This window comes from Rana temporaria, chromosome 11 (genome assembly GCF_905171775.1).
Source record: "Rana temporaria chromosome 11, aRanTem1.1, whole genome shotgun sequence".
Classification (NCBI taxonomy): domain Eukaryota; kingdom Metazoa; phylum Chordata; class Amphibia; order Anura; family Ranidae; genus Rana; species Rana temporaria.
In genome coordinates this window covers 19508062-19652240 of record NC_053499.1, presented here as the reverse complement: position 1 = coordinate 19652240, position 144179 = coordinate 19508062, and the positions used below count along the sequence as shown (strand labels likewise).

At 43.2% G+C, this 144179-nt stretch overlaps 1 protein-coding gene and 1 pseudogene across 4 annotated transcripts; one reads left to right on the top strand and one right to left on the bottom strand.

The window, feature by feature from the left end:
* Window positions 1–8476: 8476 nt before the first annotated feature.
* Window positions 8477–8657, top strand: LOC120918029 (annotated as a pseudogene).
* A 22701-nt stretch (window positions 8658–31358) lies between these two features.
* On the bottom strand, window positions 31359–139703 carry LOC120917096 (golgin subfamily B member 1-like). 4 transcript variants are annotated; one of them, XM_040328109.1, is made up of 29 exons: window positions 139560–139703; window positions 125489–125548; window positions 121305–121448; window positions 119568–119720; window positions 117884–118009; window positions 116744–116902; window positions 116384–116566; window positions 113290–113412; window positions 110597–110710; window positions 109230–109539; window positions 105489–105598; window positions 104506–104623; window positions 103314–103405; window positions 99212–99363; window positions 88015–88159; window positions 84766–84886; window positions 79757–79887; window positions 74447–74556; window positions 72960–73128; window positions 68771–68875; window positions 57866–68050; window positions 54365–54516; window positions 49748–49892; window positions 47475–47627; window positions 44587–44727; window positions 40721–40818; window positions 38118–38252; window positions 33726–33837; window positions 31359–31915 (listed from the first exon to the last, which is right to left on the bottom strand). In XM_040328109.1, exons 2-29 carry the CDS (start codon window positions 125531–125533, stop codon window positions 31757–31759), a joined length of 13890 nt encoding a protein of 4629 aa, XP_040184043.1. In that variant the 5' UTR covers window positions 125534–125548; window positions 139560–139703; the 3' UTR covers window positions 31359–31756. The 4 variants fall into 4 exon arrangements, with proteins under 4 accessions (XP_040184043.1, XP_040184044.1, XP_040184045.1 ...); XM_040328110.1 differs by having other exon boundaries at window positions 84799–84886; XM_040328111.1 differs by having other exon boundaries at window positions 88015–88115; window positions 99213–99363.
* Window positions 139704–144179: the final 4476 nt, after the last annotated feature.

Sequence of the window (144179 nt, the reverse complement as noted above, 5' to 3'; positions counted from 1 at the left end):
ACAGGTTGTAGGCACACTCACACACTTAGTACCATTTAGGCACAATTTGCCTTTCTAAATATTCCCTATAATCATAGGCGTGTGCACAGGGTGTGCCAGGTGTGCCTGGGCACACCCTAAACACCCTGTGCTGCGCAGATTTCCCCTGCTGCTTGGCTGCAAGGAAAAGGGACTGGAGAATCTCTGTCCTCAGTTCCTTTCTTTTTCTCCAAAGTGAGACATCATGGACCTGTTTAGACTCCTGATATTTCACCAAAGCCCCCCCAATGGGGCTCAGAATTTTTTTTGTAAAAAAAATAAATAATAATAATAATAATAATAATAATGTAAAAAAAAAATAATAATAATAATAATAATAATAATAATAAAATGTAAAAAAACAAAACAAAACAATACTACATTTAAAAAAAAAAAATAATAATAATAATAATAATAATGTAAAAAAATAATAATAATAATAATACATTAAAAAAAATAATAATAATAATAATAATAATAATAATAATTAAAAAAATGTAAAAATAAATAAATAATAATAGTAATAATTAAACAATGTAAAAATAAATAAATAATAATAATAATAATTAAAAAAATAGTAAAAAAAATAAAATTGTAATAAAATAAAAAAAAATACTGACACCAACCTCTGCCCCACTGACACTGTCCATGGCCCTGCTGCCCTATTTATATTTAGACACAGGCATGTATGTTTGAGCTTTGGGGTGCACACCCTAATGCAATAGGCTGCGCACACCTATGCCTATAATGTATAAATGTTTTCTTTTTGAGTTCTGGTCGACTCCCTTTTGCTGAAGGTCTAGACCAGTGATGGCGAACCTTGACACCCCAGATACATTTCCCATGATGCTCATGCACTCTGCAGGGTAGGTGAGCATCATGGGAAATGTAGTTCCAAAACATCTGGGGTGCCCAGGCTCACCATCACTGGTCTAGACCATACAACTCTGCAGAACTACATTACATAACCTCTAAAAAAAAATAAAAAAAAATCCCCCTAGCAAGTGTTAAACTTTCAACTTTTTTCTTTTTAAGTAAGTTTTAATAAATGTTCACTTTCCTTCCCAGAAAAGGTGAAGTGCTGGGAAAAACAATTGACTGTAATCGGAAAACATTTGATCAGCGGATTAGACGTGACGCAGTGACGGCCTAGACCACAGCCTCTAGCTCTCACACCCCGCTGCTTATGGGATCGTACAAGGCAGGAGTGATTGATTCCTCCTCCGCGGCGGCCTCTCAAAATGTTATGAGTTCAATATACAGCACTTAGAGGGTGAGTGAACAGTCTGAGCAACAGCCGTTCAGTAACGTGAGCAATCCCTGACTCACCAACAAGAAGACGTGAAAACACTGCAGGAGGTTCTTCAGATATACAGAAATCTGATTTATTTGGCATTCAGGTAACACTGAAGTTCCCAACTTTTGTGCGTTGGAAGTAATTTCTGGTGGGATTTGGTAGATGTCAGAAAAACCTTGTTAAAGTTGAACTCTAGTCATATATGAAACGTTTCTTAACTGAAATGAGAAGTAGGGCCGAAGCTCCTTTGACCCTACTTCTGTGAGTCACAGGAGTTCACTTAGATTCAACCGAGAGTGGACTGTCAGCTGGCATCACTCAGCCAGTTCAAACTCTTGAGGGATCACCCAAAGGCCTGAGTGGCAGCTGGTTCAGCACACAGCTGAGAGCCTAAGCCAGCTGCTCCCGCCCCTGCACAGCTGGGTGCTCTAGTGAGCACTGGAGGGGCAGAGAATTGCAGGCTAAAGACCGAAAACCGAGCGATCAGCAGTCTTTGAGTTCTCTGTGTAGAGGTGGTAAGGGACCAATGCTGAATCCGCCTAGGTGAGTATGTATGTTTGTTATTTTGAATTCCCAAACTTCTCTTTTAATCATGGGGTCACAGCTTACCCATACTGTACAGTAGTTGTTATTTCCATTATACCTTTTATCATGTAGCTGCTTGCCCTGTTTTTAAAACTGTATCCAATACTAAAGTTTTTTTTTTCTTTTTGTTTTCCTCTCACTAAGGCCACGTACAGAGATAGCCAGAGGACAACGGTCTGAAGGACTGTTTTCATCGGTCAAAACGATCGTGTGTGGGCCCCATAGGTTATTTAACCTTCGGTTCAAAAAATTGGAACTTGCTTTAAAATTTAACCGATGGACGCCTAACCGATAGGTCAAAACCGATCGTTAGTATGCAAAAGCATCGGTTAAAAACCTGCACATGCTCAGAATCTAGTCAACGCATGCTTGGAAGCATTGAACTTCATTTTTTTCAGCACCTAGTTGTGTTTTACGTCACCGCGTTCTGACACGATCGTTTTTTTAACCGATGGTGTGTAGGCGCGACAGACCATCAGTCAGCTTCATCGGTTAACCTATGACAACAGTTCTTCGGACCGTTCTCATCGGATGGACTGATCGTGTGTACGAGGCTTAAGAGTTCATTGACGTGGGCAGCAGTGCTCTCTGCCTGCTGAAATGGGATCCTTTTTCAAAGGGCAGTAAAACAACGGCTGGCAGGCATTCAGGAGATGATTCTGCCATCTCCTAAATGTCTGCTTTTTTATTTTGCCTCAAGAGGGATTTTTTTTTAAGCAGTAGTAAACTCTGTTTAATTAAATAAAATAAAAATAAATAAAGGTTCCCACCTACAAAGCAATATCATAATGTGCTAGTATGCACCGCATATTAGCAGATTATGAAATACTTACATTAAAACAAAGCCCTTCAACGACACGCTTGTCACCGCGGCAGAGGCCTCCATCTTAACCCGGTTCTCCTTCTGGGTTCGGGGACTTTGGGCATCTTATTGGCAAGGCCGCACATGCGTACAGGAGTCTTGGCCGGGACAACCCAGCTCTGAAGGAACAGCACAAGTATGCCGTTCCTTCAGAGCATATGCGCCAATGATCGGCTGCAGCTTGCAAGCATATCAAAGAGATATTCATCTTACCTACAGGTAAGCTTTATTACAAGCTTGCCTATAGGTAAATATAAAATTCCATGCTTTAACACCACTTTAAGTGGCTGGTTCTAATGTGCACGCAATTGTGTATAAGTTGGATATTCTACGCTTGGCTACAAGTTTACGGAACACAACATAGAAGAACTGAAGAGCGAGGGTACTTAACCAGAGTCACAGCCAGATCCTGCTGGGAACTACTGAACTAGCTGAGAGCTTCTCCTGCTGAGGATCAGTAAGGAAAAAAGACATCCGTTATTTTTATACTTATTTTTAGGACCTTAATCAGCATCTTTCAAAACTAAACCAATTTCCGTGTTCAGACCAATCAGTGTAGACTTTTTAAACTGAGGTGTCCCTGGGGTCCTAACTTTTTTTTCCGGTTTCCTATTTTGGATGCCTGGTAAAGGCTTCACCCTAAGTTTTTGCTTCTTTTCATCACTGCATCTTTTAAGTTGAAATCTTCGGGTTTTGCAACTCAGGCTCATTACACACTAGAGACGATTTGCCAGAGACTAAATGATCACATCCACATTTGTGCATTAGGGCGAATCAGCAGCCCAACATATCAACAAAAAACCTCATTGATAGTTTACCATAATGCATAGAACACATTGTAGTGAACTGTGTTAAAAAAATGTTAAATTGCACAGGAGGCTACATTTGCTTGTTATGTCCAAACCAGACTTGGATTTTAAAGAAGACAGAACTCTTAAAAAACATGCAAATTAAAAAAAAATATATTTGAAGTATATGAGATAGGAGGGTATGGAACAGACAGGGTGTACCTAAGATGCCAGGTATCACCATTAGGCCCTTTAATGAAGTAGTGGCAGAGCTTTTTTTCTCAGAAAATAGGTGCAGGAACTCAGCCACGACCCCGTTCCGATTTCACAAACAGAAGAAGGGTCTTAAAGGGGCATTAAATACCAGGATTGCATCACACACAGAGTGCGGAGTTCAGGGGGGTTACACACAGAGTGCAGAGCTGTCACTTGTAAACACAGAAACCAGACTTATGTGTTTACAAGTGATTGTGGTGAGCAGGCACCAAAGGGTCTGAGCCAGAGGTGGTGGAACTGAGTTCCCCCAAGTTCCCCCTGAAAAAAAGCCCTGAGTAGTGGGTTCATCAACCAAACATCAAAGGAGGAGTGTGTCCACATGATGACCCGATGACGTGCCTACCCTCCCTATTTTAGTACGCCATTGATGTCCTACAAATCCTTTTAGCGCGACCAATTAAAAATTCCAAAAAAAAAAAATTTCTTACATTTTTTGCCCATTTGTATAAAAGTTTGAGTTGGTAAGGGCTAGTTTACACTTGCTTCCAAACATGGCTTCGAACACGCTTTGTCAAAGCCCCTGTCACTAAATAAAATGGTTAGCTTACAGTCCTGTTTACACCTTGCTTTTACTTGGTGCTTCGATGAGGCTGTGGTGGGGCTTCGATGAGCCTTTGGTGGGGCTTTGATGGGGTTTCGATGAGCCTTTGGTGGGGCTTCAAGCAAGCTTTGCCATATACTTCTATGGAGGCTTTTTAGGACGCTTTGAAGCACCACTAAAGCTAGATGGGGTACAATTCTTGAAACAAAGCCGAAGCAAAGCAAAGCAAAAGCAAGGTGTAAACAGGACTGTAAGCTAACCATTTTATATAGTGATAGGAGCTTTGACTAGAGTTCAGAGAGCTTTAAATAAAACCTGTCCGAAGCCTTGTTTTGAAGCAAGTGTGAACTAGCCGTTAATGTGGGTTGAAGCCGAAGCAAGTGTAAATGAGCCCTAAGGATTGTGTTTTTCAAAATCTAACACCATGTTTCAAGTTAATAAGGCAAATGTTTTTTGGGACAAAACATGTGCAGTATAGTTAAAAGGGGCTTCCCTAACCTCCAGGAGCACAATGCATTCTTAAAAACCATCAAAATACTAACCTAAAGTGAGCCTGTGCTTAAAGTTAAAATTCACTCCCCCATTTTTCCCCCCATTACCTTTTTGCTGAATTATCCACAAAAAAATAGACTTGCACTGTATTCTCTTGAGATCTGCTGCACCGCTGCAGCACACTGCGTTCCAAGTTGCCATCTTCTTCTGCTGCAGGGTAGTCTACTGCACATATGTCATCAGGGGGACTGGTTGTATTTTCTGGGACCTTGCCCCCAGAAGATGCAATGAGGCACATGTGCAGTAGAATACACCATGGCCTCCTGGGATACATGACGTGTATCCCAGGAGGCGGCAGGTACTGCATACATTATTCATGCCTTGGCAAGAAGAATACAGAAATTAATAACGTTTAAATTGTAAAAGAGGAGGCGGAGAGGATTGGAATAATAGAAACTGGATGGGTGAAGTATTACATATCAAAACTGGAATATTTGTGGGAAAAGGGAAGTAATTTCTTACCTTTCCCACTACCTGCCATACCGTCAAGCTGCTCCTTTTGCAAGAAAACCTAAGATCTGAAGAGAAACCAACACTTTCGGGAGTGTCCATCTTCTGGGCTCCCAGAGTGTTCAGTGGTTTCTCCTACCACGACAGGACTCCGTAGTGCTGTGCAGTCAGAAGAAGAAACCGCTGAACACTCTGGGGACCAAGAAGATCGATATTGCCAGAAGCAGGGCCTTTTTTCAGTGGGAACGCAGTTCCGTCACTTCTGTAGGGTCTATTTTTGCTGTCTGCTGGGTTATCTATTTTCTCGGGAGATGATCTGTTGTTGTAGGGGTACCATTGTTGCTGGGAGGGATCTACTTTTGAGGGAAGAGTCTATTGATGCTGGCTGCTGGGAGATCTATTGGGTGAGTCCTTGTGGGGTCTATCGCTGTTGGCTGCGGGAAATCTACTATTTTACTGCTTTCCTTGTTATCATTAACAAATTGCATACAAATTACGTAGCACCATAAAATTATACTTGGTTCTGCATTTGCAAAAAGGGTGATACTGGGAGGTGGGTAGAGGGCCGAACTAAGGAACTGTGCTCAGGGGTGGGTAGGGATTCAGAGAAGAGGGGTGACTCAGAAGGGAGAGTACCTGCACCTATTCTCTGAGAAAAAAAGCCAAAAGTATCAGTTTATCTTCCAATTTCAGCCTGGAATTTCTTGGGAATGGAGTGGTGTTTTGGTGGCATGGACATAGGAAAGGTGAGTATTTCCTTGCTTCTTTTTTAGGTAAGCCTATAATAGTTTGCAATACCCAATGGCACGCTCACTTTAATTTCACTTCCCAGCTTACTCCAATGCAATTCACAAAACGCAAAATTTTACAGAAATGTTGCAAACTTTATCAAATTCTTGGGAAAGCATACATTTTCTTGCAAATGGAGTGGCGTTTTGGTGGCATGGACATAGGAAAGGTGAATATTTCCTCACTTCTTCTTTTTTTTTTTTTTTTTAAGTATGCCTATAATAAATTGCTCACTCTGATGCAATTCCAAAAATGGCAAATTTTACAGAAACGTTCCAAATTTTACCAAAATTCTAGAAAATGGGAAAGGTGAGTATAGCTTTGCTTCTTTTTTTTTAGGTATGCCTATAATAAATTGCAATTCCTAATGGCAGGGTCCCTTTAATTTCACTTCCCAGCTCACTCTGATGCAATTCACAAAATGGCAAATTGTAAAGAAATTTTAAAAATTTTACCAAGATTCGAGAAAATTGGAAAGGTGAGTATAGCCTTGCTTCTTTTTTTAGGTATGCCTATAATAAATTGCAATTCCTAATGGCAGGGTCTCTTTAATTTCACTTCCCAGCTCACTCTAATGCAATTCCCAAAATGGCAAATTTTACAGAAATGTTTTACCAAATTCTCGGGAAAGCATAAACCCTCAATTCTGCTCATAATTGTCACATGGAAAATGAGGATCAAAACACAGGTTGAACTGTTTTGGGGAAGGTGGTATTATAAAGCCCTGTACACATGATCGGTCCATCCGATGAGAACGGTCTGATGGACCGTTTTCATCGGTTAACTGATGAAGCTGACTGATGGTCAGTCGTGCCTACACACCATCGGTTAAAAAAAACGATCGTGTCAGAACACGGTGACGTAAAACACAACGACGTGCTGAAAAAAACGAACTTCAATGCTTCCAAGCATGCGTCGACTTGATTCTGAGCATGCATGGATTTTTAACCGATGGACGTGCCTACTAACGATCATTTTTTTCTATCGGTTAGGTATCCATCGGTTAAATTTAAAACAAGATTGCTTTTTTTTAACCTATGGATAAATAACCGATGGGGCCCACACACAATCGGTTTGGTCCGATGAAAACGGTCCATCAGACCGATCTCATCGGTTTGACTGATCGTGTGTATGCGGCATTACACACTCTGCCCCAGTTAGAGCCACTGAAACTGCTTGCAACAGCAAATTTACATCCACAATGTGAAACCAAATCTGATATCACTAAACAGTAGCCAAGCACATGCTTGTAAATATTTCACACATACTAGGGTTAAAAAGAACAAGAAAAAAAAAAGAACAAGGCTTTTCGCTACGCTTTCTAATGAAAATGCCTTGCACTTCTGAAAGCCGCGGTTAATAATTCAGACTCTAGGGGTGAGCGGGGCTGAGCAGCATATGCTGGTAATTGTAGTAAGAAATTGTTTAATCTTTCATGATCAATTCCTTGGCTTTCCCCGTGGTGATAAAAGGAGAACACTTTGTAGGAACACATTGCAGAACCAGTTCCTGAACATAATTCCCGTCAGCAGATCCGCAATATTGATAACACAATCGAACATGTGCTCGGGGTCCGTGTGCCTGCAGTCATAGATGCCACACATGTGCTTCATGGACAAGTCAGTGTTCAATGGGTGGCATTCTTCGCTTATTTAAAGAAGAATGCATCGCATACTAGCACATTATGTGAAACTTACCTTAGAACAAAGCACTCCAGCGGGGAACTGTCACCGCTGAAGGCGCTTCCATCTTTAGTCTCTTCCGGGTATGCGGACTCCAGCTGTATGAATGGCCAGAGCAGCGATGACATCACTCCTGCACATGTACATGGGTGCATGTTTAAGAGATTTTTACAATACTTATAGGTAAGCCTTATTATAGGTTTATTTTTTTCAGTGAGAGACAGAATAACAACAAAAAAATCCAGAAAAATGCATGTGGTTTACGGCACAGAGCTGCCTTCCTTCAGAGCACATGCGGCAGTGATGTCACTGGCTGCATCTAAAATATGCAAATATATACTGTATCTCCTAAACAGCGCACATTTAGGAGATATTTACAATACTTATGGGTAAGCCTTATAATAGGCTTACCTATAGGTAAAAATCATGAATGGGAGTTTACTCCCTCTTTAAGGCTACACACCAAAACACGTAAGCCCTGTATTATTTTGTACCACACCTGGATTAATAAATGTATGCTTGGCGATGGTCTTGTAGCCCATTCCAGCCTTGTGTAGGCCTACAATCTTGCCCCTGACATCCTTTAACAGCTCTTTGGTCTTGCCCATGGTGGAGAGATTGGAATGTAGAAAGAACACTAAATCGCTAAGATCTAGTGTAGTAACTGTTCTTATCAGTTTAAAATCTGATACGTTCCCTATCCAGGGACTAAATATATATATATAGGAAAAGTATTTACGATCCCAACAGTGTGTGTGTGGTGGGGGGGGTCTTTAATCCCTTGTATTACTCTGTATTATTGTAATAGGTTCCCTTTTTCTCTTTTGAAAATCAATAAAAATCAATTGAAATAGAAAAATACACTAAATATTTCTTTAAACAACACAGAGAAAAGGCTTTCAGGATTATTATTTCAAGCTTACTGAATTAATGCAGTGCGAAAGTGCAGGAACCCCTAGCAACAGATGTTTCCAACTCTTTATTGGTCTAAAAGAGTAATGCAATCTTTAGTTTGATTGCTCCAGTCTTTTGTAAATGAATTTGCGATGTGACCTATTCATGCTTTGGCCTTTTGAAATTTCCTCCAAGCCGTAACCGATTGTTTAAATGCAGAATGTCTTATTTCTGTAACTGGAAAATGTCAAGAGGTGACATCAGCATTTGGTATTTGTTCCCATGTGGCCTCGACTTTCTGTACAGGCAATTAGAGGCTGACAAGGTCTTCTTCCTCAGACTGCTCATGGTCTTCTAGACGGATGAACGCATGGTGGCTTATTGGACTGACAAGGCTGGTATCGATGGCAGATAGTGAACTGGCCCCTGCATGCAGATGACACTTGTGGAGCCAATCATACTACTGCAATTAGTGCAGTATGGAACCCCAACCCCCTTCGTTTTGTAGTGAGTACATAAATTCATTTGCGCATCTCTAATAGACAAGAAAACTGTCACCACTTGCCTGGATTCACTTGAATGTGCCTCAAATTTTATCTCAAGTTTTCCAGTGGCCTTTCAAATCTGGGAAAATTACGGGACCCTGGCTTGGTGACACAAACTAACCAGTATAAACCTGGAAAGCAGAGCCAATTTGTAACCAGGAAGGGTGGTGAATCATTTATCTTTACAATGGTAAGATTTTTATTTTTTTTGGCTTTAGGTTGCAATTTTGGCACACTTATGAAGAGGACTGTCCTTTGGAACCAAACTCTTCTGCCCCTCAGTTGTCCCTCTTTTGGCTCTAATGTATAGACCTCTATAAAAAAAGATATATATATTATTTAACTACTAAAAGTTTTATAGTTCAGTGATCCACTCAGTCTCTGAATTACTGCACTTGATATGCTGGAAAGTCAGAATAAGGAAAAGTAGTGTTAAAGTTGAATTCCAGTCATACCCAAACTAATCCTAAATCTACTCCCACCCCTAGTCTAAAGCCTCATACACACGATCGGACTTCCATCGGACCTTTCTGTGGATTTTGGTCGGAAGGGCGTTGGCTGTGAACCTGTTCTGCATACACACGGCAGAACTTTTTCAGCCAACATTCACCAAACCACGTGGTTTTTCAACTCTTTACCGCCACACTTTGGGCAACTTCTGTTAGTTTCGTCTGATGTTTAGCATTGGTTCTGAGCATGCGTGTTTGTACTTTGGATTTTAGTCCGATGGACTTGTGTACAAACGATCGGATGATCCTCCATCGGACATTTGTGGTGGGAAAGTTTGAGAGCATGCACAGCGAACATTTGTCTGTTGAAAAACTGACAATTGTCTGATGGAGCATACAGACGGTCGGATTGTCCGATAAAATACGTCTATCGGACTGTTGTTGTTGAAAAGTCAGATCGTGTGTATGGGCCTTAAGACTATTCTATTTACCCTGTAAAAGAAAATATGTCTAGACTTACCTATCCTGAAGGCAGCCCAGTCCAGTAATGTGACTAGCTTCCAGTGCGGGCTTCAATGTAGTGGATGGACAGCCAACAACGGCCTATGGGTGATGTCATCTCCCAGACTCTGCAGCTGTTGTCACTGGCTCTCCTCTACACTGTAGCCAGCGATGGAAGCTGGTCATGTGACTGGACTGGAGCAGCATAAGAATAAGTAAGTATAGACTTTCCTTTTACAGGTTAGATAGAAAAGTCTTAGCCTAGAGGGGTGGGAGTAGATTTAGGCTTAGTTAGGGCTTGACCGGAATGACATTTTCACAGAAAAGTCATTGTGGGTTTAGCCATTCATTTTTTTTTGCATTTTCTTATGGTCCATTTAATAGAAGCGATGAGCCTTATACTTTGTGCTAAAAGGTGTACCAAATTCTTCTAAACAATTTGGGGCGTTTGCTCATCGACATTTATGATTACATGTAAACTTTAGGTGTGCTTTCAGCTCCAAATGACCTTCTAGCACAGCCTTTCTCAACCTTTTTAACATGGAGGAAACTCTTGAAAGAACGTTTTGGCTTTAGAGAACCACTGCTAATGATTCTATATTTACAACTCACAGTACATTAGTGTGATGGTCAGTGGGAAGAATGCTCCTTACATTTGTGATCATTGGGAGGAATCCCTCCATCCAGATTGATGCGTTGATCTATGGTATCTGTTATTACTCAACTGAGAAGTAGAAATCACTTATTGCTCAAGAAACCCCCAGCAACCTCTGGAGAAACCCTAGTTGAGAAACCCTGTTCTAGCATGTTTTCCTGTATCTCATAGGGTAATCATGTCACCAGAGAAGTTAGGCAACTACTTTGTATTTTGGGGCAGGCAGAGCCTGAATTTGTGAGTTATTTAGACGATGTATCCAATCAGGAGGTGTGACAGACCCAAACGAAACAGGGGCTTTTGGAGGGCACTGCAGGGTAGCCTCTTGCCTACGGACTATGGACCCTGGCTTTTGAAGGGTCCCTATTCTTGAGGGTGTGTGACCCTTGGAGTGGACTTGCTTGGATTATAGTCCATGTCTTCCAAAAACACATAGACACTGTGAACCTAGGACTTGAAATATCGATTTTTGGCCTTTGTGCCCAAATCAGCAATGACTGCTTCATCCCCTTCTAGGCTGTGAGGCTCAGAGCAGATGGTAATATAATCAGCTCAAGAGAACCAGATGCAGGGGTCCCCTGCTATAATCTGTTTACTAAGGTGTCTTTCTCCCATGGCATAATTTCCCTATTGTGAGCTTCCGAGGTGTGAATTGCAATTGTTAATTGAGGCACCTATTGTTTCTGTCTGCTAATCCTTTAGAGATTTGGGCAACCCTAGGTCTTCTTACTGAGGAACTGGTGCAGAACAGTCTGGGTGGGCACTGAGTCACCTAGGCTTGTCTAAGTGACTATTTGACTTACTGTTTAATTTGATTACTGTTTATGTTTTCTGTTCCTTAGTTATGTTAATTATCTGTATGCATAACGTGATCAAGCTCTTATCTGATGTTGTGTGGTATATATAGTCTGTGCGAGTTTACAATAAAGTGAGTTCCAGTGCTTGGGTGCAATATTTAGCTATAATACCTGGTTCCAGACTGGAGAAAGCTGTATACTGACAGAAGCACCCAAGAGGGGAGCCAAGCAGTCCATCACAGGAGGCTATGTGGGCAACATGTGCCCAATTGTAAGATTTACCTATATTCTTGTTCTGGTAACAACCCCATATGTTGAGTTTTCTCTAATCTTAGTCACCAGGACAAAATGGAGAGAGCTAATCTCTCCAGTGGTAAAAGAGATGGTAATAAACACCTAGAACATGTGGAAATGAGGTGCCGGATTCCACTGGGATAGGGCGAAATGGCTCCGGTAGGCTGCTCTTAACGAAAATGAGATGCCCCAGAATTGAAGGAGATCCCGAATGAAAGAACTAGAGGCCAGATTCTGGTAGAAGTGCGGCGGCGTAACGTATCATAGATACGTTACACCGCCGCAAGTTTTCATCGCAAGTGCCTGATTCACAAAGCACTTGCGATGAAAACTACGCCGGGCGGGCCAATTCAAATGGGTGTGTGCCATTTAAATTAGGCGCGCTCCCGCGCCGGACCTACTGCACATGCTCCGTTTCTTAACTCCCGCCGTGCTTTGCGCGCCGTGACGTCATTTTTTCGAACGGCGACGCGCGTAACGTAATTCCGTATTCCCGGACGGCTTACGCCAGGGATCCTCAAACTACGGCCCTCCAGCTGTGGTGGAACTACACATCCCATAAGGCATTGTAACACACTGACATTCACAGACATGACTAGGCATGATGGGAATTGTAGTTCCTGAACAACTGGAGGGCCGTAGTTTGAAGACCCATGGCTTACGCAAACAACGTTATTTTTTAAATTTCGACGTGGGAACGACGGCCATGCTTTAGACAGCAATACGTTTGCTGACTAAAGTTAGGGCACCTAAAACGACGACTAACTTTGCGACGGGAAACTAGACTAGCGGCGACGTAGCGAACGCGAAAATCCGCCGTGAATCGCCGTAACTCCTAATTTGCATACCCGACGCTGGTTTACGACGCAAACTCCCCCCAGCGGCGGCCGCGGTACTGCATCCTAAAATCCGACAGTGTAAAACAATTACACCTGTCGGATCTTATGGATATCTATGCGTAACTGATTCTATGAATCAGTCGCATAGATAGAAACAGAGATACGACGGCGTATCAGGAGAATCTGGCCCATCATGTACAAAATCTAAAAGGAGTGCCACAGACTTTGTAAAAGCAATAAAAACCCGACACAGGTTCTGACACTTCACCACTCTATTTAAAACAAAAATAAAAAATGTTTGGCTTTAGATACACTTTTAAAACTGAGTTGGCAGCGGCATTTACCATATGTCTATTCTGACACATTCCTTTTAAAACTTGTGGCTAAGAGACTTTGAAACTAAATATGCTTCCAGTGCACAGAAATACACATTATATTTTAAAAAAGGAAATAAAAATGTTCATACTGGAAGAATATATAAATGTAAATTTCTACCTAAGGCAATGCAGCTTGCTGTTACATAATCTGATGTATGCATAATCTATCCTGAAGGCAGGCCACAACCAAGTGTCATGTGAGGATGTGTCTGACAACGCGGCAACACACCACCAACACAAACATTTTCCTGATTTAGCAAAGACTGCAACTTTATTATAATTGATTCTGTAATATGGCAGTTTTTGTATTTTACTGCCATTATAGGACTGAACGTAATAAAATGTCAAAAAGTTTATAGATTCTGGTCAAACTTTGCAAAATAATTGCAGAATATTGTCAGTTTTATGAAATGAAACTTATAACACTGCATTCTACTAATGTGATATCTAAATGAGACAATCTTAAAATGAACAGGCTGCATGTAATCTAATTCTACTAGAGGTATTTTCTGCCCATTCAATCTACAATATTTGTGCTGTATTTTGCGTATACAACCCCTTAAAGCTTAAAGCGGGGTTCCAACCACAATTAGCATTTTTTAAATGAATGTCCTTTCATCCTGCGTTTTTATAATATAAATCCGGTCACTTACTATTTTACAATCCGCCGCCGCTCCGCAAAGTTATTCAAAAAAGATAGTTTATAAAACTATGTCCACACCGTTGTCATTTTGCTTGTGGGCATTGTGAAGCCCACAAGCACTTACTTCCTGGAAGTCTTGGATGGGGAGTGATAATTGGGTAGCGCACTGCATCCTGGGAAATGATGACACACATTTCCCAGGAGCATTAGAGGGAGATGATGTCAGGATCCTAGGTGATTCCAAAGGCAGATTTCGTGGGACTGCATAGCAACAGGCAATTCCAGATGAGTAAAAAAATATTTTTTTTCTTTTTTAGGTCTAATGAGCACAATAATGGAAAAAAAAATTGGGATGGAAACTCCACTTTAAAGGGGTTTTTAAGGTTTAATTTTTTTTTTTTAAATAACAAATATACCATTCTTACCTCCACTGTGCAGTTTGTTTTGCCCAGATTGGCCCCGATCCTCATCTTTGGCGGCTTTCTCGGCTCCTCCCCGCATCAGATAACCCCCTCTGGGAAGCGCTTTCCCAAGGGGGTTACCTTGCGGGCTTGCTCCCGCGTCCTGTACTCTGCGTCCATAGCCGCCAGCTACAGGACTCGACCCTGCCCCCCGACCCTCTCGTCATTGGAGTTGATTGACGGCAGCGCGAGCCAATGGCTGCGCTGCCATCAATCTATTCAATAAAGAGCCGAGAAGCCCATCCGAGAAGCCAGTGCGTTCACGACGTGGGACTTTCGAGGGCTCAGGTAAGTAAACGGGGGGCTGGGGTGGCCTGTAAGCATCGGATGTTTTAAGTAGTCAGTTATTGTCACCGACGCAGATAAATTTGGTCTGGGCTTCTATGCCTCAATGACTTCTGGTTATGAAAGGGTTATCAGCTGGGAAAGAAACTCACAAGATCCAAAACTTCTGTTCTGTATGCAATACAATTACATGCAGTCATGTGAACGGTGATAATGACTTAAATGAATTATTCCACTGAGCTGAGGATAACCTACAGTGACCAAGATACACTTTACAGCAGGGAATTGCTGAAGTGTGGAAAGACACTCTAGAAGCTGATTGGTTGCAGCTATCATTATGGTCATTCTTCCATTTTGGTATAAGGTGATGATTAGAGATGAGCTACATGCGTTATCTGAAGTGGAAACTGTCAGTTCCACCTGCAGAGAGGCTTAAGTGAGACTTGCTTGAGAAATAATCTTTTTTTATCTTTATCTAGGGGATGTTTTTGTGGGTGGGGGCATTTATTTTATTTCATTTAAGGCAGGGGAGGGCAACCTTTTGAAGAGCGAGGGGCCACCTAAGCGATTTGGTAACTGGTCACGGGCCACAATGAAATGAAATGGTTCAGAATGTAATTTTTTTTGTATTATGAAAAGTATAATGAACATTTTCCTCCGGCAACAACTGAATAGCGGTGGGAGGGAGAGGAGAGGAAACCGGATTTCAGTAGTTGCTGAGGAAAACCAAGGGGGATCAGGTCCTGTATATGCCACCCCCGCCACCCCTCCTGTCTAAGTGTAAAACAGAATGTGACAGGGAGGTCGCACGGGTCCCCTGGAGCATGGGGCGGAGCCACCATTGCGACCCCTGATGCTACACCACTGGTTGGGGTATGTGGCAAAAACACATGTCAACTATGGGGTTTACCGCCCCCTCAAACCCCAAATATAAAAAAAAGCCCTTACTGTCCTGAGCCCCCCCCCCCCCCCCATAAGGCTGCTTTCACACTGATGCGCTTTGGTTTACCCACACCACGGGTGAAGGGCAGTGCACCGGCGGCTTTGCCATAGAGTTCCATTATATCTTACGGGTGTGGGGCATTTTATGAATGCGCACCAAAACTCTTGCATTCAGGAATTGATGGGGCTCCTGCTCTCTCCGCGGCTGCCTGCTTCCTCTGTGGCTGGTGCCAGCTCGATGTATTCTGATGCTCTGGGATGGCGGGTTGGCAGTCCCAGATCATCATCAATGTATTACTGACACTGGGCATGAGCTTCCCTGGTATAAGGTCGAGGGCCACATCAGAGGGCTGTGAGGGTCACAGGTTCAGCACCCCAGATTTAGAGTTTAGTGTTTTTTTGTTGTGTGCAACCCTCAGGAGCCAATTGCACCTTTTAAAATATCCTTAATTTCACCTTCCCCATTAAGTTCAGTGTTTTCACCAAAAAAAAAAAAAAAAGACTGAATATTGCCTATTAGCTCTACAAATAACCAGAAATAAGATTTGCACCCCATATACTTCAAAGGGACTCACTTCTAAAAAATTTGAACAAGGTGTGTCAAAACTCTTGCTGGCCAGATTTTATATGGACATGGCATCTATTAACATCAGGAACCTTAGCTGAGGAAACAATGAAGGTGGAAGGAAAGAACACTGGAAATATGACAATAAAGTGGCATTGATTTTAGTATAAAAGGGGCTTTACTTTAATGGGAAAAAAAAAAATCTTAATTTTTGGCAGAATAAAGAGAAGTCCATATGGCCAGTAAGCTAGTCTAAAGATAAACGTGACCGGCCACAACTAGCACGTGCACGCCTCCATCCCTAAATATGCATGTGTTAAAAGTAAGAAAAATTGGTGGGACTTTAAATAAGGCGTGTCTGTGCATTTAATAATGAGGATAAATAATATATATATATATATATATTTTTTTTTTTCGGCCAATAACATGACAATGGATGAAGAAGCCATCAATGGAACTTCTGGAAGTTAGACACATCCAGCATGGTTCGTATAAGCCACTATCAGCCATTTTGGACAAAAACAGTCCATTTTATAGGAAATCTATTGCAAGAATAGCATGGGGGTACTAAATTCTCCTTTTAGAAATACTGGTTGCTCGGCCTTCATAATGATTCTCTAGCTTCACTACAATTGACCTTAAACAAGTATGAAGACTGCTAGCTTCTGTATTACTGTTTATCCTTGAAATTTACTTTGACAGTGGTCAAGAGATCGAGAAGTCCCTCCCGCCCCTAGCCTAAAACCAAGATGGCAGGCAGGCGGGATGCACTTCTTAATCACTCAACCTCTATGATTGACTGTTACAGTGGTCACATGATCAGGAACCCATTCTGCCTGGCCTGCTACTGATCATAAATCGCTCAAAAATCACTCCGAGTCTCATTGATGTCAACAGCCATCATTGAAAACAATGCGATTTCCACTGTCATGCGATTCCGTCTGACTCAAGCTGCATCAGAAATCGCAGCAGTGTGAACCAGGCCGGAGTCTAATAAAACCTTCTAACATTGTAATATATTACATTTCCATTGTTTCTATTTACAGGCGTGCGACATCAGTTAACCTCAGCCCAAACATTGACTAAGACTGTTGCAAATTACCTGGTTGCTAAGGAGCAATCTAATATGAATGCATCTTCACCAACCGCCAGAACTGTATAAACAGAGGAAATGGAAAGGTTAACGAGATTCCAGCACACTCATCAAATCACGGAAAACCTCTCAGGCCTCGTACACACGACAGAGAAACTCGACGTGCTTGGCACGTCGAGTTCCTCGTCTCGTTTTGGGATGAAGCCGCCGAAGAGCTCGGCGGGCCGCCTTCTCCTATAGAACAACGCGGCCAACGAGAAAATAGAGAACATGTTCTCTATTTTCTCGTCGAGCTCCTCGGCGGCTCCATCGAGCCAAAACTGTACAGACGACAGAGATTCTCGGCAGAATCCGGGTTTTGACCGAGTTTCTCGGCGAATTCTGCCGAGAATCTCTGTCGTGTGTACGAGGCCTCAGAGAAAACAGTTTATCGGTTGTGCATGTTCAACAAACAATATTGTGCTTCGGAACTTTTAGCTCCAATAAACATACAATTGAAGATGGGGAGAGGTCATCATATCGCTGACATGGATGTGGTGTGGAGACAACATGTTCTAAGGAATTGAAGTTTAAACTTGATATGTTCAGCCCCGGAAGAATTTACCCCCTTCCTGACCAGAGCATTTTTTGCAATTCGGCACTGCGTCGCTTTAACTGACAATTGCGAGGTCGTGCGACGTTGCACCCAAACAAAATTGACGTCCTTTTTTCCCCCCACAAATAGCGCTTTCTTTTGGTGGTATTTGATCACCTCTACGTCTCTTATTTTTTGCGCTACAAACAAAAAGAGAGTGACAATTTTGAAAAAAAAAAGCTATATTTTTTACTTTTTGCTAATTGCAATAAGCGTATATTGATTGGTTTGCGCAAAAGTTATAGCGTCTACAAAATAGGGGAGAGATTTATGAATTTTTTTTATAATTTCTTTTTAATTAGTAATGGCAACGATCTGCGGTTTTTATCGCGACTGCGACAATATGACGGACACATCGGACACTTTTGACGCTATTTTGGGACCATTGGCATTTATACAGCGATCGGTGCTATAAAAATGCACCGATTACTGTGTAAATGACACTGGCAATGAAGGGGTTAAACACTAAGGGGGCGATGAAGGGGTTAAGTGTGTCCTAGGGAGTGATTCTAACTGTGTGGTGGATGGGCTACAAGTGACATGACAGTGATCACTGCTCCCGATGACAGGGAACAGTAGATCACTGTCCTGTCACTAACAGGGAAATGCCTTGTTTCCATAGGCATCTCCCCGTTCTGCCGCTCCGTGAGAGAATCGTGGGCACCCGGCGGACATCGAGTGCGCGGGACCCACGGGCACGCTCACCGAGCACGTAGGCAAATCAAAGGAGCGCACAGGTACGTCCTTTTGCGCAGCCGTGCCATTCTGGCGACGTAAATGTACATTCGGCGGTCAGCAAGTGGTTAAAAAGGCAGGGAAGAAAGGTCAATGTGTTCTAGGGAGTGATTCTAACTGTGTGGTGGCTGGGCTACAAGTGACACAACAGTGATCACTGCTCCCGATGACAGGGAGCAGTAGATCACTGTCCTGTCACCAACAGGGAAATGCCTTGTTTCCATAGTCATCTCCACGTTCTGCCGCTCCGTGAGAGTATCGTGGGCACCCGGCGGACATCGAGTGCGCGGGACCCACGTGCACGCTCACCGAGCACGGCGGCAAATTCAAAGGGGCGCACAGGTACGTCCTTTTGCGCAGCCGTACCATTCTGGCGACGTAAATGTACATTCTGCGGTCAGCAAGTGGTTAAAAAGGCAGGGAAGAAAGGTCAAGGTTTGTTAGATTTGATTGAGATATCAGGATACAGCGAGTGTTTCCTGCCAACATTTTATTACCACTGAAATATCCAAATTCTCCCACCCCCATGGAATTTCACTTGCAAGTTCTCATGGGCTGATTCTTTTCGAAGGACAATAAATAGATGAAATAAAATCATTTCGGCAGTTAGCCTAATCACGGTAATGTGTTCTAGAACACGCGGGCGCTGGGCTGTCTGCTCCTGATACGCCGTCTGCCAGCACGCTCTGATCTCTTGTGTAATAGATCACAGAAAGAGCAAAACATGACAAATACAATATATGAAGATGGCTTGTTAGAGCAGAAATTCCATTTTTATTCCAGTAGAAGGATGTCTCATACAAACCTCAAACTGCTTAGAATGGTGACAGCAGAGTACAGGACTACCAGCCCAAATAATACACATTACGCCTCCTAAGAAAACATCTCTAGTAAGTCCGACGTCCAAGTAAAGACATCTAGTTGACAATCTAAACATGTGTATTAAGAAGGTCTTTTACCTCTTTTGGTCTAATGAGGACCTCCAAGGCCAAAGATAGCCGACATCCTTCAATATGTGGTGGGTTGTGAGGAATAGTGGGTGCAAAGATGATAAATGTCATTGGGCGCCAGACACTTCTTGGATGTAAAAAATACTTTTTTTATATTGACAGTCCTTTTTATATATTTTTTGGGGAAAGAGGGTTAGGACCAGGACACCCTTAGATAGTTGCAAACTCAATTGGCAGACTCCGAGACTTCAATAGGAGGACAGTCTTGTAGGAATTCTGTCTCCTATGGTAACAGTCCTTTAACAGTTCCTGAATCCTAACTCAAACGTAACGGTTCTTTCGTCTCCACTACAACTGCTCACTGTAGTTCTTCAATACCGAGCCCCTGGTCTCTCACTAGACCCTCTGATTCACCGACACCAAATCCTGTGAGCTCCTCAAGGCTTTTGCGGTGGTATCTCCCCTCAAGCGTCACCCACGCTTCCATGCTGGGTCCCTAGCTTAGCACTTTGGATACCTTCAAGCGTCACCCCTGCTGACCGGCTCGGCCCCTGGCTTGACACACAAGGCTGCTCTGCAAGCGTCACCTCCGCTGGTTGGGTCCCCGACTTGATCACCGGCTGAAGTTTCCAGATTCTCCACTGTGCCCTTTCGGAGAGAATATGGTTTCGGTACTTGTTTAATTTATTCACTGTTGTCCCTGGTAAAGGCGATTGGTCCCTTTGTGGCGACAGCTTCCCTTCTACCTCCAATCGCGACAGGTTCTCCGGCCGGCAGAATCGTCACTTCTGGTTGGACTGCAAGCTGCAAATCCCAAGCCTGCCTTCTTACTTCTGGTTGTGCCCTCACACAACCTGGCAGCCAGATGCCCCTGGGATAGACCCAATCTCCGGCCTAGCTGCCCAGGGTGTCCGACACACGTCCACCAAGACAGCCATCCAGGTGGCACAGAACAGTGATCACCTGACCTCACCCAAATATATAGGCTCTCCCAGTAGGCCAATGGATTCAAGAAAACCCCTGCTCACTAGCTGAGATACCCATAACCTGACCTTGGGTTGCCCTTCTCGTATCTAATACCACCAAGTACCCGGCCACCTAGTGGTAGAAGAGAAAAGTGCAACAAGACCAAACTTGGGGAGAAATCAATAGATCAGAAAGGAAGGTATGGCTCCTGTGTTCCACGCCTTACCCTAGTAAAAGCACCTCCCCCACAGTACACACTAGGCACACAGTTAACTCTTTGATCGCCCCCTGATGTTTAACCCCTTCCCTGACAGTGTCATTAGTACAGTGACCGTGCATATTTTTTTTAGCACCGATCACTGTATTAGTGTGACTGGTTCCCAAAAGTGTCAGTTAGTGTCCGATTGTCACCACAAATATCGCAGTCCTGCTATAAGTCGCTGATCACCATCATTACTAGTTTAAAGAAAAAAAATCCCATAGTTTGTAGACGCTATAACTTTTGTCCAAAGCTATCAGTATAGGGCTATTGGGATTTTTTTATTTTTTTTGCAAAAATATGTAGCAGAATAAATATTGGCTTACATTTATGAAGAAACTCGATTTAAAAAATAATTAAAAATGTAAAAAAAAAAAAAAAATGCTTACTGAGAGGTTACAGCACATCAACACCTCACAGCAGAGGGGCATGATATACATATGAATGCCGCCTTTATTTAGATGTCAATAAACGGTTATTTACATGTAAAAACAGGGTCTGCAGGTGAGTCATTTGTGCACAATAGGGCAGAGCTGGGCAGCATTAGTAGCAGCACTTCACACTGAGATATCAGGATACAGCACATGACTAAAACTTCAAGAGACAAGGGAATTTAAACTGGGATAGTTGACAAGTATGAGGCAGCCGCTTTGGGCCCCACAACAATGACAGGGCCCACGGCACCTGCCCCCTTTGCACTGCCTTAACCACTTAAGGACCCCTTCACGCCGATATACATCGGCAGAATGGCACGTGACCCGGTCCGTTGCCGTGGGACCCGATCGCCGCCGGTGTCCCGCAATCGGTCCTCCGGAGTTGAAGAACGGGGAGAGGGGTGTGTAAACACAGCTTCCCCGTTCTTCACCGTGGCGCTGTCATTGATCGTGTGTTCCCTGTTATAGGGAAACACAATCAATGACGTCACACGTCTAGCCCCGCCCCCTACAGTTAGAAACACATATGAGGTCACACTTAACCCCTTCAGCACCCCCTAGTGGTTAACTCCCAAACTGCAATTGTCATTTTCACAGTAGACAGTGCATTTGTATAGCATTTTTTGCTGTGAAAATGACAATGGTCCCAAAAATGTGTCAAAATTGGCCGATGTATCCGTCATAATGTCGCTGTCACGAAAAAAAAAAAAACGCTGATCGCTGCCATTAGTAGGAAAAAAAACAAACAAATATTATTACAAATGCAATAAAACTATCTCCTATTTTGTAAACACTATAAATTTTGCGCAAACCAATTGATAAACGCTTATTGCGATTTTTCTTACCAAAAATATGTAGAAGAATATGTATCGGCCTAAACTGAGAAAAAAAGGTTTTTTATATATTTTTTGGGGATATTTATTATAGCAAAAAGTAATTCAGTAGTAGTTCAAAATTGTCGCTCTATTTTTGTTTATAGTGCAAAAAATTAAAACCGCAGAGGTGATCAAATACCACCAAAAGAAAGCTCTATTTGTGGGGAAAAAAAGGACGCCAATTTTGTTTGGGAGCCACGTCGCACGACCGCGCAATTGTCAGTTAAAGCGACGCAGTACCGAATCGCAAAAACTGGCCAGATCCTTTACCTGCATTTTGGTCCGTCTCTTAAATGGTTAAAGACGGCCCAGACTCTATCCAAAAGTTTTGAGTTTAGACATAGTTTAATATCCATATATGCATCTGATCTGAACTCTATTCACCCCTCCTCCGTTTTTTATACTGTCAGAACATTCCTCCCTCAGAAGCTGCTACATGGAATTCTTTGCCAACGAAAAAAAAGCCTGATATATAAGCTTTTAGAGATAATAAAATGTCACCTTCCCAACATCTGGTATTCCTTCACACCGGTACACTGTGCTTTCTGCTATATCGAGCTCTGGCTAAAAATGGAAGTCATGGAACAAGTACGGCTGTGTGCAAATATATGCTTTAACCTAACCAATCAGGCACTGTCATTTTCTAAACAACATTGGAGAGAAGACATTTAAAGGGATTCTCCACTTTCTGACAGAAGGTGGAAAATCTGTCTACATGCCCCCTTCACCCAGGTGAGAACAAACAGGGACCACAGCTGGGGTGGAGCTTCACAGGGCACCCAGACCAGTTTACTATACCAACGATCCGTTTATTGTCCCACCATGAACTTTCGGTAAAAGAGAATACAATTATGCCCTTCCTATATGGTCCCAGTGGTGCTTTACCATGCTGAGCTTTTTGTTAGTTTATTGCGGAGGGTAAATGAGGGCTGTGGAAAGGGGTTGCAAAGCAGGTGGATGGGGAATACAACAAGTAGAGACCACAGTCCAAAATGTTCATCATCTAAAGCAGTGGTCTCCAAGCTGTTGCCCAAGGCCTTTATCCGGTCCTGCTATATAAATCCTGTATAATATTGACTTTACCCAAGGTGAGAGGATGTCATCAGTCTGCTGCAGGCAAGACGACGCATTTCCTAAATCTCCTCTCCTCCAATGATCAGGCTGCAACATTGTAGCAAGTCACAAGGTAAGAGGCTTCATTAGTTGCTGACCTGTATCAGATATTTGTTCACCCGAAAAATTTTTTAACATTAGATTGATGCTCATTTTGTGAAGGGGAATCGGGTGTTTTTTTTTTAAATCGAAGCTGTACTTGCCGTTTTAGAGAGCGATCTTCTCCGCCGCTTCCGGGTATGGTCTTCGGGACTGGGCGTTCCCTATTTGATTGACAGGCTTCCGACGGTCGCATACATCGCGTCACGAGTAGCCCAAAGAAGCCGAACGTCGGTGCGGCTCTATATGGCGCCTGCGCACCGACGTTCGGCTACTTTCGGAAAATCGTGACGCGCTGTATGCGACCGTCGGAAGCCTGTCAATCAAAGAGGAACGCCCAGTCCCAAAGACCATACCCGGAAGCGACGGAGAACATCGCTCTCTAAAACGGTAAGTACTGCTTCGATTTAAAAAAAAAACACCCGATTCTGCTTCCCAAAAAGAGCCTCAATCTAATGTTAAAAATTTAGTTTTTGGGTGAACCTCCACTTTAAGTCATCTCAAAGTCCAGGAGATAGATGCTGACCCCAGACAGTGCAAAGATGTTACCATTCTTCTGGAGAAATGAAAAGATCAGGTGAAGGAGTTGTCAGGTGGAGTATTGATCTCTGTGACAGTTAATAAATACAGTAAAACCTTGGATTGCAAGCATTGTTCATTCCAGAGACATGCTTGTAATCCAAAGCACTTGTATATCAAAGCAAATTTCCTCATAAGAAATAGTGGAAACTCAGATGATTCGTTCCACAACCATTTATTCTCAAGTCCTTCAGTTTATAGTCCAAATAAAAAAAATTATAGCAATGCGATATGTCGCATAACCTTAAAACGTCCATCCACAAATGGAAGCCTCCACAAGGGGATTAGAAGCAAAATCCAGCCGGAGCTCCAGAGTATAGAAGAGAGGCGCCTCCAATGCCTCGTACACACGACTGACTTTTTCCATCGGAAATTCCGTCCGTGTGTACGCCCATCTGAGTTTTCCCATAAGATATTCCGAGGAATTCCGTCGGAGTTTACATAGAGAACATGTTCTCTTTTCCTCCGATGGAATTCCTTGAGTTTGGTCGGGATAAAGCCTGATCGTGTGCACAGGGCATAAGTGTAGCAATATGTAGCAATACGCCCAGAAGCGATTCAGTTCGCATGTGTTGCGCTTTACAAGTTTCTCACTCACTCATGGTTACATTTAATGAAGGTACAACATTTAGCAACTTCACATGGTTGAGGAATAAAACAGGCACATCTAAGTATGCAGCATCCAGGGTAAAGCTGTCCACATAGACCGTCCTATGTACCGCCAGCTCTCACCGATGTCAGTCTGCAATCATGATCGGGAAGACTACCCTGCAGTAGAGCGATTGAACTTCTCTAGGAGCGCAGCGTGGAAGGGATGACGTCAATGGTGGTGAGGACGACGGTCTATGTGGAGATCTTTACCCCCAGATTCCTGCATACTTAGATGTGCCTCTTTTAATCATCAACAATGAGTTGCTAAATGTTGTATCTTCATTAAATGTAATCATATTGCTACCCTTAGGAGGCGCCTCGGTTTTCTTTTATACTCATTTGTGACATGGCACTACTCTTATATCAAGACATCGCTTGTTTATCAAGTCAAAATTTATGGGGAAAAAATCAGGTCGTCTTGCAAATCGCGCTCAAACCAAGTTACTCTCAATCCAAGGTTTTACTGTGCCTGGAAGTGTTGCCTATACACACGTAAACAGATGTGCCTGCTGCCAGGTCCACTTGTCTCTGAAAGAGTTAATGTCAGCTGTTGTGGAAATCCTTCTCTGACTTATTTCATGTGACAGATCTACTCTGCATCTGTGACAAGCCTGCGGGCTCTGCTCGATTCTCAGACTATGACAATACATGTTTTTACACATCTTCCACAACGTAATTTCTCCCGACAGTGGCCAGTGAGGGGCAATGAACTGAGAAGGAGAACATCTACAGGACAGAAGCCCGTCCTTGGTACACCGCTCAGACTTCTCGAGTCTATGTAGTCATGACTCTCAACTGTGCCGCATTATTTATCCAGCAGACGGCTAAGCAAATGAGTATTCCTCATGCCACGCTCACCATAATTACACGCTCAGCAGTACGTGAGTAATAACCAAACACACAGAACGGTTATATCACAATGAGACTGAAAGGCTTCTCTGATCATTCAGTACGTCTGGTCAAAGTGTTCATCTGTTACAAACTAAAATATATTGATGTGATCAATGAACTGTATAAGCAGACATGAAGTATATCCTTAGAGGGCCAGCAAACCTGAGCAAGCCCAACTACAAGCCTATTTTTCCACAAATATATAGGTTCCCTTAACAATAAAGGAATGGCCAGCCATTTTGAAATTAAGGATTATTAAATATGGAATTTCAGTTTTAATTCCCAGCTAGCTGTAAGGCCTCGTACACACGGGCGAGAATCTCGTCAGGAAAAAAAAAAATGTAGTTTTTCCCCGACGAGATTCTTGGCAAGAATCTCTTGCCGCCCGAGTGTACACACAGACCTTTCAAAAGAACCGCCGTTCTCCTGAAAGGCAAAACCGCGGTGACGTCATCGCGTACGACGAGCACGCGCTCGTCACAGTCGATGCCGGCGCGGCCATCTTGCTTCACCCTACCTATGCCGTGGAAGCTGCCGCGCATGCGCCAAAGTCATTTCGAGCATGCGCGGGTTTCCACGGCGACAGGTAAGTATACACACTCTCGGGTGTCTCGTCGGGAAACAGGCCGACAAGAATCTCGGCGAGAAAATAGAGAGCAGGATCTCCATTTTTCTCGTCGAGATTCTGGCCAGATTTCCAGACGAGAAACCTGAAAGCCTCGTACACACGCTCGGTTTACTCGGCAAGAAAGCTCTGCCAGCAGTTTTCTTGCTGGTTCTTGCCGAGAAAACGAGCGTGTGTACGAGGCTTTATTCTTGAAAACCAGCCACAGGCTCTAATTTTATTTCCTTGCACACATGGCAGCTTAAAGCGGGAGTTCACCCTAAAAAATATTTTTTATATTAGATTCATGCTCATTTGGTCAAGGGGAATCGGGTAGTTTTTTAAAAAATGAAGCAGTACTTACCGTTTTAGAGATGATGATGTCACAAGCAAATGGGGATGGACAAGAAGAGAGGAGGGGCCACCAGGGAGCAGCGTGAGTGCCGCGACAGGAGAGAGAACATATTGCACACCCTTCCTGTGCTACTCTGCATGCTAGCTAAATCTCAATCTACCCGTCAGGCGCCAGCTGTCGGCGATTGATGGGTAGATCGCTGCAAACCTCCGACCGGCCCACTGAGCCATCGGCCCACCGGGAATCTCCCGGTAGTCCTGATGGCCAGTCCATCCCTGGCGGGCGTTCTGCTTTAAGCCCCACCCATTGAGCGCCCACATATATGTATGCGGCCAGTGTCAAGGGGGTAACTTCAAGTCCTTTAGGTAAAGCCTCCACCCGATAAAACACTTACCTTCCTCCCTCTCTGCCGTGAACTTCACTATGTGGTCCTGGTGCCACACATCCTAGTCAAGTCTTCTTCCTACTGCACCCTGCAGCCCAATTCATCCCTCTGGATGAGCTGCAGTCTGATCGATGGCTGGAGTGGCTGCCATGAGTACAGCAGGTATTTGTACTTTTTAAAAATAAATTTAAAATACGTTTCATGATTTTTAAATTAGTAAAGAACATAACTTCATTTATTGGTATTTTTTTATATACCTGTATATGTAGCGATTTTTATTGTATATCTGCCTTCTCTTGCAGCCAAAATAGGAAAAACACAAGACATTAACAGACTAGTATTATATTTTATTTATTGCACTTTAAAGCTTCCCTGCCACACACCAAGAAGCTGAAGAACAGTTTACCGAATCTCTTACTGGAGCTGATAAAATATCTTCTTTCTAAAAAAAGAAACTTGATTTACACCGATTCAAGTCTTAATCCTCAATAGATCCTCTAGAAGCAGCAAACTTTATACAGTGAGAAACAATTTCTTTTAGCAAATATAATATATAATCTCTTATTATAAGACAACCAAAATATACAGTATACAGCTTGCACGTTGCAGTGACGGGTCTATGTACACAGTAGTGGCCAGTGCAAGATTCATCAGCAGCAAAATATGGAGAGCGGGCATGAAAGGATTAAAGGAGTGCGCAAGAGTCAGTCCACCCAAAATGGATATTTCAGTCAAGGGTGCCAAACTGGCGGGATAACTCACCCACCCGGCTTATATCTCCAGAAGAGACATTTCCATGACCAAGTTCCCAGATCTACCCTCATCTGTAGTTGGGTGGAACTGGGAACTCAGGGGCAGATATATCCTAGCTATGCTTCCTGGAATATAAGAAGCTGGCAAGTTAAGCAGTACCCTAAGTTTTGGACCGAGCAGGAACCGTTTTGTCATTTTTGTTTACAGTGCAAAAAAAACGAAAAAATAATTAAATAAATAAAAACACATGAGGTGATCAAATACCACCAAAAGAAAGATCTATTTGTGGGAAAAAGGGACAAACATTTTTTTGGGTACAACATCGCATGACTGCGCAATTGTGAGTTAAAGTGGATGTAAACCCAAATTATTATTTTTTTTGATGTCACAATGTACAGTATAAGATTGCCTATCATCTGTGCCCAGTCTTGCCACACAGAGTTAATCCATCTCTGAGCAATCCTCTTATTGTTCAGTGAGATAAAACGGACTTGCAGAGAAAAACCTTAGTCCGTTCCGCCCCCTTGCTGTGAGTGACAGGTTATTTACATATCTCATGCACTAGGCTGGGGACAGGCATTATTTTTTAATTCCCACCCCTTTTCTGAAGTCACGTGGTTACTTTTCTGGATTTTGACTGGATGTTAGTGATCATAGCAGAATTCAGTGTAAGGAATACACAGGAAAAAATGCATGTTGACAAGGTGAGTGTAGAGGTGGGTGGGGAGTCTACTGACATCACAACTCCACCCACCGAGCTCCAGACAACAGAACCACCCACAGAATCTGCAGTTTTTCAGTTGTTATAAGAGACAGAGGGGAGACATTTGACAGGTAAGGATACATGCAGGCAGGCCTGTTGCTACAAGGCAGGCAAACCAAGCAATTGCTTGGTGCCCCAAGCCGCGCTTCCTATATACTGCAGCCGCCTGAGCACTCTATAGAGAGCCTGCAGCACTGCTGCCTTAAGTCGTCACTTCCCCTTCTCTGTAGCGTGGCCGAGCTCCTCTTCCTTCCTCCTGTCAGTCTGGACTCCGGCCGGGTACCACGCGGTAGAGGAGATTCAGTTTCCTGTTCCTGGCTGGACTGACAGGAAGTGCACACTGAGTGCTCACTTCCTTTCAGTCCGGCGGGGTACAGGAAACTGAATCTCCTGCCGCGTGGTACGGTGGGGGCGTAAAAAGAACATAGGAAAGGAGGGAGGGGGGGGGTGTTGGGGGACCTTCATGTCCATTTTGCTTGGGGCCCCCAAATTCCTTCAAACGGCCCTGCATGCAGGAGGCATCTATATCCTTATAGATCAGCACTATGGCAGTAGTTTAAAAAGCATTAGAGTGGCTTTACATCCACTTTAAAGTACGCAGTGCCGTATCGCAAAAAAAGTCTGGTCGTGAAGGGAGGTAAACCTTCCGGAGCTGAAGTGGTTAAATTGCTGTGACACCATTTCCTTTCATTCCCAGTTAAAGAATAAGTTCACCATTGGGAACATGTAACATGTTTCCACTCCTGCAGCTGCTGTCTTTAGTTACAGCAAGCTGATTCCGCCCGCTCGCTGGTAATAGTTCAAAAAAAAAAAAAAAAAAACTCAGCCGTGTGGGGCTCTACCCACCCGTCCTAGCCACGTCATTCATTCACAGAGTTCTGTGACTGGGAAACTACAAGTACTGACAGCCTTTGCAGCTGTCCGCTTGTAGTTCAAAATTAACTACCAGGGCGCCGTTGAGCGCTTTGGTAGTTCATGATCTCTTCCTGTAAGTGTGCATCTGCCTGCCCATATGAGGTACGAGCAGACAGATACACTGACAAGTCTGCAGGAGTCCTGCATGGCTTCTATGACCTGCTGATCGGGGGGGTGGCAATGCTTTATAGGCTCAAAGTAAAAAAAAATATATTAAAATATTAAATTACACTTTCTAACTGCAAAAAGATGTGCATTTATTTATTTTTTGTGACTTTCAATAGATTTTTATTGAAAATGTTTAAAGTACAAAACATGGCATAAGAAGACTTTTTTTTAATTGCCCAGAAGGTGTTCGACAGCTACAACGTAGCTGCCGAGGATGCAGGGGCGGACTGACTATTGAGTCACTCGGGCACTGCCCAAGGGCCCTATGTCACTAGGGGGCCCCATCAGGGTTGCCAGGCGCAGTAAAACTAGGGACAGTATGTAAAAATCTATGTTTTTTTTTACATCTGTCCCTGATATGTCTGAAACCAACATGCTTCTGATGTGAAAATCCCGAGATTTTTGCTGCCCCGCCTCCTGGCGTGGTGGCCATCTGTAAGCCCAGGGGCCCCATAGTCTTTTATTGCCCGGGGGCCCCATGAGTTGTCAGTCCGCCCCTGCGAGGATTTGAAATTATTATTTTTTAAAAAGGTGAATTTATCCTTTACGTAAACAGGGCAGAATGAGCAATAAAAAATATTTTTAGTTTGATAGAGAAGAGTTTGAATGACTCCCAGATTTTATTTTATTGTTGACCGTGACCTTTGAGGTGTACCCTCACCTTGAGTCAGCGGGTTAGAAAATCCGGGGGAAGGTGCCAAACATGAACACACAGCTATAACCAGTTGTGGAGGTGCATGCTTTTGAACAATCTCTACAAATTAACTTTTTTAGCCCTGGGTCCCACTGGTGCGTTTTGACATGCGATTTGATTTGTCAAATCACTTGTCAAAATGGCGGCATTTGCCGGCAATGCCAACGTCTTAATCGGCGTGAAGCGGCACCGATTTCAAAAAGTAGTTTCTGTACTACTTTTTGCAATTTCGTCCCGCGATTTGCATTGACATCTGTGCAGAAAAGTAATCGTGGCCAAAATCGGGACTGACCAGCGGGAGTGAAATCGTGCGAGTTCGCTTAAACTCGCACGGCTTCACTCCCGCAGCCCATTGTGAACCTGGGCTCACTGTTTAAACCTCCAAGTCCATCCTTAATCTCTTTCAGCTCACCAAGCCTTAAGATGAAGGGGATATTCTAACCCCCCCCCTAAAATGGATAGAAAATATGAAACTTTTGTATAAATTTCACATGGCTGCATAATGTATTAGTGATTAGCACTTCTTCCTTGCAGCACTGAGACCCGAATCCTGGTCAGGACACTAGCTGCATGAAGTTTGCAGGTTCTCCCTATATCAGGGGTGGCCAACCAGTGGCTCGGGGGCCACATGTGGCCCGCGGAGCCCTTTGATGTGGCCCACGACCTCCTGCTCTGGAATGGTGGGTTGGCAAGCCCAGATTGCAGGTTGCCGACCCGCCATACCACAGCATCAGTGTTGTGAATGAAGCTGGTGGTAGAGGAAGAAAGTGGCTGCGGAGCAGAGCCCCATAAGCCGATGCTTCCTCTACAGCACTGGCTTTTGCCACAGGCGGAGTCTATGGCAAAGTTCAGCTAACCCGCAGGATAGACACAGGTGCACTACGCTGCACCCACAGTGTGGGTAAACCGCAGCACATCAGTATGTATGCAGTCTTGGGCCCTTTTACACGACCAGCCCGACCAAATGGGACCCTCAGTTCACCTCTATGGAGTGACAGATGTCTGTTTACGCCCACCTACCTCCAGTCTGAAAAACGGAAGGTAATTCGTCCCCTTCCATCAGGGTGGATCAGAGAGCCTGTAGAGTAGCCGTGACCTGTCATCTGCCCGCTCCACTCATTGTGGCCCGCGACTGGTTACCAAGTTGCTTAAGTGGCCCTCACTCTTCAAAAGGTTGGGCACCCCTGCCCTATATGCATACATGAGTTTCCTCCCACACTCCAAAGACATGCTAGCAAGCTATTTTGTTCCGGTCTAAATTGGCTCTAGTATGTGTGCACGTTGGGATGTTAAGAGTTTAAGCGCCTTGAGGGCAGGAACTGATGTGAATGAATGGTTGGTACTATATACATATCTATAATAAATAATCTAATACTTTATTTAAAGGTGTTTATGTATGTGTTGGCATTCTGCTTTAGCTTGCCCACATCTTATAACAAAGAGTTTTTGGGTGGACTGACTCTTTTAGTAGACCTAACATGACAGAAGTAATGAATGAATCCGTTATCCACCATTGTCCTCCTCCTGTGCTCCTCCACTCACTACAACCAGATCAGTAGTGTTATTTCTCAGTGTCTTTCTGTGCTTCTCTTCTGTTCCGGACGCCCATTGTAAACACACAGTGTGCTGCACAGTTTAGCCGGAGACGTGAACCAATCATTAATACAGTCTTTTACATACAAGTCCCATTAACATAAGGAAGTTATGAGAGCATGGGAAGATGGAGTCTGGTGCTTGTATGGGATGTCCCTTGCTATAGAACTCCAGCTAGGCACATAAGGATGAGTATGTGTAATCCCACCAGGTAGGTGAGGAATACATAGCGAGATTTCGATCTGGAAGTCAAAAGTTTCGAGCAATAGATGCTTCGACCACGCAGCCATCTCCGTATAGAAAGACTTCCACCTTTGATCTAGAAAAAAAAAAAACATTTGGGCATTATGCCGAATTTTTGGCTTGGTAACACAAATCAGAAAAAATGTAAACAAATAACCAAAGAAATGACACACTACTAAAACATAATGCTGTGAGTGTGGAAAAAGGGCAAGGTGAAACACAGCACCAGAATCTTCCATTGGTGAAAGTTTAACGCATTTGGAAAGGCCAAGCTCAGTGGCGTCGCTATGGGGGTGCTGACCGCACCCAGGTGACACCATCACTTAGGAAGCGATATTCGACTGATGGCATCTCCTCCATCCATGACAGAGCACCGACTGCATCATTTACAGGGGCGGTTTGGGGTCGCCACCCCTGTGCACTGTCACTGACCAGGTTTCCCCCAGCGTTAGCCTCTGCCCACACACACTCTGCTCCACCCTTCCAGCCCAGCTTGTGAAGTGTGGTCCCTGCTCCGTGTTGTGTGTCTGAGGGATGCAGTGACACTGGGTGGGAAGGGGTTAACATCTAGGCCAGGGATCCTCAAACTACGGCCCTCCAGCTGTTGCGAAACTACACATGCCATGAGGCATTGTAAAACTCTGACATTCACAGACATGACTAGGCATGATGGGAATTGTAGTTCCTGAACAACTGGAGGGCCATAGTTTGAAGACCCATGATCTAGGGTGATCAAGGGGTTAAATGTGTGCCCATGTGTAATATTATGCGCTGCTTTTACTTAAAGAATCTTCTTTAGCAGGAAAAAAAAAAACAGCAAGATGCCCCGTCGGTGAACAAAGCTCTGGGTTTACAATCACAGGGCTCTGTTCCATGAATCAATAAGGCACAAATTAGGAGAAGGACCAATGCTGTATCTTGGCCTAGGCCGACAAGGCCCAGGGCGGCACTTTGCAGGGGGGCAGCAAAAATATATTTTGGGGTTATTTTTGGCCCGATTGAGTCCTAATTCTTTGACTATGAAACTGGTTTCTGAATTTTACATGACCACCATCAAATGGAACATTAGTTGGGCAGGTCCCCACCCACCAGTGTTCCTCCTGGGATAAGTGGCACCGACAGCCAAGAGCGGTACCTGTGTGGTCAAATCAGCATTGTATGTCCAATAATCCACAAATATGGATTTAGCCCTGATCCCATCTGCTGGCCCAATGTGATGTCATTTTGGGGTATTTTTGCAGGTAAATATGAGTACTTCCACCACTGGAAGTGCCTTTGTTATCACTTAGCACTAGCATTTGTTCTGACATCAGTATTGAGAGGTTTCAGTGATCATTCAGAATCCATTGACAGGTGCACTTGACCTCCTTCTGACCTGCATTTACCTGTGCTTCATGCAAATTTTGCATTCCATGAGACTAGATGTGGAGCTCTAAGAGGAAAAGGTGGAGTCTAAAGAGGAACGGGTGTGGTTTACAGATGACAGGTTGGGTCTTAAACAGAAAGGGGTGTGCCCTTGACAGGAAGGGGTGTGTCATATTTAAATTAGTGGGTGCACATGTTTAGTCAGGCCTATGGCTGCACAAAACCTAAAAACACCACTGAGGAGGACAACAACATTTGCAACAAGAGAAGAGATACCTCTAAACAAATGTGAGAACTCCACCTAGGAGGACTTGCCACTGGATTCCCTAAAAGACTTGTGTAGTCAATGAGTGATGCCACCCAACTGCCTCTACATGCAACCATAATACAGGGTAATACGTGGGTTAACGCTTGAAAAGCTTTAACTGTATATATATATATTTTTTATACCTTTAAATCATGTCAATCCATAATTTTTGTGCTCTAACGCAGAGAGTTTTAGACACCAGCCCAACACTTACTTTCCGCACCACAACATTCTGAGTGGGATCAATAATTAAGGCTTCCCGTTCGTCGTCTGACTCCATCTGGAGAGAGAACTCGTATTCTCTGGAAGATGACTTTGTCTCCAGCCTAGAACAAGCAGACACAACATGTTTTTTATAGAAATGTACGAGTGCCAGTTTTAGATAATTGGGATAGATTTGTAAACACAGTACCATGAGCAGACTCAGCCTGAAAATGCAGAAACACAAAAAATATGTGCCTGGAAACAATACAGGAGTGGCAACCAAGCTAGGCAAAGCCGGGAGCTTTCATGGAGTGTTATTATCAGTGTTCATAATGAGCCACAGGTATAGACGTGTACTTGCATCTTGTAGAAGATATGTGTATATTGGTTGGACACTTTCCAGAAACAAGCGGGTTCCCAACGAGGGTGAGACCTGTGCGATGATGCGCTTAAGTCGTCCGATTTTATAGACCAGGTGAGCACGGGCCTCTACCCTGCTGCCAGGATATAATGTTTAATTTGACAAAAAACTTTTATCTTTGTTATAATTTATAACGGTCTGTTTGATATTATACTAATGACATGTTTTATGTTCTGTATAAATTAGATGAAATCATAGATGTATGCAGTGCCCTGAAGAAGCACATAGTGAAACATGTTGACTTCCTGCATAATCAAGCATCGTATTTCATGCATTAACTCTAAATATGTAATAGGACTGTGCTATTTTTAAGTGATACTATTCAATAAATGGATACAGTATTTATTGGCGTATAACACTCACTTTTTTACCCTGAAAATAGAGGGTAAACTGTGCCTGCGTGTTATACGCAGGGGGCTGTGGCAAGTTTTTTTACCTGAAACTTCCCTCTTAAAGTTAGGGTGCGTGTTATATGCCTGTGCGTGTTATACCCTGATAAATATGGTACTTTCTTAAAGATTTTTGTTTTGTGTGCTAACCTTAATAACAGACATGTTATCTCCAATTAAAGTTCCATCATACTTGAGAGAGCATAGTCTTGCTTATTTTTCTCTTTTTACTTGCATCTTGTGTTTTAATTTTAGGCTTGGTAGAAGAGCGAACAATCTAACTTCAACCTACTTTAACCCTAAAGGACTGCTTGCAATGAAAATGGTTTCTTCATATGTTACAGTTAGAGCCCATTCACACAGGGTAAACTCGTCAGGGGCGATAGCCGCCTGACAAGTCATCTCCCGCTCTGTTTAATAGAACAGTTCTAATAGGAGCGGCGCAAGTCGCTCTGACTTAGAAAAAGGTTCTTGTACGACTTTGGCGACTTGCATTGACTTCTATACAGAAGTCATTTTGCAAGTCGCCTCTGAAGTCGTCTTCAGGTCGCCTTGGCGAGTCGCCCCCAAAGTCGTTCCGCCCCTGTGTGAATGGGCTATAAAGCTGTGCAATGTATATTCAGAATATAAATGAAAAAGAAGCTCACTGTATGCTTGGTTCCCTTCTCTCGCCCCCATGTCACTATAAGCACATAGAGGGCCAGAGGAAGGAACCACAGAGGACCAGGAATCCGACATAACCAGAAGTGTTCCTGATACTGAAGATATTTCAGCCAGCAAAGCTCATAATCAGCAATGTGGATGGTAGGAGGGGGAAGTATTAAAATGTATAAGGTGGTGTGTGATTCCTGCGCTACCAAATGTGCTATAATCCAAATTAACCTTAAACACTACCGGCACCGCCCACCCTGGGTTGACGTCGCTACTTTGACGTTAATTACTGTTGTTATGGCAGCAGATGGCTATCATAACCTCAGTATTTTCGTCAACGGTGGGCTGTCCGCTTTGGGATAAAATTGGCCTCCGTGGCGGATTTGCTGCGAGATCACTTGCATTGGCGGCGGGAGAGGTGCTTACCGCCCTCCCGTCGTGTCCCCGTCATCTCCACCACTTATCGGATCCGTCGGTAGCGGCGGAGATGATCCAATCCTTTCCCCTGATAGGCAGCATGCCAAGTGAGGGAATGATTGCCCCCATGCGACTCTACGCCACTGGATGATGGGAGCGATGTCACCTACCTCTGCCCAAAAGTCTTAAAAGGGACAATTTATTTTCATTTTTTTATTGCTTTTAAGTGTAAATGTGAGGTATTTTTGACACCAGATATCAGATTAAAGAGATCCTGTCATGCTTTTTTTCCATTACAAGGGATGTTTACATTACTTGTACAGTGGAACCTCGGATTGCGAGTAATGCAGTTAACAAGCATTTCGCAATACGAGCAGAATTCAAGCCACAGCGGTGTGCAAGGCCACCAGGGAGTCAAACAAAAGGATGTTCTAGCACGATCCTTCTTAAAAAATCATATTTACTTTGGTCTATGTTGCTGTTTTGTCAGCGATTTCCCCTCACTTCCTGTTTTGGGGTCACATATTTACAAGACAGGAAGTGAAAGAATCTCTGACTGCAGTAAATACTGACGAGAGAGCAAATCCTCCCCCACACTAACCAAAAAATGTAATTTAATGATGTAATGAGGGGCACCATACACATTTCAGAGAGAGAGAGAGCGCAAGAGAAAAATCTGTGCCTGAGGGGGGATATTAAGCAGCGTGGTAAATGAGCTATGCAGTAAGCAAGAGGATCAATTAGCCATAATGAGGCACTAATTAGTAAACAATAGTTCAGCCAGATAAAGTTTTGCCTTGTGTGACAAACAAATTACAGCTCAGCGCTGTGTTCCAATTGAAGCCTCTACAGTGACTTAAACAGAGTAAACAGGAATTAGGGTGGTCACACGCAGGACACTGAAAATACAATTCAAAAACAATTTTGTCATTCTAGGTAATAAAAAGTGTATGGAAACCCAAGAACAAAATATAATATATTGCAGCTTAACCTCTTCCATACAGGGCAGTTATACACACCTCCATACCGGGCCTATTCTGGCACTTCTCTCCTACATGTACAAATCATAATGTTTTTGCTAGAAAATTACTCAGAACCCCCAAACATTATATATGTTTTTTTAGCAGACACCCTAGGGAATAAAACGACGGTCATTGAAACTTTTTATCTTGCACGGTATTTGCGCAATAATTTTTCAAACGCCTTTTTTGGGGAAAAAAATTGTTTAATGAAATAAAAAAAATAACAAAACAGTAAAGTTAGCCCAATTTTTTTGTAAAATATGAAAGATTAGGTTACACCGAGTAACTAGATACCTAACATGTCACGCTTTAAAATTGCGCACACTCATGGAATGGCGCCAAACTTCGGTACTTAAAAATCTCCATAGGCAAGGCTTTGAAATGTTTTACAGGTTACCAGTTTAGATTTACAGAGGAGATCTAGAGCTAGAATTGTTGTTGCCACTCTAAAGCACACGGCGATACCTCACATATGTGGTTTAAACTGCGTTTACATGTCGGCGGGACTTGCGTGTGCGTTCGCTTCCGCGCGCGAGCTACAGAGGACAGGGGCGTTTTAATTTTTTTTTTTTATTATTATTTTTTATTTTACATATTTATTTATTTTTTTACACTTTTTTTGATTTATTTATTTATTTTTTATTACTTTTATTCCTATTACAAGGAATGTAAACATCCCTTGTAATAGGAATGTGTGCGACAGGTCCTCTTTATGGAGAGATTGGGGGGGGGGTCAATAAGACCCCACATCTCTCCTCCAGGCTGGAAACCATGAGATCGGTGAAAAAAAATCACTGATCTCATGAATAATGTGGCTTACAGCCGCAATCGCGGCTTTGTTTACTTACGGGACCCGGGCGTGATGTCATCACATCGCGCCCGGGTCCTCCGACAGTCATAGAGATGACTGGTCATCTCTATACTTCCTGCCAGGGCCGGACGATTCTTTCTCCGGGCCCCCGATGGCACGGGAGAGCTCGGAGAAGCACCGGATGGCGGCGGGAGGATGTCCCCTCCCGCCGCCTGTAAGAACGACCTAGCGGTGGAACCGCCGCTATGATCGTTCTTACGTTGTGCAGAATCGCCGGCACAAGAGATAGATATCTAGATGATGCCTCTCGCTGCAGGCATCATTCAGATATCCCCCTTCAAAGTCCAGGAAGTCATATGATGTCCACTCTGGATGGTAGAGACACTTTGTGGACGTCATATGACGGTGGCTGGTATGGAAGTGGTTAAAGTGGTTGAAAACCCTTAAAAAAAAAAAAAAAAAAGACAAAGGCATAATGAGCTTGTGCATAGCATACTAGCTCATTATGTATTACTTGCCTTAGATCGAAGCCCCCGCAGCCGTCCTCAACCATTACATTTTAAACTATTAACAAACCAATTGCTCGACCAGGCTTTTTCTGGCACTTTTTGTTTACAAGTTAAAATCTGTATTTTTTTAAAGAAAATTACTTATAACTTTCAAACAGATTTAATTAGAGAGAAAATCCAACCTTCTAATTTTCTGTTCTGTGCGGTGGAGGGTGTCTTCAGTGGACTCTCTGCGTACCCTTTCCTCAGCCAGCCTCTCCGATAACTGCAAGAGCTCTTGTTGTGCAGCGTCGTAACTGACTTCAGTCTCTGCAAGCCTTTAAAGAAACATTAAAATTCAGACTTGGCCAACCGATGGTCCCCAATTACACTGGAGCAACAAGTCCCAGCACTGCATGTATAATGGCAGATATTTTCTTTTGTGCACATCTAGAAATATACCAGTAAAGATTTATATGATAATAATCCGTATGCAGAAAGCCCTAGGTCTTCACACCTTTATCATACAAAGGAAGATAATCCTGATACAGCAGGAATATGGGATTAGCTAAGGCATAACACGTGCAAACTTGCTTGATTTACTTATAAATAGCAGTCGAGTCTTGAAAGCCTTTAGTAGGAAAGTAAAAATGTAGGCGATCATTTTTGTGGGGGCTGATTAAATGCATCTTAACCCCTTCCATACAGGGCATTTTCACCCCCTTCCTGCCCGGGCCAATTTTTAGTTTTCAGCGCTGTCGCACTTTGAATGACAATTGCGTGGTCATGCAACATTGTACCCAAACGAAATCTTTATGTTTTTTCCCCCACAAATAGAGCTTTCGTTTGGTGGTATTCGATCATCTCTGCGGTTTTTATTTTTTGCGCTATAAACAAGAGAAGAGCGTTTTTTTTTAAAAAAAACTAAATTTTTTACTTTATTTAATAAATATCACAATTTTTTTTAAAAAAAAAGTTTTTTTCCCCTCAGTTTAGGCCGATACGTATTCTTCTACATATTTTTGGTAAAAAAAAAAATCGCAATAATCGTATATTGATTGGTTTGCGCAAAAGTTATAGCGTCTACAAAATAGGTGATAGATTTATGGCATTTTTTTTTTTTTTTTTTACTAGTAATGGCGGTGATCTGCGATTTTTTTTGGTACTGCGACATTATGGTGGACACTTCGGACACATTTTTGGGACCATTGGCATTTTTATAGCAATCAGTGCTATAAAAATGCATTGGATTACTATAAAAATGCCACTGGCAGTGAAGGGGTTAACACTAGGGGGCGGGGAAGGGGTCAAGTATGTTCCCTGGGTGTGTTCTAACTGTAGGGGGGGTGGCCTCACTAGGGGAAATGACCGATCTTCTGTACATACATTGTATAAACAGAAGAAGATCAGCATTTCTCTCCCCGACAGGACCGGGAGCTGTGTGTTTACACACACAGCTCCCGGTCCCCGCTCTGTAACGAGCAATCGCGGGTGCCCGGCGGCGATCGCGCCCGCCGGGCACGCGCACGGGGGCCCTAGTGGCCTGCGCGAGAGCCGACATTATATTACGTGCTCTCGCCCAGGGGAGCCGACTTGCCGCCGTAAAACGACGGCGGCTGGTCGGCAAGTGGTTAAAGGATAAGTTCACCTTTAGTAACATGTTCCTAACTGAACAGTCTTCACATTTTTTTTACCAAAAATATGTAGAAGAATACATAGCCTAAACTAAAAGGAATCTTTTTTTTTTTTTTTAAATTGGGATATTTATTATAGCAAAAAGTAAAACCTATTTAATTTGGATAAAACGTTGCATGACTGCACAATTGTTAATCAACATGTGACAGCGCTGAAAGCTGAAAATTGGCCTGGACAGGAAGGGGATGAAAATTGCCCTGTATTGAAGTGGTTAATATACTGCAGGGATGCCCAACCTTTTAAAGAGTGAGGGCCACTTAAGTGACTTGGTAATCGGTCGCGGGCCATAATGAGTGGAGTGGGCGGATGACATGTCCGCGTCCACTTCATATGGAGAGCAGACACGGACACAGCCCACTCTACTCTATAGACCCTCCTCTCCAATACGCCCAGGCAGAGTGGGAAGGATCCCCTTCTGTTTTTCTTTTAGTGGATTGGCAAGGATGTGGAAGCCCCTTCCCCGGTGGTCTTAGCAGGGGGGCATCAATCGTTTAAAAAAACTATTAGATAAGCACCTGAACGACCGCAAGATACAGGGATAGACAATGATGTAATAGTGACATATAATCACACACATAGGTTGGACTTGATGGACTTGTGTCTTTTTTCAACCTCACCTACTATGTAACTATGTATTGGAGGTAGGCGGTACACCTGCGGGTCAGTTTGAAAGCAGCCCAGTAACCACTTCAGAACAGATATGCCCATATTTGGCATCACTTCATTCACAACACTGATGTTCTGGGATGACGGATCGGCGATCTACGATCTGGGCCTGCCAACCAGACATTCCAGAGCAGGAGGTCGCGGGCCACATCAGAAGTCTCCGCGGGCCACATGTGGCCCCCGGGCCACTGGTTGGGCACCCCTGATATACTGTATACATTACAATATTGTTGATTTAGAATAACAAAAGGTCATGGTAAGCTGAAATCTTATCTAAGCCAGGAACATGTTATTACCGTACAGCAATCTTGCATCCTCTCCCTGTTCCTTTTCAATGAAGAAATGGGAATCTCTTACCAGAACATAACATTTTCCAAAGAACAATATATACATCTTTGTAAAGGTACAAAAAGTTCTCTGGAGAAAAAACACAACATTGACATACCTTCTTCTCAGGTCAGCCAGCTCAGCATTGTCTATCTCCACAATGACATTGGTCCTCTCCCGGGGAGCTCCAGGCGGCACCTCAGTCATACCATCATTCTGCAAGAAAAAGAAGCATGTTAGCTATTCAATGGACAATGACAAGTCCTGGATGAATCAATACATGGCTTCTATACATTTATGTACGACTCTGTGTGATAAGAATACCATTTGTAGAATTGTATAGAAAACCAATAAACTGCCACCATTACCAACAACCACCATAGATCTCCAACGTACAAATAGGTGCTGAAATTATTTTGCTAAAAGGAAATGTATTAGCCAATATTTTTACCCTTACCCCCGTCATTTTTGAAAATATTCATATTCACCATTGTGCTTTATGGATTTTTACCATTTTTAAAGTAAAAGTACCTTTCATTATGTCTTTCCTCCAAATACAACTGATAGCAATTTGTCAATACACAATCTTTGGAATAAAAAGCACAATATGTAATCTTTACAGTCACAATCTAAAGGATCATACAAGTGGCAGAACTGGGGCTCCTTGCACAGTTATACGGACAAAGAACAAAGCATTGATTACAAGCTGGGGGAACAAGCCATTTGTGACTTGCACATGTTTTGTATCCGAGTGCCTGTGGACATGGAAGTCTAATATGTCAGTTCTGAAGGGGACCAAATGTTCAAAGGCATGGTCTTCACTTACAGCTGGTTGTGTGACATTCACTGTGTAGGAGCCTAAAACTTCAAACTCGGGAGACTGGAATCTGCACTGCAAGCAACAAACGCCAGGAGAATCTCTTTGAAATTTGAACAGGAAAGGAGACAACAAAAGGGATGCCTATCAACGGATGTTTATGTTTGGTTGTGTAGGGATCTGCACATTACATTTTACTTTGCCTAGTCAAACTCCTCAAACATCGAATGTCGAGGACTTGACGTTTTCAATTCTTTAAATATGCAGGTGAATTTCATCATCTTAATGAAATGTAAATATTCACATCAAAATGTGTAAACCAGGGTTTGACAAATTTGCTTGGAATGTAGGAGCCAGCTAAAAAAGTTAGGAGCCAGAAAACGCGCCCCGTCCCGACGAGCTTGCGCACAGAAGCGAACACATACAATTACATATGTAAACGGTGTTCAAACCACACATGTGAAGTATCGCCGCGATTGGTAGAGCGAGAGCAATAATTCTAGCCCTAGACCTCCTCTGTAACTCAAAACATGCAACCTGTAGATTTTTTTAAACGTCGCCAATGAAGATTTTAAAGGGTAAAAGTTTGTCGGTATTCCACGAGTGGACGCAATTTTGAAGCGTGACATGTTGGGTATAAATTTACTCGGCGTAACATTATCTTTCATAATATAAAAAAAAAAATGGGGATAACTTTACTGTTGTCTTATTTTTTTTTTTTTTTTTAACAGGGAAAACTTTATTAGACAAATCAGCATTACAGCACAGTTACACTATAGTAAATACATCAATGTACAAGTCCAGTGTCAGGAGCATGAATAGCTATCCGGCTGAGGGAGCAGCCCCAAGCCCATTCTCACTCAGAAAGGATGGTAAACAATCGAATCCCAGCAAACCTCACTCATCCAACCCACCCAGTTGTCTTATTTTTTAATTAAAAAAGGTGTAACTTTTTCCCAAAAAAGTGCGCTTGTAAGACCGCTGCGCAAATACGGCGTGACAGAAAGTATTGCAACGATCGCCGTTTTATTCTCTAGGGTGTTAGGATAAAAAATATATATAATGTTTAGAGGGAAGAAGATGACAGTGAAAATAGTGAAAAATTACATTAGAATTGCTGTTTAAAGCGGATGTACCACTAAAAAAATATATTAAAAGCCAGCAGCTACAAATACTGCAGCTGCTGACTTTTAATATAAGGACACTTACCTGTCCTGGAGTCCAGCGGCGTCTGCAGCAGATGACGAGCGATCGCTCGTTACCCTGCTGCTCCCCCCTCCATCCACGGTGAGGGAACCAGGAAGTGAAGCGCTCGGCTTCACTGCCCGGTTCCCTACGGCGCATGCGCGAGTCGCGTTGCGCCCGCCGATTGGCTCCCGCTGTGTGCTGGGAGCCAAGTGTTCCCAGCATACAACGGGGGACGGATGGGATGCCAGGAAAAAAAACGTCTTTTGCCCGTGTCGTGTGGCCGGAAGTGGGTGCAAATACCTGTCTGTAGACAGGTATCTGCACCCCCTCCCCCTGAAAGGCGTCAAATGTGACACCGGAGGGGGGGAGGGTGCCGATCAGCGCGACTTCACTTTAGGGTGGAGATCCGCTTCAACTTGTAATGCTTAACTTGTAATACCAACGGCCACCACCAGATGGCGCCAGCTCACACAAGGAAGAGCTGGGGACTTGCCCACCTTCCAAGCCAAGTCGCCAGGATGCCATTTCTAGTCGCCATGGCGACCGGGATTTGTCGAGCCCTGGTGTAAATGTTTGATCATTTGTGTAAACCTAAAGGTTTGTCTGTATAGTTTATATTTACGTACATAAAGGCAGCCATTTATGCTTTTAATACAACACAGGTCCCAAAAAAATTGCACACCTGACCATCACTACTTCATCATTGCAACCATGAACATTGGTATAAAGCTGACCCCTCTTTGTGACTAGAACAAACCCACTCCTCTGGGAAGGCTTTCTACAAATGTTTGGGGTGTGTGTGGAAATTTGTGTCCAATTAGCCAAAAGAGCATTTTTGAGGTTAGGTAAAGATGTTGAACAAGAAGACCTGGCTGGCAATTAGCATTCAAATTCATTCCAAAGGTGTTCAGTAGGGTTGCGGACCAGGGCAGTGTGCAAACAATTTGAGTTCTTCCAAACCAAAAACTCTTTAAAAGAGAAGTATTGGGTTTCCAATAGTTATACTCCGCATTGAAACACCACCGATTGCTCAGTTCTCCCCTTCGCTCTGAGCAGAGAGCGATGACCGTCAATTACTGGCTCTCTGCTCTGCCCCTCCAGCGCTAACTGGAGCACTGGGCTGTGGATAGGGTGGAAGCGGCTGACTCAAGCCTCGGTCTGAAGGACCCTTGTCATAGGTTAACCTATGAAGCTGACTGATGGTCCGTCGTGCCTACACACCATCGGTTAAAAAACTATTGTGTCAGAACGCGGTGACGTAAAACACGACGTGCTGAAAAAAACAAAGTACAATGCTTTCAAGCATGCGTCGACTTGATTCTGAGCATGCGTGGATTTTTAACCGATGATTGTGCCTACTAACAATCATTTTTTTCCCATCGGTTAGGAATCCATAGGTTAAATTTTAAGCAAGTTGTCTTTTTTTTAACCTATGGTTAAATAACCTATGGGGCCCACACACGATCGATTTGGACCGATGCAAACGGTCCATCAGACCGTTGTCCTCTGGTTAACCTATCGTGTGTACAAGGCCTTAGTCTCTCAGAGGCTGGTCCATGCATCTGGGCCAATCCCACCTGTATAAAGGGGCATCCAACCCTTCTGGCCATATAGTATATATGCATTCTTCACTTTTATTTTCTATGTACAGCACAAGTACACAAGCAGTACACTTGAAATTATACTACAATTGCCTTTAAAAAAGGTGCCAGGTTTATCAGAACCTTCCATAAAAACCTGCCATTGCAGAACTGCATGGACTGGCCCTGTTGACTGGTTAGTCGAACCTGCGCAAGCATGCCGACAGTAAAGAACTCTTGATCTAAATTGAGTAACAGGATGCTCAGTGTTTAAGACTCATGGGGCACGCTGCAAATCTACAGATCATGCAGGCATCTAGAGGGCTCTTTTATACAGTCTAACAGTCAATTCTAGATCTGAAATAAATTCAGTATGCTCTAACGAAAACAAGCGCTTACACGGCTGGTAACTTGTGAGCTCTGCAGTTTGTAATACTGATTCTGCAGGTCAGTGTATCTCATCTGTGTATCTTTTAATCCCTGTGACACACTCTTCAGCTGAGCTGATAACACATTGTTCATCTCCATCGATTCCATGGCCTGTAAGAGAAAGTGAACATGATCACCAACACTACATCAAACACTGTACAGATCATTATATTCCTAAAGCTGAACTCCAGGAATGATTTTCTTCAAATATACATTAGTCCAGCTGGATACTTCTAATCCTATTATATGGAGGGTCACTGGGGATGCAGGAATTCACTGCAGTAGCCTGTGCTACTACAGTATAGTTAGTTCTGGTCCCTTCCAGATCTCTTCGCGCCAAAAAGAAGGGGAGAATTGCATCAATATCTCATCCAACAAGAGAATGCCTTGTATTCATCCAAAAAAATAAAAACAAAATAAATTAAAAAAACATTCTCCGAATGGCATAGGTGCCAAGCAAGAAACCCAGTGTTCGGTATGCAAGTTGCTCGGGCAGCACCCAGAAAGAAGCTCCAGTGAACACTGTATGTAGTACAGACTACTACAGGGAATTCCCAGCAGACCTTTGGATACGAGATATGACGGATTATATGTAACCAAGCTAAACCAATGTAGGTTTAAAAAAGGATAATTCCTGGAAAGCATTGTGTTTGAATACATTTTGGTTATTAAAGCCCAAATCCAGGCCAGACTTTTTTTTAAAGACTCCCTGAAGATTTGAAGAAAATACATAAAAGCAGCTCTGGCTAACCTCCCTTCTGGTGCGGTCTCTGGCAATGGATGCTTTTGACCAATGTTAATTTCATCAACAAAAACGTGTGTCAATTTTCGTCAGCGGCATTTTTACAGTGACGAAAACTAAACGAAAAGTACACCACATTTCCGTCCTCTGACAAAAACTATGATGAAAATCAATTCAGTTTTTGTTAACAAACTAAAATGTTAAGGAGGGACGTTTACACTCAGAACTTCCACGGAGCTCCTTCCCCTGGATGGAGCCTGGTGTTTGTAGATAGGAGGCTGTCCACAGAAAGGTTAGACTTTTAATGTCTTATCTGCAGTCTTAAGAGGGATGTTCTATTAGGATGGGGGGGGGGGGGGGGCTTGGCTGTGTAGTTAACCCTCTCACACTTTACATATATCGAGGGCCCCTGAAGGAGACCTGCTCCTTGCCAATAGGCTTGTCCACTACTGGGGGAGGGAGCAGCACACTGACTGATCTGTGCAGGATTAACCCTTTTGCTGCCAGAGCTGTTTTTGCACTGTATTTTTTTTTTTCCATTATTAGCTGTTCATGCTATGTTGCCATCACGCAAAGAGTTTATATTTTTTTATTTTAACATTACACTTCTGTCAAAAATGCAATATTCTTGCAACAAAACTTTATATAATGACTAAATCTGCATTTGTAGTGCATATTCAAACCTTAATACCATAAATAATAACCTACTGGATTTTTCACTCTAGGAGTATACAGTATAAGGAGATTGGAAATTGTGGAGAAATGCTTAAATAATGCATTACAATGTAACTAAACCCATTCGATTTTAGTTTACTAAAACGATTTTAGTCTACTAAAATGTACTGGAGAATTAGTCGACTAAATAAGAATAAAACTAAAAACACTTGCAGAAGACCAAAATGGGACTAAAACTAAAATGCCATTTTAGTCCTAAGACTAAAACGAAATTGAAATTTGCTGCCGATATTAACACTGCTTTTGACAACAAAATGTGCTCAGTCTTCCAGGACACACACACAACATTATTTAACGCAGAAGACTGAGCACATAAAGTGAGGACAAGGACTTTGGTCCAACCCTCTCAGAAGACTTCACCATGGAGCACCTTCCACTCACAGTGTTATGATGCAGATGACAATCTCAGGGCTGCAACCTGCATCATCAAGAATGGCCCACTGTCCTGAGAAGATTCCAAAGAGGACCATGTTCATCCAATGACTGTGTGAAGACATTTGAAAAGGGTAAGTGTAAAATGTATATATATTTTTTTTAAATACACAAAGGGAAGCTTCAAAAGGGGTTAGGCCGGGTACACACGGACAAACATGTATGGTGAAAGCGGTCCGTCGGACCGGTTTCACCATACATGTCTGCCAGAGGGCTTCTGTACGATGGTTGTACACACCATCGTACAGAAGTCCGCGCGTAAACAATACGCGGGGCGTGTCCGCGGTGTCGCCGCGTCGATGACGCGGTGTCGCCGCGACAATGACGCGGCGACGTGGGCGGCCCGCCTTTAAAATGCTTCCACGCATGCGTCGAAGTCATTCGACGCATGCGAGGGACGGCGGGCGCCTGGACATGTACGGTAGGTCTGTACTGACGACCGTACATGTCCGAGCGGGCAGAATTCCAGCGGACTGTTTTAAAACAAGTCCAGGAATATTTGTCTGCTGGGAAAAGGCCCGGCGGGCAAATGTTTGCTGGAATTCGGCCCGCTCGCGCCCACACACGACCAAACATGTCTGCTGAAACTGGCCTGCGGGCCAGTTTCAGCAGACATGTTTGGTCGTGAGTATGGGGCCTTAGGGTAACACAGAGTGGGTGCCAAGTTCAGGAATAACATATTTTGGACCCCTAATACCTAAAGAGCATTACTTGAATGCCAAGGTGTGCCAGAGTATTGTTGCCGACAACATACACCCCACTAGTACTAGCCAAGAGCACCTGATAAAATGGCAATGGAAAGAAAATCATTCTTCCCTATGAATAAGAAGATTAAGCTGTAAAATACTATTCGATAATAAAAATGGATCCTCTTACTGTTGCATGCCAGTTTTGCGCAATAAGAATCATTTTACCGGTGTTTTAATATAATGTAGGTGCAGGATTTTACCTTGGCATTTATTTGATGGATAATCAGATCTCTTTGCTGTATTTCCTGGACATATCTTTGCATATCTTGCTTCGCTGGTTCTTTGTTATCAGGATGAGAGCTCATTTTTTCTGGAGCTGCAGAGTTTCCCACCAATGCGACTTTCTCCACACCCTGATGAAAGAATTCTTTTTTGTTAAGGGTTTAAAGTGAACCTATCATCAGGCTAAATACATAGCAATTGCCATTGTCTGACACATAAGGTGCATATCAGCTACAGGGAAACAATCGCCTTCACTGAGAAGGCGGCGACTGTTATGGAACTAGTATGTAGCTTGTTTCCAATTTAGCATAGGGACATATTCCCTTTTATGAAACAAGTTAAACCTCAACTGAAGTTTCAAGGGAAAGTTTAAGCCTTTAGTGTCTTCCTATTGTTTTTGTCGATGATCCCCAGTTGAAATCCTGGGCTCTGCACTCAGGGGCGGCCTTAGGTGTTCAGGCGCCCTGTGCGAGCTAGTCCTGTGGCGTCCCCCCTATCTTCACCCCTCGCCCCCTGGTCACCTATACATACCCAAAGAGGTCCCTTACATCCTCCTCCCCTTCTGTGTGTAGGCTGGCTATATAAAGTAAATACTTTTTATTTTTATCTGAAAAAGTAGATGCATGCAGGGCCAGGGGCTCAGTGTGACTTACCTTTCGGTGGACGGTGCGGCTTTGCATTTAAAAATGGCGCCGCCCGGCGCTTAGATGCCACTGCGCATGGGCTGTCTGCCCGAGAATAGCCAAGCGTTTTCAGGCTTTCCCGAGCAGCGGCGGCGCATGCGCAGTGTGCCTGTCGGGGCCAACAGCAGCCATTTTTTTTCAGGTGCCGCAGCCGATGCGTTGCTCTTCACCCATTCCCAGGGCAGGGGTACCTGGCAGCGGCTGCTGCTGTGACTCGTAGGAGTCGGACCCCTGTGATGATCATGTGAGTAACTCACTGCGACTCACATTCTGCGAGCTGTGATGGCCGCACGGCGCCCCTGTTGCCCATGGCGCCCTGTGCGGCCGCACAGCTCGCACACCCCAAAGGCCGGCCCTGTCTGCACTAGGCAGTGGGAGGACACTGCTCTGTGTGGTTGCAGTGGTCTCTTGGCAGCTGTCCGATGCCCAATGTTCATAGACTCAGTAGGATGAACTGACGCTTCTTTGCAGAAAGCAGCCATCGGCCTTGCAGCATTGTACAGGACACATGATTTTCTACTCTCATTAAGACTACTATACGAAGAAAATGATTGGTAAGACTAAGAAACTTCAGTTTCAGTTCAGTTTTAAAGTGCAAACAAGAGAACAGTTGAGTGCTTTTTCATTGCACTAGGCTTGTGACAGCTTAGTTTTTAGACAATTGTTAATAAAGTCAGTCTAAAAGGCCTAACTAGAAAGCATTTACTAGTAAATTCCATATCCTGGACTACAGTACACGGCAGGAAGTCAGACCATGGGTTATAAGCCACTATCTTCAAGATGATGGACACTGGCAAAAGATTTTATAGAAAGCAATATGGAGAAAGGGAGAACAGTGGGGAGGGACCTGTGTTCTGTACTGTACGTCCAAATCATAGAATTTACTGAAAATTTGCATTATCCCATGGGGACGTTTCCAAGCAATATACAAAGGGGTGGGCAAAATCATTCCAAACAACAAACAGGCCCACAAAAAGAGAGACAATGGACCCAAACCACTCAGATGACAGCACGAAGCACTTAGTGGACGAAGCTAGCATCAGCAGAAGCCTGAACATCCACCCTGTAATACTTTGAGAAAGTACAAACACATGACCATGTAGGAGCCTTGCAAACCTGAGAAAAGGATGCTTAATGCTAAAAAGTCAATGAAACACCGGACAGATATGACAGAATGGAAAGGGAGGAACCAGTTCTTTGAACATGTAAGCCCTGAAAATATGCAGCCTGAGCCATCTGACAATGGTGGCAGAGGAAGCAGGATGGTCCCTTTCTTGGGATCTTAAAAGAGGACAAAAAGTACGATGTTGCAGCTATGTAGACCCCACCAAGTCACAATTACAGGGAAGTCCTGTGTTCCCCCAGCATATAACCCAATGGTTAAGACTACAAAGCCCTTTACTGTACGACTATGCAGTTATAGATATACAGTTTTTACGTTTTTGCTGGATCTCAGTGCTACTGATCTTCTCCAGCTTCTGTCTCTGGCTTTTTAAAATGTAGTAATAGGTAAAATAATAACCTGGTATTAAAATATCAAGTAATCTAAACAATGACTTAAGCCCTACCTTTCCTCCATGTAACACACTGCCAATTACTGCAATTTCCTGGTGTTTGTGCAACTCCGCAACCTGCCTGTCTTTATCAGCAAGAGCGGTGTTAAACTGAAGACGAAGGGCTTGTGCTTCAGCTACCAGAAATTTTTTCTCAGCTCTGAAAAGAGAAAAACATAAAATAATATTAGCACGTGATAAAGTTGTTCGTGGAATCAGAGAACAGTAATCTCAGCAGCCACAAAGACAAAAAAGTATTCAAATACATTTTTTTTTATTCTGCTGCATTGGAAAAGCTAAACAAAATACGATTTAGCCCTGGTTCACACTGGGTACGATTTGGAACGATTTGAGATGCGATTTGACATGTCAAATCGCATCTCAAATCGGCGGCAATTGTCGGCAATGGCACTGTCCTAATCAGTGCGACGCCGCATCTGCGATTTCAAAAAGTAGTTCCTGTACTACTTTTTGCGATTTCGGGCTGCGATTTACATTAAATTGCGGCCAAAATCGCGGCAAAATTGCAGCCGCAAAATCGCGCATTTTACCGCGATTTTGAATTCGCAGCAGTGTGAACCTAGGCTCTCACAAACAATGAAGATGCTGAAGAATAACCCAGACAAAACAATTTAAGCTACATACACTGTAAAGAACTGTCAAAAAAAAAAAAAAAAAAAAATTATATATATATATATATTTTTTTTTTTTTGACAGTTCTTTACAGTGTATGTAGCTTAAACTGTTTTGTCTGGGTTATTCTTCAGCATCTTCATTGTTTGTGAGAGCCTAGGTTCACACTGCTATATATATATATATATATATTATAAAAACAAAAAATGCATTGGTTCATTATTGACATGGCATGAATTTTTTTTTAAGTACAGGAAATAATCTATACTCACCCATCCTCATAATAAAACCACAGAAGCGATTACAGAAAAAGCAACAATTTCCTCATGCTGCTATCAGGCATTCGGACAAGGGCAGTATCAGCGATTAACCACTTCAGCTACAAAAGATTTTACCCCACTTCATGACCAGAACATTGTTTGCTATTCAGTACTGCTCTACAGGTAATTGCTCGGTCATCCAACGTTGTATCCAAGCAAATCTTATATAATTAATTCACACACAAATAGAGCCTTCTTTTGCATTTGATCACTGTTTTTTAAAAATGTTGCGATAAACAAAAAGACCAAAGAATTTTCACAAGATTTTTTTTTACTTTCTGCTATAAAACATACCCAATAACATTTTTTTTTTAAAAAGTTATAGCGCCTACAAACTTTGGTATATATGCTGGATTTTTTTTTTTTTTTACTACTAATGGCAGCAATCAACTTATAATGGTACTAAGGCAGACAATCTGACACCAACTGATGCTGGGGGAAACTGACCATCACCACCATACAGTGATTAGTGATAATACTATATACACTGTACAAATGACACTGGCTGGGAAGGGGTTAACATCTCGGCTATGGCTTAAACATGTGCTGCTTTTATTACGAGATCTTGCTTTGCAGGGATAAGAAACTGAGAGATCGCCTCCTCTGTACAGTTCCCTATGTTGTTTATCAACACAGAGCTCTGGGCTGTGATTGCACACAGCTGATCAGCAGGTCCGACCATGAATTAACAACTGGCGCTTGCTGACAGGCTCCCTCTGTGTACAATCACAGCGGGTCACGGGCAGGGGAGTGCATGTGTGTGCCCTAAATCAGGAAGTAGACATCGATTTATGGGTATGTCGCTTTGCATACACCGGAAGCTCGCCCGCAGTACATTGCAGGCGGGCAGTCTGGAAATGGTACAACACACAAAAGCGCTTAGGAAATGGACACCGTTTGTGGTGGCAGTGGGTAATTGAAGGCTAAGGATGAGCTCTGGCGTGTTCGCATAGAACACGTGCAGAGCCCGCCAGGAAGTGTGCATGGCGCTGTGCTAATCACAGCCAGGGAGAAATTGTCCCATGATCCCTGTAGCTCGGCTACAGGGATCATGAAATGTCTCCCTGGCTGTTATTAGCGCAGCTCCGTGCACACTTCCTGGCGGGCTCTGCACGTGTTCTATGCGAACACGCCAGAGCTCATCCTTAGCCTTCAATTTCCACTTCGCTGTTGCATGAGCCAATAGCTAGGAAAGCCTACTTGCCTATGGATGGAGATGTAATCAGTCATGCGGCTGGTCATAGAAGGTGCCAGTGTTGTCAACAGTGGGGCCTCCTGCTGGAGAAGGTAACCCTAGGATGTCGATCCGCGGCACTGGTGGTGTCCAGGACTGTTGTAGGTATGTGTCAGGAACACAGCTGATAGGCAGCCGGCTTGAGGTGACAAGAACTTCAGTTTATACAAAAGTGGGAGAGTGACTTGGGAACTACTTTCTCACAACCTCAGAAAGATAGGATCATTATTTTTGCCCATAAAGTCTCTTTGGCAGGTAGATACCACGTAATGGTACAGAACTCCATATAAATTGCAGAGCATATATTCCCAGACACCTGCTGGCACTGTTGGGAGTCTGTTGGAACCCTTTTCCATTTCTTTTGGGAATACCCTAAATTAAACAGTTTCTGGGATGAGGTAGAATCCACAATTAAGACCCTGACGGGGATTTCACATAAAGAGGGAATAATCTCTGCCCCTCAGATATTGGTAGATAGTTGAGGGCGCTAATTAATATTTAATGTGCTATAATCCACACTATGTCATATAAATATATAAGTCCACATGTGATATTCGTATATATACACGGATATCAAATATGGACTTATATATTTATATGACATAGAGTGGATTATAGCACCTTAAATATTAATTAGCGCCCTCAACTATCTACCAATATTTCAAACAAGTATTACTTGCTTTCTAGAGGAGCAGCTTTAGTCACTGTGTATTTATATTTTATATCTAATATATGTATGCACATATTTTTATTTATTTAGAGTTTTGGCGCGGAATTTTCACTATTTATCTGCCCCTCAGATGCTGTTTTTTTTTTAAACAGTATAATAAAAGTATTACAACATTTTCTATAGTATAATAAACCCCATTTGCGCGTTTTCTTTTTTTTCAGCGTTTTTAAAATACGTGCTTCCTGGTATAATTCGGCTCCATTTTAAGTGTGGTTTTCCGAATCTGCATTGTAATATACTTCCGCCCTCTTTTCTATTCCTAGCTGTAATCTCATGCATGCACAATTCTTCCTTAGCCAAGCCTCGTTCTAGCTCTGGGATTGCTATGGCAACCGTGTCCTGCCTATCATAGCAGACCTGTTTGACGATTAAGGTCACATGGGTATCAGGCACTTCTGAATGGGACTAAAATCTTGTGGTATCTGGGCGCAGTCCCGCAGAGAGGGGAAATGACGGACATGGCATACTTATTAATGGACTTGCATCACAAAGAGCATGCCGTTAATCAGGGAAAAGATGCGCAAACGCGAGTGACATCAATAGAACGGGACAGATTACAAGTAAACAGAGGAGGTATAGTGATATCTACACACAGTGATTAGCACTGTATTCACTGCTGATTAATATGAGCAAAGATTATGTGGGAGGGTTTACAACCAGTGGCTTTATCTGTTAAACCAGTGATCATCAACCCTGTCCTCAGGGCCCACTAACTGGCCAGGTTTTATGTATTACCTTGGGGAGATGCAGACTAGAATACTGCAATCACTGAGCAGTAAATGATATCACCTGTGATGTATTTCAGTTATCTTGAAAACCTGGCCTGTTAGTGGGCCCCAAGGACAGGGTTGATGATCACTGTGTCAGGCATTACTTACATTTACTTACAGCAGCTAAGGCCTGCATCCCGGCTTTATGGAAATGCACAAATCCCCCCTACAGTAGCTCACTGGCGGGTGAGAATTGCAGAAATCCACTTCATGGAAAATGCTACAGTAACATGTTACATCCTGAATATGGGTGTAACATGTTACAAAAGGTGAGCTTATCCTTTCATTGTTGCAAGGGAAGTTTTTCCAGAGCTTCATGAACGTGGTGAAGCTTCACTTTGAAAAAAAATACCCCACTATGTGCAAGGAAAAAAATAAAATAAAACACAGCATTTGCACATGGTTAAATAAGTTAGAACTTTACCTTATACACTGAGCTGCACTTCCAAAGTGAACAATCTATTTCCCTTTAGGAATTCAACTCCATAGTGCATGTTTTGGGTACGCAAACACTGAGATCCATTTTAACATAACTCCTGGCTCTATTCATGTCCACCTGGGAGTTTTGGGTGTTCCAGCAAATCCTGTCACTTTCTTCATAATATTAAATAGATAATCAAATACAGCAGGCTGAGTGGGAACCGTTTATGATCTGCACAGCGGGTGTGCAGAGTTGGGAACTCAGTGCGGGGGTCTTACCAAGACAGTCCCGAGAGATAGAAGATACTGTCAGATGGTTTAACTCTTCAGCTTCTACCAAACAATGGCATATCAGTTTTGGGCAAAATGATCCTTCAAAAAAATGCATTTGCTGATGGCCTTGAGGACCAGGTGTACAGATGACCAATTTATATGCAGATTAATATTTTTAACTCATTGAGCAGTCTTTTATAAATGAACAGTGACATTTTTGGCTCAGAATACTCATAACATAGGAAAATATACCTCAGTTCAGGCAGCTCAGACTGATAGCCTGTGATTTCTTTTTCCAATTTCTCCTGTAAAGATCTAGATTCCTGCAATAGTCTCTCCAGCTCCTGCACTTTTTTCCTCAGTTTCAGGGACTCGGCCGCTGAGCTCTTCATCGTCTCTGCCACCTAATGAAAGAAAATCAGCATTAAACTTACAATATATAAACAGGACTAAGAATGTTATTACCAGTGCAACCAGACAAGGGACATAAGATGACAACCATCCCAGACAATGGACATAAGATGACAACCATCCCAGACAAGGGACATAAGATGACAATCATCCCAGACAAGGGACATAAGATGACAACCATCCCAGACAAGGGACATAGGATGACAACCATCCCAGACAAGGGACATAGGATGACAACCATCCCAGACAAGGGACATAGGATGACAACCATCCCAGACAAGGGACATAGGATGACAACCATCCCAGACAAGGGACATAGGATGACAACCATCCCAGACAAGGGACATAGGATGACAACCATCCCAGACAAGGGACATAGGATGACAACCATCCCAGACAAGGGACATAAGCATTTACTAACTTGCATTATCCAAGGCGAGCTGACAAAGGGATAAGATATCTACCATCCCGCCTGGAAGCACTTGGGTCGTTGCTTTGAATCCCAACCACGGCACAACCTTGCCCGGAGTTTGCGTGTTCTCCCTGTGCGGGTTTCTTACGGGTACTCCGATTTCCTCCCACAATACAAACACGTGCCGGTAGGTGAAACGGCTCCTGTCTAAAGTGGCCCTAGTATGTGTATGTATGAATGCGAGTTGGGGACATTAGATTGTAAGCTCCTTGAGGGCGGAGACTGATGTGAATTTACAATATACTTGTGCTGTGTTAATTGTCGGTGTTACACAAGTACCTATAATATTAATTAATCAGGTCAACCAGACAAGAGACATAAGACATCCACTATCTCTTATATGCCTGTGCTGATCAACATCTGGGCATTAGTGACATAGTTGTCACTGACACCAAAGACAAGTTAAAATTAAAGACAAAAAAATAATAATCTAGTAATTCAGCTACAAATCCTGCCAGGTCTCTTACTTTGTCCCCACAAGGGAGATTTACCATTACTTCCTCTTAGGGTGGACCACCATCAGAAGGACAAAACGCCATGAGAAAAACACTCCAATTGGAAAAAGGATGGAAAAAAAAATGTTTTGAACCTTTTAGAAGTTTTCTATGTTGACATGTCCGTGTGATAATCATTTCCCTCATTTCTAATTTTAATGTCAACAGAAAAGAAAGTGAGATGAAAGCTCCCCACAGGGATCTAAAGAAGTAACAAAGACCCAACAAAAAGTCCAGTCTTCCCCATTGTATCCAAAAATTATTAAGTAAAAAATGTTTGGGTTCTATTGAGGAGCTTTTCCTTCCTGTGACACAACAAAAGTGAAATAAAATTTCTCCTGTGTGAAAGAAATCCCCTCTTTTTGCCACAGCAACAAGTGTCACTATGGGAAGATATCTCTTGCTTTTTCTGGTGACAACTAAACATTTGGATTTCCCATCACGTTCAGTCCCAATGGCGATGGTCTTCAAGACAGAGTTTAAATATTCCCAGCGGGTTGGAGACACCGATGAAAACCTGCCAGAGCTTCTAGCCTCTAAACACTATCCAAAACTGAAACAGACATGTCCATCATGGTTTATTTGTAACCATTGGTTAATGGATGGGTGCAGGAACCCAAGACCACTCTGTTGCTTTGTTAGAAAAAAAAAAAAATCATCACAGCATCAGCTATAAAGAAGCAATTTACTCATCATCCCACAGCCTATTACTTTGGCTTTCTTTGCGTTCTAGAAGAGTAACTACTTTTTCACATCCGACTAGCAGAAGTGTTGAATTTCTTGTCCCCAGCAGCACACAGATTCCTCGCACCAGCCTTTACAACACTACATGGAAACAGTAGTGACAAAGGGTTCAGAGGAAGGAACCACTGTATGCGAAAGAGGCTACAGGCATCTGACACACCCCAAAGTGTTAGATGTAAGGATTCTTTGTATGACTGTAGCTGTTGAACAGAGTGAAGCTTTGCAGCAGGATAGGTGTATAAAAAACATGTATGAACACTTCATTTTGAAAATAGTACTGTTCGATTTACAACTAAGCAAAAGATTCCATAAAGAGATGTGAGAATTGTGCGATCTGATAGATTCCCACCAACATCCACCATACACTGAAATATCAGTTTTGGATAGACTGCCTTATTAAAAGATAAGTTCGTCTTTAAACAAAAAATAAAATAAAAATAAATGCACATTTTTTTTGCAGTTGAAAAAATGTGCAGTTTTTTTTATTATTTTTAACTTGGAGCCTGTAAAGCATCGCACCTACGATCAGCAGATTGTGAGTGCCATGCAGGACTTCTGCAGACTTGTCTGTGTATCTGTCTGCTCATGCCTTGTACGGGCAGATATACACACTGACAGGAAGAGAGAAAAAACTACCAGAGCACTGAACAGCGCCCATGGTAGGTCATCGATTCTACAAGCCGTCGGCCGCAAAGGCTGACGGTACTTGTAGTTTCCCATTTACAGAGCACTGTGGTTTGAATGCCCTTTACATATATGGGCACAACCTACGCTTTTGCGTGCGTGCACAAGGGAGTGTGAATCTTTACTATTTTTTTATTATTTAATTTTATTTACGCTTTCCCTTTAAATTTGTATTTGATGATCATTTTTATTACTATTGCAAGTAATAGGAATAGGGTATGACCGGTCCTCTTTATAGAGAGATCTGTGGTCTATAAGTCCCCACATCTCTTCTCTCTGTTGGAATGCTAAAAAAAAAAAAAAAAAAAAAAAAAAAAGAAGATCGATCTCAGGCTTTCCAGCTAAAAAGTACATGTCCAGGGGTCATAGAAATGGTCCATGGCCAGCTCTATGGTAAACTGCCCTCTCCGGCTATCTATAAAAGCAATCAAGCAGATAAACACAGTCACTATGATGGCTTTTACAATGCAGGGAATCGCCGGCTGAAAAAAAGATATCTGGATGATGCCTGTAGCTGGATCCTCCAGATATCTCCAAATTAAAGTCCACAATGTCATATGACATCAACCTGGGGGAAGTGGTTAAACACTCACATGCAATACTTTATACCTAGCCAGTGAATAGCCAAATATTTAACCAACGATAGTACACACAAATGGGAAATGATTACTTTCTGCCTAGAAATAAAAAAATAAAAAATAAAAAGACGTAATCATTTATCAATTACACTATTAGTAATTCTAGGTAAAAACTAGATCCAGGCCCTAAAATGCAATTATAGGCAGCATGAGCAAATCTTTTGTCTGTTGCCTTTCCTAGAAGATATTGAGTGGGAGTACTATGAATAACTGCTGTAATATCTTCTATCATACAATAACATGATGAAGTTCATGCATCGGCTGAAACTTTCAAGAAATAAATGGCACAAAATATTTGTAATAAATATACCTGAGTTAGTTTATCAGGCTGTGATCTGTTTGTGGCAAGGTAATCCGATTCCATGACTTCGGGAGGCTGATTAACGGAAGCGATGCCTTGCATGGACTCTCGGACTATGGTGGGTTCCTTGAGTTGATGTAATAATCTCTCTCGATCATGTTGTAGACTTGCCATGGCCTTGGAGAAAGCATCAACCTGTTGCTTGTAGGCCGCACACTCCAAAGATAGCCTAGCGATTTCTGATCCCCTGCTTGCTAAAAGGTTACAAACGGAATCTATTTCGGCAACCAGCATATCGATTGTTATCGGATTTTCAGCAGCAAGCACAGCTTCATCAACTAAGGCGTTCCTTTTTAGCAGACTGTAAAGTTGGAACTTAAAATCACTAAGCAGTTTTTCCAGATCCTCACCGTGGATCTTTTCGGATTTTAGTTCAGACGCATAGCGCCACTGCAGCTCTTTAAAGTCATCTATCAAGGAATCTCGATTGTTCTGTAAGGCAGCCATTGCTTTACCAAAAGACTCATTATGAGATTTAAGCTCTTTATTTTCAAGTAAAATGTCTAAATATGTCTTTTCAGTCTTTTCTGCGGTCTTACTGCTTTCACTACCCATGAGAAAAGTGTTTTGCCCAGAGGCCACAATATTGTGGTTAAATTTGTCCTCAAAGTCCTTTATTTGGCCATCAGCAGAGTTTTGTAAATCCTTTTTCTTACTGGTTTCAAAAATAATTTTCTCTTTGTTGATTGTAGCAATGAGATCTTCCTGGTCTTTGACTTTAGTGATCAGTTTCTGGTTTTCCAGCTCTAAGGACTCAGCAGAGCTTTGTTGTGCTACAGACACATTGTGCAACTCTCTGTTTTGCTTTTCAAGATCACATTTTTCTTGCTCTAAATTCTTGATGTGTTCCAGTTTCTGTCTCAATAACTCTTTTAGCTGGTGGTCTTTTAGAGACAATACTTGGTTAAGGTCTTCTCTGTATCGAATAAGTTGCGCACCCAGCATGGCATTCTCAGCATTGAGGTCATCGACCCGATTTAAAACATTTCTAAGTTGTGCTTTCAGAGCACTGTTTTCAGCAGAGGTGGAGAGGATGATATTGTCTTTTTGACTCAGTACCGACTCGTTGCGCTGATGTATATTCTGTAGTTCCGAAAACAGTTGGTCTCTATCAGTTTGCAGAGAAGACATTGATTTTCTAAAAGCTTCAATTTCATTTGACAGCAAGACTTTATCACAAACAGCTTTTTCATAAGTCACTTGAAGATTCTGTAGTTCTTTTTCTAGCTTCTGACATTCCATGTCTGACTTTTCCTTCTGTGCTTGGACATTGGATAAACGCTGCTCATAATCTCCTTCTTGCTTCCTAGATTGGCTTTGTATTTCTTCTAAGTAAGTATATATTTCACCACCTTTTGCAGAAATTAACAACGATATCTCTTTGTCTTTATTATTGATAATTTGTTTCATATGCTCAGACAGGATGACCTGTTTTTGGACATCTGCCCTAATTTTCTCACATTCTAATTTCAGTTGTTGAAATTCCTCTTCTTTATTTGACAGAACAATTTGCAAAGCCTTCAAATCATCTCCTGGGCTTTCTGACACCTGCTGGTGAGAAACCTGCTCTAATTTTAATTTTGGCAGGGCTTCAGCTCTAGACTGAGAAACTGGTTTAGGCTCCTTCACCCCTCTTTTTACACCATTACTGTATACTTCTATACTTCCGTTTGAAGGGCTTCCTTGAACCAAATTATTCAGAGACTGTGTGATCCCGCCAGAGCCTGCAGTTACTGCTGACATGTTGTTTCTGTCCACATTTTGAGCTGGATCATCAACTGTCCATTCACCATTGATCCCCCTAAATTCTGCACGCCTGGTTATCTGATTATTGGCATTTTCCAGTGAACATTCCTCATCTGTGAGTTCTCTGTTCAGGAACAAAACCTCATTTCTCACTTGAGTTAACTGAGCTGATGTACGGTCAAGTTCTTTCTTAAGAATTTCATTTTGGCTGTTAGAATCCTTAATAGTGCCTTCAAGATCTAATATTAACTCCTGAAATCTTATTGAATCTTGCTGAAGTTGATTAATCTCTTGCTGCTTCTCCCTGAGAAGTTCTTGCAATTCTTTTGATTTGCTTTTTGTTCCTCTATCATCCTCCTGAGCAGATTTTACTTTCTCTTCCAAGTCTCGAAGAACATGTAACTGTTGTTCTTCTCTCTCACGAATAATATTGTTTTTCTCACGCCTAAGATATTCTACCTGCTGGCTGAGTACATTGGTTTGTGCCTGGAGAGACTTAAATTTATCAGAGAGCAAACTGTTGTTTTTAACAGCTTTAAGTAATTCTGTCTCCATACTTTCTCTTTCATTCTTCATTGTACAGAACTGCTCCTGTATATTTTCAATCTCATCCAACAAAAGTGCCTTGTCATCCTCCAAAATTTTTACTTTCTCCTCCAGGTTCATTTTTTCGAGCTGCATGTTACTTATGTCACTTTCTAATTTCCGGAGGGCTTCCTTCTCTTGATTAAACAAATCCTCAGAAGACCTTACTTTTTCTAAAAGGTTGTCCCTTTCAGTTTCAACCTTCACAAGGCTTTGCTCGGTTTCCTCCAGCTTATTGCTTAGCTCTGTGATCTTCTTTAACAGCAATTCATTTTCAGAACTCATTTCTGAAATTTTAATCTCCATATCAGACTTGTACATTTTCATGTCCACTTGCAATTTATCCAAGGCAGTTTTAATAATAAATAAGCTATTGTTTTCTTTTTCCTTATTTTCAAGGCATAACTTCAGGTTTTCACAAGATTCTTGTAAATGTCTATTTTCTTCTAGAAGTTGCCGATTCTTCTCATCTATTTCATCAAACCGAGATGCCTTCTCTACTATAACTGGTATACTATCTGCTTCTTGATTTAGTTGATTTATTTCTGCATCTTTGCATTCCAACATAGCTCTAAGTTTGACCAAGTCTTCCTCATTCTCGTCAATCTGTGTTGACAAAACTTGATTTTCATTCTGAAGGTCATGAATCCTAATAAAAATGTCATGCTTTTCTTTCTTTATTAGGTCTATGACTTGCCTCATTTTATCAATTTCATCGCTTACATTTTCATATGCCTGCAGCAGAGACTCGTACTCTTTATTTAATTCACCATGCTTGGCTTTCCATTCTGTCAACTCAACTGTCTGCGAGTCCTTAAGAGAATTTAGTTGAAAGGAAAATGCTTCTTTTTCCTGGACAATTGTCTCCATTGTAGATTTAAGGCTTTCACAAGCAGCAGAAAGACTCTCATTATCCACTAAAAATCTTTCGTTCTCTGAGAGGAGGTCCTTGTTTTTATCAGTGAGTAAGGTAGTTTCCAACTCATGTATTTCTTTAATTTCTTCAAGGGAATGCTTAAGTGCATCTGTTTCAAGATTAAGAGATTCAACAGTCTGTTTCAGTGCCTTGTTTTCTTTCAGTAAGTCTTTGCGGGACACCAATGCTGCCTGAAGCTTTCGCTGGATGTGCTCTTTGGAGCTGGACTCTTCTGAAATGTTCCTCTTGTGCTCCTGAGCAAGATCTTCCATGGCTTTATTTGTTTTCATAACCTGATTCTCAAATTCCTCAATAATTTTTTGCTTTCTTAGACAATCTTCGCATGTGAGCTGAACACAATCTCTTGTTCCTTGTAGGTTATCCGAAGCAGGTTTTGTTTCAGGAACCACTTGATTAAGATCAGGACTACTTGAGAGCAGAGTACTGTTTGACTGTATACTTATTTCTTCCTCTTTTCTAGAATCTATTAGTTTTGTTCTAAAAACTGAAATTTCCACATTTTTTAACTTAGAAATGCATTCTTCCAGCTCTTCCTTCATTTGATCATAATCGGTGCGCAATTTATTTTCTTCCTCCTTATGCTCCTCTAATTGCTTGCACAATCTTTTTATCTCTTCTCCAGATGTTCGTACATTAATTTGTAGGGAATCTTTTAAAACAGTAATTTCTTTATCTTTTTCTAACAATGAAAAGACCCCTACTTCAAGTTCATTCTTAAGTTTGGTTATTTCCATTTTATGCACCTGGCTATCTTCAAAACACATATCCTTTTCTTTGCTTATCTTCTGAAAGTTCAGCTCAGCGCTCTCCTTCATTTTTCTAGATGCCTCCATCTCTTTCTGTAACACACAAATTTCATTTTTCATAGCTTCAAACGTTTCTACATTTATCGACTGAGAGTCCAGTGCAGCCTTCAAGGAGCAGGTTTCCTCCTGCCTTTTTTCCAAATCATGGGATAGTCTTTGTATTTCATTTTTCAGTAACTGGATCTCACTTAAAAACTGCACATGTTCAGAGCTTATCTTCAGCAACTCTTCATCCTTCTCATGGAGACTTGCTTTTAGTTTAAAATGTAAATGCTCATATTCCTTACTGTTCTCTAATTTATGAGAAACCTCTTCAATTTTGTGCCTTAGTTGATCTACTTGCTTGTCTTTGTCAGCCAACTCCAGTTCTTTATGTAAAACCAGTGCTCCTTGGGCTTCAACCTGGCTTTGCAGAGAACATGCTTGTTCTCTTTGTTCCTTGTACTCCATACATTTTGCCTTGTAAGCAAGCTGCAACTCTGCATATGTTTTCTGTAACAGCTCAAACTCTTTTACACTCCTACTAAGACTTTCTAACAGAGCAGCATGTTTTTCTTTACTCTCCACATTTCCTTGGGTACATAAAAGTGAAGCATGGACATTATTATGAACAATTGTGTTTTCTGTATGTGCAAACGATCCTTCAATAGAACTTGATTCTGGATTGACTGAAACTCCAGCAGCAGGTGATGGATTTGGTGGCACCTGGTGAGAGACGGTAGTAGGTTCTGATTTACCATGAGCCTTTTCAAGGCAGGATTTAAGGTTTTCTAGATTTTCTACTAGATGAGAATTTTCTTCCTCTAAAGTCTTAAGCTTTTCTTTTAATGCATTTTTAGTCTGAGAAAAGCTATGTTCTTTCTCCTGAAAGGTTTTTATATATTCCTGAATCATGCCATCTTTCTCAGAGAAACCCTGCTGTAATTCAGTGATCTCATCTTGGAGTCCTACCACAAGATTTTCTTTTTCTGAGAGTGCCCTGTAGAGATCACTCGTTTGTGCATCTTTCTCTATAATCTGTTGCTTAGAAAGTTCAATGTGAGACTGTAGATCCTCCTTCTCCATTATAATGGTCTTTAGTCTGCCATTTAACTCTTCAACAGTTTTCTCAAGTTCCAACATTTTTAACTGTTCAACATTTAAATCATCTTGCTTGCTTTGCTCCAGCTTCTCAAGTTTTTGCATTAAATCTTTCCGAATGACTAAAGCCGCCTGCAGCTTTCTTTTCAAGTTTTCCCTTTCTTTAGTAAATTTCTCCAATTGGAGGTCCTTCTCATTGGATAAATTGCTTAAGAATAGTTCTTTATCAGCTAGTATCTGTTCAGATTGATGTAACTTCAGTTCGTGAGCTTGAAGCTTCTCTGACAATTCAGATATTTGCAAGAGGCAAGAATTTTTCTCAGACTGCAAATTCTGAAGTTCTAAATTCAACATGCTTTTCTCAGATGAAAATTTGACCATTTGATTTGACATCGACTCCATGACCTGCATCAAGGAAGAATCTTTTTCTTTAACTTGGTCACCTAGTGTGGAAATTAACTCTTTCTGTTGGCTGAGCTGCAGGTTCATATTCTGAGCAACTGAGTTTTTCATTCTGACCTCTTCTACAAGTTCCATAGCTTTAGCTTTCTCTTCACTCACCGTCAGTTGACTTCTTTGCAGCTCTTCCTTAGTCAACCTTATTTCTTCCTCCAAACTTACAATATGCCTGCCCATCTGTGCCAAAACCTCCTCCTTTTCTTTTACAATATTTTGCTGTTGGGCTAAGGATTCTTTAGCAGCTGCCAGTTCACCCACAGCATAATCACTGCCAAGTTTTTCTTCTTTAATTCTTTGCAACTCAGCTTGCAAAATGTGACTTTCTTTCTCATATGTAACAATTGCTTGAGATTTATGATCAAGATCCTGGTCTCTTTCCTCAAGCAACTTCATTAATTCTGCCACTTTTGACTTGTAGTCCAAAGCCTTAGACAACATTGATGAAAGTTTTTCTACCTTGCCACTGTAGTTCAACTGTTGGTCACATGAATTGTATTCTGAAAATTTCTCATCACTTAACACACATAACTGGTCCTCTACAAAACGCAAGTCTTTTAGCATAATTTGTACTTCATTCGCCTTTACTTTCAGTACATCGTCTAAGCTGCTGTTCTGTTCCCTAAGTACTGCATTTTGCTCATTTACTCTTTGATACTCAATTTCTGATTGTTGCTTCAGTTCACTAAGATTGCATTCTAGGGTTTCTAGACAGACTTTCAAAGCATGGATTTCTTCAGCTTGTCCACTAACCTGCTTCTGAAGATCTGCTTTGTCGGACTTCAACTGATGCAGGTCTCGTGCGTCTGAGCCAATGCGTTCTTCTGATTCCTTCAGCTGGTGCTCAAGCTTTTCTTTAAGTTGATTTATAGTTTCTGCTTTTTCAAATAGTTGCTTTTCCAATGTGGACAATGAGGTGTCTTTTTCTGACAGAGACATCTGCAAGATTGATTCCAGATGCAGTTTTTCTTGCTTTGCAGTCTCTAGTTGTTGTTGCAACTGTTCTTTTTCAAACACAGTCATATTTCGAGCTTGAAGTAACTCTGAATTTAAACTTTCCACATCATGCTTAAAGTTTTCAATAAGCTGACTCTGTAAATTAAAATTTTCCTGTAGGTTGTGGCTTAATGAGATGCTTTCCTCTTTTTCTTTTGTTAATGCATGCAGCTGAATTTGGGTCTCTTGATATTCTCTGTTCAGCTTTTCTAGTTCAGCTTTCAAGACTTCCGCTGCTTTCTGAAGCTGAGATATGACTTCATCTTTCATTCTGAGTGTGTCCGAAATACTTCTGACACTAGAATTACCTTTGTCTAGCTCTTCTCTTAGAAGACTGACCTCACTGGTAAAGGCTTGGACGTTGCTTTCCAAAACTTGACACCTAGCATCCTTTTCGTCTGCAGTGCTTAGAAGTTTAGAAATTTCCTTTTCCTTTTTGATAAGCAATTCTGCAAGCTCTTGTTTGCAATCATGGAGGGAAGTGTATTTTTCCTGCAAATTCTGCACTGTATTTTCCTTGTCAACAATGGACTGCTGAAGATCTTTAATTGTGTTATTAAGCTCGCTGACTGAGTTCTGGAGATGTGACACTAATTTTGTCTGCTCCACTAATTGAGTATTTAACAATTCTTGCTTTCCCAAAAGGGAGGTTTCCTGTTCTTTTATGGAAACCTTCAACTCATTTAACGCATTGTTCTGTTTTCTATTGGCTTCCTCTAAATCTGTAATCTGCTGAATCAACATATTGCATTCTCCCCCTTTATCAGTTAGCTTCTGTTTTAATGCATCACATTCTATTAAAGAATTTCTTATTGACAAATCCTTTTCCGACACAGACGCCTTATAATGTGTGTTTTCCTGAGTTAACACTTCAATTTTGGTCTTTTGCTCCTCTATAGAGTCCTGAATCTCAGAAAGCTGAGTTTTCAGATTGACATAAGCATCTACCTTCTCCTTCAAACATTCATCCTTTTTGATTAAAGCATTATTTAATTCATCCAAGTTGTCTCTTAGATTTTTCATCTCAGAATGAAGGTTGGAAATGATCTCCATATGTTCGGACAGCTGTGTTTTTAACAACCCTGCTTCCTCACTTTTATCTTTCAACAGTTGCATCTGCTGCATCAATCTCTGCATCTCCTGCTCTTGGTCTTTAATTTTCTGCTGCTGTTGAGCGCACTCTGAGAGTGAACTCTGTAGCTTATTTTGTAAAGCAGAGATAGTCTGTAAATAGTAACCTTCTCCTTCCAGTTTCTTCTCAACCTGCTGGAATAATTCTTCTTTCTGTGAAAGAAGTGCTTCCTTCTCTTTAACACTGCAAAGCAAAGACTCTTTCTCAAGTTGGATTGTGTCAATCTGATCCTTCAAAGATGCAATATTATGGCCCTGTTGTGATAAATGTGAACTCAGAACATTGACCTCTTCCGTTTTACTGCATATGTTAGCATTTAGCAACACCATATTAGAATTTATTTTTTCCCTTTCTGAGATTAACAAGCTTACTTCTTGTGTTAGGGAGTCTACTACTGATTGATGGTGAACCACTTGTGACTGGAGGGACTGACACTGACTTTCTAGATTTGAGACAAACAGAACGTTGGAATCTCTTTCTAGTGTTAACTTCTCAACATCCTTGTTACTCGTGTTTAATTTTTCTTGCAGTGTTGTATTTTCTTTAGTTATATGGCTGAACTCCTCGCGGAGCTTGGCCATTGCTCCATTTAATTTTTCTATGTCCTCTGTGAGTTTTAGATTAGTCTCTTTAAGAGTCTGCTCTTCATTCTGTAGCTTCTCTAATTTTGAAGTCAAGTCCTCCAGCTGTGAATGCTTTGCAGCAACCAATACATCCTTCTCTTGCAATGCTGCCTTTTCATTTTGCACAGCTTTGGTTAATTCTTCCACTTTCTTTTGCACCAGTGCATTTGATTCTTCTTGTTTTTTCACATTTTCACATGTAATGTTATAATTATCCACTGTGACCTTGAGTTTATCGTCCTTTTCATGAAGGTTCTTCTGAGCTTCTGCTAGATCATTTTCAAGAGACTGTATCTGACTCTGTAACTTATGAGACACCTCCAGCTCTTCATGTAACTGACTCTTTAACCTAAGGCATTCCTTTTCTCTCTCTTGTAACTGTGTTGCAAAATTGCTGTCATTTTTGGAATTCTGAGCAGAAATGTGTTCAATTCTTGCAAGCAGTTCTTCCTTAGCAGCTGCAAGACTGGAAATATTTTTCTGCTCTTGAGATATTTGATGCTCTGTTTCTGCCAATTTAGTTTGGACATTATTTAATGTCTGATTCAAGTTAAAGATTTCTGAGTCTTTCTGGATGACCTCTGTCACTAGTTTTTCCTTCTCGTTGCACAAATGTTTATTTTGATCATCTAAGCTCTGAATCTTTTTACCCAACTCCTCAACAGAGTTCACATGAATTTGAATGCAGGATTCCTTATCTAAAATGGAAGTTTCTAGGACGATATATTTTTCTTGCAGCGCTTCCTTTTCTAAATGCAGGGTTTTAATGATTTCAGACTTCTCATCAATCTTCTGCTGAAACTCTTGTGTTTTTTCTTGAAGAGATTTAACCAAGATCTCCTGTTCTTGTGCAAGAGCTTCTATCTTCTTCTTTAGAGAAGACACATCATCTTGACTATCAGACAATTCTTGGCTTAGTTTATCACAAAGGTCTCTCTGCTCTGAGAGATGTTTCAATAATTGTTGTAGTTCATCATCTTTCTTTGACATATCAGAAACCAAGTGGTTGTATTGTTCTTTTTCAGCTTTTAACTCATTTTCAAAACTCTGCTCCTTATTGGTCTTTTCTTCAAGCAAGCTTGCGAGCTTAGCTTTCTCTGAGTGATCATTCTCTAGCTGCAACTTTAAGCTTTCAACGTCCTTTTTATATTTTGTTTCCGTTTCATTGAGTCTTACAGCCGATGCATTCATTTGCTCTTTAAGCGATGCAATCTGTGCAGAAGACTCAGTTATGTGGTTATTGAATGTAACCGACTGTGTCTGTATCTCTTGACGAAGATTCTTAATTGTTATTCCGTTTTCATTGATTTGCCTAATTAGCTCTTCAGCTTCTTTGGTTTTGCTCTCGTTGAGGCTTTTAGCTTTATTTAATTCCTCATCCATTTCACTGAGCTGCTCGGTCAGCGAGGAGATCTTAGTGCTCGTCTCACTGACATCCAATGTTTGGGCTTCTTTTATGAGGTGATGCTCTCTCTCCATTTTAATCAGAGTAGCAGACATCTCTCTCATCTGCCCATCTTTAAAGTCCATTGTTTCCTTTAAGACCGTAATCTGCTCGGTATATTCTGTCAAAGTGACCGACAAAGAGGACATTTCTTTGTCCTTTTCCTGTAACAGATCCTTAAGAACATCCATCTCCCTCTCACACCTCTGCAGGTCATGAATAAGTTGCGATCGCTCCTCCAGATGACTTGAATTGAGACGATCAAGATCCTCGTTCGTTTGATCGAGGTCCACTTGTAGTTTTTCCAAGGATGAATCTTGAATTAGTACCTGAAAGTGTTGAAAGTAGCACTAGTTAAAAGTCTACATCAGCTTGTCAAATAAAAAAAAAAAAAAAAAAGAAATCCTACAAAATTGCATAAATATTTAGATGAGTTAATATCTAAACCACACCATCACCGATATGGAAAACAAGGGCTTACTCCACCTTTCAGATACTGGTTTGCCAAAAGTCAATTTACTGATGCTCCGTGACCTCAAACATATCTCAAATTGTATTTATAGACAAAACATTTTTTTTCATATTTAAATAGAGTGGGGTCAGCTTATTTTTTGCTGCATGTGTCTTATTGGGGATGCAGCACAAACTAAGAGGAAATCTCTTATAAGTGAGGGAACACCCCTTCCTAGACAGCTGTCTGATAGAGGTGGGACACAGATAGCAATAAAAACCTGATAGATGTTCCAACCACTCCCTACTATATTTAAAACTACAATAATAAAAAAAAAAGTTTTCATATACCATCTAATTTTACCTCTAGTAAAACTACTTATATTTTCACTTAGTGCACTTCTTTTTTTCTTGCTTCCAAGTAGTCTCTAGATACAGTTGAATAGTGTCCATTGACATGTCTCCAATGGTAAAACCAACAAGACTGTCACATAAGCAATATGGTGGTGGCTATTTTAAAGGTTGATCAATTATCAAGATCCTGCCAAACTAACTCTATACAGAGCGGTCATCGACCCCAAGCAACATTTAAGGCTTACCTTCTCTTTGAATGCAGACACCTTCTCTGTGAGCTCACTGTTGGATTGTTTTAATGTTGCATTTTCAGCTTCTAATGTCCTCTGCTTCTTTTTGACTTCTTCAAGCTGGAAAATTTTAATTAAGTCAGTCATTGAACTAAAACAAAGGTTTAAAGTAAACCACAAGAGAAATAACGGTGCTACCATTTTTTTTTTTTAAAAAGGGTACAGAAAAGGACACTATTTTTTAATCCTGGGTTACATCCTGACAACCACAGGTGATTGGAGGCAAGCAAAAAGAAAAGCCGCAGGACCATGACCCAAATAACTCCACCCACTCGCAGCTAGCCAGTTTAACAATAAAAATAGGGAAATCATAAGAACATGGGAGAAAGACACGTAATTTTAAAAGACAGGTTTTACTTTCAAGTCAATTTTTTTTTAACCATATAGTACAGGACACAATATTCATTATCACTAAGAAATCTAAAAGCAGTCCAACTAAGGGGTGGGCTAAACAGAGAGATGCCAAAAGGCCCACATAACATGCGAACAAGAGGAACACAAAGCTCTCAGAGGGCAACTAGAAGCCCTTACTTTCAAACAGGCATCAGAGTCGAAGTTGTTGGGAGACAATGTAGAAGCAAGACCAGGATAGAGAAAAGGCAGAACCAAGTCCTGGTTAGGATGAAGGAAACACCTTAGAAAGTAAAAAATGCCCTGTACTGAAAAAAAAAAAGACCATAAGGAAGAACAAGGAAAGATTCCTTACCTGTGAAAGCCACAAACTCAGAACTTGCTGCACAGAAGAACAAGAAGGCAGCAACGAGTGCAAGTACAAAAGAGAGAAAAGTCTCTGAGAATAGTTAACGAGTGGTCCAAAAGGAACGGTCACTGGAGACAGACAGGAAAAGCCCCTGCCAAGGGGAGAGGGCAAACAGCCTCCTGAAAAGAATCACCAAGGCCGAGACTAGACCTGAGAATGCTTCAAGACCCACCGTAGACCCAGACTACTTCTGAAGACTGGGTATGAGTGAGGAATAAGAACTACAAAAGGACTCGAGAAGGCCCTGAGTCGCCAACATAAATGACATGCAGGTCTAGAGAATTTGCCTGTAGACCAAACCTTCCCCAATACCAACTCATCTGATGAGACATAGTACACTTCTGCATTGGCTGTAGGAAGAAACAGAGAAACAAAAACAAAAATGAAAGACAGACTCAAGCAAACTGAGACTAGGTAACAGAGATACCCCACAATATCGAGATAGTCAATGAAAAAACACACCCACACATAAGCAAAGAGTGAGCTCATGACCCAGCTACAGCAGAGGGAACAGTGACTGAGTAAAATGGAAACATTGGAGACCCTCAACAAGGGAGGGACAAAGTCAGCCGTGGCAAGGGCACCATAATCTGTCCTGGAATGGCTGTGATGAAGCCACCACAGGCCAAAGTACCAACAACTACTACACGGACCTGCTGCAAAGCAGGAGGGGGGGTCATGGCAGGGCCTGAGAAGGGCACCAAATATTGCTGTACTAACTGGACCCAAAGGAACTGTACCAAAAATAGGATACTCCCCAACCCACTGCAGAGCAGTAGGCGTCAATGCCCATGCATGCCTAGGCCAGCATAAATTGTTATAACACCAGAATGTAAGACAGCACCAGCAAAGGTTACCCACTGACTGATCACAGAACAGAAGAGCCCAACGGCCATCCGCAGTTCAGAACCACAGGATGATATTCAATAGAGAGCAAGTGGAACAACCCTGCAAGGGATGCTCACAGACCATTTGCATATCAGGAAGGGTTAAAAACACATTTGTAACCGTGTCTCCCACAGGCTGGAAGGCAACAATGTAATCAACTAAACTCAAAAAACGACTGCAGAACACAGGAGGGCAGTTCATGCCTAGGACCACTGACTGCAGGACCACCACCACCAAATGCCATTCACAGACCGACTGCAGAGCTGAAGGGGATGATGGCCTTCTGCACAAGTCACCACAGGATATTGTACAAGCAGTACACATCGAAACACTACCAACAAAAGTTACACACAAACCAAGTGCAAGGCAGTAACGATCAATGGTTGTGCAAGATGAGGTCATTACAAGCTGCAGTACCAACAGTATGCAGTAAAACCCTACCAGCAAGTGTTCTCATCACATGTCTGCAGAGCAGGAAGGATAATGGCCATGCAAGACTAGGACGCCAAATGTTGTTGTACTAACAGTACCTAGTGAGATACTGGCAATGAGAATTACTCACAGACCATTGTGGAATACGGAAGTAGGGGGCCATGGCTCATTAAGCCACAACAGGCTGCTGAAGAGAAAAACAGAATACAGTGAAGTGCTGCTAATGATTACTCACAACCCACTGCAGATTAGTGGGGAAAATGGCGTTGAGGGACTAGGTTATTTGTGTCAATACACAACACAACATAATGTGAAATGCTACCAACAAAGCAGTTCTGTGCCGGCCCTCCATGTGCCAAGATTAAAGATGGTGTGTATGCATGCGCAGTAGGCTCAGGTAACTGAGACCTGCACAGTACTATGACAGTCCCTAGTGGGGCCTGGGAGAAATGCAAGCACTTTTCGCACAGTGAAAATTATGCCTTAGGAGGTGGTAGGAGCCAGCACTCCTAGCTACAGTGGGAAACAATTATTTGACCCCCTGCAGATTTTGTAACTTTGCCCACTTACAAATAAATGAAGGTTCTATAATTTGTGTCATAGGTGTATTTTAAATGATAGAAACAGAATATCAACCAAAAATCCAGAAAAAAACATGATACAAATGTTATAAAACGAGTAAAAGTTCAGTGAGTAAAATAAATATTTGATCCCCAAGTAAAACATTACTTAGTACTTGGTGGACAAACCCTTGTTGGCAAGCACAGAGGTAATATGTTTCTTGTAGTTGGAGACCAGATTTGCACACATCTCAGGAGGGATTTTGGTCCACTCTTTACAGGTCTTCTCTAAATCCTTGGTTTCTTGGCTGTTAAATGACAACTCAAAGTTTCAGCATCCTCCATACATTTTCTATAGGCATAAGGTCTGGAGACTGGCTAGGCCACTCCGTGACATTAATGTGCTTCTTCTTTAGCTACTCCTTTGTTGCCTTGGTGGTCTGTTTTGGGTCATTGTCATGCTGCAAGACCCATCCACTACCCATCTTCAGTGTTCTGCCTGAGGGAAGAATGTTCTCATCCAAAATTTTACAATACATGGCCCGTCCATTGGTCCCTCAAAGCGGCAAAGTCGGCTTGTACCTTTAGCAGAGAAACAGCCCCAATAGATGGAGGGCGCTGAAACTTCGAGTTGCCAAGCAACAGCCAAGAAACCTCAAGGATTTAGAGAAGATCTGTGAAGAATAGTGGACCAAAATCCCTCCTTAGATGTGTGCAAACCTGGTCACCAACTACAAGGAACATCTGACCAGCAAGGGTTTCTCCACCAAGTACTAAGTCATGTTTTGCTTGGGATCAAATCGTTATTTTATTTACTGAACTGCAATGTGTATCATGTGTTTTTTTCTGGATTTTTGGTTGATATTCTGTCTATCATTTAAAATAAACCTATGATAAAAATTATAAACCCTTAATTTCTTTATAAGTGAGCAAACTTACAAAATCTGCAGGGGCTCGAATAATTATTTTCCCCACTGTATGGCCATAACACAGTTTAAATTGTTGATTAGACCCCAGTGGAAAGGTCCACAACGCTCAGGACCCAAGGAAGGGCCATTAGCTGATACAGCTGCAGACCATCTTCCAGATGATGGCCCTGTATAGCGCCCTGCAGCTCGGTCTACATGCTGCTATGCGTGCCAACGCAAATAACATACAATGCAGAAACAAGAGTTCCGCATAGTATGAAGGATGTGGCGGGCTGGCCAATATTCAAGGGTTTGAGTAAAAATGGAATATATATATATATTTTTCTGCACTTATGCTTTAAAAATACTAATAATGATTGTAAATTAATTAGGCCAAATTTGATATTTACTCAAAGTTCTACATTAAAGAGTTATATATATTGACCACATTTTAGCAATGATCTCTTTATCTACAACCCTGCCCAATACAATTAATTGGTTTAGAATGGTATAACAACATAAGACAAAGTATGGACAGAGCATACAGAGCGACAATTAAGGTGGAACGAATCCCATAAATGCAAAATATGGCTGACCTGATTCTCAGACTGGTCCAGCCTCTCTAGGAGTTCTTTGTTGGCGGTCTCTTTCTCTTGCATAGCTTTCCTCACTGCTCCTAACTGATCCAGCCGCGATGTTGCTTCCAGGATAGTTTGCTCTTTTTCCACAAGCACATTCTCAAGAAACGCATTCCTATTGGTCAAACTAAGAAATATTCCACATTCAAGTTTTTGTGTAATGGTACAGAGGTTACCAATAAGAGTCTTAAAGCAGAACTATACTCCCCTTCTCTCCAGCGCTGTCATGTCCCAGAGCTACCCGGTTGGTTTCCCTCCCCTGCATTAAAAATACAGTGTTCCAAATCCCCCCCCCCCCCCCCCCAAGTTTCACTTTAGGAAACCTGTCCTGAAGAAATAAGGGAGGCAGACATTTTAGGCTGCCTTCTGAAAAACAGATTTTTTGTACTCCTGCACTAGTGAGGTCTCTTTTAGGAGTTAAAGTGACTCCTTAAAGTCTCCTTTTTTTAATCAATAAAAGTAATAAACATGTTATGTTATAATTTCCTGCCCTGTGCAGTGGTTTTGCACAGAGCAGCCCAGATCTTCCCCTTCTCCGGTCCCTTTTCGGCTCTCCTGGCCCTTCCCTCACTTTGAGTGACCCCACAGCAAGCAGCTTGCTTTAAAATGAAACCCAAATTAACTCCTCATTACACTGCCCAACAAGAATTATCTTGCCTTTGTGGCTGTGTGTGGTGAGGACTTGCTTGGGCGTGTTATTTGGATATACCTTATTTATCCGGGTATAACACGCACCATCACTTTAAGAAATATAAGGGTCAGTGCTCATCAATGCAGAATAATCAGTGCCCATCTGCAGCCTCACCATTGCCATGAATGCAGCCTCACCATTGCCATGAATGCAGCCTCACCATTGCCATAAATGCAGCCTCAAAGGGGACAGGGAGGGGGACGGGAGGAGCGCAAACAGATTACAGACAGGATACATCAATACAAAGTCCCGCCTCCTATGACAGACAGAGCAGTCATCCAATGCCAGCCCAGGAGACGGGACTTCCTATTACAGAGGCCGCAGAGTAAACAGGAGATTCTCCTGTATGTAAATTGGATGGCGCTCGTCCCCCCTCCTTCCTGTCCCCTCCGAGGCTGCCAGAACTGAACGATAAATACGTTATATATCTTTTGTGGCCCCCCAATGAATCGCCGAGCGCCGCTCGAGGGGTTCATTGAGGGCCACAAAAGAGATATATATATATACAAATTTCCAGTGGGGCCATATTAAACCGGTACAAGGGCCGCAATTTGCCCATGGGCCGGACTTTGGACATTACTGCAGTAAAGGAACATCAGTAATTAACTCATGACTAAAGCCCAAAAGACACAAATAAAGGCAGCACCATTTGCTCAATTAGGTACTGGCCTTTCCTCACTCCAATCCTTTCAAAATAGAATTCTATTGATGCAACCTATATTACCTAAAAGTGATAACATTTGAGGGGACATACCCATTAAGTTGGTCATTCAAGGTGGATATGAGGTCATGGTGTTTTTCAGACTCTTGGGTCTGCTGATGTCGCATCTGGGAGACTTGTAACTGCAGTCGTTCATTTTCACCCTGAAACAAAAAGGAATTCAAAGTTCCTTTAAGCCTGGCCACAAAACAGCTCACAAGCCAAACATTTATCACCCGTGTTGCTGAAAATTGGGAAGTTCAAGAAACCGAGGAAAAGAGGCAACGTCCCGAGTGTAAACCCCTCACCAGACTACAGAACAAACAGGAGTACTCTTCACAATATTCAGAAGTTTCGAAAGGAAAAGTAATATAACTCCGTCATCTTTGACCAGGAAAATGGATGTAACCAGAACGGTTTGCAGTTCACACATCACACTTTAAAAAAATATAAACTGGGCAAACGCAATCAATTTTAAGAACATTTTAATACCACAAATTATCAAAATGTAAATCCAATCAAAACCACAAACTACTGTCTAGTCCTGAAAGACCATTCTTTGATCAAATATGCCATCCACATAGAGGGAAAAAAAGCCTTTAAAAAAGAGATGTGGTCACTTAGGCCCAGATTCTCGTAGATGGGCGTAAAACTGCGGCGGCGTAACGTATGTCATTTACGTTACGCCGTCACAAGTTTTACAAGCAAGTGCTTTATTCACAAAGAACTTGCCTGTAAAGTTGCGGTGGCGTAGCGCAAATCCCCCGGCGCAAGCCCGCCTAATTCAAATGAGCCGGGTAGGGGGCGTGGATCATTTAAATTAGGCGCGTTCCCGCCCTGAACGTACTGCGCATGGGCCGTCCGGAAAATATCCCAGGGTGCATTGCTCCAAATGACGTCGCAAGGACGTCATTGGTTTCGACGAGAACGTAAATGGCGTCCAGCCCTATTCACGGACAACTTACGCAAACAGCGTAAATTTTCAAATTTCGACGCGGGAACGACGGCCATACTTAACATTGACTGCGCCTCATATACCATGGGGCAACTTTACGCGTCGCAAATCTAACGTAAACGTCGTAACTTCACTGCGTCGACCGCGCGTACGTTTGGGAATTCATGTATTTTGCATACTCGTCAGGGAAAACGACGTCGGCGACACCTAGCGGCAAAAATAAAAAGTTGCATTTAAGATCGGACAGCGTAAGAGCCTTACGCCTGTCGGATCTAATGCTTATCTATGCGTAACTGATTCTATGAATCAGGCGCATAGATACGACGGCCGGACTCAGAGATACGCCGGCGTATCTTTTTTGAGAATCCGGGCCTTTGTTTTTTTCTATTAAACTTCACTAAATTGCCAATATTGGAAAAATGAAAAGTGCATCTCCATCAGCTATGAATAAGCACTGTATGAGAGTGTGAAACGCGTTAGCCCTTTTTCCTGATTTTTTGCTGTGACATCCATGTTGTGACCAGTTTTTATTAAAAGGAACAAATTTTTATTTTTGGAGTGCGGCCGTCCCGGTTCTTTCTTATACATTTTTGCATCTCCATCAATGTTTTGGATAGGGGTAGGAAATGGCTTCAATCTCTATGCTGGTGACAAGAAAAAATCTTCCCAAAGTAAGGGGAAAATCCACTCGTAGGCTGCTGTCCCCAACGGATGATTTTCTCTCCACTTCTGTACAGATGACGGCCTTATTATTTTAGACTTCCCCCATTTTCCTTTCTTTTTTATACTATTCTATAAATCAGCCTATCGTCTTATTTGACTTATTTACCCAACTATTTATTGCAATACGTTTCCATTTTCAAATTCATTTCGAATCAATTTGAAAAGAGTATATGAAACGAATGCGAATATACAAAATGAAATCCGAAAACGAATCATAACAAATATGACAAAAACTAAAATTATTAAACCCAATTACTTAAAAACAAAGTGTACAGCAGCGCTAAAATATGAAACAAACAATTGTAGAGATGAAACATAGCAAACATATTAAACATCAATATGTGTTAAACTCTTAAACATCAATATGTGTTAAACTCTTAAACACAGTAAACCAAAGAAAAAATGGTGTAGAAAAATAATGTGTAAAAGTCCACAAAGAAATCACAAAAAATAGTGCAAGAGATGTCAAAGTGCATGGAAGCGATCCTCCAAAGGGTGATAAGATCTCATTACCCTTTGGAGAACCGTTTCCATGCACTTTGGCATCTTTTGCATTCTTTTTTGTGATTTCCTTGTGGATTTTTACACATTTTTCTACACCATTTCTTCTTTGGTTTACTGTGTTAACTTTAAGAGTTTAACACCTTTTTAACACATATTGATGTATTGTACTTTTGCTATGTTTCATCACTACAATTGTTTCATATTTTAGCACTGCTGGTCTCTTCATTTTTAACCCCTTAAGGACCGCCGCAAGACTATTTACGTCGGCAGAATGGCACGGCTGGGCATATGGATGTACAGGTACGTCCCCCTTAAGAAGCCCAGCCGTGGGTCGCGGCACAGTAATCAGTGCATTTTTATAGCACTTTTCGCTGTGAAGATGACAATGGTCCCAAAAATGTGTCAAAGGTGTCCGATGTGTCCGCCATAATGACGCAGTCACAAAAAAAAAAAAAACACTGATTGCCGCCATTACTAGTAAAGAATTATTATTAATAAAAATGCCATATATAACTATCCCCTATTTTGCAAACGCTATGACTTTTGCGCAAACCAAACGCTTATTGCGATTTTTTTCACCAAAAATATGTAGAAAAATACGTATCGGCCTTTACCAGTACCACCACCTCCTGCAGGGCTTCCACCAGTACACAAAGACCAGGAGGGGCCCAACTAAAACATCCTATTTCTCTTCTGCCCCCCCTCCACCAAAATAATTCTGTTTGTTTGAAGTTTTGCTTTTAAAAAGATGTGTATTACTGCAGGTGCTCATATGCTTTTTGCACATACACAGGGCTTATGGCTTCAATATTTTTGGCAGTTAACAAGCACAACAATATTTCATGGTAGGCATGTTTGATTAAAGAGACGTTGTCCAATCTAAGCCGCTTGTCACAAAAACTCAGTTTTGATAGATAGCATCAAACGTGTTAGAAAAAAAGCACAGCAACACTCTACAGCCAAAAGTTTGTGGGGATCTGATCACCACATCTATATGAGCTTGTTGGACATCATTTTTTAAACCCATGGACATTAAAGTGAAAGGTCATGCTTTCAATCAACATTGATGACTTTTAATCCTTATGCTGCTAGAATTTGTAAATAAATAGGAAAGTGTACCATATTTACTTTTCTTACAATTCTTCAGTCACTTCCTGGTTTCTTGCCTAGTCAAATAGTGTTCTGGAGGGGGTTTCTTAGCCAAGCCCTCCTGCTTGTATGCCTGGGGCGGATGGATTCCAGAAAGTCAATGCTACATGAATCATCTTGCCCTTCCTCAAGATGGCCATGGCCAGAAATAAGGATGAGCTCTGGCGTGTTCGCATAGAACACGTGCAGAGCCCGCCAGGAAGTCGGCACCCGCGCTAATCGCAGCCAGGCAGACATTGTCCGATGCTCGGCTGCAGAGATCAGGAAATGTCTGCCTGGCTGTGATTAGCGCAGCGCGGGTGCCGACTTCCTGGCGGGCTTGGCACGTGTTCTATGCAAACACGCCGTAGCTCATCCTTAGCCAGAAATACTAGGGGAGTGTTTTTCAATGTGATTTCTTGTCAAAATTAAACATGGCGACATGGATTTTTTTAGGGGAATTTGCTTTGACTATTAAAAATGAATTAAATAGCATTTTTGCTTTGCGGTGCTCAGATGCAGTGTAGTTCTGCTTTATTATAGAGCTCTCTCTACACCACCTCTACCATTCAACACTGTTCCATGAGATTTTGAAGTGTTTGTGTTGGAATTTCTGACTATGCATTCAATACACCATATCTATGAGGTCAGGCACCGATTTTGGAAATGATGACTTGGCTTGAATTTGGCATTCCTGTTCATTTAAGAAGTGTTCAGTAGGGTTAAGGTTAGGACTCTTTGCTGTCCACTACAGTTACTCCACAAAAAAAATTGCCAAACCATATCCTTATGGACCTGGCTTCGTACACAGGGATACTATATTGAAGGTGGAACAGTAAAGGGTCTTCCTGCTGCCAGAAGGGTAAAAAAATGCACAATTGTCTAAAATGTCTCTGTATGATGTAGAATTAAGAGGATTCCTTCATTGGAAACACCAAAATGTAGTAATTTAAAGGGGCTTCCACATACTTTTGCTCATATCGTGTAGATGTGAGTAGCGAAGGGCCCACAAACTCTTGGCCATGAAGTGTATATGGAAACAGTGCATACGAGATAAGTGAGACACACACAGACCAAATAGTGTTACTTTCACCCTATACGCCAAACACACACCTTGGAGAAGGGAAGCGTCTCTTCATCTACATCAAATGTTACCTGTATTAAAAGGCGCGATTACAAGACAAAGAAAATGAGGCAGAAAGCTCAGCTAGTGATTGGTAACCTCAATTAGAGGAAAGGCAGGTATCGAAGGATACTTAAAGTAGAGCTTATAGGCAAAACATTTGTTTTTCTTTTGGATAGAGCAAGGGAGGGTTAAAACCTCAGACAGATTTTTGTTTTTCGCCATCTGTGTCTCACTGCAGAGATTTTCCTTCACTTCCTGTTCCATAGCCAGACAGGAAGTGAGAGGAAATCCCTGCAAATTAAGGAAATTCCTAGTGTCCCCATTGGAAGATTGCCCCTTTTTTTTACTGTTCTGGGGACAACCCAAAATTTGGGATTTTCTTCACTTTCAATAATGGTAAATAGTTGGGTCAAGTGGAATCTTGATATAGAGAGGTAATTTTTCCCGTAGGATTCTGATGCGCTTGACTAGTGCCAATTTAGACAGAAGCCAATTCACCTACCAGCATGTCTTTGGAGTGTGGGAGGAAACCGGAGAACCCGGGAGGAAAGCCATGCAGGCACAGGGAGAACATGCAAACTCCAGGCAGGGAGTCTCATGGTTGGGATTAAACCAGTGACCCTTTTTACCGCTAGGCAAGAGTGCTACCCACTACACCGGACAAATAGAGGGGGTAAACATCTAACAGGGGCACAGACTGTAATAATTGTAATAAAACCTGTCAAGCATTCTAATCCCTCTCCACTCTATCCAAAATAAAAAATAAATTGCCTTTAGGTATACTTTAAGCTAAAAGTGATGAACTATACAGTGATGCAATAGTAGGCCAAAACAAGCTCATTCTCAGTGTGGATAAAATCAAGGTGCATCATGCTCCAGATTACTCCTATCACAACCTCTATTGTGCACGATTGTTACAAAAACATACCTGTAAAGATTCAATACGAAGCTGCAGCTGTAGCCTGTCCTCTAGCTCCTGGCATCGCTCCTCCAGCGTCATGATCTGCTCCTGAAGCTGGTTTCTTTCCAGCTCTAGCTCTTCCACAACGGCACGCAACCCTAAAGAATTTAGAGGGCAAAAAATTCACATACAAGTACTCAAACTGTCATTGCATGTCTAACATCAGAGTTTAGGATTTCCTGTCCTAGAGACACAGCAGAAAGTAATAGAAGATATATTCAAAGCACAGAGATATTCCCTCAGAACAGTTCCAGTTTTTACCCAATTGTAAGATTTACCATCACCATCTGTTTCACTGAAAACACTACAATGTTGGTTATTCCAACATTTTCTGTATTTTTTTTTTCATAAAATAAGATTTTAATAACAAAGCAATTAACCCAAAAATTATTGTATTTTTAGCTACTTTTATTCTATTGTTTTTCAGCGCCACTATCCAATTTTTCAAAAATGTGTCCTAGCTAGAAATACACCACACTTTGATGGTGAACTAGCGCACAAGGCTAGATGTACCCCAAACCGGCTGCTTCTCCACAGTATTGTGTTTATTACTGAACTACTGGTTCTCTTTAAGAGACTTAAAGTTATTGTGAAGCTTTGTATTTTGTTTTAAATTAAAAAAATAATGCTTATGCTTACCCTGGTTTTGCACAGAGTAGCCCCGACCCTCTTCTCAGGGCCCCCGCTGCCGCCCCTGACTCCTCCCTCCCGCAGAGTGCCCCCATAGCAAGCCACTTTCGATAGGGTCACTTGTGTGTGATCCCTCCCGAGCCCCGCTTTGTGTCTCCATAAGACACACAGAGCACATCTTGGCCCCGCCCCTCAAGCTACTATTGCTGACCTGAAAATGCATTTCTTACGGGGAACCAACATGTAACCAGTAATTTCCGAACCTGCATGCTTGTGTTGATTTAGCAATTCACATTGAAGCCATTTGCTTTGCACACAAGATTGGATATTTTTAAAGGAAATGTCAGCAATGGCAGTTTGTGTAATTCTCACAAGACAAGTTTTTTTATTGTTCTCCACAAGTGACTGATCTCCCCGCTATGATGTCTTTGGCCCGGATTCAGATACAATTGCGTATCTATCGGCGGGCATAGCGTATCTCAGATACATTACGCCGCCGTAACTTAGGACGCAAGTTCCGTATTCAGAAAGAAATTGCGCCCTAAGTTACAGCGGCGTAGTGTAAATGTGTCGGCGTAAGCCCGCCAAATTCAAATGTGGATGATGTGGGCGTGTTTTATTTAAATTAATTGTGACCCCACGTATTTGACGTTTACGAACGGCGCATGTGCCGTCCGTGAACGTTTCCAAGTGCGCATGCTCCAAATTACACCGCAAACGGTCAATGCTTTCGACGTGAACGTAACTTACATACAGCCCTATTCGCGAACGCCTTACGTAAACGTCGTAAAATACGACGCTGTTCGTGTGTTTCCGACGTCCATACCCAACATGACTTACCCCTGCTTTATGAGGGGTAACTTTATGCTGGAAAAAGCCTTACGCAAACGACGTTAAAAAAATGCCTCGGGCGGACGTACGTTTCTGAATCGGCGTATCTACCTAATTTGCATATTCCTCACGTAAATCTACGGAAGCGCCACCTAGCGGCCAGCGTAAATATGCAGCCTAAGATACGATGGTGTAAGAGACTTACGCCAGTCAAATCTTAGGGAAATCTATGCGTAACTGATTCTACGAATCAGGCGCATAGATACGACCCCGCACACTCAGAGTTACGACGGCGTATCCGGAGATACGCTGTCGTAACTCCTATCTGAATCCGGGCCCTTAACTCCCAACAGATAGAGATGCATGGCACAAGTTTCAGCATTCGTGTGGACCAAAACCTGAAAGCAGTGCATCGGCATCCAAGACACATAGGTAGTTCACAAAGCTACAATCCTTTCCATGAATCAATACGTTATTATAAAATATTACATTAAAATAAAGCTTGCAACTCATAAGAACCAAAGTTTAGAAAGCCAATAAAAAGAACTTAAAGCCGCACATTTGCAAAGCAAATTGAACAGCAATCACAGAAGCATGCACAGAAAAGTATGAAGTGACTTACAATATATAGAATAAATTCCTTACATACAGTGAGAACTGAAAATATATAAAATATTGTGAACTTCTGCATCATTTCTATTACCGCTTTTGAAAGTTGTGTTTTATTAGGAGGACGTCCTGTGTAACATCACCTTACAGATTTTTCTGCAGAGGTGAGCTTGCCCTTTAAGCTAACCATAGATAGATCTCGGCCGGTTCAGCAGAGATTCAATCCGTCTATGGGCAGGCTGATTGTACCCTAGTTATTCCATTGACTGACTTGGGTACAACCAGCTTGTTGGATTATTAGCATGCGATTACTGCCAGCAGCTATAGCCACTAGCAGTAATTACTGTGTTCTCCAGGCAGGGGATGGAACCCCACGGGGAGAACATAAGAGCTCCGCAGGAGGTATTCCAACAACACTGACTGTGTTGATGGGGAAATTCAGATTCAATACGAAGCTGCAGCTGTAGCCTGTCCTCTAGCTCCTGGCATCGCTCCTCCAGTGTCATGATCTGCTCCTGAAGCTGGTTTCTTTCCAGCTCTAGCTCTTCCACAACCCTAAAGAATTTAGAGAGCAAAAAATTCACATACAAGTACTCAACTGTCATTGCATGTCTAACATCAGAGTTTAGGATTTCCTGTCCTGTCTTCTGTCCTGTAACCCTTGAATACTTGTCGCATAATCTATGGCCAGTTTTACCCTAAGACAGCCCATAGATGAGTACTTGATTCCCCCATCCACACACTCGATGTGGACGGGGGAATCCTCCCCGCTTTTAGCTATTGTACTCCAACAGTGGGGAGACTTCCCTCGCCATCAGAACACCACTGATCAGCACTGCCGGCTGTAGCTGGCAGCACCGATTGAGCAGGGAAAATCTGACAGTGCAGTTGCACAGAGGTCGATTGGCCTGGTGAACTAGTCAAAGTTTTATTCCATGTTCGGCCATCTTAACTTTTGGCATATTTCCTCTCATTTCCTGTAGCTTCGCCAAGACAGAAAGTAAAGGGACAGAGAAAACAAACTCCTGATAGAAATTTTAACCTTTGCCGACACTATCCAAAAACAAACAGTTTTGGCTGAATATAACTTTTCATGGTTGATACCTGAAACGGTGTCATGAAATCTTTAGGATTGTTATCAGTAATAAAGTAGGTTACAGAAACACAAACTTGCAAATCAAAATTACTGGCATTTTCTGCCTTGGGTGGATTTTTTTCTTGGAAAAAAATAATAATCAGGGGTGGGGGCGTTATTCGATCTGACTAGACCCCCAAGCTCCATAAATGTTACCCATCTGTCCTAATAAATTGTACTTTACCTTCACCGACACACAGAGAAGTGGAAACGTATTCAGCAGTGAGCACAGTGTACAACAGTGGAGACAAAACATTACCAGACCCACAAGAAACGCTGCATAATACCAATGAGCCAAACTAGGCAGTTCATCCAGCTTGCACATGCCTCAAAAAAAAAAAAAAAAAAGGAAAAAAAAAAAACAGAACAAAATGAGCAAAATCATATTCACAAAAAAAACTACTTTAAAGGGACACTATCGATTATCACTTTTCATACCAAAATTAGTACTATGGTTTGTCTATAAATGTCTATTTTGCATATTTTATATCTATTTCATTTCCCATTTGTTGTTTATTCAGAAGCCAACTCCCATAAAGCTAAAGACCCACCTCTTCTGAAAGATCTGTACTACTCTGGATGACAAGCGCCTTGAGGCGATTAAGTTCGCATTTGCTGCGCTATACAAGTTACTCACTCACTCACTCACTCATACAGCTGCTTAATGTTATTATTTCTTCCTTATAAAGGATGTAAGTTTATAAGTAAGAACACCAGAGACTATTGATCCAAGGTATATCCAGGATTGTTGTCGTGAAGAATTTTTTGGCCCTGTTGTTGCAAATAGACCTATGCTTTATAGTGTTTTTCACCCTATTAATCAATGTGGATATGGGGTTCTGTTTACGGAGGTTTTCAATGTATTTAATTTTTTTTCTAATGGTTGAACTCAATAGACCTTTGTCTTCTTTTAATTTATCACCATACTTTGTGGGACCTAAATCATATAATCTAGGACTGAGGACCTTCTTCCTTGCCAGTACAAACAATTCTTGCGTGACTTAAAAAGTATGTTAGGGCATAGAAACATTTGTAGTACAGCTCTGCAATGCATGCACATTTTTTATTTTTAATGTGGCTAGTACAGAGAAATAGACTCCTTTAACACTGGGGTGCAGGTGGCCTTGGTCAGTAAAGCGCCGATATTTTTAGCGGCGCTTTACCGTCATGTTTGCGGAGGTAAATCGGCCGCTAGCGGGGTTATTTTAACCCCTACTAGTGGGTTAAAAAACCACCTGCAAAGTGCCACTGTCTAGGAGAGTTTCTGGATGGATTGATCCACCCTGGTGTATGCATCTCTCCAGGGCTCAGAATAGAGGAATCCTCACTAACTTCACTAAAACAAAAAAGTGTTTTTAGATGTGTTAAGTAACCCACCACTGGAAGAATTACTACAAGCAGAAATGCATGGAAGGCCTAGTCACTAAACCTAACTTTCATATCTAAACATCTATGTTATTAACAAATCCCTAAAACATTAGATTTTTTATTTTTATATCAAATCTGATCTGCACTAAAGACATATATACTGCTAACTAAAATACGTATTTGTGTATGTATAGTAGTGCCAAATGTTTCCTTATTCTAGAGATAGTGTCCCTTTAAAATGTTAGAAACCAATACTTAACGAGCAGTTAGTTTACAAAAAAAAACCCAAACCAAAAAGGAGTGGACAAAAAAAAAGGCACGAGGTGACGCAGTGCATGCTCCGGCCCTTGTCTGCTGGGTGGGGACAGACAAGAGGGCAATAAACTGTCTAGTGGGGTCACACCTGAGTTAGGAGAACCGAATTCAGGCCACCAACCTCCCATGTTCTCGCCCTCTATGGTATCACCGCTCTCCATGGTAAGGCTCTGCTCTTGAAAACTCTTACGGCTATAATCGTATTCATCCTAAATTAAGCAGAAAATAGTTAGGTTTCAGACATAGTAGGCTCTACATGACAACAACAAAAAAAAAAAAAAGTAGGATTTGTTAAAATGATTGTGAGTATTTTTCTCCCTAGATTTATTGGTCATCCTCTTGCATCCTCTATAAGCCCACGTTTTTTTTTTTAGGTGAAATCAGGATGGATTTAAAATAGAATGTTATTGCACAAATAAAAAAGTCACTCTTTTCCCCCCCTTTAAAACTTTTATATTAGGATTTGCATTGTGCCAAGAGTTTGTGGAGCTCTTTACAACATGATAGCCTTACTATGTGTGAGCTTTAGCTTTCAAAGATGAAGAACTCCCTGGTGATCCTGCCAATCTTCAGGATCGTATATAAATATAGAGCTAGATTCAGGTAGCTGCACCTGATCTTACGGCGGCGTAGCGTATCTTATTTGCGCTACGCCGCCGCAACTTAAAGGAGTAAGTGCAGTATTCACAAAGCACTTGCTCCGTAAGTTGCGGTGGCGTAGCGTAAATGGGGCCGGCGTAAGCGTGCGTAATTCAAATGTCGGCGTATCTAGCTTTCTGAATACAGAAAGTAGATACGACGGCGCAGCTTTGAATTTACGTGGCGTATCTATGGATACGCCGGCGTAATTCTTTGCTGAATCTAGCCCATAGTATGTTGACATCTGTAATGCTCTTTGGATGTTACATTTTGAAAGAAGCTGGATGCCAGCAGTAGGACGGTGGCAGAGGCCATGTTGGTACACCCCGCACTGCTCGGCACGTTAATCCTTTAGGCTTTCAAAATTAATCATCAAAACAGCATCACAGATGTCAATATACTACATTTATTTACATACACTCACTTTATTGCTAAAATTACTGTGAAATTCAAGAGGTAGCTGGGTCTAGTAAGATGTCCGCTGCCTTCTTCTGACTGCAGGTGTTCTGTCAGATGAGCAAACCTAGTAGCGGTGAAATGCATGCGCAGCTGATGGAACATCAATTCCGTTACCTAATCCGACTGGGTTGCCGATTCTGGCGGGGTGCCGAATTTGACAAAAACCTGCATTCAAGAGCGAAGGGGCAAATAGACTCCAGAAAGTAAATGCAACATGAATCATCTGCCCTTACTCAAAATGGCCATGGCTAGAAATGCAAAGATGTGTTTTTCAAAGTGATTTCTCAGCAGAAGAATGGAGACATGGATAGATAGGCAAGTTTGCTTTGAATATTAAAAATGAATTAAAGTGTTTTTGGTTTGTGGTGCTCAGGTGCAGTGTAGTTACGCTTTAATTTGTGAGACTTTGCAGGGGGACCAAGGGAAAATAAGTGCAGATGCGCATATTTTTGTAAATCAGTGGCCACAATCTCAACTTAGAGAGTAGCCAGGAACACAGAATGACATGTACTTTGCTCTGCGTTAAGTACAGGCATTTTTTTTTATTTTTTTTAGGCCAGATCAGGTTCATTTTAACATTGTGTGCAAGGGTTAAAGTGTTACTAAACCCACAACAGTAAAATAAGTCTGTATATGCAGTAAAGCATGCTTGATATAGTCACTGTGAAACCTAAGGGGTTAATCCTCTGCATTGTGTAAAAAAAAAGGCTGTTTGATCCTGTCTTCGCTGATCCTCCCCTTCTTCCACAGACCCAAATCCATCTCCTGATAGAACAGAGCCTTGGGGGCAAGCTGCACATGCTCAGTTTGGTGCGTATTGCTAGAGAGCTTTATTTTTTTTCTTGGGAGAGTGCATGTGATCAGCACAGGGCCAATCAGCACTGTCCAGGCAGAGGGTCAGGGGTTCTGCAGCCTCATAGGACAATCACGGGAGAATGAAAACTCCTCCTAGAAGCTCTCACATGACTGCCAACTGCTGATGAGAAAAGGTATTTAGCAGTTTATATTTACTAAAATAATTGCATTTCCATGTTCTGTGTACTGTGGGAGACCAGATATAGTGAATGCAGGGCCCTGAGTTTAGTAACACTTTATAGCAGCAAACAAGTATTCTTGCGCATAAGTGTGATGTCTAGTGTTCAAAGGATAATTTCTCAGGCCGTGCTGCCCTCCAGGATAGGGGTAGCCTAGCAGCCAAAAGAAGAGTAAAGAAAATAGAGCGCACCGGCCTTGTGCATTATCCTTAGTAAGTCTATTGATAAAAACAGATAAAAAGCTATTCGCAAACATGTGAAGAAAATTTCCTTAAAGCGGGGGTTCACCCTAAAAAAAAAAATATTTTTTTTCTACCATGTCATCCAGCATACTAGCGCGAGCTACAGTATGCCTTTATTTAATTTTTTTGCGCCGTACTCACAGTTTAATCCGGTAGTTAAGTTTCAGACTCCCCGCGGGGAATGGGCGTTCCTATGCAGAGGGGAACATGATTGACGGCCGGCTATGGCACGTCACGCTTCCCGAAAATAGCCGAAATAGGACTTGGCTCTTCACGGCGCCTGCGCAGTCAGCTACTAGTCTGTGCGCAGGCACCGTATAGCGCCGTGAAGAGCAGAGTCCTACTTCGGCTATTTTCGGGAAGCGTGACGCGCCATAGCCGGCCGTCAATCATGTTCCCCTCTGCATAGGAACGCCCATTCCCTGCGGGGAGTCTGAAACTTAACTACGGGATTAAACTGTGAGTACGGCGCAAAAAAATTAAAATAAAGGCATACTGTAGCTCACGCTAGTATGCTGGATTTCATGATAGAAACTTGTTATTTAGGGTGAACCACCGCTTTAATATAAGCCACCTAGTCATGGGCAATCAGTCTAGGTATCGAACGTCTCCAGATGGTGAAGGAGAGGACATCAGGACCACTGCTTACTGACGCGTTTCAAAGGGATACTTTCTTCCTCAAAGCCTCCAAGGAAGGTGGTGTCCCTTCGAAACGCGTTAGCCAGCAGTGGTCCTAATGTCCTATCCTTCAGCATCTGGAGACCGTCGATACCTAGACAGATTACCACGACTAGGTGACTTATATTGAGGAATATCACTTTACATGTTTGCGAGTAGCTTTTTATCTGTTTTTATCAATAAATTTACTGAAGGATAATGCACAAGGTGCGTCCTCTTTTCTTTACTCTTCTTTAGTAACACTTTAAGCATGTTTTAAGCAAGACAGAGAATGTAAAAACTGACCTGCAGTTTGGCGACTTCTCTGCTTCCTTTCCTCCGCGGTGGTCTCATTTTCCCCGCTGCGCTCAGCTCCTCCTCCAGTTCCACCTGCCCTGAGTCCATGGCTGGATCGGAGCAGCCAGGAAAGAACCAGTCATCCTCAATCAGTTTTGTGCCACAGGAAAAGCAGTATTTTTTTTTTTTTTTTTAACATCAAAGCTCAACCAGCCCACGCTACCAACCCCAGCACATTCATCTTGTGAGTTTCCCCCTAGCCACACAGCACACTACACAAGTCACCAAAGAGCTCTTTGACAAAACCGTGCCACATTTTGCCAAACAGCAACCTGGACTTGCCTTGCAAAAACGGTTAACCACGTGCACATTAAATAATCCAGTCAATTAGAGGGAAGTACACAGGATCAGATCAATACAGATGATTATTCAGCATCGTATGCACATAAAAAATAAATCATTTTTAGTGCAGCAAACAATGTCTGTTAATTCAGAGGAAGTCACATGACTGGGATACAAGGCGTCAAACAATGCAATTACTGGATAACAATTGGATTCATTTGTGATGGAAATAACTATAGATCATTTCAAAGTCACACGTTAGCAGTAAAAAGTGAATTTTGTTGGAGAAAAAAATTCTACAATGGTAGAAAGTACATTCCCATCTGTTTTGTGATCTGACAAAATATTAATCTGATGAGTAATATTTATCATGCAAAGCTCGGGGGAAACAAATTACTGAAACAGAAGCGAGATGTGCTTTGCTTGGTTCAAGCACCAGTAGAGCAGCGTCTATCTAAAGCGATCTTACTTGCAAATAAACCCCCACCCAATCATATTACTATTGTGACACAGAAACTTGGCCGTCTTGCCAATTATTTAAGAAAAAATGAAGGGAGGATTATAACCCTTGTCAGTTTTTTTTTTCTGCCATCTGTGTCCTATTACGGAGATTTTCCTTCATTTTCTGTCCCAAAACAGGATGTGAGCGGAAATACCTGGTTTTCACCAGCACTAGTGTCCCCATTGGAAGATTTCCCCACCATTTCTGTTCTGGGGACAGCTCAAAATATGGATGACCAGGTTTTTCATCTCAGCCAATCAGAAGAAGCCTTTAATGATTGATAAAAATACAAGGCTTGCTATGAATGGCTCAGGAGTGCTCAACTCAACTTGATTATGTCCTGGCAGCAGGCAGGAAGCCCCCCACAATGCTGCTGGAACACAGCGCTGTATACTGTATGTAGCTTAAGATACATACAGTTTATAGTGCACTGACAGCAGGTCCATCACCTAGTAAAGGAAAAAGGTTCATTTGGTCCAAACAAATAATTTAAAGTGTAAGTATACATGGAGTTAAAGGCCAAGTTCACCTTTGGAACATGTTGCATGTTCAACCCGTATTTAGGGTGGAACATTTAGCATATTCCAGCTCGTGCCTCTTCTCCCCCCTATGTCCCCCTCCCTGTGACAGTGGACGGGAGATCCTCTCCCTGCACCTGCTGTCACAATTTAAAAATAGTGCAGCTTTGCGGGGCTTTGCCCACACGCATACAGCTGCATCATTCATTCAGAGTTCTGTGAATTAATGAACTACAAGTACCATCGGCCACCAAGGCCGACGGCTTGTCGTTCTCAATACACAGAGGATGCTGGTAAGTGTCCTTGTAGTTCATCGATTCTTTCTGTAATTCAGTAACTACCTGCCTGTATCAGAGACAGTGTACTGAGAGTCTGAAGGCTCCTGCCATTGCACCTGCAATCTGCCGATTGTTGGTGCAATGCTTTACAGGCGCCAGTATAAAAAAGTAATAAAAGCACATTTTACTACTTGCAAAAAGATGTGCTTTTTTTTTTAAAGGGAAGGGGAACTTCTTTTAAGTGGTTGTAAACCTGAACAAAGCACATATATGTTGTGTACTTGTCTATCTCCAAAGCTCTAAGTGTCATTTCTCTCTGGTGCCTTGTTCCTTCAACACAAGATACATTTGTGACAGGGAGGAGAGCTCAGCGCACGGCTTGTCTATTCAGAACACAGCTCTGCATGTTCCTTCGTTCCTGTGCTGTATGTGGAGGCGGGGTGTCCCTTTCCTCCAATCAGGTCTTACACACTAACTGCAGCTCTCCACCCCCTCCTCTCTGTTCATCACAGATGCAGAAGGATTTTATAACAAATCTATCCTTTGGAAAGGGTTGTAGAGAATTAGAAGACTGCAGATAAACAAGTAAAACCTATACAGGAGCATGTGTTTCATCTCTGTCTATCACCTGAAGCTATTCACTCCACTGAGTATATAAGAGGGCTTACAACCACTTTAAGCCAGCCATAGATGGATTACAATTTCAATCAGTCTATGGGCAGGCTGGCTGTACTGAAGTTGATCCATCAAATCGACTTGAGTACAACCATCATGTCTAAAATTAAATTGTCTTGAATCTACTGGCAGAATTAACAGGCAATAAAACTGTTACAGATGGGACTCAAACAAAAAAAAAACTGCTGTGTCAATGAAAGTCTGCATTATAAATGCAATTTTTTTTTTTTGCCCATAGATACACTTCAAAGAAGCATGGGAATTTTATTTTATTTATTTTATAATTATTCGATTTACCTAGGTGGATACAGCATTGGTCCGATACTGCATCTGTCCCACACCTATGCATTTGTAGCGCTTTTTGCAGATTTGCACTACAGAACGTGTTCCATAGGAAACCATGTTAAATGGACTGTAGTGCAAACCTGCAAAAAGCGCTAAAAATGCATTAATTGTGAATCAAGCCAAAGGCCCCATACACACTATTAGAAATTCTGCAGATTTTTGTCTTCAGATTTACCAAAACCATTTAGTGCAAGGACCTGCCTGATTGCATACAAATTAAAACGCTTAAGGTTTGACCTCATATTATATGGTTTTAGTAAATCTGAAGACAATCTGCAGAAAATCTAGTGTTATAGGGTCTAAGACTGAGAACCAAGCGATGGACAGACTCCTGCAGACTTTCCTTCAGCTCTATGTCCATACTTCTGGTAATGGAGCTGGAGGAAGTGTCAGTGGACTACGAGTGCGATCACCACTTTTGTGTTCCATTGATAACTAAAAGTCTCTCTGGTGAGGTGGCAGATAGGATTTGTAGTTTATTCATTCACAGATCTCTGTGAGTGAATAACGCAGCTGTGCAAAATTCTAAAAGTGAGAGCAGCTGCTGGGGAGAAGAACCCCCAGGCTCTATAAGAGGGGGCAAGGTCACTTGGCACCAGGTTACACGCTAAATATGAGTGTGAAATATAACATGGTATAAAATTTGGACTGGCTTTAAATATACAGAGTTTACACGTAGGTGTCCAGTAGACTTAGATGAGACATCTATAACTGTACTGATACAATATGCTGAACATCAATTTATTTTGAAATAGCAGAATAATTGTATTGATACCAAATCAGGGAACAAAACTGCTGCCACATGTACCTGCAGACCAGACAGCTGGTCCTGAGATGAATCAAAAAGTTCTTCCCTTAAAATTATAGCTGAACTCAGCGGCTGCACAAATCTCGCTTCTGCTTTTAAAAATGGATGCAGACTTAAAAGTGGTTCTCCAACAGAATTGTTGTGCATGGCCTCCTTATTTTCATAAGTGTCGGTGTTCTGTCGAGAAGTGCCCCCTATCGAAAAATCCCCGGCCAGAAACTGCGAATGCGCCGACCAAATAGCCGTCATTGTGCCACACGCTCCTGATGCTCGTACAAGTCTGGAAGAGGTCTCCATGAAGGGGGCAGAGGTCTCCATGAAGGGGGCAGAGGTCTCCATGAAGGGGGCAGAGGTCTCCATGAAGGGGGCAGAGGTCTCCATGAAGGGGGCAGAGGTCTCCATGAAGGGGGCAGAGGTCTCCATGAAGGGGGCAGAGGTCTCCATGAAGGGGGCAGAGGTCTCCATGAAGGGGGCAGAGGTCTCCATGAAGGGGGCAGAGGTCTCCATGAAGGGGGCAGAGGTCTCCATGAAGGGGGCAGAGGTCTCCATGAAGGGGGCAGAGGTCTCCATGAAGGGGGCAGAGGTCTCCATGAAGGGGGCAGAGGTCTCCATGAAGGGGGCAGAGGTCTCCATGAAGGGGGCAGAGGTCTCCATGAAGGGGGCAGAGGTCTCCATGAAGGGGGCAGAGGTCTCCATGAAGGGGGCAGATGTCTCCGTGAAGGGGGCAGATGCCTCCATGAAGGGGGCAGATGCCTACATGAAGGGGGCAGATGCCTACATGAAGGGGGAAGTATTTTTAATAAAGGGCAGGGCTGCTAAGATGGGGGCAGAATTCCTAAAAAAAGCTAACACAAGAAATGATGCCCCCTTTCATGTAGACATCCGCCCCTCACAGGCGCCCATCAAGAACAAATCTGGCCCTTGCAGACCTGTACGAGCATCGGGAGCCTGTGGCACAATGTCGCCTTTTGTGCGCAGGCGACGTCTACAGCTAATCGTAAACTCAGCTGCTCGGCGGCTCCGTTCTGCGCAAGCGCCACGCCTGCGCAGTTCCGTCCGGGCATTTTTCGACAGGACATCAGATCAGATGACACAAATTATAAAATAAAGTCAGACATCAAGGTCTCAGGGCAATACACCAGATTCAAATTTAAAATTTAATTGACAGACTCTTTTGTTAGAGAATCACACTGCATGATTTTATACTCCCCAGCAAGCACAATCGATTCATACCAAGAAGACAAGACAGGGATGAGTTGGAAAAACTAGAAGTTAGACAAAATCATAAATTGAGGACAAAGAACTGGTTAGGGTGTTAAACAGAAAGGTAAAAAAAAAAAAAGAAGCAGACTTGTGTGCCGTGGCCAGCTCTGCACTGCTGGCTGTTTCCCACTCCAGATAACACTCCAGGGGGAACACATCAGCAGTACAGCACCAGCCAGCTTGATGAGAAGGAACCTGCATGCACAAAACTGATGGGAAACTATGTTCTCGGTGGCTGACCAAATCACAGTGTGGGGTAGAAGGATGGAGTGGAGCAATGCTGAGCGTTTGGGCTCATTTAACGGTGAAACAAAAAAATAAAAAAATAAAAAAATAAATGGGAGTCATGCTTGTTTCTAACAGCTATACCAACAAGATCTATATATTAGTTATTGATACACTACTGTGGATTCTACTAAGTGTGATAAAGGTGGATTTCTTAAGAGATAACCTGTCCATTTTAAAAATATCTTCATCAATGTGATACAAATTTCTAAACCTGAAGCCTCACGAAAGCTGCCCTGACTTTTGGCTATGGATTTTTATCGACAGTACCAATTATAGGACATGCAATACAATGATCTTCCTACTAAATTCCTTCAATCCACCTCAGAAAGCCATCTTCTAAAACGCTAGAAGGTATGTCTAAAGCCAACGTTTATTTTCATTTTTAATAGAGTAAGGAATGGTAGATTTAAAGGGCACAAGTGAATGTGGCTCTGTAATCTTTAATAAACCATTGTACAGTATGGATAGCTGGGCTGGAGTGCAAGTAAGAAGCAGCACAAAGAGCCAACTAGGTAACGTGCTCACAATCGGCATGCTCATAGAAGGGGAGTGCTAGAGAGACAAGGGCATAACTGTGCTGCTTCTCCGTGTACTGTCCAGTCACAAGCCGGATGTGGTTCCAGGACAACCTGGAATCAGAGGTGCCCAGATCGAATGTTGCTGGTTATGTGAGGACATCCAGTGTCAAAAATACTGTAGGATCAAAAGGTGAGCATTACAGCCAAAGTTGATTTAAATTTATTTAATTTTTTTAATGGGCCGTTTGCTTTTATCCTATTATTTTTGGCTGTAGTATTGCTTTAAAAGTCCTGTCAGGTTGTGTCATATTGTACCCACAGCCCCATACACAACAAACTGATGCCCATTTTTTTCTGCTTTCAAAAGATCGACTTCAGGGACAACATGTTTAGTTGCTGCATAATATACCCCACTAAATTTCAGCTGCCATTGTATTTGTCATTCACTTAACCTGCCAGTGGTGATAATGTTATGGCTGACTGGTGTAGTTACTGAGAGACTGAACCACATGCTGGTAGTCATATCACAAGAGATTTTTAGTAGCATAATCGGGCTACTAAAATCACTAGGCTGATGGAACCAATGGCTCCTTATGGTGTAAACTACGCACATAGCATGTAGTAGCAACCTGTATTAATCAATCACACATAACTGATTTCTCCCTTATTCCTGTATGACATTAGTTGGCTTAGCCCCGGGGCTATACAGCTGTGACCAAAAGCTTTGATAATGACACAAATATACATTTTCACAAAGTCCGCTGTCTCAGTTTTTATGATGGCAATTTGCATATACTCCAGAATGTTATAAAGAGTGATCAGAGTGATCAACGGGAGCTGCAGTGGCTCAACGCGATTGGCACTGCGCTGACAAGCCATTCACCTCTGCAGCTAGGGGTTTGGATCCCGGTCTCGGCTACATGTGAATTGAGTTTGGTGGTCTCAGCCTGGCTCCGGGTGGGTGTGCTATGCGAAGTAAGCCTGCGCTTAGTACGCCCACCCCCCCCCCCTCCCACAAAAACCACCACACTTACACGCACTCGAAATTGGGTTAACATGCACGCACTTTGACCATGCGGTCTCTAAAAAGAGAGGCGAAGGACTAATGGGGCTGGTTTAGCGGGCTAGATCCTCTCACTCCCTTATAGGGAGTCCCTCTGCCCCGTTGGGCTTCAAAGTGGAGCAGGTATGGCGGGGCTGTGTGGGAGGACCCCCCTCACACACCTGCCATTGCCAACCGGGGCATGGAGAAAGGTGGCAGATTGACTCTGGGGGAGGCCTGCCTACTCCCAACTCCTGCAGTCTGGCTCCTCTCTCGAGTACACGCACAAACATACACTTTAAAAAAATAAAATAAAGAGTGATCAGATGAAATGGAATGAATTGAAAAGTCCCTCTGCATGAAAATGAACTTAATCCCATAAAAAACAACATTTCCACTGCATTTCCGAAGCACAGCTTCAGGGTGCCCAAGAAAGTCCAGCAAGCACCAGGACCGTCTCTCCTACAGATGATCCAGCTGTGGGATCGAGACATCACCAGTGCAGGGCTTGCTCAGGAATGGCAACAGACAGGTGTGAGTACATCTGAATGCACAGTGAGGAGAAGACTTTTGGAGGATGGCCTGGTGTCAAGAATGGCAGCAAAGAAGACACTTCTCTCCAGGAAAGACCACCAGGAACAGACTGATATTGTGCAAAAAGTGCAGGGATTGGACTGCGATAAAGTCATTTTCTCTGATGAATCCCCTTTCCGATTGTTTGGGGCATCCAGAAAAAACCCTGTCCTGAGAAGAAAAGGTGAGCGCCACCATCAGAGTCCTGTGTCATGCCAACAGTAAAGCCATTCAATATGTGGGGGCTTCTCAGCCAAGGGAGTGGGGGGGCTCACTCACAATTTTGCCTGAGAACACCGCCATAAATAAAGAATGGTACAAAAACATCCTCCGAGAACAACTTCTCCCAACCAGTCAAGAACAGTTTGGTGAGGAACAATGCCTTTTCCAGCACCTTGCCATACGGCAAAAGTGATAACTAAGTGGCTTTGGGAAGAAAACATCAAAATTTGGGGACCATAGCCAGAAAACTCCCCAAACCTTAATCCAAGTGAGAACTTGTAGTCAAACCTCAAAAGGCGTGTGAACAAGAAAAAAAAAAAAAAAAACAAAACACAAATTTTGACAAACTCCAAGCATTGATTATGCAAGAATGGGTGGCCATCAGCAGGATGTGACCCAGAAGCGGATTAACGCCATGTCAGGGAGAATTGCAGAGGTCTTGAAAAAGAAGGGTCAACACTGCGAATATTGCCTTGTTGCATAAACTTAATATAACTATCAATAAAAGCCTTTGCCACTTATGAAATGCTTGGAATTATACTTCAGTATAATCTGACAAAAAGATCCAAAAACACTGAAGCAGCAGACTTTGTGAAAATGTAAATTTGTGTCATTCTAAAAATAATTTGGCCATGGCTGTACACTCCCAGCCCCACTATGCTTCTGCTTTGATATTCACCCCAGCAGAGCGGATAAAGAATAACAAGAAAAACACAGAAAATAAAGTCTTGTAAATGCCAAGTCTTCGTGAGCTGACCCTGCATGTGGATCTTGTCAAATCAGTGAGTTGCCTATACTATCTATACAGACTGGGTCTCAGATGTTATGTTATTTGCCTAAAGTAGCAAAATGAGAAAAAGCAGCTATTTATTATATGCTACTCGGAACAAAAAACTACCTTTAGCGTAAGCTGCACGTCCGTTTAGTAATTGATATTCCTAGTGATTTTAGCAGCAAGACGTGTTCGGTGTAGCGCAAGCTTTAGGCTACTGCTCAGCCTCTGCGTTGACTCTGCATAAAGCGATGCCAGGCAGCTGATGATTTTATAAAATGGCTTTGCCGAAAGGAGGATAAAGGAGGCACGTAGAAGGCTTGTTCTAAGAGGCTCTATGCATGGGTGCTCAATCTGTGGCCCTCCAGCTGTTGCGGAACTACAAGTCCCATCATGCCTCTGCCTTTGGGAGTCATGCTATCAGCCTTGCAATGCCTCATGGGACTTGTGGTCCTGCAACAGCTGGGGGGCCACAGGTTGAGCATGGGTTAGATTTTAAGCCAACAATTGGGCCAGGGGTTTCTATTGAAACATTAGTTTTGCATACATTATATATATATTATATATATATATATATAAATAAAAGAATATTGAATAACGAGCATCAGACCGATTAATGAATAGTATCTTAAAGGTGACAGGGCCTCTTATGAAGCAGACCTTGGTATCCTACAGGTGATTTAGTGAAGGCAGACCTAGAAATAGGAAGTATTAGAAAACTGGCAGTACGTGTTAAAGCCCCAGCACCACAGTTATGTTGATTTTTGCATTAAGAAATTAGGCGATTATGATCATAAATAAGTTCTATACATAAACAACCCTTAAAATCATTCATTTGATTAAAGGGGTTGTAAAGGTAATTTTTTTCCCCTAAATAGCTTCCTTTACCTTAGTGCAGTCCTCCTTCACTTACCTCATCCTTCCATTTTGCTTTTAAATGTCCTTATTTCTTCTGAGAAATCCTCACTTCCTGTTCTTCTGTCTGTAACTCCACACAGAAATGGGAGGCTTTCTCCCTGGTGTGGAGTGTCATGCTCGCCCCCTCCCTTGGACTACAGGAGAGTCAGGACGCTCTCTACATTGAAGATAGAGAAAGGAGCTGTGTGTTAGTGGGCGTCTTGACTCTCCTGTAGTCCAAGGGAGGGGGTGAGCACCACACTCCACACCAGGGAGAAAGCCTTGCATTACTGTGTGGAGTTACAGACAGAAGAACAGGAAGTGAGGATTTCTCAGAAGAAATAAGGACATTTAAAAGCAAAATGGAAGGATGAGGTAAGTGAAGGAGGACTGCACTAAGGTAAAGGAAGCTATGTAGGGAAAAAAAAAATTGGACCTTTACAACCCCTTTAAGTTTTTGTACTAGACTTTTTTGATGCTGGCAGCTATTTCTTTGTCATTATTATTCTCTTGTTCTTTTGGTTATTCTGTGATTATAAAAGACGTCACAGTTGGTTCTAGCGCAGCGTTAGCCCTCGGGCTCGCTTTTTCTTCAATAGCTGGAACACATTTCACACTAACCCTTACTATGAACTTATCCTTTGAGTTTTTCTTCCATTGAGGGACACAGGAAAATACCTGCCAGAAATCCAGAAAGCTCCTATCTTCCTGTAGTGAGTTGACAATGCCAATTCTGTTACACCAAAATCCCAGGCAGCGATGCCAGCCAGATCTCTCTTGCTGGACTACAGAATACACCATGAAGAGAAAGGAGGGAGGTGTCCTGAAATCCAGCAGATGAGAACTGGACAGGGCTGAGAACCCTGTTGCGATTTCAACACAGTATAGGTAGAGTTATCATCTTACTATGGGACGTTTGGAAGCCCCTGGATTTTTGGCAGGTTTTAACAGGTGCTTTTTATCTTGCCCAGACATACACACTAAAGCAGGGGAGCCCAACCTTTTGAAGAGCGAGGGCCACTTAAGTGACTTGGTAACCGGTCACGGGCCACAATGAACGTGTGAACAGATGCCCTGCAGTTTACTCGCACCGCGGATGCAACGCAGTATACCTTTGGCTTTCATGCACTTTGCAATGGACTTCTATTATAGTCTGCAGGCAGGCCCGTCGGAACCCGACAGGCAAACCAAGCAATTGCCTGGGGCCCCCGAGCTGGCCAGGGGCCCCCGAGCTAGCCAAGGGGCCCCAGCAGGGAGGGCCCTTGCCGCACCGCTGCTTCCTCCTGCAGTCCGGTCGGCCGCGTACCATAACCGCGCAGTACAGGAGAATCGGGTTCCTGTTCCCGGCCGGACTGACAGGAAGTGCACACACTGTGTGTTCACTTCCTTTCAGTCCGGCCCCGGGAACAGCAAACTGAATGCCCTGTACCGCGCGGTTATGGTACACGGCCTGCAGGAGGACCTGTCTGCAGGTTTGGTGCACTTTCAGAAAGCTCACCTAGCTCGCAGGTAATAGCAGAAGTCTACGGCTCAGTGCAGGTAACCCACAGGTGCATTGCTCTGCACCTGCCGATCAGTTTGAAAACAGCCCAGTAACCACTGCAGAACAGATATGCCCATAAATACACTGTGATTTTAGTAATAAAACTGACCTTTAATAACAGCACTCTATTCCATTCCAGTGCAGGAGACCGCGGGCCACATCAGAGGGCTCCGCGCGCCACATGTGGCCCCCGGGCCACTGGTTGGGCACCCCTGCACTAAAGTAACCCATAGACATTACAGGGTGGTCAGACAGTCTATGCATGCTAGGACTACAGAATAAGCTTACATTTTTATTTTTTTAATTAAGATCTTGACAAGCATGATCACATTACACAGGCAAGTCTTCCCACTTAGGAGAAAACTCCCGCTGAATACTCAAATGATTATTTAATTTCTTAACAGAAAAACTGCTGCCTATTGACTAACACTGCTCTGTGAATTGATCGATGAAATGCTAGTGAAGGCAAGCTACTGTCTGTTCTCTACAGCTGTGAGAAAGTGATACCCAGCACTTAGGGAATGAGCTCAGTGAAACATAATGGACAGTATATGGCTCACATCCAAACACATGTAACTGAACAGTGACATTTTATCATGAGTTGGAAATAGGAGAATTTACCTTCTCGCTCCTCTTCTATCTGTGCCATCCTAAGAGCCATGGCAGACGTCTCTTCCCGCTCCTGCTCCGGTGTTATGTCACTCTCTGAGCTCATCTCATGCCATTCCATGAGCTGGTGCTGCATCTCATCGACGCTGCCTGACTCGCTGGTCTGCAACCGGGAAACAAAAGTATGCTGATGGTGTAACACAACTCCCCGTCACCGTTATGCTGATCAGTAGTTTTAAAATCCCAGTCCCTGTTCTGAAACCAGTCAGTCTGCACCTCCAACCCCTCCTCCCTATAGCAGGTAATGAGCTTCACAAATTCTATGGGAACATTTCCTGCGTTCAGGGAGATGGAAGGTGCTTGCCATTGGGCTACAGAGTTACTTCACGACTTTTACCCCAGCAAATCTGAGGAAAGCTCAGAAGTGTTTTCATATGAACACATTGTGACTGTCACTTTGGGCTTTTTTTTCAGGTTTAGGATGGACATAAAATTGAGATGAGAACGGCAAACCACAGAGGCTGAGGATGTCAACCTGTGGATTATTATTATTAACCGCTTGGGATCCGCGCTATAGTCAAATGACGGCTACAGCGCGGATCCCAAAATCCAAGTGGACGTCAATTGACGTCCGCCCCTTTGCGCGTTCCGCGAGCTCCAGAGCGCGCAGCGGGGAAACTCTGTGTTGGCCGTGTCCCTTGGACACAGCCAATTACAGATCGCCGAACGGCCAATCAGAGTGGCCGTTTGCGATGTGATCTATGCGGCCAATGAGAGATGATCTCATATGTAAACATATGAGATCATCTCTCATTGCCGTTTTACACAGCGGTGCTGTCTCTGGAGAGGAGACCGATCTGTGTCCCTTGTACATAGATCGGTCACCCCCCCCCAGTCACCCCCCCTCCACCTACAGTTAGAACACTCCAAGGCTACACATTTAACCCCTTCCTCACCCCCTAGTGTTAACCCCTTCAATGCCAGTCACATTTATACTGTAATTAGTGCATATTTATAGCACTGATCGCAGTATAAATGTGAATGGCGCCAAAAATGTGTCAAAAGTGTCCGCCATAACGTCGCAGTCCCACTAAAAATCGCAGTAAAATCTAGTAAAAAAAAAATAATAAAAAATAATAATTCTCTCCCCTATTTTGTAGGCGCTATAACTTTTGCGCAAACCAGTCGCTTATTGCGATGTTTTTTTTTTTTTACCAAAAATATGTAGAAGAATACGTATCGGCCTAAACTGAGGAAAAAAAATGTGTTTTTTTTTTTAAATTGGGATATTTATTATAGCAACAAGTAAAAAATATTGTATTTTTTTCAAAATTGTCGCTCTTTTTTGTTTATAGCGCAAAGAATAAAAACCGCACAGGCGATCAAATACCACCAAAAGAAAGCTCTATTTGTGGGGAAAAAAGGACGTCAATTTTGTTTGGGAGCCACGTCGCACGACCGCGCAATTATTAGTTAAAGCGACGCAGTGCCGGAAGCTGAAATTTCACCTGGGCAGGAGGGGGGTATATGTGCCCAGTAAGCAAGTGGTTAATATACAGTGCCTTACAACATAAGGGCAGACAGTACCATTTAATGCAGGAGGAATCAGAGAGCCCTGCTCATTAGAGCTTACAATCTAGGAGGGAGTGTCAAGAGATAACAACTGTGGGGGATGAGCTAATGGAGAAAATTAAATAGAAACTGCAGTCTGCTCACATAATTTATAATAAAAACATCTTTGCTGTTCTGAAGCTTCCCTCCAACCACTTTGCATATTATTTTATATATACTGTGATTCTGTACTTGCCAAATATGCTGCAGAAATCTCCCTCCACTACATCTGGCTGCAACCATTTTAACTGTGGGCAGCTGAAGCTGTTGCCCGTTCACTTCCTGGATTTACACAGACACACAGAGGCACACCTCCAGCTCTCATTTGCCCTCCCTTCCTGGCAAACTCTGACAAGAGTGATAAAGAGAGAGCTGTGCATGAGGTCATAAGTCTAGGCTAATGACCAGACAAGAAACAAGAAGTGGGTTGTATAAGTTATTAACTGGCAGGAAAAAAATGTTTTACTATCCAAAGTTAAAACAAGGGCAGAAGATTTAATAGATGCAAAGTTGAAAAAAAAAAAAATTACTGAAGTTCCACTTTAAACCCTTACAACACACTTTTACCTACAGGTAAGCCTATATTAAGGCTTACCTGTAGGTGCTGTAAATATCTTCTAAACCTACACGGTTTAGGAGATATTTACAACTCCCCGTACAAGGATTTCTTCATCGCATGCGCACTTTAGAAATCTCACGCCATTCCAAGTTAAAAAAGTCATGCCGTGACTGGTGGCTCCCGCACGCATGCGCGGGAGTGACGTCACGCGACTCCGGCTAGTCACAGAGCCGGAGTCCACGACCCCGGAAGGAAGATGGGCGCTTCGGTTTCAGGTAAGTGCCACATAATGGGCTACTATGCAATGCTTTACCTTTGCAAGGAAACAAAGAGGAAGTAAAACCCAACAGTTGTTAGGCGGAGGCCAGATAGGCCTTGCTGAAGAGTAGAGTTATCAGGGACCATATGAAAGTGGACACAGTGGGAGACAGTCAGACAGATCGAGTAGGGAGTTCCAGAGGTTGGGGGGAGACACTGGAAAAGTCCTGGGGGCGAGCATGGGACTAGATGACAAGGGAACTAGAGAGCAGGAGGTCTGCTCAAAGAACAATTTGGTTGTTATTTGGAGACAAGGTTTGTAATGTAGCTGTGGACAGAGTTGTGGATGGCTTTGCAAGTTATTTGTATCTTGAATTTCATTTTGAGTGGTGAATTTGTTGAGGGGTGGGTAGAAGCCAGTGAGGGATTAGTAGAGGGGTAGCAGACACTGAACGGTTGATAAGGTGGATGATTCTGGCAGCAGCATTCATGATGGACTGAAGGGGGGATAGCCTATGTAAAGGTGAGCCAAGGAGAAGGGAGATGACCAGGGAGTGAATTAGGAGCTTTGTGGTGACATTGGTTAGGAAGGGGCGTATTTTGGAGATGTTGCAGAGGTTGAGGCAGCAAGCTTCGGACAGCGATTGTATGTGGGGCAGAAAGGATAGAATAGTTCAGAGTCCAGGTGTGCGGGGACAGGTTTGATAGTTGAGCTGTTGATTTTAATGGGGGCAAAAACAAAAGACCACCGTTCTAAGACAGTTATCTCTCCACGGATCCGCTGTCCGAGTTGAGATGGGTGTCGGCTCTGGTTGCAACAGTCGCAAAAAAAAATATGCTGGACAGCCGCACTCTAAAAATTCGCCTTTTATTTCATAAAAAATACAAAAGGTCCAAGGCATCCAAGTGCAGATGTACCAACACGTATAGCCAACGCATTTCACACCAAAAGGTGATTAAAAGAGCTAAGGAATGGGAAGGGGCACGAGGGGAGGAAAAATGATGAGCTCAGTTTTGGATAGAGTTTGAGGAAATGATGTGACATCCGATCTGCTATGTCTGTTACTAAATTAGTAATGCGTGAGGAGACTGAAGAAATTAGCTGATGTGTAGAGCCTCTGCAACCCTACATCAACAATATTACCGACAGCACAGTGGTGTAGTGAGTAGGACTCTCAGCTAGCAGTAAAAAGAGTTGCTGGTTCGAATCTCGACCACGACACTACCTGCCTGGAGTTTGCATGTTCTCCCTGTGCCTGCGTGGGTTTCCTCCGGTTTCCTCCAAAGACATGTTGGTAGGTTAATTGGCTTCTGCCTAAATTGGCCCTAGTATATGAATGCGAGTTAGGGACCTTAGATTGTAAGCTCCTTGAGGGTAGGGACTGATGTGAATGTACATTGTATATATAAAGTGCTGCGTAAATAAACGGCGCTATACAAGTACCTAAAAAAAAAATAATAATAATAATAATAAATTATAATGTGCCCTAATTTTATTTGTATTTTTTTTATATTCTACATGTCTGTGTGAAATATGCAGACAATGACAGCAAAAAGTAATCATGCATATTTCAAGATATTCCTCAATCCATTATAAACACCTGCTAATCTAGCCAAATTTTGCGAGGCACAGTAAATAAATGAGGCAATAAAAAGTAAAATACAGCATGACATAAGAGCTTTACCTGAGAATCTGCTCTCTTTGCAACTTGCTCAAGGTCGGCCTGCATTTTTCTTTGCTGTTCTTCATAAAGTACAAGTTTTGCCAGGAGTTGCTCTGATGGATTGCAAAAAGAACTAACATCAAAGGCGGCCTGATTTTTCAATACAGGTATATTACACAGCAAGCAAGAGCTCCAGTATTACTGGATACATCAAATTTTCAAAGCTTAATGTGACTCTATACTTTTTCCATTTGCTCCCCTCATGTTCTTTTTGGCTACTGAGGGAAGGAGATGAAAATAAATGCCTCTTTCTCCCATGTTACAGTGCGGATAATTGAGGATTTGGCCACTTAGGTGGGGGAAGGGGGTTCATTCTATGTAAGATTTAAAGTAGAGTTCCAACCTTTTTTTTTTATTAAAACACTCACGTGATTATTGCGACTAATCCTATACATAATGGTACTAGTAATAAATGTATGTTTTATCGTCCTTTAGAAAAAAAAAAAAAAACATTCAGCGGTCCCCAGCGAATGCTGTTCCATCTTCAGTGTGGGCATCTAAAGATCCACTCGCTCCTCATTATGGGATACGGCGCTGCTTGCTACCCAGCATGCACCTCCCGATCTCTCGCATGTGCATCGTGTACAAAGCATGGCTTTGGAAATAGCACATAAAAGCAGGAGGCTGCCCATTGACTCCTGGGATTGATGACACGCATATCCCAGGAGCCAATGCGTGCGCGGAAATGACGTACCTCGCTGCGGCAAGGTACAGCGAAAGCCGAGCTTTCACCTTCAAAATAAGGTACATAGAGATTACAGGGGGAAAAAAAAATGTCCAAAGAGAAATGGTACAGTGACCACAAAAGTGGAGGTGCAAAATGTAAAATGTGGGTGAAACTCCGCTTTAAGATTCAGGTCAGAGCTTTTTTTTTTTAGTTTGCCCTGTAATGTCAAAATACAAAATGCTAAATTAAACCAGCAAATAGTTTATGCCTCTCGGACACTAAGAAGAACTCTGTGCTTGAGTTTCCAGACAGCCGTAACAAAAACTTCTACTGCCCTCCCGATAGCGTTTTTATGTATACCAGTGAATGCAAGACAAGTGACAATACGCCAAGGTGGAAAGAACAGTCAAAATCTTTGTTCGGCCTAGGGTTTGCAGTTAGGGATACCTAATAGAATAAAAAAAAATTATACAATTTTAGATTTACCATTGAACGCCTGCAAGTCAGAAACAGATTGAAGCTTAATCTCCAAATCTCTCTTCTCTTCTTCTAGCTCTGCAACATGAGCGCTCATCTGGGACAACTCCTGGTTCTTTGCTTCAGTCTACAAACAAAATAACAGTTATAAAGATCTAAAAAGCAATTTTTTGAACACAGAGTAAAGTACCGGTATATATAGGGCAGGGGTAGGCAACCTCAGCCCTCTAGCTGTGATTAAAGGGGTTGTAAAAGGTAAATGTTTTTTCACCTTAATGCATCCTATGCATTAAGGTGAAAAAACATCCGACGGTACCGCACCCCCCCCCCCCCCCTGAACCCCCGCTTTACTTACCTCACCCCTCGAAAGTCCCGTGCGCGTCCTTGTGATCTTCTTTGGTTCCCAGCCTGGCCGTTGATTGGCTAGGCTGGACGGATTCATAGCAGCGCAGCCATTGGCTGGCGCTGCCGTCAATCACATCCGATGATGCGGCGCGCCGGGGGCGGGGCCGAGTGATACAGTCGGCGGCTATGCTATGTATCGCTCGCATGAAGGTGGAAAGCTTTTGCAAGGAGGAGCCGAGACAGCCGCCGAGGGACCCCAGAAGACCGGATTCGGGGACACTCTGTGCAAAACGAGCTGCACAGTGGAGGCAAGTATAACATGTTTGTTATTTAAAAAAAAAATTCTGCCTTTAGTGTTCCTTAAACTACAAATCCCATCATGCCTCTGCCTCTAGAAATCATGCCTGCGATTGTCATGGTCTTGCAAGGTCTCATGGGACTTGTAGTTTCAAAACAGCTGGAGGGCCAAGGTTGCCTCCCCCTGATTATAGGGTATATTGCTGTACAAGACTGAATGCTGGAAGAATAGAGGGACAGTGATATTACTGGAGAATCCAAATATACAGATTCTACCAGGTGAAAGAATCAGGCAGAAAAGGGAAGAAGAGAACAGCTCAAAACAAGGGAAATGATAGGGGTACTTGTACAATTTTTAGTTCTTCTTCCAGCTGCCTGATTCTGGACTTTGACCATGCCTTCATTTTAAGGAACTTAGCCTCCGATTTACTTGCCTCTTCTGTCTTCAACTTTACTTTCTCTGAAACAAAAAAAGAAAAGAAATAGAAAAGTTGAGTTTTTAGTAGGTTAGCAGTTTAAGTATGCAGCATTTTCATTATAAACTATAGATTAGTATTTGCCCCTGCAGCCTCTGAAAAATATGCCAATAAAATGCATTACCTTTCCTAAAAAGAAGTCCCATATCCAGCAACCTGGCCTGTTGACCCCCCTGGCTGTGTGTGTACATCCTGCTATTTACTTTATAACCTTATCCTAGGAGATAGCCACTCAGTCAGCTTAAATCGATTGTAAAGCTACTCTTGATTTTTAAAATAAAAAAGTGTTGTACTTACCTGCTGTTAAAAATTGTACTACAGAGCGGCTCCAAACCTCCTCTTCTGGGGTCCCCTGCTAAAGCACAGTGTTTTAGGTGCCACTGAAAATGAATGGCACCAAAACATGCGTCTTGCGATTGCAATGCAATTTCAGATTGCGGGCGGAATGGCAGAGATGCCAAATGTGAAAAAAGCCTTACAACCACTGTAAAGCCTCGTACACACGATCAGATTTTCTGACAACAAATGTGTGATGGCAGGGTTTTGTCTGAAAATCCGACCGTTCGTATGCTCTAGGAATAGTGTGAAACGCGTCAGCTGTCCAGTTTGCGGTGGCTTGTAGTGCTGTTCTATTTTGTAATAAAGGCAATGTTTTCAGAGTGCGGCTGTCCAGAAATATACTTTCTTATTACTGCCTTGCTGAATGCATCGCCAGCACCTGTGGTCTCTGTGAGATGAAGTATCATCTAGGCTTCTTACCTGGAGCGGCTAACCCTTTTTCCCTCCATCGGACAATTGTTGTCGGATATTCAGACAACAAATGTGGGATAGCATGTTTTAAAAAAATACAAACACGCATGCTCCAAACCAATGCTAATCATAAGACAACATTAGCAGAAGTTGCCCAAAGGGTGGCGCTAAAAAGCTGAAAAAACACGTAGTTTTGCGTTTGTTGGCCAAGAAAGTTTTGCCATCTGTATGCAGAACAAGTTTACGGCCAACGCCCAAAATTCCACGGATTTATCCAATGGAAATCCGATTGTGTGTACGAGGCATAAGAGTGGATTTTCTGTTGTCCTTCCAGCACCCTCTAGAGGTGGTCGTAGAAAAGCAGGATGTAAAAGCAGAGCCAGGAAGTATTACTCCAAAATATAAATACAAGTCCTTCATTGCAGGTGCCTCACTTGGTAATTTAGAAGTAATCTTACAATTCATTGTGAATGTGCAGATACAATTTAAATGTAGGAACTAAAGTATGTACTTTAATAATAACCTTTATGCTGTGAAAGTCTGTTATGTTAGGCCTAAGCACACAGGCTACGGCTAGTTTTTGCAAAGCTTTCAGCAAGCATCTTTGTTGAAGCCTTTATAAGAACTCTTCAGGTCCGGTTCTGGAATGTTAAACAGACAGGCAGGGCCACAAGAATGTAGAATTCAGGAGCAAGAATGTCAAGAAGTATTTTAGTGTGAAGTCATCTTCTGAGGGGGATGGAGATATACAGCAATTAAAGGGCAACTTCTCTAAATGTGAAGTTGTCCCTTAACCACTTAAGCCCCGGACCAAAATGCAGCTAAAGGCCCAGGCCAGGTTTTGCGATTCGGCACTGCGTCGCTTTAACAGACAATTGCGCCGTCGTGCGACATGGCTCCCAAACAAAATTGACGTCCTTTTCTTCCCACAAATAGAGCTTTCTTTTGGTGGTATTTGATCACCTCTGCGGTTTTAATTTTTTGCGCTATAAACAAAAATAGAGCGACAATTTTGAAAAAAATTCAATATTTTTTACTTTTTGCTATAATAAATATCCCCCAAAAACATATATAGATTTTTTTTTTTCCTCAGTTTAGGCCGATGCGTATTCTTCTACCTATTTTTGGTAAAAAAAAAAAAAAAAAAATCGCAATAAGCGTTTATCGATTGGTTTGCGCAAAATTTATAGCGTTTACAAAATAGGGGATAGTTTTATTGCATTTTTATTAATTTTTTTTTTTTACTACTAATGGTGATTTTTTTCGTGACTGCGACATTATGGCGGACACTTCGGACAATTTTGACACATTTTTGGGACCATTGTCATTTTCACAGCAAAAAATGCATTTAAATTGCATTCTTTATTGTGAAAATGACAGTTGCAGTTTGGGAGTTAACCACAAGGGGGCGCTGAAGGAGTTATGTTTCACCTAGTGTGTGTTTACAACTGTAGGGGGGTGTGACTGTAGGTCTGACATCATCGATCGTGTCTCCCTATAAAAGGGATCACACGATCGATGCAGCCGCCACAGTGTCCCCCCCCTCTGGTCGCCTGAGTGGCGCAGCTCGGCCACTCAGGCGACCAGAGTGTGAAAACCCGAAAGGAAGACCGGCTGAAGATGAAAGCTCTGTCAGCGATGACAGCTCGCCGCTGGAGGGCTTTGTTTTAAGGTAAGTCTCTCATAATGTGCTAGTATGCAATGCAATGTTTATGAATTGTGAGCACTTATATGCACTTTAAGGAATGTTGTCATGATAGCACTTAACGTCTTATTTATTAATTGAAGCACTTTAACAGAGCAACACAATTTTCTGTTTACCTGTCTTTGAATACTGATGAATTCTAATCCATGTGAACCTTGTTTATCAGACATTCGAATAAACAATTTAACCAATCGGTTTCAAACAAATTCAATGAACAATTTTGTATGGAACTATAGGCATAACAATTATCTTTATTAAGTTTGGATAGAGTAAGGGAAGGTTATGTAATTTCTCTGAAACATAAAAAGAGGAAAGGAGAGCGCACTGACCTTGTGCATTACCAATGGTAAATTTTATTCAGGGCGTACCCTCTTCCTCAGAGCCAAAGCGGTCACCGCTTTGGCTCTGAGGAAGAGGGTACACCCTTGAAACGTGTTAGCCGTTTGTGATGCCATCAGACCCCTCCACTATCCGGTCTGGGTTGCAGGTGTCCAGAGACGCACGTTCATTTGCTGGCGGACTGAGATGCTTTTTCATATATGCTCGTTAGTAAATATGATTACTGCGGTTACAGTTTTTGAATAAAATTTACCATTGGTAATGCACAAGGTCGGTGCGCCCGCCTTTACTCTTTTTAAGTTTCAGTTTTAAAGATACCCATTGTTCAGAAGAGGGCAGCAAGACCGCAAGCATTGTTTTATCCAGAGGGTTGGCTGCACCACTTACCTATGGACTAAGCCCTAAGCGCAGGAGATTGTTTTTTGTGTTTATTTTATGTCAGTTTCCTGCCATCTGTGTCCCATTTGGGAGATTTCCCTTTACTTCCGGTCTCTTATCCAAAACAAAGTGAGAGTAAATTCCCCCAAAATTAGGGAATCCCTCGTTGTCACCAGCACTAGTGTTCCCATTAGAAGATTCCCTATTGCTGAGAAAACCCCAAATTTGGGATTTTAGTTTCACTTTTGATGAAAACAGCAAACATGGCAAATAAAGAGGGGGGGGGGGATCTCTTTAATGGGGTCACAGAAAGCAATAAAAACCTGACAGATGTTCCAATCCCTCTCTATTCTATCCAAAATGTAAAATAAAATGTCTTTAGTTATAATTTAAATAGTTCCTACAGATAACAAATATTGATCATCAGGTAAGCGATTCATTACCTTGTAACTTGGTCATTTCCTTATCTGCCGTCTCATTGGATCCAGGTCCGACTTCTGCCGGGCTCACCAGGCCTTGCATTTGTTCCTGAAGTTGTTGGATAGTCTGGAATTTTTCCTTTATTTCCACTTCGTGCTTTTCCTGGATATCTTGCAGTGTCTTGCTGTGGCGGTCATTCAGCGTACGCGTTTCTGTCTCATGTCTCTCCATCATGTCCTTGAGCTGAGCTCTCATTATGTGCTTTTCTGCGTCCAGTTTAGACTGGAGGTTCTCCTTTTCTGACAGCAGACGTCTGCATCTTTCATTCATTTCCTGCAATATCAAATGATTCGCCTACTGTTCAATATCATTGATGGAGCACATTCAAAAGCCAGCTATCTTAGGTTGAAATCATGACACTACGAAAGCACAAAGGAAATAAACTAAACACGGGTGGGCCAATTAGAAATGGACCAGAACTCAGAAAGAGAAGAAGATTTTCTATCTTATAAGGAATATTTAGAAATGTCAAAGTGGTTGTAAAAGGCTAAGGCCTCATTCACACGGATGGACCATTCGGGTCCGCCTGTCCGTTTTGACGGCAGACCTGAACGGCCGCTCCATGCATCCCTATGGAGCGACGGATGTCAGCGGAGACATGTCCGCTGACATCCGACCCTATCCGATCTGCTAAAAACAGACGTTTGGGGGCACGTCCCCATCCGTCCATGGCGGATCGGATAAGATCTGATGAAAACGGACATGCTGTCCGTTTTCATCAGATCGCTCCATAGGAGACAGCGGTGCCCGACAAGCCCCTCCCCGCTCAGTGAGCAGAGAGGAGCTTGTCATCCGTCGGCTCAGCGGAGATATGCGGACTGATCGCCCGCTGAGCCGACGGACTCCGTAGCAACGGAGTCCACCTCGTGTGAATGAGGCCTAAAGTTTTTTTTTTTTTTCTACCTTTGTGCATTCTAGGCATGAAGGTAAAACAATCTTCATGCCTAGGTCCCCTAGGCTTTACAGCTGTTGGCTTGTAGTTTTCAATGAACTACCACGGCTCTGTGAGCTCAAAGGAACAAAGCTGAGGCTGTCAATGAGCTGGAGGTCCCGCCCCTGTCACCATGTTTGGCTTTGTGTCAGGAAAACAGAGGAACGAAACAGCAGGACAGACATGAACCTTAGTGCTCTGAATTGAGACAAGCACACACTATAAGAAGGATATGCTTTGTTCATATTTCATGTCTGAGGTTTACAATCACTTTTTCAGTGAGACTTGGGAAAGCAGATCTGTGACTGGCTAGAATAAATTAATACAATCTCATGCACTATACACAGTTATGAAAAAAGCCCATATCATCCCATTACTGTGGGAAATTCAGCTACTTACAGCGATCTGTTGATCCTTATTATCCAGCTCCTTTTGTAAAACATCAATCACCTGATTCTTCCCTGATAACACCTCTTCTTCCTCATGCAGCTTCTGTTTCAGTGCCTTGAGCAGCTGTTAATGATAGAAGATCCTACATAAAAAATCATACAAAGGGCGGCTTTCCCTATTGTGAAATCTGCACCAAATACATGAAGTGAGACATCAGAAAAAAATATCTTGCAAGCCAGTCAAGTTCCTCCACCCCAAACTCGCTCATCCATGCCTTTATGGACCTTACTTTGTGCACTGGTGGGCAGTCATGTTGGAACAGGAAGGGGCCGTCCCCAAACTGTTCCCACAAAGATGGGAGCATGAAATAGTCCAAAATGTCTTGGTATGCCGACGCCTTAAGAGTTCCTTTCACTGGAACCAAGGGGCCAAGTCCAACCCCTGAAAAACAACCCCACACCATAATCCCCCCTCCACCAAATGATTTGGACCAGTGCACAAAGCAAGGTCCATAAAGACACAGATGAGAGCGTTTGGGGTGGAGGAACTTGACTGGTATATATATAATTTAGCTATTTATGTATATCTAGCATTAATTACTAGCGCCCCCACCCCCACATATACCACATTTATAGTGATGATCAAGACAAAAAGGAAAAAAAGAAAAATCAGTCTAAAATGTGTAATCCATTACATCTTTAAAAACCTGTGTCAGCAACAATCTAGAAATAAAGTAATACAAAGAATGCAATAAAGTGTCAGAGCAAATAATCCTCGACTGATTGCAGTGACCACAGCGGAGAGCAGTTTTTTACACTGTTTAAATATGATATGTTTATTCAAACATTTTTTTCACTTATTATCATTTTCATTCATGTTGATTTTGCTCAGGAGCTGGTGATTTTATATATATATATATATATATATGCACTTAGCTTGGTATATATATCATTTAGCTATTTATGTATATCTAGCATTAATTACTAGCGCCCCCACCCCCACATATACCACTGCTTATAATCATTCTGATTATTTGGGGAGCAGCGGATATTTATATATTAATATTTGGCGAGAGATACTTTTTTTCCTATCACTATAAATGTGATAAAGAAATGAAGAGTGATCATATGCAAAGAGTAAAAAAATAATAAAAAATAAATAAAAAGAATTGGGGGAATTTGAGTACTTAATAATATTTATACCAAGTCAAAAATATTAATTAAAAGGTATATATATATTTATCACTATAGTGTGGTTGATACTATTAAAAGGGGCAGAAGCCTTTTATTGGTCTATATAGGTTTAGGCACCAATTTGGTGCCCTTCTATTTGTTATCATTAACCACTTAAGCCCCGGACCAATATGCTGGCTAAAGACCCAAGGGGTTTTTACAGTTCGGGACTGCGTCGCTTTAACAGACAATTGCGCGGTCGTGCGACGTGGCTCCCAAACAAAATTGGCGTACTTTTTTCCCCACAAATAGAGCTTTCTTTTGGTGGTATTTGATCACCTCTGCGGTTTTTATTTTTTGCGCTATAAATAAAAATAGAGCGACAATTTTGAAAAAAATTCAATATTTTTTACTTTTTGCTGTAATAAATATCCCCCAAAAACATATATAAAAAAAATAATTTTCCTCAGTTTAGGCCAATACGTATTCTTCTACCTATTTTTGGTAAAAAAAAAATCGCAATAATCGTTTATCGGTTGGTTTGCGCAAAATTTATAGCGTTTACAAAATAGGGGATAGTTTTTTTGCATTTTTATTTTTTTTACTAGTAATGGCGGCGATCAGCGATTTTTTTCCTGACTGCGACATTATGGCGGACACTTTGGACAATTTTGACAAATTTTTGGGACCATTGTCATTTTCACAGCAAAAAATGCATTTAAATTGCATTGTTTATTGTGAAAATGACAGTTGCAGTTTGGGAGTTAAACACAGGGGGCGCTGTAACATTTAGGGATCACTGTGTATGTGTTTACTAGTGTAGGGGGGTGTGGCTGTAGGAATGACGTCATCGATCGAGTCTCCCCTATAAAGGGGATCACCCGATCGATGCGCCGCCACAGTGAAGCACGGGGAAGCCGTGTTTACACACGGCTCTCCCCGTTCTTCAGCTCCCGGGAGCGATCGCGACGGAGCGGCTATAAACAAATAGCCGCGCCGTCGTCCCGGATCGCTCCCCGCGGGAATCCGACCTCCGCATGTACCGGGGGGGGGGGGGGTCCCGATCGGACCCCCCACCCACGTCTAGCAGAGGACGTACAGGTACGTGATTGTGCCTGTCCGTGCCATTCTGCCGACGTAAATGTACATGAGGAGGTCGGGAAGTGGTCAAAGGGATTTGGACTCTTGCATTCAGTTAGGTGCTCCTTTCTGTTATATTTTGCTTTAGAAGTTTTTACTGCTGTCTGTGACCCAACTGGAGAGACTTCTCATTTACTATCAGGGCAGAAAGCAATGGGAAATCTCTACAGTGAGGATTGCAACAAAACACCTCTTTATATAGAAGGGAGATAGGATAGAGAAACCATGTAGAGCAACAATGCCTTTTCTTGGAGTGATGCTAACGCATTTTACTTCATATCAGCCTATGGTGGTCCCCATAAAGGCATCTTACAAAAAAGTAATCTTCAAGATACAAAATGTTTTATTGCCACGTGGCATCAGGATTTCCAATTTTGGCACACAGTATACCTGGTGAAGGTCAGCAGTGGCATCAGATTTAGCAGCAAGTTTAAAAATCTCTTGATCGTGTTTCTGCGATAACTCCTTCATCTCTTTCTCCTTTTCCAGAATCATATTCTGATATACCCGAATCTGGAGGCATGGATCAAATATGCAAACATTGGTTTTGTGTAACATCCATGAAAAAAATCTTATAAAGTAATGCAGCAAGATATACTGTATTTGCAGGCGTACAAGACTACCTTTTACATGTAAAAAAAAAAGGCCAAAAAGCAGGGGTCGTCTAATACGCCGAGTCAGCTGCTCGGATGCCAGCTGGATGTGCGGTAATACTGTATGTAGCTTCGGCTACATACAGTATATACTGCTTAGCCAATCCCGGTGAGCGATGTATTCAAATGAACACAGAGCCTGCTTGGATTTGAGTAACAACCACTGCCAATCCGAGCAGGCTACATACAGTAGTCTACTCGGATTGGCTTTGAGAGTCAGAGAGGCGTGGGATGATGATGTTACAGCCTCTGCCAATCCAAGCAGGCTTTGTATTCATTAATAGAATACATTGCTTGCCGTGATTGGCTCCAGCAAGAAGGGAGAATAATATGGCTCCAGAAGGAAGAAATATGAAGCGTTGGAAGCCTCAGAAGGGGGGTCGTCTTATACGGTGAGTACAGGCAAAAAATCCTAAAAAATTATGTAAAATTAGGGGGTCATCTTATACGCCCAGTCGCCTTGTACACCGGCAAATACGGTAATTAAAGCGGGAGTTCACCCATTTAAAAAAAAAAAAAAAAATCTCCCCTTAGCTTCCTGCTCGTTCGGTCTAGGGGAATCGGCTATTTATATTAAAATATGTGCAGTACTTACCCGTTTTCGAGCTGCATCTTCTTCCGTCGCTTCCGGGTATGGGTCTTCGGGAGCGGGCGTTCCTTCTTGATTGACATTCTTCCGAGAGGCTTCCGACGGTCGCATCCATCGCGTCACTCGTAGCCGAAAGAAGCCGAACGTCGGTGCGGCTCTATACTGCGCCTGCGCACCGACGTTCGGCTTCTTTCGGAAAATCGTGACGCGATGGATGCGACCGTCGGAAGCCTCTCGGAAACCTGTCAATCAAGAAGGAACGCCCATTCCCGAAGCCCATACCCGGAAGCGACGGAGAGGATGCGTCTCGTAAACGGGTAAGTACTGCACATATTTTAAAATAAATAGCCGATTCCCCTAGTAATAACGAGCAGGAATCTAAGGGGGAAAAGTGCCCTCTAAGGGTGAACCCCCGCTTTAAATAGAAGAGCACAGACAATGTTAGACAACAGAACTGAAAAAATGAAATTATTAATTTCGTTTTCAAAAAGCTTTTTCAACAGTACAAAAATTTTAAATGAATGAACAAAGGAAATTTGTCATCTGTCAACGTGTATGTTAATTTTAACTTAACATAGGTATAACTCCCAATAGAGATTGCAGTGGATGTGTGTGTGACCTGATGGGTAAGATTCTGACAGGAGGCTGTGGGGCACCAAAGAGCAGCACAACCCAGTTCCCAATTCATGCTTCACCAGGAGTTTGGAATCACAGCGCTACACGCGGACCGTGGCCATCTTGTGGGTTGGAAATATCTGCTCGTTCATACCATACGACACGCTTGTTTAAACATTTTAAATGCGAGTATTCTGAACCTCTTTTGGAATAAACTTTATACTGGCTTGATATACCATGAGGAGTCGTTTTCTCTTATTTTAATGCATGATACCTGTGGACTCACCATCCTTGAGGGTTATACAAGATCCAGTTTCATGTAATCTAAAACCTCATACACACGATTGGATTTTCTGCGGACAAAGCGTAGGACTTTTGTCTGAAGGGTGTTGGCCAAGAACTTGTATTGCATACAAACAGCAAAGAATTGTCGGCCAATAAACATGAAACTACGTGGTTTATCGTATAATCCGATAGCACCTATAACATAGTGGTCAATATTTTGGAGTAAGAGGCCCGGGTGTGTCGATGTTCGGTGGAGGATATTATTATTCACTTCAGTCTGTCTGAATATACACCTCGGGCGACTTCAAAAATAAATATTGACTTTTGTATGAGTTTTTATGGACACTTTTGAATTTTTTTATTCATTTCTAGCGCTGCATATACCCTTTCTTGTATGTTTTTATTGTCCCCCAACAATTTTATGCTAGCTGCTCTCTAGAATCCAAGCGCGGTGAAAATTCTCCATCTCTATAAAAAGAAAGAAATGCGTGAAATATATCACTCTGTGTTTAATTATTCTATACAATATATGAATTTCACTTTTTGAATTGAATTACTGAAATAAACTTTTTGATGATATTCAATTTTTTTGAGATGCACCTGTACAGATAGAGCCTGGTGGGCTAAGCCAGTCTCTTGCTCGTTATAGGTTAAAGGGGTTGTAAAGGTTCGTGTTTTTTCACCTTAATGCATTCTATGCATTAAGGTGAAAAAACACCTGGCAATCACCAGTCCCCCCGTTTTTCTTACCCGAGCCAGTTCACCTGCTCTGCGTGTCCCCGGCGTCCTTTACTCCATGGAGTCCTGGCGTTGATTGAATAGATTGATAGCAGCACCGCCATTGGCTCCCGGGCTGTCAATAAATCCATTGACGTGGGTTCCAGGGGGTGGGGCCGAGTCAGACACTCGGTATCTATGGACGCCGAGTGTATGACACAACAGCGTGCCCGCAAGCCAACCCCCTTCGGGAGAGAGCTTCCCAGGGGGGGGGGGGGGGGGTATCTATTGTGGGGAGGGGCTGCGAGAGCCACAGAGGGACCCCAGAAGAGGATGTTCGGGGCCACTCTGTGCAAAACAATCTACACAGTGGAGGCAAGTATGTTTGTTTGTTTTGTTTTTTTAAATCCCTTTAAGAATACGTCAAACAGATCCTTAGCCAAACTACCCAACAGTTCCTGTCCACCTAGGGGTTTGGGAAGATGGTTGTTTAGTACAAAATAGGAGTTTAGGAAGATACCTAAATGAAAAAATGTGTGCCTGGAGTTAATCTTTAACGATAGGTTCACTTTAAAAGCATATATGTATAGTAAACACAAGTAAACCGCCTGAAGAGATCACTCACATTTTCCGTGTACATTGCCTCCTTCTCCTGAAATTGGCTCTTCTCTTTGGTAAGAAGAGCCTTCAAGCTTTCTGCCTGCTCACGAAGGAGGCTGTACTTCTCTTCACTTTCTCCCACCTTCCTGTTCAAGTTATGGATGAGGATCTGCAGGTCCTGGTTGGAATCTTGTGAGGATGCTGGGCTCTGGATAACAGATGGGATAAAACATGAAGACTGCTTGTTCCAGAATAAAAACACGCAATGATCATTTTAAATTAAAACTTCACAGCAATGCAACTATCTTGCTACAACATATTAGGAATTATGCAAGCATTAACTACTATACAATTCACAAGCCTATGGGGAAAACACACACTGTACCTTCACATTTACGACTGCATCTTGAGAGAGATTTGAAGAAGCCGCTGATATCTGCAGGTCAACAATGTAGGCTTCCTTTTCAGCCAATTTTTTATCCTTAGTCACAAGCATGGCATCCATTTCAGACCCACGCAGACGCTGTGCTTCCAGCTCTGCCTCCTGGAAAGAAATTTAGAGGACAGATTTAGTAACTTATAATAACTCCGTAGTGGGAAAACCAGTGCCAAGCTACTGTTGGATATCACACTGGTTAAAGTTATAACTCTGGGAGTACCCACTGGATGCTTCAAAGTTCTAAAACAAACACTATTGCCCAGATTCTGGTACATCCGCGTATCTCTGCGGCGGCGTAACGTATGCGATTTACGTTACGCCGCCGCAACTTAGACGGGCAAGTGCTGTATTCTCAAAGCACTTGCTCCGTAAGTTGCGGCGGCGTAGCGTAAATCGGCCAGCGTAAGCCCGCCTAATTTAAATTTGGATCAGGGGGGCGTGTTTTATGTAAATCTACTGTGACCCGACGTGCTTAACGTTTTTCCCGAACGGCGCATTCGCCGTCCGTGGAATTTCCCAGTGTGCATTGCTCCAAAGTACGCCGCAAGGACGTCATTGGTTTAGACGTGAACGTAAATGACGTCCAGCCCCATTTACGGACGACTTACGCAAACGACGTAACTTTTTCAAATTTCGGCACGGGAACGACGGACATACTTAACATTGGCACGCCGCACTTATGCCTCATATAGCAGGGGCAACTATACGCCGGGAAAAGCCTAACGTAAACGTCGTAACTTTACTGCGTCGGTCGGGCGTACATTCGTGAATTTGCGTATCTAGCCGATTTACATATTTCGACGCGTAAATCAGCTTACACGGCCCTAGCAGTCAGCGGAAAAATGCAGTTACCATGCGACGGCGTAAGAGACTAATGCCTGTTGGATCTAAGAATCAGGCGCATAGATACGACGGGTCGGATTAGGACTTACGACGGCGCACATGGCGCTGCGCCGTCGTAAGTCCTTTCAGAATCTGGCCCTATGCTTTTACAGACGTATTCTAAAGACTCCAAACAAGCAACCAAACAACAAAGAAAGCATCCTATTAACACTGACATTTTATACCAAGAATTATCACAAAAACCTTTTTTTGCAGTGCCTCATTTTTTGTTGCCAATTGAGATTCCAATTCTTCCACTCGTTTCCGCAACACTAGAATTTTCCCTCGATTTGCAGAGGCAGAGGCAGTCTCTTGTTCTTCTCCAGGACCCTGGGACAAAACAAAAAAGTGTATAGATGCCTTAAGAATATAAGAAGAGATCAATAATCTGAAATTATTCCTCCTGACAAAATTAAAAGATTCATAGTGTAAACCCTAAAAAAAAAAAAAAAAGCTGCTTATGGACATATTTTACCTCTTTCATAACCCATTGCAGATACCTATTGACCCTGACAGGTTCCATTTGCGTGTTATATTTCCAGAGAAGGGCCAACAATGCTTTCTAGAAACCATTAAAACTCCTGGTTCTGTACCACATCTACCTAATGCAGCGAAGCACACCTTATACTGATTTATTGGAAAAGGATAATATATAATGGGTGCTGAGGACTGGATAGCCAACGATAAGGATAAACGTGAACGCCTTCACAATGGGCTACCTGGAAGCATTATACCTCAGGAGCAAACGCTAGGCAACCTAGACCCGATTCCACCCTTAATTCCCTTAGTAGAAGCCTTAGACAACTAATTTAGGTAGGAGTTAAAGGGGTTATAAAGGTAAAAAAAAAAAAAAAAAAAAAAAAGGAATAACTTCCTTTACCTTAGTGCAGTCCTCCTGCACTTACCTCATCCTTCCATTTTGCTTTTAAAATGTCCTTATTTCTTCTGAGAAATCCTCACTTCCTGTTCTTTTGTCTGTAACTCCACATAGTAATGCGAGGCTTTCTCCCTGGTGTGGAGTGTCATGCTCGCCCCCTCCCTTGGACTACAGGAGAGTCAGGACGCCCACTAACACCCAGCTCCTTTCTCTATGTGTAACGTAGAGAGCATCCCGACTCTCATGTAGTCCAAGGGAGGGGGCGAGCACGACACTCCACACCAGGGAGAAAGCCTTGCATTACTGTGTGGAGTTGCAGACAGAAGAACAGGAAGTGAGGATTTCTCAGAAGAAATAAGGACATTTAAAGCAAAATGGAAGGATGAGGTACGTGAAGGAGGACTGCACTAAGGTAAAGGAAGCTATTTTGGGAAAACAATTGTACATTTACAACCCCTTTAAGTCTATTTATTAGGGATCAACCAATATCATTTTTTTGGTGCTGATACGATACAGATATTTCGGCCACCTCTCCAGTCATCAGTGTGGATCAGTCATCAGGGTAGCATCACTGACACAAGGGACAAAGCTCTGCTAAGAAGGCCACCTCCACAAAGATATACAGTGCAGAACAAGGCATGATAAAATCAGTAATGGGGAAGAGATCAGATGCAGGGAGCCTAAAAGGGAACACTGGAGCATGTGCTCAAAAAAAAGAAACATGAGGTCTAAGGCCTAGAAAACACAATTCAGTTCCTCTTTAGGTAGGTGGCATTTCAGTTGTTCAAGTGTCTAGATTCCTCCCTGTTGGGGGAAAGCCCAATTCATTCATTGAGGTGTATAAAACAGGGAGATCACTTTACAAAACTAATATTACATTTGGTGTAGTATGTTAATATTTCACACAGGTCCCATCCTTCCTCTCGGAATTCCTGGTCATAGAAGCAGTTAAATAGCTAAAAGGTCATTTTAGGCTTAGCAGCACTTGGAAAGCTCCAGGTAAACACTTACCTTTTTGCTTTTGTTCTCAGATTTCTTTCCCGGTGTCCCGGGTGAAGCCACCTGCTTCTTCAGTTCTTCTAGTTGAGAAGTTAATGATGCAATCTTGGCTTTGCTCTGGAGCTTGGCTTTTGAGACCTTGGCTTCTGATGATTCCTTTTCCTCCTGCATAGCATATCACATGAAATGTGAAGTGAACCTGTCACTGTCGTATGCGGCTTTATCCAACAGCCAACAAGCAACACAAGTTCATACATTGCTTCTGAATGTTTATGGACACATAATAGTGCATTGTACACAAGAAATATCATAAATATATTGGAAAGCAGATACAAAATCCTAGTCTGGAATTAATATCAAGCTTTCTTCAATAATTCACCTTAAAATCAAATATGATACCTAGCTGCTTTTTATTGTATAAAAACCAAAGCTTGTTACATAAATGGATATCATACAACAAAGACCAAATGAATACAATTGAACCTATCTTGACTTAAAATAAATTGTTTCCGGCACTGTAAGCCGGACCTTCAGAGTGCATGCACCGAAGAGGTCATCTGCTACATGCACTCTGAATAGTTCCTAAACCAGGGGTAGTCAACCTTGCCCCCCCCCCCCCAGCTGTGGTGAAACTACAAATCCCATCATGCCTCTGCCTCTAGGAGTCTGTATGGTCTTGGCCACGTGCTGTAGGTCAGTTTCAGGGTCTTTCCGATCTTCTTATAGCCTAGATCATCTTTATGTAGAACAATTGTTTTTTTTTTTCAGATCCTCAGAGAGTTCTTTGCCATGAAGTGCCATGTTGAACTTCCAGTAACCAGTATGAGAGAGAGAGAGAGAGAGAGCGATAACGCCAAATTTAACACACCTGCTCCCCATTCACACCCGAGACCTTGTAAACATGACACCGGGGAAGGAAAATGGATAATTGGGCCCAATTTGGAAATTTTCACTAAGGCCCCTTTCACATTGAGGAGTCTTTCAGGCGGTACAGCGTTAAAAATAGCGCTGCTATCCCGCCTGAAAAATTCCTTCACTGCAGACTCAATGTGAAAGCCAGAGGGCTTTCACACTGAGGCGATGCGCTGGCGGGAGACAAAAAAATCTCCTGTCAGCAGCATCTTTGGAGCGGTGAGAGGAGCGGCATGTATACCGCTCCTTCCCATTGAAAACAATGGGAAACCGCGGCAATACCGCCCGCAATGCGCCTCTATAGAGGCGCATTGCGGGCGGTATTAACCCTTTATCGGCCGCTAGCAGGGGTTAATACAGCACCACTAGCGGCTGATTCCCACGGCAATCCCGGCGGTATAGCGCCGCTATTTTTAGCGGCGTTTTACCACCACCGCGGCTTCCGCCCCAGTCTGAAAGGGGCCTTAGGGGTGTACTCACTTTTATTGCCAGCAGTTTAGACATTAATGGCTGGGTGTTGAGTTATTTTGAGAGGATAACAAATTTACACTGTTATACAAGCTGTACACTCACTACACAACATTGTAGCAAAGTGTCATTTCTTCAGTGTTGTCACATGAAAAGATATAAAATATTTACAAAAAAATGTGAGGGGTGTACTCACTTTTGTGAGATACTGTAAATCCAGCCTACAAGCTGAGCGTATACCAACTGCATCATATGTACTCATTACACACACCACAAATGTAGAATGTCACATAAACAAGCTGCTTATAAGCAAAAAATTCTGCTTAAGAACTCATTCATTCCACAACTATTACCACTGGAGGAACAGACCTTGAGCTGCTGATCCTTCTTGCGCAGGTCATTGTCTTTCTCTCGGATCAGATCTTTCAGCTGTACCACCAGCTGCTGAGTCTGTGCCAGCTGCTCCGATAGATCTGCCACCGACATGGTGCCAGCACTGGGATTGTCAGAGCCCTACAAAACACAAGGTAATCAGAGATTAGTTCCATATTTCTCCTGCATTAAGTAGAAGGCAAGTATCCACAGTCTACTAACCAAATAAATCACTAAGATCTTTATTGTTATTTGTATTCAGAGACCCTTTATTTCTATTTTTAAAAAAAACTTGTAAAAACCTTTATTTTTTTTCTGTTAATCCAGTTCACGTGACTGCAGATACCTTTCACGCTCTTCTTCCTGTCGGGTCAGTAGGCGGGTGATATGACACTGAGGATAGGAGAAGGAGCAGAGCAGAAAGTAAACTGTCTGCTGGCCGACAACACATAGATGTGATGATGTCACCACACAGCTGAATGGGGAGAAGAGGTTTTAAAGGGTTGGCCGACAATCCCTTTGTAAAGATGGACACAATGATGTGATGACATCACTGCATAGATGATTGGAGGGAAGAGGTTGGAGGGTTGGCCGATAATGTTGTAAAAATGGTTGCGGTGATGTGATGGCATCATCACATAGCTGAATGTAGAGAGGAGCTTTGGAGTGCTGGCCGACACCACCTCTGAAGATGAGCATGGTGATATGATGATGTCACAGCATTCACCACATAGCTGAATGAGGAGAAAAAGATTGGAAGGCTGACAACTATACAGATTCACAAGTGCTAATGTGGCTTTCTAAACCCAGTACAGAAAATGAGGCCACATTAGCAGTACTGGCAGGATCAAAAAGTACAAACATAGAAAAGGAGGCGAGATTACAAATTGGATATTTACATGAATATTGAGAAAAGCTTAAAGAGGAGTTCCACCCAAATTTGGAACTTCCTCTTAACCCACTCCTCTCCCCCTTACATGCCACATTTGGCATGTCATTTTTTTGGGGGGGAGTGGGGGCTTCAGCACGAGTGGGACTTCCTGTCCCACTTCCTCCTTCCTGTAGGCGACTAAGCTTAATCGCCTTCAGGAAGTGGCTGCTGTAGGCGATCGCCTAGGACACGTCACAGGTCCTAGGCGATCTCCTGGCCAATTACACGGCGCCAGGCCGCGCCGCTCGCGCATGCGCAGTGCCGCTTGCGCATGCGCAGTGGGTGCCCGGCCGTGAAGCCGAAAGCTGTCACGGCCGGGTGCCCACACTGAAGATGAAGACGCCGGCCGGGGAGGGGGGGAGAGGAGCGGAGCCCCGGCCGGCGCGTCGCTGGAGCGCTGGAGCAGGTAAGTGCCTGTTTATTAAAAGCCAGCAGCTACACTTTTTGTTGCTGCTGACTTTTAATAAACATACAAATGGCTGGAACTCCCCTTTAAGATTTGGGGGAATTTTACATTTTGCCTGAATTGCTACTTTAACTACACCACATGGACAACCCTAAGAATAAGTTTTGCCGGCGCTTCATTCAAATCAGATGTTATTTAAAGCGGAGGTTCCGCCGTTTTTTTTTTTTTTAAAAGCCAGCAGCTACAAATACTGCAGTTGCCGACTTTTAAAAAATGGACACTTACCTGTCCAGCGCACCCGCGATGTCAGCAGACGAGGCTGAGCAACCGCACGGTCCTCAAATGCTTCCGCCGCCATCCTGGGTAAGGGAATCAGGAAGTTAAGCCTTGCGGCTTCACTGCCCTGTTCCCTACTGCGCATGCGCATGTATCGCGGCGCGCTGTCACTGGTCCCCGCTCTCTCCTGGGAACAGTGTTTCCCAGAAGACGGGGGGGGGGGGGGGGGGTGACGTAAAGGGGCCGGACTCCCGCTGGGAGTCAGAACCAGGAAGTGGTGCAAATACCTGTTTTATACACGTATCTGCACCCCCCCTCCCCCTGAAAGATGCCAAATGTGACACCGGAGGGTTCCAAAAAGCGGAGGTTCACAGCGGACGTCATCTTTCCCCTTTGAAAAATGTGCACTTCCATGCCCCAGGAGGACTTTCACTATTCTCACGTCACATCCATGTGGGGGAAACTGCACTACATTTTCCATAATGCAATGGAAAATGCAAGAAGTGATAGCTGGATATGATTGGACCTTGGGCTGAAAAGAGGGCTGAGCTCTCTGAGAAGAGGAATGGGCAGGGTCTGAGTTGAGGGTGGAGCAGAAGGTTGATGATGCAGGTGCAATGTGTGGTTTAGACCGGGAATCAGAAATTCCTGAGTATACCCACTACAGCGAACGGGGACATCGTTACATCACCACTGCAGAAGAACAACAGTGGTGAAGTTATCAGACCAGTCGCTACAAGTACAGAGGGCGCAGCAGCCACTGGTCACACAAAGGGGATTTTTGCAGGTAAATCAGATCTGCAAAGCTGAAGAACAATGGACATCTCATGTTCAGTATTCCTAAAAATGCACACAGCACCACATTTGTGTAAGGTATGAAAGCCCCATTGTAGATATTAAAAAAACATTTCTGCCTGAAGTTCAGCTTTAAATCTACAACTGAATCCAGTTGTGTATTCCTTGAAAAATGATATACAGATAGCACTTGTACCACAATTTGTATTAGTTTCCCACAATCTTCTGCACAGCAGATTTCAGATTAGAGCTGGGCGATTTTTTATCAAAAAATTGGATTTATGATTTGAATCAAGTTTTTTTTTTTTTTTTTATGGACTCTGCACCGGTCCTGAGGAGCTGCGAGCCTACATTTTTAGGCGAGACCGTGGCTTCGGGCCTAGTCCGCAGCGTCCGGCCTTGCAAACTAGGCCAAAGCTGCAGCCTTGCCTAAAAACTCATGCCCGCAGCTCCTCAGGACTGGCGTGGTGTCAGTGCAGATCCCGGTGAAAAAAAAACAAAAAACTATTTTGTCAAAATCTGAATCGATTTGACTTACCGACTTGATTTTTAAATCGAATCGATTTTTTTGCACAGCCCTATTTCAGATTAGGATCAGAAGGGGCAATACTATAAATCAATCTATTGTTTTGCACAAAGGAAAGAGCACGGGTATGATCAGTGTGCTGCTGCTCCATTGATAGTTCAACCAGCAGGTAGGGGGAGGAGAGGTGACTGAGGAAGCAGGCCAATTAGCAGCCAATGTTATATTGTACAGTCGCCCATAAGATAGGTTAGCAGTAATAAAGAGAACCTAAAATTTAAAGTAGAAAAGATTTGCCATCTTTTTATCTTATCTTGCGTTACTTGTGCCTAAGCAGCATCCCCAAAAATGTACCCTTTGCCTTCTGAAAAAGAGCAGTGCAATTCCCAACGTGACCGCACCTAGGCAATCGTATACTGTAGCCCAATAGCTGTATATCTGTATTCTTAAATGATCTAATGCACAATCACCTCTGACTGCTGGTCTCACTGGATTTGGAGAGAGATTTGGGAAAATAACTACTGTGCTGTTCACGGTTTTCTTTGCTGGAGAGAAAGCTGTATCCGAGAACCTGCATTGCAAAAATCTACCTGCTTTATTAATTCTATGGAGCTGTGCCATCTGCACCCCTCCTGCTGCTTTCTAAATATTATCTCACCTGTCATCATCGGGGCAGGAAGAAAAACCTTGCCTTCACCAACGGGAAAAAAAAAAAAGATCAACATTGAGGAGCCTCTATAGGCAACTAGTCATTTGACTTTCAGTTGCATTTTTGAGCACAGTTTCCCTCTCTGTCCTTTCACCAGGATTTTCAGGGGTTGTTGAACTGTGTACATGAAGGGTGATGACAGTAGTGATGGGTAAGGTAGGACCATACACAAGGCCAAGATTTTTAAATTATGGATTTTACTGTCTGGAGATTTTCAGGAGGCAATTATCCAAGAGTGGGGTTTTATTCCTTATTATTTATTTCTATATGAGGCTATACGCTCCCTTTTTGCTCACAAGAGTGGGGTTAGTTATTGTGCCAATATGGACTAGCAGTCCACAGTGACACACAATCTGTAAAATGACACACTTGCACAGAGTTTTCACTTCCCAGTAACTATACAGCCACATAACACAATGAGGGAATGAGATGAATTTGTGCAGTGCAAAGTTTCGGCCAGAAAAAACGATTCCTGGACATGATAACCGGGCATTGTGTTGCCTGGAATGAGTCACAATTAAATTCTTAGATATTCACTTACTGCTGCAGGGGGCTGCGATCCATCCCCAGAGTACCAATTCCACATTATGTCAGATGGGCACTGCAAAATAAAACACAAACTGTCAATACACTGCTGGCTTGTCATTGACGAATGGCAAGAAATGCAACTGTTTGTTCCCCAAGCAATTGATGTATTTTTTTAAAGTGGAGTTCCACCCATAAATATAACATTACATCAGTAGTTTTAAAAAAATGTCATTAGTCCTTTACGAATTTTTTTTTTTTTTTTTTTTTTTAGATGCCTTCAAAGTGTTGTTGCTAGGCAGAATAGTTAATCTTCCCACTTCCTGCACCTAGGTGCTTAAGCTTCCTAACCTACACCGCACAGATTCCTGGGAATGTAGTGGGTGTAACTTTCCAGGAGTCTGTGCATTCCCCAGTCTCAAAGAATCATGTGACTTGGACAGCACAGGTGCTGAAACCTGATCTGACACTGCTTGTGCAGCACTGAGCATGTGCGAGATCTGCAAGGCTGAAATCCAGGAAGTCATACAGTCTGGCTTCATGATGCCCACACTTATGATGGCCCCAGTCAATTTCTATTTTATAAAGTGTCTAAATGCTGTAACAACCTAACAAAACGGACCTTAGTTTACAGACTAACTTTACTAGAATACATTAAGCTTGTGTATTACAGGGGTATTTATATTTAAAAAGTGAAATTGTGGCCGGAACTCCGCTTTAACTGAACAAGCGGATGTTAGAAGTTCATTGGCTACCTTGTACAGCTATTCCCCATTAGGTACACAGGTTAGTGAAAGAAAAACTCTGCGCATCTGTCTGCTGAAATCCCAGGCAGCCTTCTTGCGGGTGAGATGGCACGGATCAGTATTACCTTCCGTCAGTGTAATGAGTGACGGAATAAACACCATATTAGTTAAATAATGTCTATGTGCCAAACACATCATTATCTTGTGTGTATGGGATCTCTCAGGAACAGGCTGTGGTAATCTGTAATCTCTGCACTCATCACTCACTATCAGAGACTGGAAAATAAATACCTGCCTCCTCCAATCAGATGCCACATATAATTACACCGCAGGGGATAAAAGAATCAATCCCGTCAGTGATGCCTGGAGCAATTTTTCATTTTAAAGAAAGTGCTCTGGTTATATTGACAGCAACAATACTCAGTAGCACAAATCTACATCAACAGCACACAACAAGCTCTATTTATCAATCTGCCAAAAAATAAATGGTTTCTGTTGCCCGTGGCAACCAGATTCTCCCCGTCGGTGCAGAATGAGAGAATGGGATTACAATTTCTTCATCCATACAGTGACCTATACATCGGATCACACTTCTATGCTCACTGTCTTCCTATGATGGAGAAAAAATGCAAGCAGGAAATGCTTCCTCACCTGACTACGCAGCACCAGCCCCCGCCCAAATTTATGGTCATGCAACCAAGAGCCTATTGTATTTGGTCACATGATTTCTCTTAATCAAGGGTAATCCGAGTTCAGATTGGCCAACCCTCAGCAGAGAGCGCGAGACTAAACCCCCGAGTCAATGGTGGCCAACTTTCCAGATATACTTTAGGAGACAGTCAGACTGGAGACACATTACATGGGACTACTAGAGATCACTGCTACACATCAATGCTTCAATATTTTTTGCTCTTTAAAGCAATGGGCGTTTTAGACCTCTGCGCCCGCACGAGTGCCCCCTTGGAAAGTGGCTCTCCGTGGGGGCAACCCCCCACCCAAAATGTACCTGAGCCCAATCTTCCTCCAGCAACGTGCGCAAGAGCCTTGGCTCTCCGAATAATACAGCAGCAGGAGCTATTGGCTCAAACACAGCCAATGGAGGGGGGCAGCGAGTTGTGTGTGTGAATAGACATGCAGAGCTGCAGCTTGGGAGTGAGCCTGCTCAGGCGCCCCCATTGCAAGCTGCTTGCTCAAGATGCAGCTTGTCACTAGCCGCTGTCGCCCAGAGATGGAGCATGTCACTTGCCACCCAGATGCAGCATGACACTTGCGACTGTCACTTGCCACCCAGATGCAGCATGTCACTTGCGACTGTCACCTGCCACCCAGATACAGCATGTCACTTGCCACTGTCACCTGCCACCCAGATGCAGCATGTCACTTGCCACTGTCACCTGCTACCCAGATGCAGCTCGTCACTTGCCACTGTCACCCAGATACAGCATGTCACTTGCCACTGTCACCTGCCACCCAGATGCAGCATGTCACTTGCGACTGTCACCTGCCACCCAGATACAGCATGTCACTTGCCACTGTCACCTGCCACCCAGATGCAGCATGTCACTTGCTACCCAGATGCAGCTCGTCACTTGCCACTGTCACCTGCCACCCAGATGCAGCATGTCACTTGCCACTGTCACCTGCCACCCAGATGCAGCATGTCACTTGCCACTGTCACCTGCCACCCAGATGCAGCATGTCACTTGCCACTGTCACCTGCCACCCAGATGCAGCATGTCACTTGCCACTGTCACCTGCTACCCAGATGCAGCTCGTCACTTGCCACTGTCACCTGCTACCCAGATGCAGCTCGTCACTTGCCACTGTCGCCCAGAGATGGAGCATGTCACTTGCCACCCAGATGCAGCATGTCACTTGCCACTGTCACCTGCCACCCAGATGCAGCATGTCACTTGCCACTGTCACCTGCCACCCAGATGCAGCATGTCACTTGCCACTGTCACCTGCCACCCAGATGCAGCATGTCACTTGCCACTGTCACCTGCCACCCAGATGCAGCATGTCACTTGCCACTGTCACCTGCCACCCAGATGCAGCATGTCACTTGCCACTGTCACCTGCCACCCAGATGCAGCATATCACTTGCGACTGTCACCTGCCACCCAGATGCAGCATGTCACTTGCCGCGGTCTTCCAGAGATAGAGCATGTCACTTGCTACCCAGATGCAGAATGTCACTTGCCACTGTCACCTGCCACCCAGATGCAGCATGTCACTTGCCACCCAGATGCAGCATGTCACTTGCCACCGTCACCTGCCACCCAGATGCAGCATGTCACTTGCCACCGTCACCTGCCACCCAGATGCAGCTTGTCACATGCCACTATCACCTGCCACCCAGATGCACCATGTCACTTGCCACTGTCACCCATACACAGCTTGTCACTTGCCACAGCAGTGATGCGAGGCGGGCAGTGAGAGATGTTGTCACCCCCCTGTGCCCACCCGCCGCACTGCTGACAGAGATTGGCAGAGACTGCAGCGAGCGCTGCGTGGGGACGGGGGACGGGGGGGGGGGGGGAGGAGGTCTGACCAAATATCAGTATTATCGGTACGTTTATGACCGATACTGATAATTTGAAAAATGCAACTTTAAGTCACGCATTGGAAAACATGGGGAACAACTTGTCATGCAACTTTGCTGTCCATAGTTGCATGACAAGTCCCACAAGTTACCAGCGCGTTGAGAACCTATCAAGATACAACTCAACTCAACAAGTGTTAATGGAGGCTACGCTGGAGGGGGGGGGGGGGGGGGGTGGTATGGGGTTGTCCATGTTAGGTAGGTTGTGCAGGGCACCATGGTTTCTAAGGCCCCATACACACGAGAGGATTTATCCGCGGATGCGGTCCAGCGGACCGTATCCGCGGATAAATCCTCTCGAGGATTTGCGCGGATTTCCATGCGATGGAGTGTACTCACCATCGAATCGAAATCCGCGCCGAAATCCTCTGGCGATGACGTGTCGCGCCATCGCCGCGATTATGACGCGGCGACGTGCGCGACGCTGTCATATAAGGAATTCCACGCATGCGTCGAATCATTACGACGCATGCGGGGGATCCCTTCGGACGGATGGATCCGGTGAGTCTGTACGGACCAGCGGATCCATCCGTTGGGATGGATTCCAGCGGATAGATTTGATAGCATGTCATCAAATATTTATCCGCTGGAAATCCATCCCAGGGGATAAATATCCGCTGGAGTATGTGAGAGTGGGTATTACCGCGCTATCAAAGGTAGGGTGGGGGGGGGGTGGGGTACAGCTGCGGCACTGGAAGGTGTATCAGACCATAGGTATTAATGATGGGGAAGGTAGTGGTGCGCTATATGTGGAGGATGGAAAGGTGGAAAGGAAGTGAAGGGTGGTCTGACTGTGACAGTACAAACAAAAATGGCTTTAAAAAGAGCCGATCAGTGAGCAGGCTGACAAAATTATAACCATTCTAGGCAAAGGTGCAAATAACATAACTTCATTCGTTCTTCTTAGTAGAATGGAATACACAATCAATAAGGTGATGAGAAGTGCAAATAAAGATATACAATCTGTGTAACACAACACCCAATTAACTGTGATGGGCTCAGTGATGAGCTAGTGGAAAAAAGTCCATAAAGCAGTAAACTTGTGATAAAGATCGATAAGGCAAAAACTTTAACAATAACACCAGAGATCTAAATAATAATTGAAAGTCCAAAATAGGGAAGTGCTGGTGTGGGTCCGAATCAATAATGTGTAGAAAAAGTGGGTATCCAGTGATCCTTTTAAGGTGACTGAGGGTGTCCCCTTACCTTACTGCTGTAAGGTAACAGCATATGACTCCAAACACATATGGTTATCCAAAAGGGCTCTGGTCCAGGGAAACTAGGTCCTCCTTGGAAGTCGCGTCCCAGGATGGCCAATGTCTCGCGCCCAGGGGGATAAAACCACCAATAGTGTGATATTGTTTTAAAACTTTTAATCGACATAAAATTATAAGCGAGGGTACTCACATGGTTAAAATTAAATCAGGCATATAAAAAAGAGGGGCAATCGTTCGCCAACGTCACCTCCGGTACCTCTCAGTGGGCTCTTACGCGTATTCGTCACACGCGTGACTTCTTCCTGAAGAAGTGTTGTGTTACACAGATTGTATATCTTTATTTGCACTTCTCATCACCTTATTGATTGTGTATTCCATTCTACTAAGAAGAACGAATGAAGTTATGTTATTTGCACCTTTGCCTAGAATGGTTATAATTTTGTCAGCCTGCTCACTGATCGGCTCTTTTTAGATCCGCTGGAGTGTACACACCATAGGATCTATCCGCTGAAACCCATTCGCTGGGATTTTTCAGCGGATGGATTCTATCGTGTGTATGGGGCCTAATGGTGTCCCTGTGCGGCAAATTTTCTCATGTTTCCTTCCTGGTAATAATGTCACCAAAATTGACAGCCATAATAAATCTCTCCAACTTGACAACAGTAACAATCTGACAGGTTCTAACCCTTTCCCACTATTTTTTTTTTTTAAATGGAGCTTAGTTATGTAGCATGAGGCTGTATATTCTGCAATATTTAATTTTTTTTAATAAACTCATTCCGAGTGCTTTCACACCGTCGTTTTTGCAGCGCTTTTTGGGCGCTAGTGGCCAAAAAAGGGTTAAAAGCATCTGTAGCGGCGATTTGCCGGTGCTGCCCATTGATTTCAATGGCCTGGGGCACTCCAAGAGCGACGTTTTTACCGCTCCTAATTCTCTGCAAAGAAGCTGCTGGCAGTACTTTTTTTTGACGCCCTGCTAGCGCAGCGCCCCAGTGTGAAAGCACTTAGGCTTTCACACTGGGATTGCAGCTGAGGCGCTTTACAGGTGCTATTTTAAGCGCTAAAGCCCCTGTAAAACGCCTCCAGTGTGAAAGGGGTCCTAATGAATCAAAGCTATGCAAGCTGAGCTAACATGCACTGCATTGATGCATTCATACAATTTCATAGTAACCATGAAATAAAAACAAAGTTCAGAAATATTCCTTTATCCCATTGTTTTGGAAATCTATGTACACTACAAACTGTATAATTGTTTGAAGAGAAATGCATTCTGTACCAGGCTCCAAGTGTGAGGAAGAAGGGCAGGCAGTAAAAATGAAAGTGAAACCACCTAAGCAGTTTATAAACCTTGTGATCTTTCTGCACACAGCTCGAAGTGCTTTATTCCTCCCTTAAAGTGGATGTAAAGGTTCCTTTTTTATTTTTATTTTAAATAACAAACATCATACTTACCTCCACTGTGCAGCTCGTTTTGAACAGAGTGGCCCCGATCATCTTCTTCTGGGGTCCCACGGCTGCTCTTCCCTGCATTAGATAACCCCCTCTGGTAAGCTCTCTCCCGAGGGGGCTACCTTGCGGGCGCGCTCCTGTGTCATACACTCGGCGTCCATAGACGCCGAGTGTATGACTCGGCCTGCCCCCCAGCAGCCACGTCATTGGATTTTATTGACAGCAGCGGAAGCCAATGGCTGCACTGCTATCAATCTATCCAACAAAGAGCCGAGAAGCCGCGGGGAGAGCGACACGGGATAGCGCCCATGGAAATTCGGGGCTTATGTAAAACGGGGGGCTGGACACTGCAAGGTGTTTTTTTCACCTTAATGCATAGGATGCATTAACCACTTAACCCCCGGACTATATTGCTGGTCAAAGACCAGAGCACTTTTTGCAATTCGGCACTGCGTCGTTTTAACTGACAATTGCGCGGTCATGCGACGTGGCTCCTAAACAAAATTGGCGTCCTTTTTTTCCCCACAAATAGAGCTTTCTTTTGGTGGTATTTGATCACCTCTGCGGTTTTTCGTTTTTGCGCTATAAACAAAAATAGAGCGACAATTTTGAAAAAAATAAATATTTTTGACTTTTGCTATAATAAATATCCCCCAAAAATATATAAAAAAAACAATTTCGTTCCTCAGTTTAGGCCGATACGTATTCTTCTACATATTTTTCGTAAAAAAATTGCAATAAACGTTTATTGATTGGTTTGCGCAAAAGTTATAGCGTTTACAAAATAGGGGGTCGTTTTATGGCATTTTTATTAATATTTTTGTTTACTAGTAATGGCGGCGATTTTTATCGGTACTGCGACATTATGGCGGACACTTCTGACACATTTTTGGGACCATTGGCATTTTTATAGCGATCAGTGCTATAAAAATGCATTGGATTACTATAAAAATGCCACTGGCAGGGAAGGGGTTAAAACTAGGGGGCGGGGAAGGGGTTAAGTATGTTCCCTGGGTGTGTTCTAACTGTAGGGGGGGGTGGCCTCACTAGGGGAAATGACTGATCGATGTTCATACATTGAACAGACGGTCAGGCATTTCTACCCTGACAGGACCGGTCGCTCTGTAACGAGCAATCACAGGTGCTCGGCGGCGATCGCGCCCGCCGAGCACGCGCATGGGAGTCAGGGACGAGCGGGGGGGCGCACGTGCGCCTCCGGCAGTGCGCACACGCCCCTAGTGGCCGCTTTGAGAGCCCGACGTATAGTTACGGGCTCTCGCGCAGGGGAGCCGACCTGCCGCCGTTATACGGCGGCTGGTCGGCAAGTAGTTAAGGTGAAAAAACACGAATGTTTACAAGCCCTTTAAAGAGCAAAATGGCAGCTCCCGCTAGCGGGCATCAACTCACCTGCTCCTGCCATATCCCTCACCTTGTCGCGTCACTGCCGCATCACCAGCCGTCCCATTAAAGTGAATGGGACTGTCGGTGAGTCACCAGTAAGTCAGAGGAGGAGATGCTGCGGGGCAGCGATGACAGTTGCTTTTTAAAAATTGTGATTTAAATAAAGTCGATTTAAATCAAATCCACCCTGCTGCAACCAGATGAACAAAACCTTTCCAAACCAGCAGGCCCTCTTTTAACCGCTTCCCGACCGCCGCATGTAGATATACGTCGGCAGAATGGCACGTACAGGCACATTGGCGTACCTGTACGTCCCTGCCTAGACGTGGGTCGGGGGTCCGATCGGCTACATGCGGCAGTCGGATTCCCTCGGCAGTGATCCGGGACGACGGCGCGGCTATTCGTTTATAGCCGCTCCGTCGCGATCGCTCCCCGGAGCTGAAGAACAGGGAGAGCCGTATGTAAACACGGCTTCCCCGTGCTTCACTATGGCGGCTGCATCGATCGAGTCATCCCTTTTATAGGGAGACTCGATCGATGACGTCAGTCCTACAGCCACACCCCCCTACAGTTGTAAACACATATTAGGTCACACATAACCCCTTCAGCGCCCCCTGTGGTTAACTCCCAAACTGCAACTATCATTTTCACAATAAACAATGCAATTTAAATGCATTTTTTGCTGTGAAAATTACAATGGTCCCAAAAATGTGTCAAAATTGTCCGAAGTGTCCGCCATAATGTCGCAGTCACGAAAAAAATCGCTGATCGCTGCCATTAGTAGTAAAAAAAAAAAAAATGAATAAAAATGCAATAAAACTATCCCCTATTTTGTAAACGCTATAAATTTTGCGCAAAGCAATCGATAAACGCTTATTGCGATTTTTTTTACCAAAAATAGGTAGAAGAATACGTATCGGCCTAAACTGAGGGAAAAAAATTTTTTTAGATATGTTTTTGGGGGATATTTATTACAGCAAAAAGTAAAAAATATTGCATTTTTTTCAAAATTGTCGCTCTATTTTTGTTTATAGCGCAAAAAATAAAAACCGCAGAGGTGATCAAATACCACCAAAAGAAAGCTCTATTTGTGGGGAAAAAAGGACGCCAATTTTGTTTGGGAGCCACGTCGCACGACCGCGCAACTGTCTGTTAAAGCGACGCAGTCCTGAACTGTAAAAACCCCTTGGGTCTTTAGGCAGCAATATGGTCCGGGGCTTAAGTGGTTAAATCAAATCCACCCTGCTGCAACCAGATGAACAAAACCTTTCCAAACCAGCAGGCCCTCTTTTAAATGTAAACTGTCTGCAAGGATAATGCCGTTTTAAAACGCAGCAAACTAGTTCTGCCAGTTCTCTACAGGAAACGGCATCCTCCTCCTCTAATCTCTTACCATGCTAAACACGTCATGGCACAGCCATCCATCTGCAGGAAAAGTGAACTGATAAATGTTCTGCTGTCATTAATGCAAATGCTGCATCAAATGCTTCACAGCATCGTCCCCCTTACAGCAAATAACAGGCTGTAAAGCAATGTCACTATGAAATATATGGACGGCTCAATGACACCAGGGACCATGCATTGTCCTTGCTGAGGTCTGGGAGTGTTATGAATCAGTAGAGCCCACCGAAGCAAGTCATGCAGATCTAATTCTGTTCATTTGTTCGCTCTCCATCATGTCTCCCACAGTGACAGCTGAAAAGACTTGTGTGGGTAGAGGATTATTCTGCAGCTGTCCTACAATCAGGAGAATAGAAATAGCCTGAATAATGCTTATCACCCCAGTGCAAGGACTTCCACCACATCTATTCTGGTCCTGCACTCATCCCGGGTCCTGCTGCTATACTATATACAGAGGGGGATAAGGATATAGAATGATGGCACCAATCAGGATAATCTAAGAGCCTTCTATTTCTGCTGGAATTTCATCATGCGTCTCAGAAAATGTCAGGCATTGGGCCTCATTCACGTCAGTGAAAAAAAAATTCTGCAAACAGATAGAGGTGGGAATCCCAATGCAAAGCAATGACAGCGCCCACAGCAAAATCGCATCTAAATCGGAGCTACAATGATTGCTTGTGGACGATCGGCAACGGGCGCAAGCCATTTGTGCCCAGTATCCACAGGTAACTGCTGCATGAGAATGGCTGCAGGCGCGGTCACCCTCTTATTGATTTGCATGGGGCTCCCCGCTTGAGTCAGTAAAGACTGACCGAATGTCGATCCGTCTTTGGCCGTTCCCGCTAGAAATAAGTCAAACTAATAATCTGGAAAATTCTTCTTCGATCAGCACTGCAGCAAATCAGCTGCAGGCTAATCAGTGTATTCTGAAAGTGGAGAAGTCTCGGCTGTCAGAATACAAAAGCACAGCGGGGAGGAGGATGGATGGAGGAATCTGTACATTTTTTTTCTGATCAGCCAACTGGCTAATAAAAAAAAAAAAAAAAAAGGATCTATCTATGGGCAGCGTTAGATATTGCATCATGCCCCTTAAGACGTCATTCTATGACGAAACACGTAGGGAGCAGTTGGCGGCATGGCGCTGGTGTATGCCGGGACACTGCGTCCATCTTGTTGGTGGGGAACACTGGATATTACAACTAACAAAGCGTGTTTTCATGCGGAGCATGTGAGTATCTTTTTTTTAACACAATAAACCTATTTTTTATATACTGCACCATGAGGTTTATCCCTTTATATTTATATGGAATGAATTTATCCATTGTGGCCATTATTGGAGTATTTGAAGAGGAAAAGTGGAGACCAGGGGAGTTATTTGTTGTCCTGTGGTTTACCCTGATTGGAATGTATGGAAATTGAAGGGCTTTCTTGATTATCCAATGCGTGTGTGACCTTTGTAATGAGGGTCCACTGAGGTGAATAAGCGGCTGTGTTATCAAACACCCTTGGTGTGAAATGTTTTGAACACCGTCCTTTGATTAATTTACTAACTGGACTAATTTTTATTTATTTTTTTCTAAGCGCTGCACCCCTCTTATGATTTTTCTATTGCCATTTCAACAATATTGTGCTATCCGCTGTTTATTTTGTCATATTTCTATAATAGTGGATACAAGCGCCGCATTCACGCATTTTTTACAACATGTGCAGATTTTTATCTCCTGCTTTGTAGGGAAACAAAATCCAGCACATCTCAACTGACAGGACAGAGCTCTGCATTGTTTACATAGACAAAGCTCGGTCCTGTGTGTCTCCTCACTGATCAGCAGGCATCGATTATCCGGCACCTGCTGATCAGCTTCTGTTGTAACCAATTACAGCAGAAGAGGCGCACTAGCAGCGTGTGCGCCCCCCACCTAGAAAAGCAGAATCTCATATGTATACTGAGCAGAGCGGCCACCCTTTAGCAGTAAAGCTACTATGGGGCGGTCATTAACCACTTAAGCCCCGGACCATATTGCTGGTCAAAGACCAGAGCACTTTTTGCGATTCGGCACTGCGTCGCTTTAAATGACAATTGGCGACGTGGCTCCCAAACAAAATTGGCGTCCTTTTATTCCCCACAAATAGAGCTTTCTTTTGGTGGTATTTGATCACCTCTGCGGTTTTTAGTTCTTGCGCTATAAACAAAAATAGAGTGACAATTTTGAAAAAAATAATATTTGTTTACTTTTTACCATAATAAATATCCCCCAAAAATATATAAAAAAAAAATACATTTTCCTCAGTTTAGGCCGATACGTATTCTTCTACATATTTTTCGTAAAAAAAAGAAAATCGCAATAAGCGTTTATTGATTGGTTTGCGCAAAAGTTATAGCGTTTACAAAATAGGGGGTAGTTTTATGGCATTTTTATTAATATTTTTTTTTTACTAGTAATGGCGGCGATCAGCGTTTTTTTTTTTTTTTTTTACACATTTTTGGGACCATTGGCAATTTTATAGCGATCAGTGCTATAAAAATGCATTGATTACTATAAAAATGCCACTGGCAGGGAAGGGGTTAACACTAGGGGGCGGGGAAGGGGTTAAGTATGTTCCCTTGCATGTGTTCTAACTGTAGGGGGGGGTGGCCTCACTAGGGGAAATGACTGATCGCTGTTCATACATTGTATGAACAGACAATCAGGCATTTCTCCCCCTGACAAGCAATCGCGGGTGCTTGGCGGCGAGCGCGACCGCCGGGCACACACGCCTCTGGCAGCGCACGCGCGCCCCTATTGGCTGCTGGGTGAGGTGACGTATAGCTACGTTCTCTCGCCCAGCAGAGCCGACCTGCCGCCGTAAAACTGCGGCGGCTGGTCGGCAAGCAGATAAGTGACACGTAAAAAAAAAAAAAGCAAAGCCCCGTGTTATTGGAGAGTTCTCCTCCCTTCCTGTTTGGTAAAATGTTATCAGAAGACAGGAAGTGAGGGGAAAACTCTCTAACTGATCCCCGGATAAGTTTAACTGGTTCCCGACCGGCTCATGCAGATATACTGCAGAAGAATGGCGAAATCCCGTATACGACTTTGCCCAGAAAAGCCACCAGAGGGAGCGTGAGCGCCGCGGGAGGCACTTGCACGCGCCCGCTGCATAGCGGTGGACCCAATGTGCGTGGCTGGCGGGCGCAATCGCGTGCACGAGAGCCAGCACAGGGATTTGTGTGTGCAAACACACAAATCCCTGTGCTGTCAGAGGACAGATCGTGCGTTTCTACAAAGTATGAACAACGATCTGTCATCTCTCCCATTTAGTCCCGTTCTCACACAGTTAGAACACAGTTAACCCCTTGATCGCCCCCTAGTGTTAAAGATAAAGTAAATATTCCTGCGCTACTGAATAGAATTCAGGGATCCTCAAACTACGGCCCTCCAGCTGTTGTAGAACTACACATCCCATGAGGCATTGTAAAACTCTGACATTCCCAGACATGACTAGGCATGATGGGAATTGTAGTTCCTGAACAGCTGGAGGGACGTAGTTTGAAGACCCATGGAATAGATAAACACTTTAACTGCTGCAGGTACTAAAGGGTTGATCCAAAACCACAAAATAAATAGACAGTGTGCAGAGACAGACCTGTCATCTGCCTGCTCAGCGAGGATCGAAGGAGCGATCCCCGCTGAACAAAGCGGAGCCCGGACATGTCCGGACAGAAGAGATGGAGTGTGAGAGGCCTTCTGTACTGGGATTGCAAGGGGTGGACACTAAGTCATATTCAGTATTTGCCGCGACTGGCCTTAAAGGAGCAGCCTGTCATGACAGGCTGCTGTCATGGCATGCTGGGATCTGTAGTTCCTCAGGCACTGGATGACTAATGACTACTCCAGGCTGTCATGGCATGCTGGGATCTGTAGTTCCTCAGGCACTGGATGACTAATGACTACTCCAGGCTGTCATGGCATGCTGGGATCTGTAGTTCCTCAGGCACTGGATGACTAATGACTACTCCAGGCTGTCATGTCATACTGACACTTTATATTTCACCTGCAGAAGTAGCCCCAGGCTGGGATATGTAGAGCCACAGGAATGCTGGGACCTGTAGTTCCTCAGACATTGTATACTAAGGCTCACCCCTGGCTGTCACACTATGCACAGACCTGTAATATCCCAGGCTGGGATCTCACATCAGGGCAGTCTGTCATGGAACGCTGGGACTTGTAGTTCCTCAGACACTGTTACCCCCCTTTGCTGTCATGCCTTGCTCACACTTTATATCCCCCCTTCCAGGCTGACACCCCAAGCCTAGACATGTAGTGTCAGGGGATGTCTTGCCACGCTGGGACCTGCAGTTCCTCAGATGCTGCATAAATGCCACACCATTCATGAACCTGTAACGCCCCGTCCCCCCATAATCCTTCTGCTTGCCATGTTGGGGGTTGTAGTTCCCCAGCCCTGCTCCTGGCTGCCACCTCCCGCCGTGTGCCCGGCTGTCATGGCATTGTGGGACCTGTAGTCCCTCAGACACTGTATAAAGGTCACATAATACATGAACCTGTAATGTCCCGTCTTCCATAATCCTTCTGCTTGCCATGCTGGGTGTTGTAGTTCCCCAGCCCTGCTCCTGACTGCCTGCAGTGTACTTGGCTGTCATGGCATTCTGAGACCTGTAGTTCCTCAGACACTGTATAAAGGTCACAGAATACATGGACCTGAAATGCCCCGTCTCCCATAATCCTCCACTCTCGCTCTGCTCACCATGCTGGGGGTTGTAGTTCCCCACCCCTGCTCCTGACTGCCTGCAGTATGCCCGGCTGTCATGGCATTCTGAGACCTGTAGTTCCTCAGACACTGTATAAAGGTCACAGAATACATGGACCTGTAATGTCGCGTCTTCCATAATAATTCTGCTTGCCATGCTGGGGGTTGTAGTTCCTCAGACACTGTATAAAGGTCACAGAATACATGGACCTGTAATGCCCCGTCTCCCATAATCCTCCACTCTCGCCATGCTGGGGGTTGTAGTTCCCCACCCCTGCTCCTGGCTGCCCTCTCCTGCCGTGTACCTGGCTGTCAGGCCATGCTGGGACTTGTAGTGCCACAGCCATGGGACCAGCAGCTGGTATGCCACGTTGGTGGTTGTAGTTCCTCAGGCAGACTGAGGAATGTGTATGGGAGGATCTCTTCCACCTCCCACCTCAGGCCTGTGCCTACCTGTACATTACCTGAACAAGTTATATATGATTATACAACCACCATACCCCACCTACCCAGCCCCCTCCTTACCTGGGCCCCGGGGCCCCACTACAGCCTCATATCCGGGTCACACTTTGGGGGGGTCTGCTGCCATCACACGCTCTCTGTCCACAACCTGCAGCTCAGATCCCAGCGGCAGCCATCTTGGAATCGGATCAGGAGCCAAGCAGCTGAGCGCTGACGTCCCAGGTCCCCGCCCATTGTACTGAGCCTCGGCCATAGTACTGAATGGCTTCTGCCCTCATCCGCAATGGCGGCGGGGTATTCCCTGGTTGTCATGGTGACAGCATCCTTCACACACGGGAATCCTCACTGAGCATCCATGGCTGCTCGCTGTCTTTGTTTGCTGATACTAATTGCAGCCCGAGCTTGATTTATGTAGACAGGGGAAGAGCTAAAGTATATAAAGTGTTTTCCTAGCCAATAACTGAAAAAGTCTTCTCAATAAACATAACTGAACATTAAAAAGCATCCTTTGAACGATTTCTCCCACATACGATCAATAAGGCTTCATACATACGGACACACGGGGGCTGAGGAACGCCTCCCCCCAGAACCCGCTGTTACTGGCCTGGATTCACGTAGAAGCGCGCATTTTTGTGCGGGCGTAACGTATCCTATTTACGTTACGCCTCCGCAACTTTGACAGGCAAGTGCAGTATTCTCAAACCAAAGTTGCCGCGGCGTAGCGTAAATAGCCCGGCGTAAGCCCGCCTAATTCAAATGTGGAAGATGTGAGCGTGTGTTATGTAAATTTAATGTGACCCCACGTAAATTACGCTTTTTACGAACGGCGCATGCGCCGTCCGTGAAAGTATCCCAGTGCGCATGCTCCAAATTAACCCGCAAGAAGCCAATGCTTTTGACGTGAACGTAAATGAAGCACAGCCCTATTCGCGAACGACTTACGCAAACACGGTGGGTGTGGTTTGTGCACATGTGTATGTATATCAAGGGGGTGACTGTGGAAGGGTCTGTACTGCTGAGCTCTGATGAAGAGGTCCCTGTTGCCTCGAAACGCGTCAGCCGGCAGTGACACACACCTCCTTCCCCCCTATCCTGGAGTGTGGTTCGAGGGGTATTCATCTCATCGTTGTTGACAAGACTTTTACACCATTTCTTTTGTGAGTAGTTTTTTATTATCATTCCTACCTAATAAATTGTCAACGGTAACACACTAGGCTGGTGCGCCTTTCTTTTTCTTCTCTTTGTTTTCTGCTAGAAAGCTCCCCGTCCCTGAAGGGCAGCAAGGCCACTGTTACCATTTTTTTACATTTGTGGAAATTTCCATGTGGAACATTGACTAACTGTTGGACAATCCACCCGTGCGCAGGAGTTTGTGTTTTTTGGTGTCTATAGTATGCCTGTAAAGTGGCGCATTTTCCCGTGTTTAGAACTGTCCCTGCACAAAATTATATTTCAAAAGGAAAAAAAGTAATTTAAAACTGAATTGTCGGGCCCTGGCAATACAGATAAAAGTCATTGTAAAAAATGGCATGGGTTCCCCCCCCAGTCCATTACCAGGTCCTTTGTACTGGTATGAATATTAAAGCGGGGGTTCACCCTAAAAAAAAATGTCTAACATTACAATGAGCTGACCTGTGACACGGACATTATGCTGGTCTTTTTTTTTTTTTTCGTACATACCGTTTTATTTGTATTTTCTCCCCGGATTTCCCGCGGGAGTGGGCGTTCCTATTCACAGGTAAGTGATTGACGTTCTTCCGACCGGCGCATACAGCGTGTCACGAGTTACCAAAAGAAGGCGAACGTTGGTGCGCAGGCGCCGTATAGCGCCGACCCGACGTTCGGTTTCTTTCGGCAACTCGTGACGCGCTTTATGCGCCGGTCGGAAAGAATGTCAATCACTTACCCTGTGAATAGGAACGCCCACTCCCGCGGGAAATCCGGGGAGAGAATACAGATAAAACAGTATGTACGAAAAAAAAAAAGAAAAGACCAGCATAATGTCCGTGTCACAGGTCAGCTCATTGTAATGTTAGAATTTTGTTTTAGGGTGAACCCCCGCTTTAAGGGAAACTCTGAACCAAAATAAAAAAAAATAAAAAATGCGTGGGGATCCCCCCAAATTCCATACCAGGCCCTTCAGGTCTGGTATGGATTTTAACGGGAACCCTTCGCCAAAATTTTAAAAAAAATGCCGTGGGGGTCCGCCTCAATATCCATACCAGACCGTTTAGGTGTGTTCGAACTAATTTTTTGCCTGTTCTCTGCGAACCGAACCTGGGGGTGTTCGGCTCATCCCTAAGGCCGCATTCACACCTGAGCGTAGCGTTTTCGGTCGTTTTTTCTGGCATTTTGTCGCGCGTATTCACGCGTTTGTATACAGCGTTGTCCGACGTTTTTGAACTTTGTAGTTTTTTATTTTAGCCAATAGGAAAAATTATCATCTGAACAGATTAAAGCGACAAAATGCCCGTAGAAACGCTCGTTGTCGCGCTAGATGCTTGAATCGAGCGTTTCCATTAGTTTCTATGGGAATACAAACGTTCAAAAACGCCCAAATCAGCCCGATTCGCGCAACAAAAAAGGGTCCAGAACTTGTTTAAGCTTCAGGCGTTCGCGTTCAGGCGTTTTGGAGTGTAGATGTGAACCATCTTCATTGAGAATAATGTATTTTTTCCCCTCTAGCGTTTTATAGCTTCAGGCTTCAGGCTACAAAACGCTCAGGTGTGAATGCAGCCTCATTGTCATCTTTGCTGTCATCCATGCTTTAAAACGGAACTAAACCCTCCTATCCTTTTCAGCCAAGGAAGCTGTCATCTTAACCTCTGTTTGATCTGCAACTGCCATGGTGCTGTACATGTGACCAGTTATGACTCCAGCCATTTGATGGTTTAACAGTTTGTTTGAGAACACAAGCAAATGTGACAGTTAGCATTCCCAGCATGCCGGGAATATAACTGTTTTTTTTTAACCATTAAATTTATGGGTTTAGTTCCGCTTTAAATCAGACCTGTACTTTACCTACACTACAGTATACCATGCAAAATATAAAAAAAAGAATATAAAATGTGAAGACTTCGGGCCAGATTCACAAAAGGGATACGACGGCGTCTCTGCTGATACGCCGTCGTATCCCTGTTTCTATCTATGCGACTGATTCATAGAATCAGTTACGCATAGATATCCCTAAAATCCGACAGGTGTAATAGTTTTACACTGTCGGATCTTAGGATGCAGTCCCGCGGCCGCCGCTGGGGGGAGTTTGCGTCGTAAACCAGCGTCGGGTATGCAAATTAGCAGTTACGGCGATCCACGAAACTTTTTCGCATCGTTACGTCGCCGCAAGTGTTAGTTTGCCGTCGCAAAGATAGGGCACCTTTTACAAAGTGGAAAATTACTCCACCATGTAAAAGTATACCCGTCTTTCCCGCGTTGCTTTTGAAATTTTTTTTTCCCGGCGCAAGTCTTTTTTTCACATCGCGATTCACAAAATGTCGGCGCGACATAATTTCGCGCAAAGCACGTCAGGAAATTTGCGTCGGGAGCATGCGCAGTATGTCCGGCGCGGGAGCGCGCCTAATTTAAATGGTACCCGCCCCATTTGAATTGGCCCGCCTTGCGCCCGGACGGATTTAGGATACACCGCCGCAAATTTCCAGGTAAGTGCTTTGTGGATCGGGCTCTTAGAAAGAAAATTTGCGGCGGTGTAACCTAAATCGGTTACGTTACGCTGCGCCCGGGCTACGTGAATCTGGCCCATCATGTCTGTTATCAGTTGCAGTTTATAAATTAGACACTAGATGGCTCCCTATGCTCGTTCATTTTGTTCCTTCTCTAGTACAACCCAGAAAGCCAGCAATGATCTTCTACTATATAAGGTTATAGCTACAATATCTCACAATAGTAAGTACACCCCTCACATTTTTGTAAATATATCATTATATCTTTGTCCCCGGATCGGATTTGAACAGGGGCTGGGGCAATTTCAAAGAGATTCAGTGCAGAATAAAAATAAATCTGAATTACACACCCCCACTCCGCCGCTCCTACTAGCTTAGGGGGTGTATTTTTTCCCATTATCTGTGCCCCTTTCTGATGATCATGTGCTGGTCGGAGCGGAGGGAATATTTCTTCAGTTTTGGGCGCATGCCCATTCAGCTCCGCTCACATGTTTTTATGCCTTGGCTCAAGTCCCGGCCTGCCACCTGCCTGTTTATCTCCTTGCCTTCCCTGGTGGAGTGATCTTCCTCCGCTCCCCACCCAGTAGTAGTCGGAGCCACATTTGTTTCATTTTGGGCTGTTATCCACTTCAGCCCTGGAAGGATTAATGACCAGGGCATTTTTTGCGATAAGGCACTGCTTCGCTTTAACTGACAATTGCGCGGTCGCGCGATGTTGTACCCAAACAAAATTTACGTCCTTTTTTACCCACAAATAGAGCTTTCTTTTGGTGGTATTTGATCACCTCTGAGATTTTTATTTTTTGCGCTATAAACAAAAAAAAAACAACAATTTAACCACTTGGCATCCGGGCTATTGTACATTGACGGTCACAAGGTGGCTCTACAATGCCGGGAGGACGTCATATGACGTCCTCGAGTCTCCCGGCCGCTGGGTGGCGCACGCGTGCCCACCGCGTCACTCAGGTGCCGATGCGCGTGCCTGCTGGCCGCGCTGTCCGCC

Excerpts from the sequence above, each read along its gene's own strand:
- LOC120917096 (XM_040328109.1), bottom strand. The coding sequence starts at position 125,533 with ATGTGGAATTGGTACTCTGGGGATGGATCGCAGCCCCCTGCAGCA. Across the intron at positions 119,721-121,304 it reads AGAAGGATCAGCAGCTCAAG|GAGGAAAAGGAATCATCAGA; the intron begins GTCTGTTCCTCC and ends TATGCTATGCAG. Across the intron at positions 84,887-88,014 it reads GAGAAGTCGCCAAACTGCAG|GATGAATACGATTATAGCCG; the intron begins GTCAGTTTTTAC and ends TGCTTAATTTAG.